A 128,082-nucleotide genomic window follows, 5' to 3' on the forward strand; every position below is an offset into this window, starting at 1 on the left:
ACAACAAGTCTCTGTGGCGCAATTGGTTAGCGCGTTAGACTGTTAATCTAAAGGTTGGTGGTTCAAGCCCACCCAGGGACGAGAGTTTTCAGTTTGTTGTGCTCCATAATGCGGATATGACATCCTGGACCTGTAATGAGATTCCCTGTTACTTTGTCCTGCTGAGGGTCAATGCCAACACAAGCCTCTCTAGTGCAATCAGTTAGTGTGTTTGACAATCTATCTAAAGATTGGTGCTTCGACACCACCCATGGATGACATTTTTCAGATTGTAGCGATGTGAAACTTCCTGACTTGTAGTGAGCTTCCATACATGAAGGGACGTCGCGTGCGCCATCCGTATGGTTAGTGAGAAAGTCCATGTTGCAAATGTACGCTCCCTTACTAGACGTCCGACCACGTCCGATAAATCCGTGGACGGCGTCGACCCGCTCACGGGGGCCGGATCTTCCAGGAAGTCATCGAACGGAGTCTCTCGGACCTTTAGTTTCCGTTTAATTAAATTTTCAAATTTTGGTCATTTCCTTGCAGTCCCGGATTATTCCACGAGAGGGCGTATGGAATCATATTGCAAATGTAACATATATCACCAAATGCGACACGGCTTTTTCTCCTAAACCAAAGATAATTCGAAGACGAAACTCGGTCTGCGTGGGTTTGGCATAATGGGCAGTTGGCCCCGAACAGGATGGAGTCGAGGCCTCGACGCTTTTCGAGTTAAGGCTATTTTTCTGGGATTGAAAGTCAAACAGGAAAATAGAGTGCTGATTTGACCGCTTCACATCAAACTACATGAGCCTACGGTGTCAGGAGAAAAGGAACCATGCATTTACCAATGTTCATTTCAGAGAAATTGTACAATGACACATTGGTGATATTCAACAACAAGAGGTTTTTTTTTCAAAAAAGTTACATATCCAGTTGCAGCGTGTTCAGATGAGTCCGTTAAGGCAGGTTTCGGATTTTCTGTGATTTTCTGAAACAACACACACTTGTTCAACCCTCTGTAAATAAGTCAGATCTTAAGAGAAACACTTAAAACTCAATATTCTATATGAGCCTAACATTCAGATTCCTGTGTCAACCAGAAATGCCTTATAATGGTGTCATAGGGGCTGTTTTGAAGGGTTAAAAAGGTCAGATCTTTCCACAACTTCATATGTGTGACTAGGCAACCCTCATGAACTGTAAATCAGTCATTTATCCCATCAGATGTCAAAGAAAAGCTCTCTCAAACACACACACAGCAAGGACGGAGTGACACAGTGCGGTGCTTAAAGACACAAAGAGCCTGCAATGGCATTACCATTATCTCTAGGCTGAGACGAGTTCAATGAGACGCCCCGCTTGACCGTAGCTTGCTCGGTATGAGCGCAGCAACCGTGAGAAAACTAGGCCCAAAATGAGGCCTGCACCAATATGTCAAGTGCTTATGGGTGACAGTGAGAGAACCATTAGGGTTAGAAGCACAATTCAACCTCAGGAGCGTCCCTGAGGTCCTCCCGATCTGTGCAAGCCTAACCTTGACCCTGTGGCATTAACCCTTCACAGTGAAAAGAAGGTGTTTAGATCAAACTGTGTGCAATGACTTCTCTCCACATAGGAATACATTGACAATTCTCCTAAATTCAACCTGAAGTCTATGTGGGTTATGAATGCCTTATGAACCTGTCTTCTATAACAATCCATCAGGCTACTGTGAGGTCTACCTGTGTCGATTCTAAGGTTCCTGGAGCAACCAGAAAATGTTAAAATCACCCTAGAGCTATTGTCATATAAGCAACCTGCAGATAGTGAAAATCACGCAACTCAACCATCTGTCATTCAGTCAATTCTTAAGGTAGAGACTTCATATTCAGGATTCTGTTTATGTCTACCCCAAAGACAACGTGTGTGAAGTAAGAGCTTCCTGTGACAACCGGAAGTGGTTAAAAACAGCCAAGAGCTATTGTCATATAACCTGCACATAGTGAAAATCAAGCAACTCAACCCTATGTCATCCAGCCAATTCTTTAGGTAGAGACTTCATATTGAGGATTCTGTATATGCCTACCCCAAAGACAACGTGTGTCTATTCTTTTTGCAAAAAAAAACTAAAACACGCACACACAATTAGGCCATAGGGACGTAGTGTGGGGCTTAGAGGCTTATACCGCCTTCAATAGTTACTTTCGTTCAAACGATTCACGAACCGTCAGACCTAGAGCTCCGAAATTTTAGAAACCTGTTCTAGAGCTCAAGTCGATAGTGCACGGTGATTTATGGGGCTCTAGAAGGTTCTCTGACCGAGAAACTGCCTCGTACATTTGCAATATTTTCAATTCATTTTGAATATCACGGACATGGCGACATGTAGAAATGTCCCAGAGTCGCAAGACTAGGTGCATTGAAACCGTCTCGGCCCATAGAGACGGACCCCAATGTCTCTGTCCGATAGCTCATTCAGGGTCCCCGTAGTAACGCCCTGAAAATTGTGGATTTTCAGCACCAATTAAGGCCATTGCTCGGGCACCGAATGACCTATCAAGCCGAAACTTGGGATTCGGGGTCGCCTCACATAGGCCTACACATAATGTTAGAGCTGGACCCGCAGCTATAACGTAACTATGTGTTTTATGTTTTTTTATGGTTAAAATTGAAAGCACTGTGAATTATGGGCCTTCTCTGACATATGTGATAGTTGGCTTCTATACGAGTTGGAAAAAGTGGATTTTGTGTTAGATGCTATCAGTTTGGTGTCAGAATGACATCTAATTGACTGATGGACGCTGACTGCTGGGTGACGAGCAATGGAGAGGAACCACAGTCACTGCCCGGCCATCCCGAGTTCATCGGGCCAGTCAATTATGCATTTCTGCTGTATTTTTGAGCATGCCTAAATTTGTGATGCTAAGTGCCCATTAAATCATATTGCAAACGTAACGCGCTATATTGCAAACGTAACGTGCGTTTGCAATATGATTCAACAGCAGAAAATATCACCAAAGTTGACATGATGAAATCAACACAATGAGCGACAGAGAGGAACCACAGTCACTGCCCGGCCATCCCGAGTTCATCAGGCCAGTCAATTATGCATTTCTGCAGTATTTTTGAGCATGCCTAAATTTGTGATGCTAAATGCCCATTAAATCATATTGCAAACGTAACGCGCTATATTGCAAACGTAACGTGCGTTTGCAATATGACTCAACAGCAAAAAAGATCACCAAAGTTGACATGATGAAATCAACACAATGAGCGATAGAGAGGAACCACAGTCACTGCCCGGCCATCCCCAGTTCATCGGGACAGTCTATTTTGCATATCTTTAGTGTTTTTGAGCATGCCAAATTCGTGATGTTGAGGCCCATTGAATCATATTGCAAATGCGCATCCGTGGACATGGTGACCCGAAATGGGTTACCAGGAGTAATTTTTTAGAATGGTTTTAAATGCCTTTAGGGTGGTGCAAGGGGTGCACGGTTGGGTAGGGAGCACCTTCCATCAGTGCCCATCCAGTATGGGGCGCCCCTAGTCATTTTGGACATTTTTCAAAAAATCGCCATAAAACGACAATCCCACTTCTCTCATGTCACCATCAAGCCATGGAGAGGAACCACAGTCACTGCCCAGCCATCCCCAGTTCATCGGGACAGTCAATTTTGCATATCTTTAGTGTTTTTGAGCATGCCAAATTCGTGATGTTGAGGCCCATTGAATCATATTGCAAATGCGCATCCGTGGACATGGTGACCCGAAATGGGTTACCAGGAGTAATTTTTTAGAAGGGTTTTAAATGCCTTTAGGGTGGTGCAAGGGGTCCACGGTTGGGTAGGGAGCACCTTCCATCAGTGCCCATCTAGTATGGGGCGCACCTAGTCATTTTGGACATTTTTCAAAAAATCACAAAAAAAACTCACCATCAAGCCATGGAGAGGAACCACAGTCACTGCACAGCCATCCCCAGTTCATCGGGACAGTCAATTATGCATTTCTGCAGTGGTTTTGAGCATGCCAAAGTTGTGATGCTAAATGCCCATTGAATCATATTGCAAATGCGCATCCGTGTATTTGTAATATGATTCAATAGCAAAAAATATCACCAAAGTTGACATGATGAAATCAACACAACGAGCGATGGAGAGGAACCACAGTCACTGCACGGCCATCCCCAGTTCATCGGGACAGTCAATTATGCATTTCTGCAGTGGTTTTGAGCATGCCACATTTGTGATGCTAAATGCCCATTGAATCATATTGCAAACGTAACATGGAATATTGCAAATGTAACGCGCATTTGCAACATGATTCAACAGCAAAAAATATCACCAAAGTTGACATGATGAATTCAACACAACGAGCGATGGAGAGGAACCACAGTCACTGCACGGCCATCCCCAGATCATCGGGACAGTCAATTATGCATTTCTGCAGTGGTTTTGAGCATGCCAAAGTTGTGATGCTAAATGCCAATTGAATCATATTGCAAATGCGCATCCGTGTATTTGCAATATGATTCAACAGCAAAAAATGTCACCAAAGGTGACATGATGAAATCAACACAACGAGCGATGGAGAGGAACCAGGAGCGTTCCTGAGGTCCTCCCGATCTGTGCAAGCCAACCTTGACCCTGTGGCATTAACCCTTCACAGTGAAAAGAAGGTGTTTAGATCAAACTGTGTGCAATGACTTCTCTCCCCATAGGAACACATAGACTATTCTCCAAAATTCAACCTGAAGCCTATGTGGGTTATGAATGCCTTATGAACCTGTCTTCTACAACAATCCATCAGGCTACTGTGAGGTCTACCTGTGTCGATTCTAAGGTTCCTGTGACAACTGGAAGTGGTTAAAAACACCCAAGAGCTATCGTCATATAACCTGCAGATAGTGAAAATCACGCAACTCAACCATCTGTCATTCAGTCAATTCTTAAGGTAGAGACTTCTTATTCAGGATTCTGTTTATGTCTACCCCAAAGACAACGTGTGTGAAGCAAGAGCTTCCTGTGACAACCGGAAGTGGTTAAAATCACCCAAGAGCTATTGTCATATTACGTGCGCATAGTGAAAATCATGCAACTCAACCATCTGTTTCTCAGTCAATTCTTAAGGTAGAGACTTCTTATTCAGGATTCTGTTTATGTCTACCCCAAAGACAACGTGTGTTGAGTAAGAACTTCCTGTGACAACGGGAAGTGGTTAAAACAGCCTAGAGCTATTGTCATATGGTCAACCTGCATATAGTGAAAATCACGCAACTCAACCATCTGTTATTCAGTCAATTCTTAAGGTAGAGACTTCTTATTCAGGATTCTGTTTATGTCTACCCGAAAGACAACGTGTGTTGAGTAAGAACTTCCTGTGACAACGGGAAGTGGTTAAAACAGCCTAGAGCTATTGTCATATGGACAACCTGCATACAGTGAAAATCACGCAACACAACCATCTGTCATTCAGTCAATTCTTAAGGTAGAAACTTCTTATTCAGGATTCTGTTTATGTCTACCCCAAAGACAACGTGTGTGAAGCAAGAGCTTCCTGTGACAACCGGAAGTGGTTAAAAACACCCAAGAGCTATTGTTTTTTGGCCACCTGCAGATAGTGAAAATCAAGCAACTCAACCATCTGTTACTCAGTCAATTCTTAAGGTAGAGACTTCTTATTCAGGATTCTGTTTATGTCTACCCCAAAGACAACGTGTGTGAAGCAAGAGCTTCCTGTGACAACCGGAAGTGGTTAAAAACACCCAAGAGCTATTGTCATATTACGTGCATATAGTGAAAATCACGCAACTCAACCATCTGTTACTCAGTCAATTCTTAAGGTAGAGACTTCTTATTCAGGATTCTGTTTATGTCTACCCCAAAGACAACGTGTGTTGAGTAAGAACTTCCTGTGACAACGGGAAGTGGTTAAAACAGCCTAGAGCTATTGTCATATGGACTACCTGCATATAGTGAAAATCACGCAACTCAACCATCTGTTTCTCAGTCAATTCTTAAGGTAGAGACTTCTTATTCAGGATTCTGTTTATGTCTACCCCAAAGACAACGTGTGTTGAGTAAGAACTTCCTGTAACAACGGGAAGTGGTTAAAACAGCCTAGAGCTATTGTCATATGGTCAACCTGCATATAGTGAAAATCACGCAACTCAACCATCTGTTACTCAGTCAATTCTTAAGGTAGAGACTTCTTATTCAGGATTCTGTTTATGTCTACCCCAAAGACAACGTGTGTGAAGCAAGAGCTTCCTGTGACAACCGGAAGTGGTTAAAAATAGCCTAGAGCTATTGTCATATTGCCACCTGCAGATAGTGAAAATCACGCAACTCAACCATCTGTTATTCAGTCAATTCTTAAGGTAGAGACTTCTTATTCAGGATTCTGTTTATGTCTTCCCCAAAGACAACGTGTGTGAAGCAAGAGCTTCCTGTGACAACCGGAAGTGGTTAAAATCACCCAAGAGCTATTGTCATATTAAGTGCGCATAGTGAAAATCATGCAACTCAACCATCTGTTTCTCAGTCAATTCTTAAGGTAGAGATTTCTTATTCAGGATTCTGTTTATGTCTACCCCAAAGAGAACGTGTGTTGAGTAAGAACTTCCTGTGACAACGGGAATTGGTTAAAACAGCCTAGAGCTATATTTTCATATGGTCAACCTGCATATAGTGAAAATCACGCAACTCAACCATCTGTTATTCAGTCAATTCTTAAGGTAGAGACTTCTTATTCAGGATTCTGTTTATGTCTACCCCAAAGACAACGTGTGTGAAGCAAGAGCTTCCTGTGACAACCGGAAGTGGTTAAAAACACCCAAGAGCTATTGTCATTTGGCCACCTGCAGATAGTGAAAATCACGCAACTCAACCATCTGTTACTCAGTCAATTCTTAAGGTAGAGACTTCTTATTCAGGATTCTGTTTATGTCTACCCGAAAGACAACGTGTGTTGAGTAAGAACTTCCTGTGACAACGGGAAGTGGTTAAAACAGCCTAGAGCTATTGTCATATGGACAACCTGCATACAGTGAAAATCACGCAACTCAACCATCTGTCATTCAGTCAATTCTTAAGGTAGAAACTTCTTATTCAGGATTCTGTTTATGTCTACCCCAAAGACAACGTGTGTGAAGCAAGAGCTTCCTGTGACAACCGGAAGTGGTTAAAAACACCCAAGAGCTATTGTTTTTTGGCCACCTGCAGATAGTGAAAATCAAGCAACTCAACCATCTGTTACTCAGTCAATTCTTAAGGTAGAGACTTCTTATTCAGGATTCCGTTTATGTCTTCCCCAAAGACAACGTGTGTGAAGCAAGAGCTTCCTGTGACAACCGGAAGTGGTTAAAATCACCCAAGAGCTATTGTCATATTAAGTGCGCATAGTGAAAATCATGCAACTCAACCATCTGTTTCTCAGTCAATTCTTAAGGTAGAGACTTCTTATTCAGGATTCTGTTTATGTCTACCCCAAAGAGAACGTGTGTTGAGTAAGAACTTCCTGTGACAACGGGAAGTGGTTAAAACAGCCTAGAGCTATTGTCATATGGTCAACCTGCATATAGTGAAAATCACGCAACTCAACCATCTGTTATTCAGTCAATTCTTAAGGTAGAGACTTCTTATTCAGGATTCAGTTTATGTCTACCCCAAAGACAACGTGTGTGAAGCAAGAGCTTCCTGTGACAACCGGAAGTGGTTAAAAACACCCAAGAGCTATTGTCATTTGGCCACCTGCAGATAGTGAAAATCACGCAACTCAACCATCTGTTACTCAGTCAATTCTTAAGGTAGAGACTTCTTATTCAGGATTCTGTTTATGTCTACCCCAAAGACAACGTGTGTGAAGCAAGAGCTTCCTGTGACAACCGGAAGTGGTTAAAAACACCCAAGAGCTATTGTCATATTGCCACCTGCAGATAGTGAAAATCACGCAACTCAACCATCTGTTACTCAGTCAATTCTTAAGGTAGAGACTTCTTATTCAGGATTCTGTTTATGTCTACCCCAAAGACAACGTGTGTGAAGCAAGAGCTTCCTGTGACAACCGGAAGTGGTTAACCTCTACGGGCCACGGGGGCAGTATTGAGAATTTTGAAAAAAATATGTGCCCATTTTTAACTGCCTCCTACACCAACTCAGAAGCTAGGATATGCATATTATTAACACATTCGGATAGAAAACACTCTGAATTTTCTAAAACAGTTTGAATGGTGTCTGTAAGTATAACAAAACTCATATTGCAGGCAAAAACCTGTGAAAAATAGATTTAAAAAAATGAGAATTTTGTGACTGTACTATTTAGTGTCATTGTTTTAAAGATACCACAGTGAGAAAGGATTCAGTTCGCAACTCCTACTGCTTCCACTAGATGTCAACGATCTTTAGAAAGTTGTTTGAAGCATCTGTGATTAATACAGACCGAATTAGAATGCTTACAAGTTGACACGTCATCACTTCATTTTTTGCGCCTGCGCATGAATCTGAGAAGAGTGTCTTTGTCATAATCGTTTATTCTAGACACTTGATAGGTTGTGTGAAAATATTACTGATGTTTACTGATGTTTCACGTTAAAAATGGACCAAAAGATTAATGCTAAACAACGTTTGACATGTTTGAACAAACATAAATAGATTATTTACTAGGTTTTTTTTAGCTTTTCGGCGTGACTTTACACTGCACACCTCATTTTGTGGGAGCCTACTGAACGCTAACTATTTGGACATAAATTATGAACTTTATCAAAAGAAACCACATTTGTTCTGGACCTGGGATCGCTGGCAGCGCCTTCTGATGGAGATAATCAAAGGTAAGGGGATATTTAGAATGTTATTATCGATATTAGATGATGCTAATGCTAACGGTATAGCTTAGCTTAGCTTATAGCTTAGCTTATGTTGTTAGCATAGTACCCAGTTTATAGCAAAATGTGATTTCCCAGTAAAGTTATTTTGAGATCTGGCCATTCGGTAGCAATTACGAGATGATAATATATTATTCTTTGAATGACAATATTATAATTTACCAATGTTTTCGAATAGTAATTCCGTGATTTGTAATGCTGGATTCACTGGGAGCATTCGAGCCGAAAAAAATTCTGAATTTCACCGTGACTGTAAATGCTGTTTTTGGATATAAATATGAACTTGATGGAACTAAAAATGCATGTATTGTCTAACATAATGTCCTATGAGTGTCATCTGATGCAGATTGTCAAAGGTAAGTGCATAATTCTAGCTAGTTTTCTGTCTGTTGATGCCCTTCTTTGAATTGGCTAAACATTACACGCAGCTATTGTCAATGTACTCTCCTCACATAACCTAACTTTATGCATTCTCCGTAAAGCCTCTGAAAATCGGACAGCGTGGTTAGATTTAGGAGATATATCTTTCAAATGGAGGAAAATAGTTGATTATTTGATTATTTGAAATGATTACTCTTGCAGTTTTGAATTCCCCGCCATGGTCACATGACAATGAATCCCAATACCGGGATAAGATCCTGCCCCCTGGCCTCAACAGGTTAACCCCTTCCCGTTGTCACAGGAAGTTCTTACTCAACACACGTTGTCTTTGGGGTAGACATAAACAGAATCCTGAATAAGAAGTCTCTACCTTAAGAATTGACTGAGTAACAGATGGTTGAGTTGCGTGATTTTCACTATACGCAGGTTGACCATATGACAATAGCTCTTGGCTGTTTTTAACAACTTCCGGTTGTCACAGGAAGCTCTTACTTCACACACGTTGTCTTTGGGGTAGACATAAACAGAATCCTGAATATGAAGTCTCTACCTTAAGAATTGACTGAGTAACAGATGGTTGAGTTGCGTGATTTTCACTATGTGCAGGTTATATGACGATAGCTCTTGGGTGTTTTTAACCACTTCCAGTTGTCACAGGAACCTTAGAATCGACACAGGTAGACCTCACAGTAGCCTGATGGATTGTTGTAGAAGACAGGTTCATAAGGCATTCATAACCCACATAGGCTTCAGGTTGAATTTTGGAGAATAGTCTATGTGTTCCTATGGGGAGAGAAGTCATTGCACACAGTTTGATCTAAACACTTTCTTTTCACTGTGAAGGGTTAATGCCACAGGGTCAAGGTTGGCTTGCACAGATCGGGAGGACCTCAGGAACGCTCCTGGTTCCTCTCCATCGCTCGTTGTGTTGATTTCATCATGTCACCTTTGGTGACATTTTTTGCTGTTGAATCATATTGCAAATACACGGATGCGCATTTGCAATATGATTCAATTGGCATTTAGCATCACAACTTTGGCATGCTCAAAACCACTGCAGAAATGCATAATTGACTGTCCCGATTAACTGGGGATGGCCGTGCAGTGACTGTGGTTCCTCTCCATTGCTCGTTGTGTTGATTTCATCATGTCAACTTTGGTGATGTTTTTTGCTGTTGAATCATGTTGCAAATGCGCGTTACATTTGCAATATTCCATGTTACGTTTGCAATATGATTCAATGGGCATTTAGCATCACAAATGTGGCATGCTCAAAACCACTGCAGAAATGCATAATTGACTGTCCCGATGAACTGGGGATGGCCGTGCAGTGACTGTGGTTCCTCTCGATCGCTCGTTGTGTTGATTTCATCATGTCAACTTTGGTGATATTTTTTGCTGTTGAATCATATTACAAATACACGGATGCGCATTTGCAATATGATTCAATGGGCATTTAGCATCACAACTTTGGCATGCTCAAAACCACTGCAGAAATGCATAATTGACTGTCCCGATGAACTGGGGATGGCCGTGCAGTGACTGTGGTTCCTCTCCATCGCTCGTTGTGTTGATTTCATCATGTCAACTTTGGTGATATTTTTTGCTGTTGAATCATATTACAAATACACGGATGCGCATTTGCAAGATGATTCAATGGGCATTTAGCATCACAACTTTGGCATGCTCAAAACCACTGGAGAAATGCATAATTGACTGTCCCGATGAACTGGGGATGGCCGTGCAGTGACTGTGGTTCCTCTCCATGGCTTGATGGTGAGTTTTTTAGTGATTTTTTGAAAAATGTCCAAAATGTCTAGGGGCGCCCCATACTGGATGGGCACTGATGGAAGGTGCTCCCTACCCAACCGTGGACCCCTTGCACCACCCTAAAGGCATTTAAAACCCTTCTAAAAAATTACTCCTGGTAACCCATTTCGGGTCACCATGTGCACTGATGAGCATTTGCAATATGTTTCAATGGATCTCAACATCACGAATTTGGCATGCTCAAAAACACTGCAGAAATGCATAATCTACTGTCCCGATGAACTGGGGATGGCCGCGCAGTGACTGTGGTTCCTCTCCATGGCTTGATGGTGACATGAGAGAAGTGGGATTGTCGTTTTTTAGCGACTTTTTGAAAAATGTCCAAAATGACTAGGGGCGACTGATACTGGATGGGCACTGATGGAAGGTGCTCCCTACCCAACCGTGCACCCCTTGCACCACCCTAAAGGCATTTAAAACCCTTCTAAAAATTACTCCTGGTAACCCATTTCGGGTCACCATGTGCACTGATGCGCATTTGCAATATGTTTCAATGGATCTCAACATCACGAATTTGGCATGCTCAAAAACACTGCAGAAATGCATAATCTACTGTCCCGATGGACTGGGGATGGCCGGGCAGTGACTGTGGTTCCTCTCCATAGCTTGATGGTGACATGAGAGAAGTGGGATTGTCGTTTTTTAGCGATTTTTTTTAAAAATGTCCAAAATGACTAGGGGCGCCCCATACTGGATGGGCACTGATGGAAGGTGCTCCCTACCCAACCGTGCACCCCTTGCAGCCCCTAAAGGCATTTAAAACCCTTCTAAAAAATTACTCCTGGTAACCCATTTCGGGTCACCATGCGCACGGATGCGCATTTGCAATATGTTTCAATGGATCTCAACATCACGAATTTGGCATGTTCAAAAACACTGCAGAAATGCATAATCTACTGTCCCGATGAACTGGGGATGGCCGCGCAGTGACTGTGGTTCCTCACTGTCGCTCATTGTGTTGATTTCATCATGTCAACTTTGGTGATATTTTTTACTGTTGAATCATATTGCAAACGCACGTTACGTTTGCAATATAGCGCGTTACGTTTGCAATATGATTTAATGGGCATTTAGCATCACAAATTTAGGCATGCTCAAAAATACTGCAGAAATACATAATTGACTGGCCCGATGAACTCGGGATGGCCGGGCAGTGACTGTGGTTCCTCTCCATTGCTCGTCACCCAGCAGTCAGCGTCCATCAGTCAATTAGATGTCATTCTGACACCAAACTGATACCATCTGACATCAAATCCACTTTTTCCAACTCGTATAGAAGCCAACTATCACATATGTCAGAGAAGGCCAATAATTCACAGTGCTTTCAATTTTAACCATAAAAAACATAAAACACATAGTTACGTTATAGCTGCGGGTCCAGCTCTGACATATGTATAGGCCTATGTGAGGCGACCCCGAATCCCAAGTTTCGGCTCGATAGGTCATTCGGTGCCCGAGCAATGGCCTTAATTGGTGCTGAAAATCCACTTTTTCAGGGCGTTACTACGGGGTCCCTGAATGAGCTATCGGACAGAGACATTGGGGTCCGTCTCTATGGGCCGAGGCGGTTTCAATGCACCTAGTCTTGCGACTCTGGGACATTTCTACATGTCGCCATGTCCGTTATATTCAAAATGAATTGAACATATTGCTAATGCACGAGGCGGTTTCTCGGTCTGAAAACCTTCTAGAGCCCCATAAATCACCGTGCACTATCGACTTGAGCTCTAGAACAGGTTTCTAAAATTTCGGAGCTCTAGGTCTGACGGTTCTTGAATCGTTTGAACGAAAGTAACTATTGAAGGCGGTATAAGACTCTAAGCCCCACACTATGTGCCTATGGCCAAATTGTGTGTGTGTGTTTTTGTTTTTTTTGCAAAAAGAATAGACACACGTTGTCTTTGGGGTAGGCATATACAGAATCCTGAATATGAAGTCTCTACCTTAAGAATTTACTGAATAACAGATGGTTGAGTTGCGTGATTTTCACTATATGCAGGTTGACCATATGACAATAGCTCTTGGCTGTTTTTAACAACTTCCGGTTGTCACAGGAAGCTCTTGCTTCACACACGTTGTCTTTGGGTTAGACATAAACAGAATCCTGAATATGAAGTCTCTACCTTAAGAATTGACTGAATAACAGATGGTTGAGTTGCGTGATTTTCACAATCTGCATGTTGCTTATATGACAATAGCTCTAGGGTGATTTTAACATTTTCCGGTTGCTCCAGGAACCTTAGAATCGACACAGGTAGACCTCACAGTAGCCTGATGGATTGTTATAGAAGACAGGTTCATAAGGCATTCATAACCCACATAGACTTCAGGTTGAATTTAGGAGAATTGTCAATGTATTCCTATGGGGAGAGAAGTCATTGCACACAGTTTGATCTAAACACCTTCTTTTCACTGTGAAGGGTTAATGCCACAGGGTCAAGGTTAGGCTTGCACAGATCGGGAGGACCTCAGGAACGCTCCTGAGGTTGAATTGTGCTTCTAACCCTAATGGTTCTCTCACTGTCACCCATAAGCACTTGACATATTGGTGCAGGCCTCATTTTGGGCCTAGTTTTCTCACGGTCGCTGCGCTCATACCGAGCAAGCTACGGTCAAGCGGGGCGTCTCATTGAACTCGTCTCAGCCTAGAGATAATGGTAATGCCATTGCAGGCTCTTTGTGTCTTTAAGCACCGCACTGTGTCACTCCGTCCTTGCTGTGTGTGTGTTTGAGAGAGCTTTTCTTTGACATCTGATGGGATAAATGACTGATTTACAGTTCATGAGGGTTGCCTAGTCACACATATGAAGTTGTGGAAAGATCTGACCTTTTTAACCCTTCAAAACAGCCCCTATGACACCATTATAAGGCATTTCTGGTTGACACAGGAATCTGAACGTTAGGCTCTTATAGAATATTGAGTTTTAAGTGTTTCTGTTAAGAACTGACTTATTTACAGAGGGTTGAACAAGTGTGTGTTGTTTCAGAAAATCACAGAAAATCACAGAAATCTCGCAGAGCTCCGAAACCTGCCTTAACGGACTCATCTGAACACGCTGCAACTGGATATGTAACTTTTTTGAAAAAAAAACCTCTTGTTGTTGAATATCACCAATGTGTCATTGTACAATTTCTCTGAAATGAACATTGGTAAATGCATGGTTCCTTTTCTCCTGACACCGTAGGCTCATGTAGTTTGATGTGAAGCGGTCAAATCAGCACTCTATTTTCCTGTTTGACTTTCAATCCCAGAAAAATAGCCTTAACTCGAAAAGCGTCGAGGCCTCGACTCCATCCTGTTCGGGGCCAACTGCCCATTATGCCAAACCCACGCAGACCGAGTTTCGTCTTCGAATTATCTTCGGTTTAGGAGAAAAAGCCGTGTCGCGATTGGTGATATATGTTACATTTGCAATATGATTCCATACGCCCTCTCGTGGAATAATCCGGGACTGCAAGGAAATGACCAAAATTTGAAAATTTAATTAAACGGAAACCGAAGGTCCGAGAGACTCCGTTCGATGACTTCCTGGAAGATCCGGCCCCCGCGATCGGCCCGACGCCGTCCGCGGATTTATCGGACGTGGTCGGACGTCTAGTAAGGGAGGGTACATTTGCAACATGGACTTTCTCACTAACCATACGGATGGCGCACGCGATGTCCCTTCATGTATGGAAGCTCACTACAAGTCAGGAAGTTTCACATCGCTACAATCTGAAAAATGTCATCCATGGGTGGTGTCGAAGCACCAATCTTTAGATAGATTGTCAAACACACTAACTGATTGCACTAGAGAGGCTTGTGTTGGCATTGACCCTCAGCAGGACAAAGTAACAGGGAATCTCATTACAGGTCGAGGATGTCACATCCGCATCATGGAGCACAACAAACTGAAAACTCTCGTCCCTGGGTGGGCTCGAACCACCAACCTTTAGATTAACAGTCTAACGCGCTAACCAATTGCGCCACAGAGACCTGTTGTATGTCTGACCCTGACACTTGATCGCTGGCCATCCGTGATCTCATCCAACTGTACATGGAGTTTACGAAAGAACAACAACACTTTGTTCCAATGGTTGTGTCAACGTGCATCGAAAGTGCCGCAACATTTTCAAGGAAGTAGCCCTGTAGTTCTCTAACGTTTGTTAGGTTTTTGAATGGCCTTAAAAGGGCAAAAATGTAGCACAATGTTCGTCAGCGCAACATTATATAAATGGCATCTGGCAGGAGTAAATTCAGCCACAATCACAAATATAATTTGATAAATATATATCTTAAACAACTGCGTTTTCACGAATGTAATATATGATCGCCAAGCCCATTCAAAATAATTAGGGGACTGACCCCGGAAGAATGATGTAATGGCGAGTCACTTTCATGGCGTATAGGCACACATATTCACACAAACACACACATACTGGACCAACATTGTCCTTCAAGCGAGATACATTTAAATGCTAAGGGTTTTCATGCCAGATTGACATAATTTACATTGTCATACTTGCCGGATTAATATGAATAAATGATATGTTCCATGGAGACCACAGAATGATCAAGCTATTGAGTAACAGAAGATCAGAGACCATTGACAGACATTTAGGTATAGTATAGCAGCAGGTATAGGAACTTGTCATCTTTCATGTTCAACAACACACCAATCACATGTGACAATAGGAAACAAAGCAGGTCAAAAGCGAGCTTACTGTAAATCCAGGAAGGCCTTTCCACATCACTATAAATGGAAAGATAGCATCTCTGGGTGGGCTCAAATCACCAACCTTTAAACTAACGGCCTAAGGCGCTAACCAACTGCGCCACAGAGACTTGTGATTATATTGACCCTCAGCAGGCCAAAGTCTCATGGAAGCTCACTACAAGTCAGGAAGTTTCACATCGCTACAATCTGAAAAATGCCATCCATGGGTGGTGTCGAAGCACCAATCTTTAGATAGATTGTCAAACACACTAACTGATTGCACTAGAGAGGCTTGTGTTGGCATTGACCCTCAGCAGGACAAAGTAACAGGGAATCTCATTACAGGTCGAGGATGTCATATCCGCATCATGGAGCACAACAAACTGAAAACTCTCGTCCCTGGGTGGGCTCGAACCACCAACCTTTAGATTAACAGTCTAACGCGCTAACCAATTGCGCCACAGAGACTTGTTGTATGTCTGACCCTGACACTTGATCGCTGGCCATCCGTGATCTCATCCAACTGTACATGGAGTTTACGAAACAACAACACTTTGTTCCAATGGTTGTGTCAACGTGCATCGAAAGTGCCGCAACATTTTCAAGGAAGTAGCCCTGTAGTTCTCTAACGTTTGTTAGGTTTTTGAATGGCCTTAAAAGGGCAAAAATGTAGCACAATGTTCGTCAGCGCAACATTATATAAATGGCATCTGGCAGGAGTAAATTCAGCCACAATCACAAATATAATTTGATAAATATATATCTTAAACAACTGCGTTTTCACGAATGTAATATATGATCGCCAAGCCCATTCAAAATAATTAGGGGACTGACCCCGGAAGAATGATGTAATGGCGAGTCACTTTCATGGCGTATAGGCACACATATTCACACAAACACACACATACTGGACCAACATTGTCCTTCAAGCGAGATACATTTAAATGCTAAGGGTTTTCATGCCAGATTGACATAATTTACATTGTCATACTTGCCGGATTAATATGAATAAATGATATGTTCCATGGAGACCAAAGAATGATCAAGCTATTGAGTAACAGAAGATCAGAGACCATTGACAGACATTTAGGTATAGTATAGCAGCAGGTATAGGAACTTGTCATCTTTCATGTTCAACAACACACCAATCACATGTGACAATAGGAAACAAAGCAGGTCAAAAGCGAGCTTACTGTAAATCCAGGAAGGTCTTTCCACATCACTATAAATGGAAAGATAGCATCTCTGGGTGGGCTCAAATCACCAACCTTTAAACTAACGGCCTAAGGCGCTAACCAATTGCGCCACAGAGACTAGTGATTATATTGACCCTCAGCAGGCCAAAGTCTCATGGAAGCTCACTACAAGTCAGGAAGTTTCACATCGCTACAATCTGAAAAATGCCATCCATGGGTGGTGTCGAAGCACCAATCTTTAGATAGATTGTCAAACACACTAACTGATTGCACTAGAGAGGCTTGTGTTGGCATTGACCCTCAGCAGGACAAAGTAACAGGGAATCTCATTACAGGTCGAGGATGTCACATCCGCATCATGGAGCACAACAAACTGAAAACTCTCGTCCCTGGGTGGGCTCGAACCACCAACCTTTAGATTAACAGTCTAACGCGCTAACCAATTGCGCCACAGAGACTTGTTGTATGTCTGACCCTGACACTTGATCGCTGGCCATCCGTGATCTCATCCAACTGTACATGGAGTTTACGAAAACAACAACACTTTGTTCCAATGGTTGTGTCAACGTGCATCGAAAGTGCCGCAACATTTTCAAGGAAGTAGCCCTGTAGTTCTCTAACGTTTGTTAGGTTTTTGAATGGCCTTAAAAGGGCAAAAATGTAGCACAATGTTCGTCAGCGCAACATTATATAAATGGCATCTGGCAGGAGTAAATTCAGCCACAATCACAAATATAATTTGATAAATATATATCTTAAACAACTGCGTTTTCACGAATGTAATATATGATCGCCAAGCCCATTCAAAATAATTAGGGGACTGACCCCGGAAGAATGATGTAATGGCGAGTCACTTTCATGGCGTATAGGCACACATATTCACACAAACACACACATACTGGACCAACATTGTCCTTCAAGCGAGATACATTTAAATGCTAAGGGTTTTCATGCCAGATTGACATAATTTACATTGTCATACTTGCCGGATTAATATGAATAAATGATATGTTCCATGGAGACCACAGAATGATCAAGCTATTGAGTAACAGAAGATCAGAGACCATTGACAGACATTTAGGTATAGTATAGCAGCAGGTATAGGAACTTGTCATCTTTCATGTTCAACAACACACCAATCACATGTGACAATAGGAAACAAAGCAGGTCAAAAGCGAGCTTACTGTAAATCCAGGAAGGTCTTTCCACATCACTATAAATGGAAAGATAGCATCTCTGGGTGGGCTCAAATCACCAACCTTTAAACTAACGGCCTAAGGCGCTAACCAACTGCACCACAGAGACTAGTGATTATATTGACCCTCAGCAGGCCAAAGTCTCATGGAAGCTCACTACAAGTCAGGAAGTTTCACATCGCTACAATCTGAAAAATGCCATCCATGGGTGGTGTCGAAGCACCAATCTTTAGATAGATTGTCAAACACACTAACTGATTGCACTAGAGAGGCTTGTGTTGGCATTGACCCTCAGCAGGACAAAGTAACAGGGAATCTCATTACAGGTCGAGGATGTCATATCCGCATCATGGAGCACAACAAACTGAAAACTCTCGTCCCTGGGTGGGCTCGAACCACCAACCTTTAGATTAACAGTCTAACGCGCTAACCAATTGCGCCACAGAGACCTGTTGTATGTCTGACCCTGACACTTGATCGCTGGCCATCCGTGATCTCATCCAACTGTACATGGAGTTTACGAAACAACAACACTTTGTTCCAATGGTTGTGTCAACGTGCATCGAAAGTGCCGCAACATTTTCAAGGAAGTAGCCCTGTAGTTCTCTAACGTTTGTTAGGTTTTTGAATGGCCTTAAAAGGGCAAAAATGTAGCACAATGTTCGTCAGCGCAACATTATATAAATGGCATCTGGCAGGAGTAAATTCAGCCACAATCACAAATATAATTTGATAAATATATATCTTAAACAACTGCGTTTTCACGAATGTAATATATGATCGCCAAGCACATTCAAAATAATTAGGGGACTGACCCCGGAAGAATGATGTAATGGCGAGTCACTTTCATGGCGTATAGGCACACATATTCACACAAACACACACATACTGGACCAACATTGTCCTTCAAGCGAGATACATTTAAATGCTAAGGGTTTTCATGCCAGATTGACATAATTTACATTGTCATACTTGCCGGATTAATATGAATAAATGATATGTTCCATGGAGACCACAGAATGATCAAGCTATTGAGTAACAGAAGATCAGAGACCATTGACAGACATTTAGGTATAGTATAGCAGCAGGTATAGGAACTTGTCATCTTTCATGTTCAACAACACACCAATCACATGTGACAATAGGAAACAAAGCAGGTCAAAAGCGAGCTTACTGTAAATCCAGGAAGGTCTTTTCCACATCACTATAAATGGAAAGATAGCATCTCTGGGTGGGCTCAAATCACCAACCTTTAAACTAACGGCCTAAGGCGCTAACCAACTGCACCACAGAGACTAGTGATTATATTGACCCTCAGCAGGCCAAAGTCTCATGGAAGCTCACTACAAGTCAGGAAGTTTCACATCGCTACAATCTGAAAAATGCCATCCATGGGTGGTGTCGAAGCACCAATCTTTAGATAGATTGTCAAACACACTAACTGATTGCACTAGAGAGGCTTGTGTTGGCATTGACCCTCAGCAGGACAAAGTAACAGGGAATCTCATTACAGGTCGAGGATGTCACATCCGCATCATGGAGCACAACAAACTGAAAACTCTCGTCCCTGGGTGGGCTCGAACCACCAACCTTTAGATTAACAGTCTAACGCGCTAACCAATTGCGCCACAGAGACTTGTTGTATGTCTGACCCTGACACTTGATCGCTGGCCATCCGTGATCTCATCCAACTGTACATGGAGTTTACGAAACAACAACACTTTGTTCCAATGGTTGTGTCAACGTGCATCGAAAGTGCCGCAACATTTTCAAGGAAGTAGCCCTGTAGTTCTCTAACGTTTGTTAGGTTTTTGAATGGCCTTAAAAGGGCAAAAATGTAGCACAATGTTCGTCAGCGCAACATTATATAAATGGCATCTGGCAGGAGTAAATTCAGCCACAATCACAAATATAATTTGATAAATATATATCTTAAACAACTGCGTTTTCACGAATGTAATATATGATCGCCAAGCCCATTCAAAATAATTAGGGGACTGACCCCGGAAGAATGATGTAATGGCGAGTCACTTTCATGGCGTATAGGCACACATATTTACACAAACACACACATACTGGACCAACATTGTCCTTCAAGCGAGATACATTTAAATGCTAAGGGTTTTCATGCCAGATTGACATAATTTACATTGTCATACTTGCCGGATTAATATGAATAAATGATATGTTCCATGGAGACCAAAGAATGATCAAGCTATTGAGTAACAGAAGATCAGAGACCATTGACAGACATTTAGGTATAGTATAGCAGCAGGTATAGGAACTTGTCATCTTTCATGTTCAACAACACACCAATCACATGTGACAATAGGAAACAAAGCAGGTCAAAAGCGAGCTTACTGTAAATCCAGGAAGGCCTTTCCACATCACTATAAATGGAAAGATAGCATCTCTGGGTGGGCTCAAATCACCAACCTTTAAACTAACGGCCTAAGGCGCTAACCAACTGCGCCACAGAGACTAGTGATTATATTGACCCTCAGCAGGCCAAAGTCTCATGGAAGCTCACTACAAGTCAGGAAGTTTCACATCGCTACAATCTGAAAAATGCCATCCATGGGTGGTGTCGAAGCACCAATCTTTAGATAGATTGTCAAACACACTAACTGATTGCACTAGAGAGGCTTGTGTTGGCATTGACCCTCAGCAGGACAAAGTAACAGGGAATCTCATTACAGGTCGAGGATGTCACATCCGCATCATGGAGCACAACAAACTGAAAACTCTCGTCCCTGGGTGGGCTCGAACCACCAACCTTTAGATTAACAGTCTAACGCGCTAACCAATTGCGCCACAGAGACTTGTTGTATGTCTGACCCTGACACTTGATCGCTGGCCATCCGTGATCTCATCCAACTGTACATGGAGTTTACGAAAGAACAACAACACTTTGTTCCAATGGTTGTGTCAACGTGCATCGAAAGTGCCGCAACATTTTCAAGGAAGTAGCCCTGTAGTTCTCTAACGTTTGTTAGGTTTTTGAATGGCCTTAAAAGGGCAAAAATGTAGCACAATGTTCGTCAGCGCAACATTATATAAATGGCATCTGGCAGGAGTAAATTCAGCCACAATCACAAATATAATTTGATAAATATATATCTTAAACAACTGCGTTTTCACGAATGTAATATATGATCGCCAAGCCCATTCAAAATAATTAGGGGACTGACCCCGGAAGAATGATGTAATGGCGAGTCACTTTCATGGCGTATAGGCACACATATTCACACAAACACACACATACTGGACCAACATTGTCCTTCAAGCGAGATACATTTAAATGCTAAGGGTTTTCATGCCAGATTGACATAATTTACATTGTCATACTTGCCGGATTAATATGAATAAATGATATGTTCCATGGAGACCACAGAATGATCAAGCTATTGAGTAACAGAAGATCAGAGACCATTGACAGACATTTAGGTATAGTATAGCAGCAGGTATAGGAACTTGTCATCTTTCATGTTCAACAACACACCAATCACATGTGACAATAGGAAACAAAGCAGGTCAAAAGCGAGCTTACTGTAAATCCAGGAAGGCCTTTCCACATCACTATAAATGGAAAGATAGCATCTCTGGGTGGGCTCAAATCACCAACCTTTAAACTAACGGCCTAAGGCGCTAACCAACTGCGCCACAGAGACTTGTGATTATATTGACCCTCAGCAGGCCAAAGTCTCATGGAAGCTCACTACAATTCAGGAAGTTTCACATCGCTACAATCTGAAAAATGCCATCCATGGGTGGTGTCGAAGCACCAATCTTTAGATAGATTGTCAAACACACTAACTGATTGCACTAGAGAGGCTTGTGTTGGCATTGACCCTCAGCAGGACAAAGTAACAGGGAATCTCATTACAGGTCGAGGATGTCACATCCGCATCATGGAGCACAACAAACTGAAAACTCTCGTCCCTGGGTGGGCTCGAACCACCAACCTTTAGATTAACAGTCTAACGCGCTAACCAATTGCGCCACAGAGACTTGTTGTATGTCTGACCCTGACACTTGATCGCTGGCCATCCGTGATCTCATCCAACTGTACATGGAGTTTACGAAGAACAACAACACTTTGTTCCAATGGTTGTGTCAACGTGCATCGAAAGTGCCGCAACATTTTCAAGGAAGTAGCCCTGTAGTTCTCTAACGTTTGTTAGGTTTTTGAATGGCCTTAAAAGGGCAAAAATGTAGCACAATGTTCGTCAGCGCAACATTATATAAATGGCATCTGGCAGGAGTAAATTCAGCCACAATCACAAATATAATTTGATAAATATATATCTTAAACAACTGCGTTTTCACGAATGTAATATATGATCGCCAAGCCCATTCAAAATAATTAGAGGACTGACCCCGGAAGAATGATGTAATGGCGAGTCACTTTCATGGCGTATAGGCACACATATTCACACAAACACACACATACTGGACCAACATTGTCCTTCAAGCGAGATACATTTAAATGCTAAGGGTTTTCATGCCAGATTGACATAATTTACATTGTCATACTTGCCGGATTAATATGAATAAATGATATGTTCCATGGAGACCACAGAATGATCAAGCTATTGAGTAACAGAAGATCAGAGACCATTGACAGACATTTAGGTATAGTATAGCAGCAGGTATAGGAACTTATCATCTTTCATGTTCAACAACACACCAATCACATGTGACAATAGGAAACAAAGCAGGTCAAAAGCGAGCTTACTGTAAATCCAGGAAGGTCTTTCCACATCACTATAAATGGAAAGATAGCATCTCTGGGTGGGCTCAAATCACCAACCTTTAAACTAACGGCCTAAGGCGCTAACCAACTGCGCCACAGAGACTAGTGATTATATTGACCCTCAGCAGGCCAAAGTCTCATGGAAGCTCACTACAAGTCAGGAAGTTTCACATCGCTACAATCTGAAAAATGTCATCCATGGGTGGTGTCGAAGCACCAATCTTTAGATAGATTGTCAAACACACTAACTGATTGCACTAGAGAGGCTTGTGTTGGCATTGACCCTCAGCAGGACAAAGTAACAGGGAATCTCATTACAGGTCGAGGATGTCACATCCGCATCATGGAGCACAACAAACTGAAAACTCTCGTCCCTGGGTGGGCTCGAACCACCAACCTTTAGATTAACAGTCTAACGCGCTAACCAATTGCGCCACAGAGACTTGTTGTATGTCTGACCCTGACACTTGATCGCTGGCCATCCGTGATCTCATCCAACTGTACATGGAGTTTACGAAAGAACAACAACACTTTGTTCCAATGGTTGTGTCAACGTGCATCGAAAGTGCCGCAACATTTTCAAGGAAGTAGCCCTGTAGTTCTCTAACGTTTGTTAGGTTTTTGAATGGCCTTAAAAGGGCAAAAATGTAGCACAATGTTCGTCAGCGCAACATTATATAAATGGCATCTGGCAGGAGTAAATTCAGCCACAATCACAAATATAATTTGATAAATATATATCTTAAACAACTGCGTTTTCACGAATGTAATATATGATCGCCAAGCCCATTCAAAATAATTAGGGGACTGACCCCGGAAGAATGATGTAATGGCGAGTCACTTTCATGGCGTATAGGCACACATATTCACACAAACACACACATACTGGACCAACATTGTCCTTCAAGCGAGATACATTTAAATGCTAAGGGTTTTCATGCCAGATTGACATAATTTACATTGTCATACTTGCCGGATTAATATGAATAAATGATATGTTCCATGGAGACCAAAGAATGATCAAGCTATTGAGTAACAGAAGTTCAGAGACCATTGACAGACATTTAGGTATAGTATAGCAGCAGGTATAGGAACTTGTCATCTTTCATGTTCAACAACACACCAATCACATGTGACAATAGGAAACAAAGCAGGTCAAAAGCGAGCTTACTGTAAATCCAGGAAGGTCTTTCCACATCACTATAAATGGAAAGATAGCATCTCTGGGTGGGCTCAAATCACCAACCTTTAAACTAACGGCCTAAGGCGCTAACCAACTGCGCCACAGAGACTAGTGATTATATTGACCCTCAGCAGGCCAAAGTCTCATGGAAGCTCACTACAAGTCAGGAAGTTTCACATCGCTACAATCTGAAAAATGTCATCCATGGGTGGTGTCGAAGCACCAATCTTTAGATAGATTGTCAAACACACTAACTGATTGCACTAGAGAGGCTTGTGTTGGCATTGACCCTCAGCAGGACAAAGTAACAGGGAATCTCATTACAGGTCGAGGATGTCATATCCGCATCATGGAGCACAACAAACTGAAAACTCTCGTCCCTGGGTGGGCTCGAACCACCAACCTTTAGATTAACAGTCTAACGCGCTAACCAATTGCGCCACAGAGACTTGTTGTATGTCTGACCCTGACACTTGATCGCTGGCCATCCGTGATCTCATCCAACTGTACATGGAGTTTACGAAAACAACAACACTTTGTTCCAATGGTTGTGTCAACGTGCATCGAAAGTGCCGCAACATTTTCAAGGAAGTAGCCCTGTAGTTCTCTAACGTTTGTTAGGTTTTTGAATGGCCTTAAAAGGGCAAAAATGTAGCACAATGTTCGTCAGCGCAACATTATATAAATGGCATCTGGCAGGAGTAAATTCAGCCACAATCACAAATATAATTTGATAAATATATATCTTAAACAACTGCGTTTTCACGAATGTAATATATGATCGCCAAGCCCATTCAAAATAATTAGGGGACTGACCCCGGAAGAATGATGTAATGGCGAGTCACTTTCATGGCGTATAGGCACACATATTCACACAAACACACACATACTGGACCAACATTGTCCTTCAAGCGAGATACATTTAAATGCTAAGGGTTTTCATGCCAGATTGACATAATTTACATTGTCATACTTGCCGGATTAATATGAATAAATGATATGTTCCATGGAGACCAAAGAATGATCAAGCTATTGAGTAACAGAAGTTCAGAGACCATTGACAGACATTTAGGTATAGTATAGCAGCAGGTATAGGAACTTGTCATCTTTCATGTTCAACAACACACCAATCACATGTGACAATAGGAAACAAAGCAGGTCAAAAGCGAGCTTACTGTAAATCCAGGAAGGTCTTTCCACATCACTATAAATGGAAAGATAGCATCTCTGGGTGGGCTCAAATCACCAACCTTTAAACTAACGGCCTAAGGCGCTAACCAACTGCACCACAGAGACTAGTGATTATATTGACCCTCAGCAGGCCAAAGTCTCATGGAAGCTCACTACAAGTCAGGAAGTTTCACATCGCTACAATCTGAAAAATGCCATCCATGGGTGGTGTCGAAGCACCAATCTTTAGATAGATTGTCAAACACACTAACTGATTGCACTAGAGAGGCTTGTGTTGGCATTGACCCTCAGCAGGACAAAGTAACAGGGAATCTCATTACAGGTCGAGGATGTCATATCCGCATCATGGAGCACAACAAACTGAAAACTCTCGTCCCTGGGTGGGCTCGAACCACCAACCTTTAGATTAACAGTCTAACGCGCTAACCAATTGCGCCACAGAGACTTGTTGTATGTCTGACCCTGACACTTGATCGCTGGCCATCCGTGATCTCATCCAACTGTACATGGAGTTTACGAAAGAACAACAACACTTTGTTCCAATGGTTGTGTCAACGTGCATCGAAAGTGCCGCAACATTTTCAAGGAAGTAGCCCTGTAGTTCTCTAACGTTTGTTAGGTTTTTGAATGGCCTTAAAAGGGCAAAAATGTAGCACAATGTTCGTCAGCGCAACATTATATAAATGGCATCTGGCAGGAGTAAATTCAGCCACAATCACAAATATAATTTGATAAATATATATCTTAAACAACTGCGTTTTCACGAATGTAATATATGATCGCCAAGCCCATTCAAAATAATTAGGGGACTGACCCCGGAAGAATGATGTAATGGCGAGTCACTTTCATGGCGTATAGGCACACATATTCACACAAACACACACATACTGGACCAACATTGTCCTTCAAGCGAGATACATTTAAATGCTAAGGGTTTTCATGCCAGATTGACATAATTTACATTGTCATACTTGCCGGATTAATATGAATAAATGATATGTTCCATGGAGACCACAGAATGATCAAGCTATTGAGTAACAGAAGATCAGAGACCATTGACAGACATTTAGGTATAGTATAGCAGCAGGTATAGGAACTTGTCATCTTTCATGTTCAACAACACACCAATCACATGTGACAATAGGAAACAAAGCAGGTCAAAAGCGAGCTTACTGTAAATCCAGGAAGGTCTTTCCACATCACTATAAATGGAAAGATAGCATCTCTGGGTGGGCTCAAATCACCAACCTTTAAACTAACGGCCTAAGGCGCTAACCAACTGCACCACAGAGACTAGTGATTATATTGACCCTCAGCAGGCCAAAGTCTCATGGAAGCTCACTACAAGTCAGGAAGTTTCACATCGCTACAATCTGAAAAATGTCATCCATGGGTGGTGTCGAAGCACCAATCTTTAGATAGATTGTCAAACACACTAACTGATTGCACTAGAGAGGCTTGTGTTGGCATTGACCCTCAGCAGGACAAAGTAACAGGGAATCTCATTACAGGTCGAGGATGTCACATCCGCATCATGGAGCACAACAAACTGAAAACTCTCGTCCCTGGGTGGGCTCGAACCACCAACCTTTAGATTAACAGTCTAACGCGCTAACCAATTGCGCCACAGAGACTTGTTGTATGTCTGACCCTGACACTTGATCGCTGGCCATCCGTGATCTCATCCAACTGTACATGGAGTTTACGAAAGAACAACAACACTTTGTTCCAATGGTTGTGTCAACGTGCATCGAAAGTGCCGCAACATTTTCAAGGAAGTAGCCCTGTAGTTCTCTAACGTTTGTTAGGTTTTTGAATGGCCTTAAAAGGGCAAAAATGTAGCACAATGTTCGTCAGCGCAACATTATATAATTGGCATCTGGCAGGAGTAAATTCAGCCACAATCACAAATATAATTTGATAAATATATATCTTAAACAACTGCGTTTTCACGAATGTAATATATGATCGCCAAGCCCATTCAAAATAATTAGGGGACTGACCCCGGAAGAATGATGTAATGGCGAGTCACTTTCATGGCGTATAGGCACACATATTCACACAAACACACACATACTGGACCAACATTGTCCTTCAAGCGAGATACATTTAAATGCTAAGGGTTTTCATGCCAGATTGACATAATTTACATTGTCATACTTGCCGGATTAATATGAATAAATGATATGTTCCATGGAGACCACAGAATGATCAAGCTATTGAGTAACAGAAGATCAGAGACCATTGACAGACATTTAGGTATAGTATAGCAGCAGGTATAGGAACTTGTCATCTTTCATGTTCAACAACACACCAATCACATGTGACAATAGGAAACAAAGCAGGTCAAAAGCGAGCTTACTGTAAATCCAGGAAGGCCTTTCCACATCACTATAAATGGAAAGATAGCATCTCTGGGTGGGCTCAAATCACCAACCTTTAAACTAACGGCCTAAGGCGCTAACCAACTGCGCCACAGAGACTAGTGATTATATTGACCCTCAGCAGGCCAAAGTCTCATGGAAGCTCACTACAAGTCAGGAAGTTTCACATCGCTACAATCTGAAAAATGTCATCCATGGGTGGTGTCGAAGCACCAATCTTTAGATAGATTGTCAAACACACTAACTGATTGCACTAGAGAGGCTTGTGTTGGCATTGACCCTCAGCAGGACAAAGTAACAGGGAATCTCATTACAGGTCGAGGATGTCATATCCGCATCATGGAGCACAACAAACTGAAAACTCTCGTCCCTGGGTGGGCTCGAACCACCAACCTTTAGATTAACAGTCTAACGCGCTAACCAATTGCGCCACAGAGACTTGTTGTATGTCTGACCCTGACACTTGATCGCTGGCCATCCGTGATCTCATCCAACTGTACATGGAGTTTACGAAAACAACAACACTTTGTTCCAATGGTTGTGTCAACGTGCATCGAAAGTGCCGCAACATTTTCAAGGAAGTAGCCCTGTAGTTCTCTAACGTTTGTTAGGTTTTTGAATGGCCTTAAAAGGGCAAAAATGTAGCACAATGTTCGTCAGCGCAACATTATATAATTGGCATCTGGCAGGAGTAAATTCAGCCACAATCACAAATATAATTTGATAAATATATATCTTAAACAACTGCGTTTTCACGAATGTAATATATGATCGCCAAGCCCATTCAAAATAATTAGGGGACTGACCCCGGAAGAATGATGTAATGGCGAGTCACTTTCATGGCGTATAGGCACACATATTCACACAAACACACACATACTGGACCAACATTGTCCTTCAAGCGAGATACATTTAAATGCTAAGGGTTTTCATGCCAGATTGACATAATTTACATTGTCATACTTGCCGGATTAATATGAATAAATGATATGTTCCATGGAGACCAAAGAATGATCAAGCTATTGAGTAACAGAAGTTCAGAGACCATTGACAGACATTTAGGTATAGTATAGCAGCAGGTATAGGAACTTGTCATCTTTCATGTTCAACAACACACCAATCACATGTGACAATAGGAAACAAAGCAGGTCAAAAGCGAGCTTACTGTAAATCCAGGAAGGTCTTTCCACATCACTATAAATGGAAAGATAGCATCTCTGGGTGGGCTCAAATCACCAACCTTTAAACTAACGGCCTAAGGCGCTAACCAACTGCACCACAGAGACTAGTGATTATATTGACCCTCAGCAGGCCAAAGTCTCATGGAAGCTCACTACAAGTCAGGAAGTTTCACATCGCTACAATCTGAAAAATGCCATCCATGGGTGGTGTCGAAGCACCAATCTTTAGATAGATTGTCAAACACACTAACTGATTGCACTAGAGAGGCTTGTGTTGGCATTGACCCTCAGCAGGACAAAGTAACAGGGAATCTCATTACAGGTCGAGGATGTCATACCCGCATCATGGAGCACAACAAACTGAAAACTCTCGTCCCTGGGTGGGCTCGAACCACCAACCTTTAGATTAACAGTCTAACGCGCTAACCAATTGCGCCACAGAGACTTGTTGTATGTCTGACCCTGACACTTGATCGCTGGCCATCCGTGATCTCATCCAACTGTACATGGAGTTTACGAAAGAACAACAACACTTTGTTCCAATGGTTGTGTCAACGTGCATCGAAAGTGCCGCAACATTTTCAAGGAAGTAGCCCTGTAGTTCTCTAACGTTTGTTAGGTTTTTGAATGGCCTTAAAAGGGCAAAAATGTAGCACAATGTTCGTCAGCGCAACATTATATAAATGGCATCTGGCAGGAGTAAATTCAGCCACAATCACAAATATAATTTGATAAATATATATCTTAAACAACTGCGTTTTCACGAATGTAATATATGATCGCCAAGCCCATTCAAAATAATTAGGGGACTGACCCCGGAAGAATGATGTAATGGCGAGTCACTTTCATGGCGTATAGGCACACATATTCACACAAACACACACATACTGGACCAACATTGTCCTTCAAGCGAGATACATTTAAATGCTAAGGGTTTTCATGCCAGATTGACATAATTTACATTGTCATACTTGCCGGATTAATATGAATAAATGATATGTTCCATGGAGACCAAAGAATGATCAAGCTATTGAGTAACAGAAGTTCAGAGACCATTGACAGACATTTAGGTATAGTATAGCAGCAGGTATAGGAACTTGTCATCTTTCATGTTCAACAACACACCAATCACATGTGACAATAGGAAACAAAGCAGGTCAAAAGCGAGCTTACTGTAAATCCAGGAAGGTCTTTCCACATCACTATAAATGGAAAGATAGCATCTCTGGGTGGGCTCAAATCACCAACCTTTAAACTAACGGCCTAAGGCGCTAACCAACTGCACCACAGAGACTAGTGATTATATTGACCCTCAGCAGGCCAAAGTCTCATGGAAGCTCACTACAAGTCAGGAAGTTTCACATCGCTACAATCTGAAAAATGCCATCCATGGGTGGTGTCGAAGCACCAATCTTTAGATAGATTGTCAAACACACTAACTGATTGCACTAGAGAGGCTTGTGTTGGCATTGACCCTCAGCAGGACAAAGTAACAGGGAATCTCATTACAGGTCGAGGATGTCATATCCGCATCATGGAGCACAACAAACTGAAAACTCTCGTCCCTGGGTGGGCTCGAACCACCAACCTTTAGATTAACAGTCTAATGCGCTAACCAATTGCGCCACAGAGACTTGTTGTATGTCTGACCCTGACACTTGATCGCTGGCCATCCGTGATCTCATCCAACTGTACATGGAGTTTACGAAAACAACAACACTTTGTTCCAATGGTTGTGTCAACGTGCATCGAAAGTGCCGCAACATTTTCAAGGAAGTAGCCCTGTAGTTCTCTAACGTTTGTTAGGTTTTTGAATGGCCTTAAAAGGGCAAAAATGTAGCACAATGTTCGTCAGCGCAACATTATATAAATGGCATCTGGCAGGAGTAAATTCAGCCACAATCACAAATATAATTTGATAAATATATATCTTAAACAACTGCGTTTTCACGAATGTAATATATGATCGCCAAGCCCATTCAAAATAATTAGAGGACTGACCCCGGAAGAATGATGTAATGGCGAGTCACTTTCATGGCGTATAGGCACACATATTACACAAACACACACATACTGGACCAACATTGTCCTTCAAGCGAGATACATTTAAATGCTAAGGGTTTTCATGCCAGATTGACATAATTTACATTGTCATACTTGCCGGATTAATATGAATAAATGATATGTTCCATGGAGACCACAGAATGATCAAGCTATTGAGTAACAGAAGATCAGAGACCATTGACAGCCATTTAGGTATAGTATAGCAGCAGGTATAGGAACTTGTCATCTTTCATGTTCAACAACACACCAATCACATGTGACAATAGGAAACAAAGCAGGTCAAAAGCGAGCTTACTGTAAATCCAGGAAGGTCTTTCCACATCACTATAAATGGAAAGATAGCATCTCTGGGTGGGCTCAAATCACCAACCTTTAAACTAACGGCCTAAGGCGCTAACCAACTGCGCCACAGAGACTAGTGATTATATTGACCCTCAGCAGGCCAAAGTCTCATGGAAGCTCACTACAAGTCAGGAAGTTTCACATCGCTACAATCTGAAAAATGTCATCCATGGGTGGTGTCGAAGCACCAATCTTTAGATAGATTGTCAAACACACTAACTGATTGCACTAGAGAGGCTTGTGTTGGCATTGACCCTCAGCAGGACAAAGTAACAGGGAATCTCATTACAGGTCGAGGATGTCACATCCGCATCATGGAGCACAACAAACTGAAAACTCTCGTCCCTGGGTGGGCTCGAACCACCAACCTTTAGATTAACAGTCTAATGCGCTAACCAATTGCGCCACAGAGACTTGTTGTATGTCTGACCCTGACACTTGATCGCTGGCCATCCGTGATCTCATCCAACTGTACATGGAGTTTACGAAAGAACAACAACACTTTGTTCCAATGGTTGTGTCAACGTGCATCGAAAGTGCCGCAACATTTTCAAGGAAGTAGCCCTGTAGTTCTCTAACGTTTGTTAGGTTTTTGAATGGCCTTAAAAGGGCAAAAATGTAGCACAATGTTCGTCAGCGCAACATTATATAAATGGCATCTGGCAGGAGTAAATTCAGCCACAATCACAAATATAATTTGATAAATATATATCTTAAACAACTGCGTTTTCACGAATGTAATATATGATCGCCAAGCCCATTCAAAATAATTAGGGGACTGACCCCGGAAGAATGATGTAATGGCGAGTCACTTTCATGGCGTATAGGCACACATATTTACACAAACACACACATACTGGACCAACATTGTCCTTCAAGCGAGATACATTTAAATGCTAAGGGTTTTCATGCCAGATTGACATCATTTACATTGTCATACTTGCCGGATTAATATGAATAAATGATATGTTCCATGGAGACCACAGAATGATCAAGCTATTGAGTAACAGAAGATCAGAGACCATTGACAGACATTTAGGTATAGTATAGCAGCAGGTATAGGAACTTGTCATCTTTCATGTTCAACAACACACCAATCACATGTGACAATAGGAAACAAAGCAGGTCAAAAGCGAGCTTACTGTAAATCCAGGAAGGTCTTTCCACATCACTATAAATGGAAAGATAGCATCTCTGGGTGGGCTCAAATCACCAACCTTTAAACTAACGGCCTAAGGCGCTAACCAATTGCGCCACAGAGACTAGTGATTATATTGACCCTCAGCAGGCCAAAGTCTCATGGAAGCTCACTACAAGTCAGGAAGTTTCACATCGCTACAATCTGAAAAATGTCATCCATGGGTGGTGTCGAAGCACCAATCTTTAGATAGATTGTCAAACACACTAACTGATTGCACTAGAGAGGCTTGTGTTGGCATTGACCCTCAGCAGGACAAAGTAACAGGGAATCTCATTACAGGTCGAGGATGTCACATCCGCATCATGGAGCACAACAAACTGAAAACTCTCGTCCCTGGGTGGGCTCATATCACCAACCTTTAAACTAACGGCTTAAGGCACTAACCAATTGCGCCACAGAGACTTGTGATTATATTGACCCTCAGCAGGCCAAAGTCTCATGGAAGATCACTACAAGTGAGGAAGTTTCACATCGCTACATTCTGAAAAATGACATCCATGGTTGGTGTCGAAGGACCAATCTTTAGATAGATTGTCAAACACGCAAACTGATGGCACTCGAGAAGCTTGTGTTGGCATTGACCCTCAGCAGGACAAAGTAACAGGGAATCTCATTACAGGTCCAGGATGTCACATCTGCATCATGGAGCACAACAACCTGAAAACTCTCGTCCCTGGGTGGGCTCGAACCACCAACATTTAGATTAACAGTCTAACGCGCTAACCAATTGCACCACAGAGACTTGTTATGTGTCTGACCCTGACACTTGATCGCTGGCCATCCGTGATCTCATCCAACTGTACATGGAGTTTACGAAACAACAACACTTTGTGCATCAAAAGTGCCGCAACATTTTCAAGGAAGTAGCCCTGTAGTTTTCTAACGTTTGTTAGCTTTTTGAATGGCCTTAAAAGGGCAAAAATGTAGCACAATGTTCGTCAGCGCAAAATTATATAAAAAGGCATCTGGCAGGAGTAAATTCAGCCACAATCACAAATATAATTTGATAAATATATATCTTAAACAACTGTGTGTTAGAGGACTGACCCCGGTTTGGAGCGAGCATTCGCACTTTGCTTCGCTCCACAGGTAATATTACACTTCATTACATTACAACGGTTTGATTTGTTTGATCTGAGCAATTTTTCTTAGCTAGCTACATAGCCGTCTTTGTATCAAAGATAATTGTGTAGTTTAGAGTAATTAGAGTATTATCGAGGTTAGCTATTTTCGTCCTAACGTAGTCAACACTGCTAGCTAGCTAGTCAACACTGCTAGCTAGCCAAATAGCTAACTTCTACCGACTAGCAGCACTGTAGAATCTATTACATTACAACGGAACGACTTCATTAGTTTAGTGTTAGTTAGCTAGCTACATAGCTGTCTTTGCTGTCTTTGTATCTAAGATAATTGTGTAGTTTAGAGTAATTATCGAGGTTAGCTAGCCAGCCGCGACGCCGTTGTCCGTTGTCCAGACTCCAGACTTAGTCATCATCAAACCCACTGCTAGCTAGCCAACCGCTACCGACTAGCAGCGCTGTAGATACTAATACATTACAACGGAACGATTTGACTAGTGCAGTGTTAGCTAGCTAGCTACATAGCTGTCTTTGCTGTCTTTGTATCTAAGATAATTGTGTAGTTTAGAGTAATTATCGAGGTTAGCTAGCCAGCCGCAACGCCGCTGTCTGTTGTCCAGACTCCAGACTTAGTCATCATCAAACCCACTGCTAGCTAGCCAACCGCTACCGACTAGCAGCGCTGTAGATACTAATACATTACAACGGAACGATTTGACTAGTGCAGTGTTAGCTAGCTAGCTACATAGTTGTCTTTGTCATAGCTTGATAATTGTGTAGTTTAGTAATTATCGAGGTTAGCTAGCCAGCTATTTCCGTCCCCCGCGACGCCATTTTTCCAAAAGTAGCCAACTATTACCGACGAGCAGCACTGTAGAGACTAAATACATTACAAAGGAACGTCTTGATTAGTGTTATGTTAGCTAGCTACAAAGTTGCTTTTGTATCATGACAAGGTGTAGTACGGAAACTATCGAGGTTACCTAGCCAGCTACACGTTCAAAGTCAACAACGCAGCCACTCCACCAGCCAGCAGTACTGTATCATTTTCGTCATTTTAGTCAATAAGATTTTTGCAACGTAAGCTTAACTTTCTGAACATTCGAGACGTGTAGTCCACTTGTCATTCCAATCTCCTTTGCATTGGCGTAGCCTCTTCTGTAGCTTGTCAACTATGTGTCTGTCTATCCCTGTTCTCTCCCCTCTGCACAGGCCATACAAACGCTTCACACCGCGTGGCCGCTGCCACTCTAACCTGGTGGTCCCAGCGTGCACGACCCACGTGGAGTTCCAGGTCTCCGGCAGCCTCTGGAACTGCCGGTCTGCGGCCAACAAGGCTGAGTTCATCTCAGCCTATGCTACCCTCCAGTCCCTAGACTTCCTGGCGCTGACGGAAACATGGATTACCACAGATAACACTGCTACTCCTACTGCTCTCTCCTTGTCTGCCTACGTGTTCTCGCATACCCCTAGAGCATCGAGCCAGCGGGGTGGTGGCACTGGAATCCTCATCTCTCCCAAGTGGACATTCTCTCTTTCTCCCCTGACCCATCTGTCTATCTCCTCATTTGAATTCCATGCTGTCACAGTTACCAGCCCTTTCAAGCTTAACATCCTTATCATTTATCGCCCTCCAGGTTCCCTTGGAGAGTTCATCAATGAGCTTGACGCCTTGATAAGTTCCTTTCCTGAGGATGGCTCACCTCTCACAGTTCTGGGTGACTTTAACCTCCCCACGTCTACCTTTGACTCATTCCTCTCTGCCTCCTTCTTTCCACTCCTCTCCTCTTTTGACCTCACCCTCTCACCTTCCCCCCCTACTCACAAGGCAGGCAATACGCTTGACCTCATCTTTACTAGATGCTGTTCTTCCACTAATCTCATTGCAACTCCCCTCCAAGTCTCCGACCACTACCTTGTATCCTTTTCCCTCTCGCTCTCATCCAACACTTCTCACTCTGCCCCTACTCGGATGGTATTGCGCCGTCCCAACCTTCGCTCTCTCTCTCCCGCTACTCTCTCATCTTCCATCCTATCATCTCTTCCCTCTGCTCAAACCTTCTCCAACCTATCTCCTGATTCTGCCTCCTCAACCCTCCTCTCCTCCCTTTCTGCATCCTTTGACTTTCTCTGTCCCCTATCCTCCAGGCCGGCTCGGTCCTCCCCTCCTGCTCCGTGGCTCGACGACTCACTGCGAGCTCACAGAACAGGGCTCCGGGCAGCCGTGCGGAAATGGAGGAAAACTCGCCTCCCTGCGGACCTGGCATCCTTTCACTCCCTCCTCTCTACATTCTCCTCTTCTGTCTCTGCTGCTAAAGCCACTTTCTACCACTCTAAATTCCAAGCATCTGCCTCTAACCCTAGGAAGCTCTTTGCTACCTTCTCCTCCCTCCTGAATCCTCCTCCCCCTCCCCCCCTCCTCCCCCCTCCTCCCTCTCTGCGGATGACTTCATCACCCATTTTGAAAAGAAGGTTGACGATATCCGATCCTCGTTTGCTAAGTCAAACGACACCGCTGGTCCTGCTCACACTGCCCTACCCTGTGCTTTGACCTCTTTCTCCCCTCTCTCTCCAGATGAAATCTCGCATCTTGTGACGGCCGGCCGCCCAACAACCTGCCCACTTGACCCGATCCCCTCCTCTCTTCTCCAGACCATTTCCGGAGACCTTCTCCCCTACCTCACCTCGCTCATCAACTCATCCTTGACCGCTGGCTACGTCCCTTCCGTCTTCAAGAGAGCGAGAGTTGCACCCCTTCCTTTAAAACTTACACTCGATCGCTCCGATGTCAACAACTACAGACCAGTATCCCTTCTTTCTTTTCTCTCCAAAACTCTTGATTGTGCCGTCCTTGGCCAGCTCTCCTGCTATCTCTCTCAGAATGACCTTCTTGATCCTAATCAGTCAGGTTTCAAGACTGGGCATTCAACTGAGACTGCTCTTCTCTGTGTCACAGAGGCTCTCCGCACTGCTAAAGCTAACTCTCTCTCCTCTGCTCTCATCCTTCTAGACCTATCTGCTGCCTTTGATACTGTGAACCATCAGATCCTCCTCTCCACCCTCTCCGAGTTGGGCATCTCCGGCGCGGCCCACGCTTGGATTGCATCCTACCTGACAGGTCGCTCCTACCAGGTGGCGTGGCGAGAATCTGTCTCCGCACCACGCGCTCTCACCACTGGTGTCCCCCAGGGCTCTGTTCTAGGCCCTCTCCTATTCTCGCTATACACCAAGTCACTTGGCTCTGTCATATCCTCACATGGTCTCTCCTATCATTGCTATGCAGACGAATCACAATTAATCTTCTCCTTTCCCCCTTCTGATAACCAGGCGGCGAATCGCATCTCTGCATGTCTGGCAGACATATCAGTGTGGATGACGGATCACCACCTCAAGCTGAACCTCGGCAAGACGGAGCTGCTCTTCCTCCCGGGGAAGGACTGCCCGTTCCATGATCTCGCCATCACGGTTGACAACTCCCTTGTGTCCTCCTCCCAGAGTGCTAAGAACCTTGGCGTGATCCTGGACAACACCCTGTCGTTCTCCACTAACATCAAGGCGGTGACCCGATCCTGTAGGTTCATGCTCTACAACATTCGCAGAGTACGACCCTGCCTCACACAGGAAGCGGCGCAGGTCCTAATCCAGGCACTTGTCATCTCCCGTCTGGACTACTACAACTCGCTGTTGGCTGGGCTCCCTGCCTGTGCCATTAAACCCCTACAACTCATCCAGAACGCCGCAGCCCGTCTGGTGTTCAACCTTCCCAAGTTCTCTCACGTCACCCCGCTCCTCCGCTCTCTCCACTGGCTTCCAGTTGAAGCTCGCATCCGCTACAAGACCATGGTGCTTGCCTACGGAGCTGTGAGGGGAACGGCACCTCCGTACCTTCAGGCTCTGATCAGGCCCTACACCCAAACAAGGGCACTGCGTTCATCCACCTCTGGCCTGCTCGCCTCCCTACCTCTGAGGAAGCACAGTTCCCGCTCAGCCCAGTCAAAACTGTTCGCTGCTCTGGCACCCCAATGGTGGAACAAGCTCCATCACGACGCCAGGACAGCGGAGTCAATCACCACCTTCCGGAGACACCTGAAACCCCACCTCTTTAAGTAATACCTAGGATAGGATAGAGTAATCCTTCTAACCCCCCCCTTAAAAGATTTAGATGCACTATTGTAAAGTGGTTGTCCACTGGATATCATAAGGTGAATGCACCAATTTGTAAGTCGCTCTGGATAAGAGCGTCTGCTAAATGACTTAAATGTAAATGTAAATGTAATGATGTAATGGCGAGTCACTTTCATGGCGTATAGACACACATATTCACACAAACACACACATACTGGACCAACATTGTCCTTCAAGCGAGATACATTTAAATGCTAAGGGTTTTCATGCCAGATTGACATAATTTACATTGTCATACTAGCCGGATTAATATGAATAAATGATATGTTCCATGGAGACCACAGAATGATCAAGCTATTTAGTAACAGAAGATCAGAGACCATTGACAGCCATTTAGGTATAGTATAGCAGCAGGTATAGGAACTTGTCATCTTTCATGTTCAACAACACACCAATCACATGTGACAACAGGAAACACAGCAGGTCAAAAGCATGCTTACTGTAAGTCCAGGAAGGTCTTTCCACATCACTATAAATGGAAAGATAGCATCTCTGGGTGGGCTCAAATCACCAACCTTTAAACTAACGGCTTAAGGCGCTAACCAATTGCGCCACAGAGACTTGTGATTATATTGTCCCTCAGCAGGCCAAAGTCTCATGGAAGCTCACTACAAGTCAGGAAGTTTTAAATCGCTACAATCTGAAAAATGTCATCCATGGGTGATGTCGAAGCACCAATCTTTAGATAGATTGTCAAACACGCAAACTGATTGCACTTGAGAGGCTTGTGTTAGCATTGACCCTCAGCAGTACAAAGTAACAGGGAATCTCATTACAGGTCCAGGATGTCACATCCGCATCATGGAGCACAAGAAACTGAAAACTCTCGTCCCTAGGTGGGCTCGAACCACCAACCTTTAGATTAACAGTCTAACACGCTAACCAATTGCGCCACAGAGACTTGTTATTTGTCTTTCCCTGAAACTTGAACGCTGGCCATCCGTGATCTCATCCAACTGAACATGGAGTTTACGAAACAACAACTCTTTGTGCATCGAAAGTGCCGCAACATTTTCAAGGAAGTAGCCCTGTACTTTTCTAACGTTTGTTAGCTTTTTGAATGGCCTTAAAAGGGCAAAAATGTAGCACAATGTTCGTCAGCGCAACATTATATAATTGGCATCTGGCAGGAGTAAATTCAGCCACAATCACAAATGTAATTTGATAAATATATATCTTAAACAACTGCGTTTTCACAAATGTAATATATGATCGCCAAGCCCTTTCAAAAATAATTAGGACACTGACCCCGGAAGAATGATGTAATGGCGAGTCACTTTCATGGCGTATAGGCACACATATTCACACAAACACACACATACTGGACCAACACTGTCCTTCAAGCGAGATACATTTAAATGCTAAGGGTTTTCATGCCAGATTGACATAATTTACATTGTCATACTAGCCGGATTAATATGAATAAATGATATGTTCCATGGAGACCACAGAATGATCAAGCTATTGAGTAACAGAAGATCAGAGACCATTGACAGCCATTTAGGTATAGTATAGCAACTTTTCATCTTTCATGTTCAACAACACACCAATCACATGTGACAACAGGAAACACAGCAGGTCAAAAGCATGCTTACTGTAAGTCCAGGAAGGTCTTTCCACATCACTATAAATGGAAAGATAGCATCTCTTGGTGGGCTCAAATCACCAACCTTTAAACTACCGGCGAAAGGCGCTAACCAATTGCGCCACAGAGACTTGTGATTATATTGACCCTCAGCAGGCCAAAGTCTCATGGAAGATCACTACAAGTCAGGAAGTTTCACATCGCTACAATCTGAAAAATGTCATCCATGGGTGGTGTCGAAGCACCAATCTTTAGATAGATTGTCAAACACGCAAACTGATTGCACTCGAGAGGCTTGTGTTGGTATTGACCCTCAGCAGGACAAAGTAACAGGGAATCTCATTACAGGTCCAGGATGTCACATCCGCATCATGGAGCACAACAAACTGAAAACTCTCATCACTGGGTGGGCTAGAACCACCAACCTTTAGATTAACAGTCTAACGTGCTAACCAATTGCGCCACAGAGACTTATTATGTGTCTGACCCTGAGACGTGATCGCTGACCATCCGTGATCTCATCCAACTGAACATGGAGTTTACGAAACAACAACACTTTGTTCCAATGGTTGTGTCAACGTGCATCGAAAGTGCCGCAACATTTTCAAGGAAGTAGCCCTGTAGTTTTCTAACGTTTATTAGCTTTTTTAATGGCCTTAAAAGGGCAAAAATGTAGCACAATGTTCGTCAGCGCAACATTATATAAAAAGGCATCTGGCAGGAGTAAATTCAGCCACAATCACAAATATAATTTGATAAATATACATCTTAAACAACTGCGTTTTCACGAATGTAATATATGATCGCTAAGCCCATTCAAAATAATTAGGGGACTGACCCCGGAAGAATGGTGTAATGGCGAGTCACTTTCATGGCGTATAGGCACACATATTTACAAAAACACACACATACTGGACCAACATTGTCCTTCAAGCGAGATACATTTAAATGCTAAGGGTTTTCATGCCAGATTGACATAATTTACATTGTCATACTAGCCGGATTAATATGAATAAATGCTATGTTCCATGGAGACCACAGAATGATCAAGCTATTGAGTAACAGAAGATCAGAGACCATTGACAGCCATTTAGGTATAGTATAGCAGCAGGTATAGGAACTTGTCATCTTTCATGTTCAACAACACACCAATCACATGTGACAACAGTCAACACAGCAGGTCAAAAGCAAGCTTTCTGTTAGGCCAGATGCCGAGTCGTTGCCATACAGGCGGTGATGCAACCAGTCAGGATGCTCTCGGTGATGCAGCTGTAGAACCTTTTAAGGATTTGGGGACCCATGCCAAATCTTTTCAGTCTCCTGAGGAGGAAATGGTTTTGTCATGACCTCTTCACGACTGTCTTAGTGTGTTTGGACCATGATAGTTCGTTGGTGATGTGGACACCAAGGAACTTGAAACTCTCAACCCGCTCCACTACAGCCCTGTCGATGTGAATGGGGTCCTGTTCATCCCACCTTTTTCTGTAGTCCATGATCAGCTCCTTTGTTTTGCTCACATCGAGAGAGAGGTTGTTGTTCTGGCACCACACTGCCAGTTCTGAACTCCTACCTATAGGTTGTCTCATCATTGATGGTGATCAGCTCTACCACAGTTGTGTTGTCAGCAAACTTAATGATGGTGTGGGAGTCGTGTTTGGCCACGCAGTTGTGGCCAAACAAGAAGTGCTTAAGTTGATTAACAAAAACTACACAAATCAACTAAACTACATGACCAATTGCTAGAAAAACAGCAAGCAATAAATAATAATAACAACAGCGATTACTTACAGTACTAAAAAGATACCCACCCTACATGATGACAAGACTACTGAGACTCTCACATACAGTGAGCTCCAAAAGTATTGGGACAGTGGCCCATTTTTATTAATTTTTGGCTCTGCACTCCAGCACTTTGGATTTGAAATGATGCAATGCTACCATGATCACGGATAGCCCTGAATGAATCGTGAATAACAATGAGTGAGCGTTAGATGCACAAATATCATTAACCCAAGACATGCTAACCTTACAATAACAGGGGGAGGTTAGCTTTTTTGTGGGGTATGATATTGATGCCTCTAACTTTCTCACTCATCATACAGTGAGGGAAAAAAGTATTTGATCCCCTGCTGATTTTGTACATTTGCCCACTGACAAAGAAATGATCAGTCTGTAATTTTAATGGTAGGTTTATTTGAACAGTGAGAGACAGAATAACAACAAAAAAATCCAGAAAAACGCATGTCAGAAATGTTATAAATTGATTTGCATTTTAATGAGGGAAATAAGTATTTGACCCCTCTGCAAAACATGATTTAGTACTTGGTGGCAAAACCCTTGTTGGCAATCACAGAGGTCAAACATTTCTTGTAGTTGGCCACCAGGTTTGCACACATCTCAGGAGGGATTTTGTCCCACTCCTCTTTGCAGATCTTCTCCAAGTCATTAAGGTTTCGTGGCTGACGTTTGGCAACTCGAACCTTCAGCTCCCTCCACAGATTTTCTATGGGATTAAGGTCTGGAGACTGGCTAGGCCACTCCAGGACCTTAATGTACTTCTTCTTGAGCCACTCCTTTGTTGCCTTGGCCGTGTGTTTTGGGTCATTGTCATGCTGGAATACCCATCAACGAGCCATTTTCAATGCCCTGGCTGAGGGAAGGAGGTTCTCACCCAAGATTTGACGGTACATGGCCCTGTCCATCGTCCCTTTGATGCGGTGAAGTTGTCCTGTCCCCTTAGCAGAAAAACACCCCCAAAGCATAATGTTTCCACCTCCATGTTTGACGGTGGAGATGGTGTTCTTAGGGTCATAGGCAGCATTCCTCTTCCTCCAAACACAGCGAGTTGAGTTGATGCCAAAGAGCTCCATTTTGGTCTCATCTGACCACAACACTTTCACCCAGTTGTCCTCTGAATCATTCAGATGTTCATTGGCAAACTTCAGACGGGCATGTATATGTGCTTTCTTGAGCAGGGGGACCTTGCGAGCGCTGCAGGATTTCAGTCCTTCACGGCGTAGTGTGTTACCAATTGTTTTCTTGGTGACTATAGTCCCAGCTGCCTTGAGATCATTGACAAGATCCTCCCGTGTAGTTCTGGGCTGATTACTCACTGTTCTCATGATCATTGCAACTCTGTGAGGTGAGATCTTGCATGGAGCCCCAGGCCGAGGGAGATTGACAGTTATTTTGTGTTTCTTCCATTTGCGAATAATCGCACCAACTGTTGTCACCTTCTCACCAAGCTGCTTGGCGATGGTCTTGTAGCCCATTCCAGCCTTGTGGTCTACAATCTTGTCCCTGACATCCTTGGAGAGCTCTTTGGTCTTGGCCATGCTGGAGAGTTTGAAATCTGATTGATTGATTGCTTCTGTGGACAGGTGTCTTTTATACAGGTAACAAACTGAGATTAGGAGCACTCCCTTTAAGAGTGTGCTCATAATCTCAGCTCGTTACCTGTATAAAAGACACCTGGGAGCCAGAAATCTTTCTGATTGAGAGGGGGTCAAATACTTATTTCCCTCATTAAAATGCAAATCAATTTATAACATTTTTGACATGCGTTTTTCTGGATTTTTTGTTGTTATTCTGTCTCTCACTGTTTAAATAAACATACCATTAAAATTATAGACTTTGTCAGTGGGCAAACGAACAAAATCAGCAGGGGATCAAATACTTTTTTCCCCTCACTGTAATTCACAATTCATTCAGGATTATCCGTAATGATGGTAGCATCCACATTAATATATTAACGAAACACGGCTTGTAACAAAAATATAAAAAATTAGCAGTAAGCTTTAGTTGTCTTTTTGCACTGAGTCAATTCCTCACGCTGCTGTTTCCAACGTCTTATCATCGACTCATTATGACCAAGCTCCCGTGCAGCAGCTCTATTTCCTTATCCAACAGCCAGATCAATTGCCTTCAACTTGAAAGCTGCATCATATGCATTTCTCCGTGTCTTTGCCATGATGAGGGTGACAAAATGACTACCGTAATCAGAATGATGGGAAGTTTAAGAGCGCTCGATTTAATCTAAACAGTAAACAAAAAAATTGTTTGACCATAACCCGTTTGGCAATTTCATTGGTCTAATGAAAGCTTCATGCCGCCAAAAAACTGAGTACGTCACAGAATATGTTTTTTTGGAGAAAAAATAAATAAATAAAATAAAAATCCATATATTAGCCGCGTCATTGTTTAAGCCGCGAGGCTCAAAGCTGGGAAAAAAGTTGCGGCTTATAGTCCGGAATTTACGGTACTTTAAATACATAACTGAATTTGTCCCAGTACTTTTGGTCCCCTAAAATGGGTGGAAAATGTACAAAAAGTACTGTAGTTTCTAAACAGTTCACCCGATATCATTTCAAATCAAAGATGCTGGAGTACATAGCCAAAACAACAACACAAATGGTCAGTGTCCCAATACTTTTGTTGCTCACTGTAATTTGTCATTTAGCATAAACACTCAAGGAATAAAATATGATATAAAACAGAGTTTATTTATAGAAGAAATACAGTTACAGTGCACATTAGCATAGCATTTCAACCAGACACTCTGGCTTTCCAACAGGCTGATCAGATTACAGATACGTTGGTTCAAAAAAAATTCTAAATGCCTGTGCTGTTGCAACGTTACATTGCTACGGTGACAAACTCTTCTGCAGGGTGATGCCAAGCATCAAGTTCGTTTGCAACCAATCATCTAACAATAACCCATGTAATGAAATACATCGGTGACATTTGTGAAATATGCCCCTGGTGGTGCAGTTCTAGCCACATTGCAGCATTTTTTTGTTTGACCTGTTTTGTATCAGCCCAACTGTAGCCCATATGATACAATAAAGACAAAGAATGGTCTTTTCATTTGCTTTTTTATTTCACCTTTATTTAACCAGGTAAGCTAGTTGAGAACAAGTTCTCATTTACAACTGCGACCTGGCCAAGATAAAGCGACACAAACACAGAGTTACACATGGGATAAACAAGCGTACAGTCAATAACACAATATAAAAAAAGTACGTCTTTATACAGTGTGTGCAAATGGCGTGAGGAGTTAAGGCAATAAATAGGCCATAGTAGCGGAGTAATTTCAATTTAGCAAATTAACACTGGAGTGATAGATGAGCAGATGATGATGGGCAAGTAGAAATACTGGTGTGCAAAAAAGCAGAAAAGTAAATAAAAACAATTTGAGGATGAGGTAGGTAGTTGGTTGGGCTATTTACAGATGGGCTATGTACAGCTGCAGCGATCGGTTATCTGCTCAGATAGCTGATGTTTAAAGTTAGTGAAGGAAATATAAGTCTCCAGCTTCAGCGATTTTTGCAATCGTTCCAGTCATTGGCAGCAGAGAACTGGAAGGAAAGGCGGCCAAAGTATGTGTTGGCTTTGGGGGTGACCAGTGAGCTGAGATAAGGCGGAGCTTTACGTAGCAGAGACTTATAGATGACATGGAGCCAGTGAGTCTGGCGACGAATATGTAGCGAGGGCCAGCCGACTACAGCATACAGGTCGCTGTGGTGGGTGGTATAAGGGGCTTTGGTGACAAAACGGATGGCACTGTGATAGACTGCATCCACTTTGCTGAGTAGAGTGTTGGAAGCTATTTTGTAAAATGACATCGCCGAAGTGGAGGATCGGTAGGATAGTCAGTTTTACGAGGGTATGTTTGGTGGCGTGAGTGAACGGGGCTTTGTTGCGAATCGGAAGCCGATTCTAGATTTAATTTTGGAGATGTTTAATATGAGTCTGGAAGGAGCGTTTACAGTCTCGCCAGACTGTAGTTTGTAGTTGTCCACATATTCTAAGTCAGAACCGTCCAGAGTAGTGATGCTAGTCGGGCGGGCGGGTGCGGCAGCAAACGGTTGAAAAGCATGCATTTGGTTTTACTAGCGTTTAAGAGCAGTTGGAGGCCACGGAAGGAGTGTTGTATGGCATTGAAGCTCGTTTGGAGGTTAGTTAACACAGTGTCCACCAGATGTATACAGAATGGTGTCGTCTGCGTAGAGGTGGATCAGGGAATCACCCGTAGCAAGAGTGACACCGTTGATATATATAGAGAAAAGAGTCGACCTGAGAATTGAACCCTGTGGCACCCCCATAGAGACTGCCAGAGGTCCGGACAACCGGCCCTCCGATTTGACACACTGAACTCGGTCTGAGAAGTAGTTGGTGAACCAGTCGAGGCAGTCATTTGAGAAACCAAGACTGTTGAGTCTGCCAATAAGAATGTGGTGGTTGACAGAGTCGAAAGCCTTGGCCAGGTCGATGAAGATGGCTGCACAGTACTGTCTTTTATCGATGGCGGTTATGATATTGTTTAGTACCTTGAGCGTGGCTGAGGTGCACCCGTGACCAGATCGGAAACCGGATTGCACAGCGGAGAAGGTATGGTGGCATTCGAAATGGTCAGTGATCTATTTCTTAACTTGGCTTTCGAAGACTTTAGAAAGGCAGGGCAGGATGGATATAGGTCTATAACAGTTTGGGTCTAGAGTGTCACCCCCTTTGAAGAGGTGCTTGTTGAAGATAAAGGCAATGCAGAAATACTTTCACAACTGAACGAATTGTGCACAGTAGTTTTTGTCCCACCTCCCTCTCCCTCCCCTCCCTCACACACTGACAAACACCAGGCGTGCAGAGTACGCCAGGTCGGTCAGGTAGAGCAGGAAGTTGAGAGCGGTGAGAACCGCAACCATCAACAGTGTTGGCTGCTGCCGGGTTTCGTTGTGGCTGTAACTCTTGTCGAACTGGAACACGGGCCAGATGATGGTGGCAGTCAGGTACATGGCAACAGCCAGCAGGCCATAGGCTGACAGGAATCGTGTGAAGTGGAACGGGAGAAAGTCGGTACACTCCCCGACACACAGCACCACCACGGCCGCCGACAGGATGAAACAGACACAGTAGACCGCCATGCACCACTTGAGCGCTGCGTGATGATCGTACGACACCGGGTCGCTGACCAGCATGAAGATGATGCAGGCCACGAAGGTCTGGCACACCTTGAGCAGGCCTGGAGCCGTGGCCATGTAGCCCGCCACCTCGCCCGGCCTCGCCCGCGTCAGGGTCACCTCCCACAGGTAGGCCACAGTGGCCAGGCAGGAGAAGACGGTGGAGGCGATGCGTCTGTCCCGGGCCTCCCCGTGGTTCTGCTGGCCCTTGAGGAAGTAGACAGGGAAGATGACAGAGGCGGAGAAGCAGAGCAGAGTGGCGTAGCAGGCCATGGTGATGGGGAAGTTTTTCCAGGAGACAGGGGCTCGGGTCTGGAGGCCAAAGTGCTCCACCAGCAGTACCAGCAGGGTCGCGGAGAAGCTGAAGGCCCAGCAGAACACACACCAGTCTGCTAACCCGTGGGAGAGAGAGGCCTCATGAGCCACCACACTGAAGGCCACGCAGGAGAACAACTGGGCAGCCACACGCACCCACAGCAGCTGGGAGGTGGGCAGCACAATCAATGGCATGGTGGGAGGTGTTATACTGTCAAGTTATACAGGGGAGTGGGGAATATGTACTGTAATATAGCTGGAACACCGTAATAGTTATTGTTCTGAGCCCTTCCTCAGATACAATTAAAAGACTCTGAACTTGTCCTGTTCTCATCCAGGGTTCTGCAAGGAGATAAAGAAACAAAGCAAGATTTAGGGGCCAGGCAAATCACAGAACATCCCAATTTAGAAATAAATAAAATGAAACCATTGTGAAATTGTGAAACTGAAACCATTAACATGACTGTTCTACATATATGAGAGCAGTTCTTGAAAATGGTTCCCAGTCACTTTTCCTCTGCATGTCCCTCCCTCCCCAGAGAGATGCCTGATTACATGCTCTCCCAGTTTAAGTACACACATTACATCAACATGGCTTGACTCGCAGTTCTAAGTTTAAATGCATGAGAGAATTGTATTCACTATGACAATACGTGCTGTCAAATTGAGAGAAATGCGTTTTTTGTACGTATAGGAAATTTCAGGGACCTTTTATTTCAGATCATGAAACATGGAAACAACACTTTACATGTAGTGATTAGATTTTTATTCAGTATCATTTAAAGATCAATATTAAGTATTGGATCTTTAAAAGACAACTTTTTCATGACCCTGCAGTTTACCTATACAATGTCTGATGGTGAAGTAAACAAAATATATAAATGAGCTCTCCACAATGAATTTCAATAGAGAACTAATAAAAATAGACAAGCTCCTGCAACCATGGAAAAGTAAATACCTGTCTATTTATGGAAAAAATTACACTGATTAACTCCTTAGTCCTATCTTAGTTTACTTCACTTACTTATGGCCTTGCCTACCCCAGATGATTTGCTTTTCTAATCATATGAGCAAAAAATATTTTGCTTTATCTGGGATGCTAAACCAGACAAGATAAAGCGTGCCCATCTATATAATGAATATGAACTGGGTGGGCTGAGATTAAATATAAAAGCACTAATCCTCTAAAAGCTTCACTTATACAAAAGTTTTACTTGACCCCAAAATGGTCAAGTAAAAGGTAGATTACTAAGAAAAACTCATCCCTTGTTTAAAAATTGCCTTTGTGCAGATAGCCACGTCTCATTTTCGATTAATTGAAAATTAAACCTTGTTCAAAGTATCTCTTGTTCAAACAAGAATTGCAGAGCCTGGCAGGTTGGGAGCTTGGGCCGATAGGTTTCTGGTTCGGGTTCCCGATTTAACTTGGTGGGAGATCTGTCGACATGCCCTTTGGCGAGGTGCTTGACCCTGGTTGCTCCTGTGGGTCGCTCTGGATGGGAGTGTCTGCTTGATGACTGAATGTAACGTAAATGTTGAGCGGCTTCACCGCAGGTAGATTGTATGGTTTTAATATATATATATTTTTTAAATACAAAAAAAGAAAGAGTTTCTATTAAGTCCCTCCCTGTTTTGTTTGCGTCCGTTTAAGAAACGTATCACATCAGAATCGGAGGAATGAATACACCCCTAACCAGTGCAAAACCTTTCGGTATGGTGTAAAATGTTTTTGCTACGGTTTGCACAAATTAATTTTGTTCAACCCAGCTCTTTATGGTTGTTAGGCCTACTAATTGATTACCATATCCCCCCCCCCCTCCTGGTTACATGTTATACTCCTCCAGTAGGTTACACTTATCAGTAACACTTAATTTGGATAGTCCATCTGTAGATGCTTTACAGACTATATATAGTCTATCAGAAAGATTTCAACTTACTATCTGCTAACCCTAACCCTTATCAACAGATATTGTTGATAGTACAGTATGACCATCTGTAAAGCATCTACAGATGGATTATCCGGACTATCCAAATAAAATGTGACCCACTTCTCCTCACGCTAAGAAAGATATAGCAGTCAGAGAGAAAAAGCTATTCTAGCTGTGACTTGTACTTGGCTAGGGAGTAGGCACACAGTAATGAGGAAATAAAAAGCCAGTGAATTCAGACTGAATTGAGAAGGCACTTCCTCCTTGACATCGTCGCTCTCTATTGGCATTGGTGTTCACTGTCAGTCACACAGCATCATCGTCATCCCTTTCCATTGGGCCAAAGCTAAGATCCTAAGACTTCGAGACGTGATCTGCATCCCAAATGGCACCCTATTCCCTACACAGTGCACTACTTTTGACCAGAGCCCTATGGACGCGGCCTTTGACTCATATTTAATATGCTCATGAACTGAATGCAAGGTACACTGATACTTCAGTCATCCTCATCATATGCTTGTCAGTAACACATTGACTTCCTCTTCAGTGTGTCAAGCTCTAAACCTGGCTTCTTTAAGGCTTTGTTACTTTAAGTAGTTCTTTACTGAGTCTATTAGCCAGAGGAGAGCTTTAAAGAGCCTCCCTTTCTCTCTGGCCGAGGAAGAAAAACAGGAAGCTGAACTAATGTCTCCATCTCACATCTACAGGGGCCCAGATACTACTAACCTACTGTACCGTAGACCTAGACCACATGGAAATGACAAGTTTGTGATATAAAACTGAGTTAAACAAACCTTGGGCTTGTTTACTGGACCCAGATTAGACCAAGGCTGCTCCTAGACGAGTCCAGGACTAGGATGAATCTGTGTCTGGGAAACTGGCCCACATTGGCAATACCATATTCCATTTCTCTTTTAGATGGGGGCCTAGTTACTCATATCTAGAGGCTGGGGAACAAATCTAAACTGAGGTGAAACGGGGGTTAGGAGGATGTGATGGGTGCAGTTATGGTACGTGCCCAAGTCTCCCTCTCTCTCTCTGTTGAAAAGGAAGTATTGCAATATTCTTAGCAGGAGAGTGCTGGTTTTATTGTTTATTTTAATGCCAGTGAGAAATTCCCTATGAATGTTTTATTTAGGATGTTCAAACTGAAACACATGGGGAGAAAAGTTCATCAAAGCATGACCAGACTTGTTGATGGTATTTCCAACACACACGGATCATCAATGATGAGTGAGTGAGTGCACAAGCGTAAGGGCTGTTGCCGACGCGACGCACTGCACCTAAGTAGATTAATGCTATGGTATCTGAGGCATTCTCATTGGACTAAAAATAGAAAGTAACGGTATTTTCTGTACCTTCTTTCTCGTCTAGACTTCACTGGAATAGAAATAGCATTTTAAAGAAGAACGGTTATTCTTACCTCTGATCTCGCATGGTCTTCTTCCTTCCTGTTACCGTTTTGGAGCCGAGGCGCGCACTTTTACACTCGCGACCAATTCGTCTACATTTAACTGCCAAAATAATGGAAACACTTGAGTAAATTAGGGATACAACCAGTGGTGGAAAATGTACCCAATTGTCATACTTGAGTAAAAGTAAACATACCTTAATAGAAAATGACTCAAGTAAAGTCACTCAGTAAAATCCAACTGGAGTAAAACTAAAAAAAGTATTTGGTTTTAAATATACTTAAGTACCAAAAGTAAATGTAATTGCTAAAATATACTTAAGTATCAAAAGTAAAAGTATAAATCATTTCAAATTCCTTATATTAAGCAAACCAGATGGCACGATTTTCTTGTTTTTAAAATTTACGGATAGGCAGGGGCACACCAACATAATTTACAAACAACGCATGTGTTTAATGAGTCCGCCAGATCAGATGCAGTAGGGATGATGTGTGAATTATACAATTTTCCTGTCCTGCCAAGCATTCAAAATGTAATGAGTACTTTTGGGTGTCAGGGAAAATGTATGGAGTAAAAAGTACATTATTTTCTTCAGGAATGTAGTGAGGTAAAAGTAAAAGTCATCAAAAAAATAAATAGTAAAGTCGGGTACAGACACCACAAAAAACTACTTAAGTAGAACTTTAAAGTATTTTTACTGAAGTACTTTACACCACTGGATACAATGCAGTGCTTTCTACACAAGTGTGTGGTTCCTCATTTAAATAAGAATTGTATATCCCATTATGCTTAGGGTCATGTATAGAATGCTGGGCAGGTCATTATTTTGACTACCATGGCTATGCCCCCATGGGAAGATAATGCCTCCATCCACAGGACACGAGTTGTCACTGAATGGTTTGATATGCATGAAAATTATGTAAACCATATGCCATGGCTGTGTCCGGCACCAGATCTCAACCCAATTGAACACTTATGGGAGATTCTGGAGTGGTGATTGAGACAGCATTTTCCACCACCATCAACAAAACACCAAATTATAGAATTTCACATGGGAGAATGGTGTCGCATCCTTGCAATAGAGTTCCAGACACTTGTAGAATATATGCTAAGGTGCATTGAAGCTGTTCTGGCTCGTGGTGGCCCAATGCCTCATTGTGACACTTTATGTGGATGTTTCCTTTATGTTGGCAGTTACCTTTAGCTCAGCGAAGAACTGGGCGTGTTCGATTATGCTGAACCGTGGGGCAACGGTCTATGGCCAGCGCCCTTCTCAAATCGAACAGTCAGCATGATGCATCGTCCAGGAAGATACATCTCTTTCCCATAATATATATATATATACACACACACACACACACACACACACGTATATATTTGAATTTTCAAACTAGTTTTTATTGGGAAGGCAAATAATGCGTTTTTATCAAACACAATCACTCTTGCATGTGAAAACACAGAAAATCATACTCATTCTCCACGTGCTTAATTATGTCACTTCTGTTTTGAGCCGACTTCATCATGGGCTTTAAACGGGGCACCTGGCTCACGCCCGGGTGGCAGCCCGGTTCCTAAACGAAGGCAATCAACATTCACTGTGTGCAAAACACGCCCATCCAGGCGCCCGGGACAGATTAATCGAATCCCCTCACTTTCTCACAAACTCCACACCAATTTGGTCATATGTCTCATTTATAGTAGGTCATGTCTGGAACTGGAATTGGGGGCTTAACCAGGGGCGCGTTCAGCAGGACAACGTTTTGGAACTGTTTGAAATAATGTTAGGCTACCTATAACAAACATGCTTCTTGGTAATGGAGGACAAGGAATCATGTTGGCTCTACTGATGGCATTTCCTATCTGCAACGTTCGACAACGTTTGGCTAATGAACTTGGCCCAGATGTGTGTGGATAAGTGGTGGGAGCTATTTGAGGGTATGGGGAGGCATCGTCTGCTGAAACAGTTTCCATCAGGTCCAGAGTTTCAGCAATAGTTTTAACAATAGTATCCAGCTACATCCTGTTGCTAAAATTAGTCTGTCACTAAAGCCAATACTATCGCCATCTACTGGCTGTGGTTAATCCCTACCACCGACATGTGAACTTCTTTTCTTTCCTAGATTTCTCATTTCCTAGCTGCCTTTCCTTCCCGCTCTACTGGCCGTGGTTAATCCCTACCACATTCATGTGAACTCCTCCTTTTCTTTCCTATATTCCTTTCCTTGCTCCCTTTCCTTTCCTCCTTGCCTAGCTCCATTTATTTTCCTACTTTCCTCGCCCCCGCCCCCCTTTCTTCATTATTATTGTTTATTAAGATAGCCTATATTAAATACAACACCAGCATGATTTTGTTTAATTTGAAGGATTTAGGGAAATGTTGTTGTTTTGAAGCTAATTTCATGCCATTCTATGTAGTTTACAAGTCTCATGACATCTTAGGTAGGTTATTTAATGATGATGATAATAATAAGGAAAATAAAGTCTTGACCCAATATCCCTCCCAAAAAATGTTGATGCATGCCAGCAAAGCCACAACACTAAACAATACATTAATTGCACTATAACGGTGACAAACGGTGCCCACAAACTGTTGGGACAGCTTTATGTAGGCCCTAACAGCAGAGCTTTCTTTTCAGCACCATGGAGTGAATCCTTACCACCGCTACACCTGGCTATCAGCGGAGCCTTGTCTGGCAGTGAAACAGATCATTCAGCCTCATTTACTCCCTTTTTAAAAAGCATAGCTGAAATGGCTGACTTCGTTAAACAAATGTGGTTTCTACTGACAATTGAGATGGACAAACTGTGGCAGAAGGGAACGATGAGCGAATAAGAGGCAATCTGTAATTTCAATTAAGACAATGAGCGAGCAAAGACGGACATAGTCACTATAACTATTTACTCAGCACTTTTGAAATGTACAGTGACAAAATTCAGAACATGGGCCATTCTTACAGTATTCTACCTGTACACCAAGTCAGAACCGTAGGATAAATAAAGGGATCAGATAAGCAGACAATGAAATGTCTCTAAAACAGGCTATAGGCTTCATGTGCACCACCAAGTCAGAACAATAGGCTAAGTTATGAGGGGGAAAGGGACCAAATTATTAGGGTGAGGCACATGGGCTACTAACAGCTTTCTACACAACATACACTTAGTATTACTTTCTTAGCTACAGTATACATATCTCCCTGGTATATTAAATAATTTATGCAGCAGCATACAATACATTTTTGGACTCACCTTGTTGTGCTGAGCTCACTTGAACAGGAAGGTGGCGCAGCGGTCCTTCTTGTGGGCACATTTTGTCAAACTTTGTCATGTTTTACTGGATTTATGGTGCTGTCAAAACAAGTGGAAACTCTGAAAAAAAACAAGGTCGAATCATGACGTCAGTGATCTTCAGGTCGGTGCTCTAGAAAGAGGCCCGAGTTCCCAACTTGGAATTCCGAGTTGGATGACCGTTCAAAACGTATTTTCCCAGTCGGTGCTAATATTTTTTCAGAGTTTCCAGTTGTCTTGAACTGACTGAAGTCTGAGATTTCCCAGTTCCGAGTTTCCAGTTGTTTTGAATGCGGCAGAAGTCATGCTGGATTGACAGCATGGCCAATGTATTCAACCTTTTCTGGCCCATGGTGTTGTATGTGAATGTTTATCCTTTTAAGCCTGGAAAAGAGACCCTTAAACCCAGACTTGGATCACACACCCTCTCCACTGAATAGCAGGCTAGTGATTGCTTTGCAATGCTTGCAGTTAGCCACTGATTCCTTCCAAATCCTTCATTGTTGAATTGGCGTTTTACAATTTGTTGCCTAATGTTAATGTCCAATGGCAGATGAGCGCTGATATGTTTTATCTATACTTTCTCTTCATATGACAAGGTTTGAAATGGATTTGTCAGTAGATTGTTGACTTGATTCATGATGATGACTGCTTGTCTAGCTTGCTACCTAAGATTTTGAAAGGATGATGACATGATCAGTCCACTCAAAGTTACGGTAGATACAGTGCCTTCGGAAAGTATTCAGACCCCTTGACTTTTTCAAAATTTTCTTAGGTTACAGCCTTATTCTAAATAGTTTTTTCCCCCATCATTTGAATGCTTAGCAGAACAGAAAATGGTCCAATTCACACACTTATCAAGAGAACATCCCTGGTCATCCCTGCTTCCTCCGATCTGGCGGACTCACTAAACACAAATACTTCATTTGTAAAACATGTCTGAGTGTTGGAGTGTGCCCCTGGCTATCTGTAAAAAAAATTAAGAACGTTGTGCTGTCTGGTTTGCTTAATATAAGGAATTCGAAATGATTCATACTTTTACTTTTGATACTTAAAAGGATCCGCCCCTTATTTTCAATTTTCGCTTAAAATGACATGCCCAAATCTAACTGTCTGTACGTCAGGCCCTGAAGCAAGGATGTACATATTCTTGGTACAATTTGAAAGGAAACACTTTGAAGTTTGTGGAAATGTGAAAGAAATGTAGTAGAATATAGTAGAATATAACACAATAGATCTGGTAAAAGATAATACAAAGAAAAAAACAACCATTATTTTGTATTTTTTTTGTACCATTATTTTGAAATGCAAGAGAAAGGCCATAATGTATTATTCCAGCCCAGTTGCAATTTAGATGTTAACCACTAGATGGTAGCAGTGTATGTGCAAAGTTTTAGACTGATCTAATGAACCATTGCATTTCTGTTCCAAATTTTGTATCAAGGCAGCCCAAATGTGCCTAATTTGTTTAGTAATAATTTTTCATGTTCATAAGGGTGCACTCTCCTCAAACAATTGCATGGTATTCTTTCACTGTAATAGCTACTGAAAATTGGACAGTGCAGTTAGATTAAGAAGAATTTAAGCTTTCTGCCAATATCAGATATGACTATGTCCTGGGAAATTTTCTGGTTACTTACAACCTCATGCTAATCGCATTAGCCTATGTTAGCTCAACCGTCCCGTGGAAGGGACACTGATCCCGAAGTATATTTTAGCAATATCATTTACTTTTGACACTTAAGTAAATTTAAAACCAAATACTTTTAGACTTTTACTCAAGTAGTATTTTACTGGGTGACTTTTACTTGAGTCATTTTCTATTAAGATATCTTTACTTTTACTGAAGTATGACAATTGGGTACTTTTTCCACCACTGCCAAAATCGAGCGCAGCACTTGATTTTTTTGAGCTCTCCCTGTAGATTTTGCGGTGATGTAGTGTCCCAATGATTGACAGAACACTGAGCCAATCACAGTGCAACAAGATAACATTACCAACCCCTACGCTCTGTTTTTTTCTGCTGGCTGTCCCAGCACCCCAGAAAGCACTGAGCTAGGCTGAAACACCTGCATTTTGGACCTGCCTTACTCAAGAAAGCAAAAAAGTGACCATATTTGTATCTGGCTTTATTTACTCATCTTCTTTTAAAAAGTAATATGTGACACGTATTAATGCCAAAGTAACATGCACAAAAAAATTAAGGTTCGCCACTGATCTAATTATACATATTCTATTCATGCAGATGTTGGAATACCCACATGCAGGTGTAACAGTGTAGGTTCCGTCCCTCTCTTCGCCCCAACCTGGGCTCGAACCAGGGACCCTTGCACACATCAACAACTGACACCCCACGAAGCATCGTTACCCATCGCGCCACAAAAGCGCAGCCCTTGCAAAGGGGAAACCCTACTTCAAGTCTCAGAGCGAGTGACGTCACTGATTGAAACGCTATTAGCGCGCACCACCGCTAACTAACTAGCCATTTCACATCTGTTACACAGGAACGCCCCTAATTGCTGGCCACAATCACACACAATTGGTAATTCTGGGGATTTTTTTGTGGACTGCTGCAATATTGGAATCCGACCAGTTGGTGGCGTCTCTTTTGTTTGTCTTGCTCTTTGGAATGGTGTGATTTCCATACACAACCACCACTTTATGGGAGAGGAGAACTTGCTACTGGATTTAGGTGGGTGGATAACAACATAATATGGATCATCGGCTTGAAGGCTGCAGCTAAATACATGAACTTATTCATACAATCAGATATGTGGATTAATCGAGGAATGCGAGGGAGTGTGGGACAATGGAATCTCACCCTATGGAATTCAGCAGTTTGATCACATGAAGCGAGTTGTTTGGAAAGGAGAGACGTCGCCTGCATCTACCTATAAAGCTAAGCCGAATCGAATGGACTGTCTTTTGAGAGAAAGAAATCCAAGTTGATTGTACAAGTAATAGGATACAGGATATATCTTTACACTCCAGAGGGGTAACTGGCCTCTGTCTGCATTTCAGATGCTAGCTAGCTAATGCATTTGAGTGGCAGACTAGTTTAGCTTTAGCTAGTTCTCCATTGCTCCCTGTCGCGTCGGCGTCATAGCCGACGAGAACGCTCTTGTGTCCAATCACAGTTTTCACGTGATGTCGCGGATGGCTTTTGGCCTCTATCGGAATTAGCTTGTTAGTAGCCTGCCAGCAATTATTTGCTTATCACAACAAAATATTCTCTACAACAGTGAGTGTTGCAGAAAGAGACCCCATTTGTTAGCAAAAGCAAGTGTTTAATTTGCATCAAAACAATATTTAGTTAGCTATATATAAACATATATAGCAATAATAGCCATCGTTATGGCTAACGTTAACTAGTTAGCAAGCTAGCCAACTTGATGTAAAGGGCAACCTAGCTACCCAGCTAACGTTGCTCGGTGCTTAACGTTATGTAATGCTGGATATCAATAACGTCAGCTAACTAGTCGCTTGTCGTGGATATAATTGTTCTTTCAATTTTGGGAAAGTTTATCGGGAGCATTTACTTGCAACGTTCACTGACCAGTCAACGTTAGCTAGCTTGTTAGGGAGCTAGCCCTTACATCGTAGTTCGCTTTGCATTACTAGATATTGTAGCATTAAACAGGCTCCAGTGTATAGCTACGAGTTAGTGGTGTAGTGTTGCAGTGGAAAGTCCAGTCAGGTCAGAATGCATCCTGTTTACAGCGGATAGCCTCCTCTCAGTCGATTGAGGGATACTTAGGTAATCATGCTGCACCAATGCATGCCATTCGAAGATACTTTATGTGCATTTTAAATGTTGCACTAACTCGATTCTTAGAACAGTTCACAGCACCACATCGAACATTGGCCAAGTTTTAACACAGATAACGGGAAGACTAGTCGAATATCATCACGTGCACGGAGATCAACTACTGTTGCTCTTCCAAGAGCCACTCCAGGAAACTAGCCTCAAGGATTCTGTAACTAAATTTAGCTCGCAAGGGATGGAAACCAATTTACTGAGGATAATGCGAGTACAGTTGTCTAGCTGACTTCACTTGGATTGGAAGTATCAACATAATAAGCTGGAGGAAATCTTTATAAAGACCCATATTACTTAGATTTTAATGAGTTTAAGCTAATGTTGGGATATTAGTGGAAATGCATATGCATTGTAATTAATTAGAATGTTTACTAGCTATTATCTCAAAAAACAAATACAATAGGACAGGATCTGTTGACAAACATGTATTACTCTGTCACTAAGACATTTGATGACAACGTTATTGTGCAAGCTATCACTTCCTGGTAGGACTGTAAACACAACAACAAGCCTTAAAAAAAGAATCTTTACTTTTGTATTGATATGCTTGTTGTTGGCATTGCTATGTAGTTACACTTTGTCTTAAGACTGAAGGAAAATAACACAGTAGATTTTGCACAGTCAGTGGTGCCTGAATTTCATGTATTTTGCTTTGAGATAGCACACAATTTAAAGTCCCCCACCAGCTATTTTTTTTTTACTTTTCCTGTCACGTTAGATAGTTCTAACACTGTTTCAATTTGCCGGGGGCGCAGTTTCAACTGTCTACTGTAAGATACTTGAAGATTGCCTATGAAAAGATGAGGAATATGCTCGGAGCTCTCTCTGAAAGGAATACGCTCCCCACTAGCTGACGTGAGGAGTTGTAACTTTTGGACATAACTGGCAGACAGCAGAAGCACTGTGGAACTCTGTACAAAGAAACTTGAAGAGAAAAGGAGATGGTCACCCTGCTGTGACATCATTGGACTGGAGGAGAGGACACGGACACGCTCGAGCCGTCTGTAGCCATGAGTCTCCGCCCCCCCACCTCAACACTGGACAGGTAGGACTGATTGCTGATGATGGTGCTACTGCCAGATGGGTCAATCTGTTTTATTTCCTTGTTTTCCCTGGTCCTCTCTCCTTGACTCTTTCTCAAAATGCAATTGGATGAGAAGATTAGAGGGGAGGGAGCTCCAATGAGCTTTGAGAAGGAGACGAGTGGGGAGGATGTAAGTAATCAAGGAAGTACAGTGTCAAGAAAAGTATGCGAACCCTTTGGAATTACCTGAATTGTTGCATAAATTGGTCATCAAATTTTATCAGATCTTCATAGAAGTCACAACAATAGACAAACATAGTGTGCTTAAACTAATAACACACAAATTATTGTATTTTTCTTGTCTATATTGAATGCATCATTTAAACATCCACAGTGTAGGTTGGAAAAAGTATGTGAACCCCTAGGCTAATGACCAAAAGTTAGGAGTCAGCTAACCTGGAGTCCAATCAATGAGACGAGATTGGAGATGTTGGTTAGAGCTGCCTTGCCCTGTAAACACTCACAAAATGTGAGTTTGCTATTCACAAGAAGCATTGCCTGATGTGAACCATGCCTCGAATAAAAGAGCTCAGAAGACCGAAGATTAAGAATTGTTGACTTGCATGAAGCTGGAAAGGGTTACAAAAGTATCTCTAAAAGCCTTGATGTTCATCAGTCCACGGTAAGACAAATTGTCTATGAATGGAGAAAGTTCAGCAGTGTTGCTACTCTCCCTAGGAGTGGCCGTCCTGCAAAGATGACTGCAAGAGCACAGCGCAGCATGCTCGATGAGGTTCAGAAGAATCCTGGAGTGTCAGCTGAAGAATTAGAGAAATCTCTGGAACATGCTAACATCTCTCACGCTATGTATGGAGAAAAAAAGGCACAGCACACCAACATCAAAACCTCATCCCAACTGTAAAGTATGGTGAAGGGAGCGTCATGGTTTGGGGCTGCTTTGCTACCTCAGGGCCTGGACAGCTTACTATCATCGGCGGAAAAATGAATTCCCAAGTTTATCAAGACATTTTGCAGGAGAATGTTAGGCTGTCTGCCAATTGAAGCTCAACAGAAGCTGGGTGATGCAACAGGACAACGACCCAAAACAGAAGTAAATCCACAACAGAATGGCTTCAACCCGATTTGAGATGCTGTGGCATGACCTCAAGACAGCAGTTCACACCAGACATCCCAAGAATATTGCTTAACTGAAACAGTTTTGTAAAGAGGAATGGTCCAAAAATCCTCCTGACCGTTGTGCGGGTCTGCTCCGCAACTACAGAAAACGTTTGGTTGAGGTTATTGCTGCCAAAGGAGCATCAACCAGTTATTAAATCCAAGGGTGCACATACTTTTTCCACCTTCCACTGTGAATGTTTACACGGTGTGTTCAATAAAGACATGAACATTTATAATTGTATATATTATTAGTCTAAGCAGACGGTGTTTGTCTATTGTCGTGACCTAGATGAAGATCAGATCGAATTTTATGACCAATTGGTTCACATACTTATTCTTGCCACTGTACAATTGATTCTCCTGATGTCTTCTTGCTAGACATGCAGTCGGTGATTATTATGTTCAAAGATCTACTAGCTTTAGCCTATTGCTTCTACCAGCCCACATTAATACATGTTGGATGTTGTACTAAGTTGTGATCCCCTGAGCTTACCTTTCCGTAAAGGGCTATTCTCAACTATGAGGGAGCTGTATCACATTTGATTCACTGGTTACATTTGATGTGGTATCCTTTATGACTCACTATCTATTGTATTTGTACACTGTATGTGTTTGCATGCATGTCTTTCTGTCTGTTCATGTGTACCTCTCTTTTTCCCTTTTCCTCCTTTCACTTTTGCTGTCTGTGTCCACTTCCTGTGACAGTGGGGCAGCCATTAAGAAACACTCTCACCTGCCCAGGTAGGCTGGCTGTCCAATAAGAGCCCCTGTTGGTGGTTAATGTAGATCTGCAGTTGGAACGCTGCTAATCTCGTCCACCTGCCGGCTCGCTCTCTGTCTAACCGTCTGGTTTCACAGCGCCTCAGATTGGAACTCGAATGAAAGCCTATGGCTGATCTCTCAGTTCAACATCTAGCATAACCCTTAGATCAGGGTTCCCCCAACAAGCGATCCATGTGCCGAATTTGGCCCGCGGGTGATTTTATTTTTTTATTTATTATTATTTTTTTTTATTTTTTTTTGGCCCCCAAGTTTTCTGAGCAAAAAAAAAAAAAACGATTTCACAATTTTTGGACTGTGTTAAAAAAAAAAAAGAGGGAAAAAAACAGCAAATCAGCTCCAAGTGATTTCAATTTTGGAAATCTGTTCCAAAGTATTCCCACGCATAATAGAAATATATGTGATCGTATACAAATATAAGCAAGGTTAGAATATTTGACTAAAACAATAATTTCAATCTGTTTGGGCTTGTTGCGGTCAATTTGCAGCCTATAAATTATTTGTAATTATGTTCTGCCCCCTTGACCACCCGCTCAAGTACAAAATTGGCCCTTCGCTGAATCTAGTTGATGATCCCTGCCTTAGCTGAACCTTCCCCCTACATTGTGGACTTCAGAGCACGAGCAGCGCAAGTGATTTAAACAAAGAATTGAGTTTGTATAAGTCCCGTCTAACACAACTTTAGCAAGCTTGCTTCTGATTTTTTTTTTTTTTAACCACACCACTTTCAAGTTCCACTTTGAAGCAGTTTTACCAGCCTGGGGAGTAGGTTCAGAAAGCTGCTACAGCAGGCTTCCTTTCTTGGTGTCATCAAACTTTACGTACTCTTTAACTCTCTTTGTTTTTCTGTCAGTGCTCGTCTACTTTTACTCTCCTACTTTTATTCTAAACCACCTTTCCTTTTCTCTCTTGGTCCCTTTTTGCCTTCTCTCTCTTATTCCCTTCTTGTTCTCTGGCGCCTCGCTTTCAGCCCTTTTGCTGCTTGGTGAGTTTTCTGCTCAGTTTATACTTGAGCTGTAAGAAATGCTGAAAGGCAAACTAAGCACAGATTCCAGCTCGCCCACTCCCCCGCACCCCCCCCCCCCCCACACAGGATCTCTCCTCCTACCTCTGGCACTCTCTCCATCTATCTACCCCTGGTCTCCTCTACCGATATCTCTGGCTCTTTTACAGTACATTTTTCCTCAATACCTCACATCCTCTCTCTTCGCCTCCTTTTCAAAATGCGTTGGAGAAGGTCTGAGCGACACAGGATTTTGGACCTTCTCCAAAACGCTTGAGAAGGAGTCAAGGAGATGGGATCCAGGGAAAGGCGACTTGAGATGCAGCCTCTGTGTTCCATACCGCTCCTCTTTACTCTCTCCTTGTTCCTCCCTCACCACCTGCCAGAATTCCTCCCTCCCTCCCTCTCCTTCTTCCCAGCCATCCCAGTGTGATCCTGATTGATTAATCCTTCCATCGTGTAGCACCCTATTTGTGTCTCACGTTTCTCTTGTCCTGCCTTTCTCTCCAGGCTCAGCAGCCTGACGATAGGAGACTCGGAGCGCAAGACCTCCAGCGGCCAACAGAGGGAGCCTCTGGCTGACTTCCCCACTGAGAGCACAGGTACATGGGTTTTATAGCACAGACATATCTTCCCCTCCCTCCTTCACTCCATCTCACCCCCCCTCCCTCCTCCTCTCTCTCCCTCTCTCAGGTCAAGGTCTGGTTCAGAGATGTGTGGTTGTACAGAAGGACCAGCTAGGGTTCGGCTTCACTGTGTGTGGCGAGAGGATCAAGCTGGTGCAGAATGTTCGACCAGGTCAGAACCGTCTAGAACCTAGACGTACATTTCTACACGTCTTCTCTCATGCTTCCTGGACAGTCTGTCATATGTCACTCATATATCTCTCCATGCAGGTGGCGCAGCGGTCAAGGCAGGGGTCCACGAGGGAGACAGAATCATAAAGGTTACACCTCGTTTCAAACTTTTACCGCAAACCCAATATCTATGTCTTTGTGATCAGAGACTACACTCAGCGGAGTTAGTGCTTCTCTCTCTTTCTTATCCTCTCTCCATCCCTCCATCTCTCTCTCAGGTCAATGGCTCGCTGGTGTCGTCCATGTCTCATCAGGAAGTGGTGAAGCTCATCAAGTGTGAGTGTCACTGGTTTCTCTAACGTTGGTGCTTAGGATGCCTACATTTGTGAAATGTGTTGAGGTGTAGTAATATGTCTTGTCACTCCCTGTCCTCTCTCTGCTCTTTCACTCTCTATCTCTCTCGCGTTCTCTCCTTCCTTCCAGCTGGGACATATGTTGCTCTGACTCTTCAAGGACCGCCCCCTTCAGCAGCTGCCCTCCCCCTACATCCCCTCCCCACTGACCTCTTACCCAATCAGCGGACGTCACTGGGAGGAGAAGCCCCACCTCCACCACCTCCACCCCTCTCCCCCGGACTGACCAGCACCCCCTCCCAAAGGATCACCAAACCACTGCAGGTGAGTTCCCTCAATCGCTGAGTACCATACCTTAACCGTCACCTTAATACTTAGACACTGGCTGGTAGGCTAAACCTGACCATTTCTGTGACCATATGATCAAGCAATGTTGCGTAACATGGGTCAAACGACAATGAGTTTAATAACACAGCATTTTCTCTCTTCCTCCTCTGTCATTTTTTTGTGTGTGTGTTAGAACCTAGACGTACAGAAACACGCCACTCAGATCCTCAGGAACATGCTGGAACAGGGAGAGGCTGAGCTTCAGGTAACAGTTACGTACAGGGTTGCAAAATTCCGGTAACTTTCCCCAAATTTCCGGGTTTTCCAGAAATCTTGGTTGGAAGATTCCCGGAATCAGTAGGTAATAAGCAGGATCCGGAATCCTTTGGGGAAATGTTGCTACTCCAAACAGTCAAACACACTAAGAATGGATACACTGCTTATGAAAGTAGCTCTTTATTCAGACCACTAATCATTGGGGGGGGTTCTCTTCACTGACCAATCAGCGCCTCTGATAATGTCACTTTGACCAATCCCACAGGACTTGATGGAGGAACTGTTACTGAACCCCTCCCCATCCCTGGAGGAGCGAATCGAAAGTGCCAAGCGGCGGGCCCAACAAGTCAGGGTTAAAATCCAGCAAGATCTGGTGAGATACCTGTGTGCATGACAACAGACTCTTAACACCAGTCATCTAAACCTGTCAGTACCTAATAGTTACTATCAATTACGTTGTCATTACCGCAGTTTAACATCTTTGTTGTTTCTCTGTCTCTCAAGGATGGAACTCGATTGGAAGCTGTGACCAGCTATGTAGTAGCAGGAGAAGGTTTCTATGGGATTTTGTTTGTCAATGATTCTTGTGGGGGTTTTTTTGTGTGTGAGGAAAATGTATGTACTGTCTTGATGTTTCTGCAGGTCGGTTGTCGGGGGATTCAAGTGAAGGAGACTTTGAGGTAAGTAATGTTAGCACTCGTCCTTTATTTATGACTCATTAGCGAGAGAGAGAGAGAGAGAGAGAGAATCCCAGAGAGAGGGAAAGTGAATGAGGGAGAGAGATATAGTCCTTTTCACTCCTCCTCCCTCAGGCCTGTGAGAGCCCCCACTCCTCCCCCTCCACCTCCTCCTTCAGGTCCCCCCTCTACCGGAGACAGGGCTCCGACACACACACCTTCTCCGACTCGGTGAGACCAAGCAACGCGCGCACGCACACCGATTCTGTGAGAATAGACACACTTGCAGACACCTGTGGTCTACCCTTTAGTGAGGTGAACAATGTCTCCTACACACAAAAACGCATGCCAGTTCTATTTGACTCGTATCATCATGATGTGCCTCTTGTCAGGCTGGGAAGGCTCAGATTATTGGCCCGGAGGAAGAGGAGGAAGAGGACGACAGCTATCCGCTCAATGAGGTGAGATGGTCCTCATCAGCAAACATCACTTACCTCATCTAACTACCCTGCGTCTCACGTAGGTATGTTTAACTGTGTTAATGCCCCCCCCCCCCCCCCCCCAGATGGACGGCCCATTTCAGGACATAGAACTTCTCAAGTCGCGACCGGCCCACATGACTGTGTTCATGAGATACCTCTTCAGCCAGCTACTGGATCCCAACCCGCTGGTCAGTGCTTTGACCTTGAATACTGTTATTTACTGTAATTTGATGTCTTTTACATGGGAATGAATCGTGTGTGTGTGTGTCTTTACAACAGCTGTTCTACCTGTCGGTGGAGGCCTACCTGGGCTCCAGCCCTAAAGACGCCCGTGCCCTCGCCCCACAGATCTGCTCCCACTTCCTGGACCCTGATGCTGTATGTCTCTCATTGGTTCAATTAATGGATCTCATTCAGTTAGACCAGGGCCTGTAGGTATTAAGCATCTCAAAGTGGGAGTGCTAATTTAGGATCAGTTTGGACTTCTGGATCATAATGAATAAAATGCCATGGATCGGGGGGGAGGGCTGATCCTTGTTCCGCCCTGCTACTCAGCCCATCGATTCATCTTGAGAGATTGTAAAGAAAGCTTGAACTCGGCTATGTAATGGATCCTTAAAAATAAATGTTTCTCCCTTTTGCAGCCATTGAAAATCAGAGTACGGGAAGAATACCTGTCCGATATAGGTAAGTTACTCTCAACATAGGTCAACAGTTGTTACACTGTTTGGGCAATTTGTGTTATGAATGCACTGTGTTGTGTTATTTGGTTAGTCTTACTGTCTGGTGGTGTTGTCCTGTCCCAGAGAGTCGTCTCCATGCCCAGGAGGACATCAGGGGACCTCTTTCTGAGCTCCAACAGCAGGTGCTGCCTGACATTCAGGACCAAATACAGGATTACAGGTACTGCCTAGTTGAGTAGTGTGTGTGTGTATGAAACCGTAGGTGTGCCTTGAGGCTTGTGGTAAATGCAGAAAATGGCTGTGTGAGCGTGTGTTAATTGTGTTTGTATTGCGTGTGTGTGTGTGTGTGTGTGTGTGTGTGTGTGTGTGTGTGTGTGTGCAGGAGTAAGCAGATGATGGGTCTGGGTTCTCTGTTTGGAGAGGGAGACCTGCAGCAGCTGGATGGAGACCCAGCCAAGGAAAGACTAGTGGTGGACAGACAGGTCACTGCTCTCTGGGAAATACTGTGAGTTGGAACGTCTACCGATATATGATACGTAAAGTATATCTTATAAGGGCCAGGTACTGTGAGTTGGAGTTTGAAGTACAGTATATTCAGTATATACATACTTTGCGGTTTGAAGTTATTGCTTCCCTTGATAAAGATGAGCAAAAATGACTGTGTAAAAGAAGTTGGCTATATTTTTCTGCTCGCGCATTCTCATTTCGACACCAAACCCACCGCTGGTGTGAGTGGCCAAACAGCTCTATTTTCATGTCATCTGACACCTGTAAATGCACTTGGATTGGAACCAGTGCTTTGGTCAGATAACATGGAAATTAAGCGCTTTGGCCACGCACACCAGCGGTGGGTTTGGCGTCGAAATGAGAACGCGCGAGCAGAAAAGAACCTCACGTCGTCTACTGTAAAAAATAAAAAAATGGTGGTGGATCTTGGTTTGACCTGTGGTTTGATTGAAGAGGGCAGTCCATAAGCGCAGACGAAGGATCTCAAAGATCTGGAAGGATCCTGTATGAAGGAACGGTGTAAGATCCCTCCTATTGTGGTCTCCAGCTCATAAAACATTTTCTAAAAAGTCTGTGTCCTCGCACGGTGAGGTATGAAAGGTATTGAAAACAGGGATGTCAATCATTTTAGACCCCACTGTATATTAAGTATATGTCAGGGCCACAAGCTTTTCAGGGCCACTTTTTAAATAGCAATACTATGATAACTTCAAACAATACGAAGGTTGATACTGTGTTGCGCTTACCTTTTTTTCTTGATTATTCAATGTCAGCAAAGCACAACAGGAGCTGCAGTGGGACACACTGTTTGTAACCATCAGAGCACTGAACCCGGCGGTTGCCTAGCAACGGGTCAGCCGTTGTAGCCGCCCGGTGGCCAATAAAACGGTATTGGAGCGCGTGACCGTGAGTCCGCCAGCTCAACCTCTCACTGCACCGTACCAAAGGGCAGTGTGTGATCACTGGGAGCTTCAGCAGGCTAGCCATGGCCGCCTAGGCACATGATGCTTTAAAACACACCCACCCACTCCCATCACATGACTCACTGCTAGCAGGTGTGACTTAATGGGTCGCCTTGATTTTTTTCTCAGTGAGGATTTAAAACATTTTTTTACCTTGTTTTACTGGGCCGAGACTCTTCGGAAATAACCCCCAGACCTAATAAAAATCAAGTTTTTATTTTAAATTGTTATTTTGTGTGGAAGGCCAAAAGGGGCAAGCGATTTAGAATAAGCTAATGGTTGTTTTTCTGTGAGTTGCAGCTCGAAGCACGAAGAGGAGAGCAGGTAATAAAAGCCGGCGCATGTCTCATGCCTGTTTGCTGGAGCATGACTGACTCACAATACTACTCTGTTCGGCATGGAGATGCCCCTCAATTCTGTCGTTCTCGCTTTTTCGCTCTCCCTTCTTCTCTTCCCATCCCTCTCTATCTCACTCTCTTTTGCTCCTTCTCTACTCCCCTTTCTTTGTATCTTCTCCCCCCTTTCACTTTCCCCCTTCTACCTTTTTTCCCTCTTTTTTCTTCCCTCTCCCGCCCCTCTTCAGTTCTCGTCTAGCCTCTGCGGTGCTGCTGTACCTCCGTCACTCAGGCATAAAGCTGAGGGACTCCAGGGTGTTCCCAGGCCTCAGCACTGAGAAGGAGAAGTGGCTCGCCTTCTTTCCCAAGACCAAGAAGGTAAGGAGGGGAGGAGGCAGGACTCTTGTCTTCCACCGACGCATGGATTTGTAATTCTCTTATCAGTCATATTTATTGGAACATCAAAGCTATTCAGGCTATTTTGAATTGGCAGAGCATGTAGTCCATAGGCTACAAACCTTCAGGTAATGATCAACCGAGCGGTCTCACATGTTCGGTCTAATTCCTCTGTCTTACCGTTCATCGTTATAGGGTATGAAACGTTGCGTTGTGGGAGTTTTGCTTCGACACCAGTTTATCCTATTTTCCAGTGGTGTTCTTTGTTTATGTTTACTACAGCTGAGCAGTTCAAAGAAAGATAAGGATGGAGAGGACAGGAAGAGAAACCCCATCCTGAAGTATATCGGCAAGCCCAGGAGCACCTCTCAGTCCAGTAAATATATATACACACACACACACTTTTTGTTCTCATCTAACAGTATAATTGAATTCCATTGACCTCATCCTTTGTTTTCAGTCTTATTGATTTGTTTTAGAGGATTTAAAATGATTGATCTAAGACTTTTCCATCGTTCTGATTTCATTGTTTCTTTTGGTTCACTTTGATTTTCCAGCGTTCCATGTCCCCTTGTCTCCCACTGAAGGTATAATATAATTTATGTATTTTTTAAAATCATTTTAGATCTTTCCTTTTTGATTTTTTTTTTTCTTCCGTGTTTTCTTAGCTCATTTTTAAAGCATTAATATAAAGTGCCTCCAGAAAGTATTCACCCTCCTTGACTTTTTCCAAATTTTTGTGCTTACAAAATGGGATTGAAATGGTTCAATTGCCGATTTTTTTATTTTTTTTTGTTGTCAACATTCTACAAAAAATACTCTGTCAAAGTGGAAGAAAATTTCTAACATTAGTAAACAAAATAAAAAATAACACTATCTTGAGTACGTAAGTTTTCAACCCCCTGAGTCAATACGTGTTAGAATCACCTTTGGCAGCGATTACAGCTGTGAGTCTTTCTGGGTAAGTCTCTGTCAGAGCTTTCCATTCCTGGATTGTTGCAACATTTGCCCTTTTTTTTAAATTAATTTCAAAGTTCTTTAAGCTCTGTCAGATTGGTTGTTGATCATTGCTAGACAACCATTTTCAGGTCTTGACAGATTTTCAAGCAGATTCAATAATATACTTGATATTTTCTGAAGGCACTGCATAATAATAAATGCCATTTAGCAGATGCTTTTATCCAAAGCGACTTAGTCATGCGTTCATACATATTTTACTGTTATCGCTTGCTCTCTGTAGTCTAAGCTGGGTATCTGTAAAGCACTTTTTGACAACTGCTGAGTTACACTGAGTGTACAAAACATTAACACCTGCTCTTTCCATAACATAGACTGTCCAGGTAAAAGCAATGATCCCTTATTGATGTCGCTTGTTAAATCCACTTCGATCAGTGTAGATGAAGGGGAGGAGACGGGTTGAAGGAGGATTTTTAAGCCTTGAGACAATTGAGACATGGATTGTGTATGTGTACCATTCACAGGGTGACTGGGCTAAACAAAATATTTAAGTGCCCCTTTGAACGGGTTATGGTAGTTGGTGCCAGGCGCACCTGTTTGTGTGAATAACTATATAATGTTGCTGGGTTTCCCGTGTGTATCACACAACTGTGGGAAGCAATGGAGTCACCATGGGCCAGCATCCCTGTGGAACGCTTTCGACACTTTGTAGAGTTCATGCACTGACCAATTAAGGCTGTTCTGAAGTATAACATTTTATTTTTTTAATCAATATTAGGAAGGCGTTCTTAATGTTTTGTACACTCGGTGTATGTCGTTTTTATAAATTTACGTTTGATTGATGTTCTATGTACCTGTTCTCTGTGCGTCTCCTCTCCTCAGTGCGTCCGGGCAGTGTGAGGAACATCATCCAACAGTTTGAGAACCACACAGAGATCCCCGGGGAGGAGGGGGCCGAGGGAGACCCTCCGAGACTGTCCTCCAGCAGCCTGGGAGAGGACAGCATGGACAGGTAAGAGAGGGAGGGGGAGAGTGTGTGTGTCTCGACCCTTGTGCAAAATTCTTAGTGTGTTCAAACCTGTGCATGTGTTTGATTCGTGTCTCTCCCTCTCTCAGCCCCACGGTGTCGATGCGTCTGGCTCGTAGTGAGTCTCTGAAGGCGCAGGGGGAGGGGCGTCGGCGGGGCGGGTCCTCGGGGGCGGAGACAGTACCTCGGTCCCGTAGCGACGTGGACATGGAGGACTGTGGAGAGGAGAGTGAAGGGCCGGGCCTGAGACCCTTACACCACAGCACGTCCTCTGCCTCCAGCAGCTCAGCACGGTGAGACTACAACACACACCCAATCCAAGATCTGGAGCATGCACACTGCTCAAACACACACACCCTTAGAACTATGAATCCCACACTCCTAGAGACTGGTTGAGCAGCAGCATTGAATATAAAGCAAATCTGTGTGTTGTTCTCCTCAGATCCTGCGAGAACCCCACCCCTCCGTACACCCCTCGGTCTTCCAGAAGAAAGTAAGTCAACCTTACTACTATAATGTGTTAAGCTTTGTTGAGGGACTTGTAAGTGTATTGAAAATCTGTGTGCGTATTTGTGTGTAGGAGTGTGGAGTTCCCGGTGGCCTTGCTCCCTGACGCCCCAGCCCTAGAGGAGGACGTGGTGGACAGCCACAACTGGCAGGAGACGGTGGCCCCGCAGGTCCTGGCTACTCTCTGTCCCCGAGAGGTGGACAGACAGGCTGTCATCTACGGTAAAAAAAAAAAAAAACTTTAAAAAAACACTGATTGGCCAGGCTTTGGCTAGAAACAGAGGAATGTGCAAGGCTGAGAGTAACACGTGACATTGCTATACATCTATAATTGGGCCCGTATCCTCTAAAGACTACTGTCTATCAGATTAGTTAACACATGAAATCACCCCGTGTGTATATACAACACGTAAGCCTTGTCCTCTCTAAAGATGGCTGCGAAAAGCCCAAGGGATTCTATCAGACACCCGCCTCTATGGGACTGTTATTTCAGAAGGAAATTAGAGGAGAGGGTTATATTTACACCCCTTTTTAGTCTCGTCTCTTCCGCCCCCCCTTCCTTTATCAGAGTTGCTGACGACGGAGGCGTCTCACCTGCGTACACTCAGGGTGTTGGATCAGGTGTTCTTCCAGAAGATGAGGTGTGTTCTGAGCTCTGACGAGCTGGCCTGCATCTTCCCCAACCTGCCTCAGGTCTACGAGCTCCACGGTCAGTCACTGTGTGTCTCTGCGTGTTTCTCAGTCCTGCCAATATGTATCCAAGCAATGTGGATTTGAAGTCCTGATAAGGTGGCGTCGCGTAAAAGGGGTTCTCCGTTTGAGTGGCTTTGCTTTGTAAAATGTCATATGTTTAAATGGTTTTAGTTGGTGCATGGTAGAGAAGCAATGTTTCAGCATTGCCTTTGAGTGGCAGTCCGTGTCATTGATGCTTATGCTCAATGTTGATATAGTTTTTTTGGTCAATGTTGCTCCAATGTTGTTGTTGTTGTTGTTGTTGTTGTGTTACAGCGAGTCTGTGCGAAGCCATGAAGAAGAGAAGAGAATCTCCCATCGTTCAGGGCATCGGCGACATCATGCTGGCCAGGGTGAGTTTAACTAACCATGTCATCCCTTCGTCTCTCTCTCTCCATCTTTGTTTTACTACCCCCCCCCCCCCCCCAATCTTCGTCAGTGAGATGGATTGTGTTGCATTGTTAACCGTGTCAATTTGAAGTAGGGATGGGCAGGGTTAATCGAATATCCTGATATCCGAACGGACATCAGTATTCTAACACTTGTGAACATTTTTTTTGTTTGTTTTTGTTGCCTATTTTTAACAATGGAAAAAGCGTTTCTAAATTAAATTGTCCATGTTACATTGTTACACACAAGGATATACCGTGCCATTTCAAATGCTTAATTTAATATAACAGCAGACTTTAGAATGTAGCGTTTATGTACGGCGCGTTGAGCTACCGCAGCTTCAGATGTCACGTTGCTTTGACAGTACGTTGTTTACAGTTGCACACTAAATATAGACTACAGTTCTTACACAAAGTGATTTTTCTCATAGGTTATGGGTAGGATTGCTGGATACATTCAAATTTGACCAGTCAACTACTAACAGCATTTTGGTAACTTCGTTTTTTAAAATGTAATTTATCACAAGACCTCTAGTGGCCCTTTTGGGGACCTCATAGTATCACTGGAGCCTGACTCTGGCCCTCTGTGTGGCCTTATCACATGTAAAATCAAATGAATGACAAAGCTGTAGATCATTATCATAAATATACACCAACTTAGTGAATACCGTTGGTTTTTAATATGAGGGTTTCAGCATGAAATATCCTTTTTTATTTTACTATGTCAATATGTATTCGTCGTCAATCGGGTTTTTTTGCGTCAAACTGGTGGCAGTTGTGGAGGAAGTCAGTCGTTGGAAGAGTTGCAGAGTTGATTGAAAATAATGCCATTGTTGATGAGATGCTTTTTTCATTAGTCTTTTTTTTCCCCCTCTTGAACCATATGGTCCATCTACTAGAAACTCATGGACAATATGGACACAGATATGAAAAACGAATACAATATATGAATGTGTTTTAATTCATTCAATTATAAATTACCATAGATTGATGTAACATTTCTATTCATTAGCAAAATCACAGAAGATCCCGGTAACTTTGGTAAATCACCGGTAGCTTTGCAACACTAATTATGGGCTCGGGTTTTAAATGGAAAGGCATTTTTACTATCATAGTGCATTTAGCCCTGACAATGGTATGCTATTTTCCCCCACTTCAAACAGCGATTAGCCTACAGGCGCTCACCAACGGAGGGTCCACAAAACCTGGCATAGATCAATGCAAAACTCTCACCGGAATTTTTTTAAAATATTTTTTTAACCGAATCAGTTCTATGATGGCGAACATCAGACTTCTCTTTCACTGTTGCTTTTAGCCTAGGCTACTGTTAGCCAAATACTACCAGAACAGCACCCTGAAAACAATGGTGCACTACCTGCGGTTGTGGCACCTAACATCATTCTGATTGGTCAATAAAGTAGAGCTTTTTGTTTTTCTAAATGTTTTTACTGTACGGATATCTGAGGGAAAAAAATGGCTGATATTATTTGTTTAGTGAAACAACTTGAAATGCCCATTCCTAGTTTGAAGACTTTGCTATTGCTAATACCTGCCAAATAGATTTAAATCAGAGAAAGAAAAAAAAAATGCCTAGGGATAATTGTGGTGTATTTTGAATGGGGCGTCGGTGTGTACCTTTCTGGTAGTTTGAGGGCGTGGCGGGGGAGGAGTTTCAGGAGCAGGCGTCCCACCTGTGCAGTCAGCAGTCACAGGCCCTGGAGCTCATCAAGAACAAACAACGCAAAGATCCCCGCTTCGCACACATCATCCAGGTAACACGCGCACACAGTTGCAATGGCTTCTCTGCTCATGGATTGATTTGATTGATGTATTGGTTGATTTGATGTGTTAACAGGAGTGTGAGGCCAGTCCTCACTGTAGGAGGTTGCAGTTGAAGGATCTGCTGGTGTCTGAGACGCAGAGACTCACCAAGTACCCTCTGCTACTGGACAACATCCTCAAACACACAGAGGGTAAGTAGGATAGGTTTCTACCACACAGACAGATGTACCAGTGGAGAATGTATAACATACTATAGCATAGCATTATGTTACTGTTTGGTGATTTGGTAACCTTGTTTGTTTTGATGAAAGGCTTTCAGTAACTGCTCACTCACGTAATAGCTAACTAGAAGCAGACCTGTAGCTACTAGCTATTGACTCAAGCTTTGGCTATGGTTTTTAAGCTTATTTGATGTCACTTGGAATAACGTCCTTCTCTTCCCCTAGCCGGTTCCACAGACCTCCCTCCTCTCCAACAGGCTCAAGCCTGTTGCCGGGGGATACTGCAGGCCGTCAACGAGGTCGTCAGGGAGACGGAACACCGGCAGCGGCTCAACCAATACCAGCGCAGGTTGGACCCCACGCCACAGTTCAAGGTACTGCCCAATTTGACCTTGTTCATTTTTCCTTATCCTACCTTCCTCTCAAAGTTTAGATTTTTCCTTCAACACATACCCAATGATAAGGTGTACCCAAACGTGCTTCAGTCTAGCTTAAACAAAAAAGGGAATCGGGTGCTCGACTGAGGGACTTGAAAATCCCCAAAACATCCCTTACCCCAGGACAATTCAACGGGCGACCCTCCAGGAGAATAAAGATAAATAGAATCAAGATTTCCGCATAGAGAGAGAATAAAGACTTCCGCGTAGATCTGAAATATTTAGTTGAGTAATTTAACCTGGGTTAAGGAATGTTTTTTTCGTTTTTTTTTGGACATACCCAACGATATTGTTATGGTGATGCTGATGTCTACCATTTTGTCTTCTCTCTCCTCTCAGAGTCTGGACCTGACCAGTAAGAGAATGATCCATGAGGGTCCTCTCACCTGGAAAGTCAGTAAAGACAAAACCTTGGGTAAGAAAAGCCCACCACACCCCACTAATGAGTCGAACCCCATACAGTCTCTAGTCAAACCCCCTTGTCATTGTAATCAACACTTAAAATATTTTTTATTTTTTTTATCAACACTCTAAGCCCCCACTGGTCTCTTTTGGGTTGCAAATGTTCTACAAACCTTGCAACCATTTCCCACTAGGTTTTTGTTAGCATTGTTCCGGAAGGTTCTAACCATGTGGTTCTGTTTCTCCCTGCCGCTCCCAGAGATCCAGGCGCTGCTGTTGTCAGACCTTCTGGTGTTGCTCCAGAGAGGTCCAGACGACCGGCTGCTGCTGCGCTGCCCGTCCCGCTTGCTGGGGGGAGGAGGTGGGGGTAGCGGGGATACCAAGGCCTCTTTCAGCCCCGTGGTCCAGCTAGACTCACTGCTGGTGCGCTCTGTGGCCACAGGTAAGAGGTCAGGGGTTATGAGAGGCAGTGTGGAGTAGTCAGTGGTTGGGCTTAGATGTAACCACCAGTTTTCTGTTAATGGTGTAACAACATTGTAATAGACATCTGTAATAGCAGAACGTACGATCTCAATACTTTGTTTAATGATCATTACGTGGTATTCATGGTTGAGTGATGCCTCTTCGATAATGCAGACCTTTATGAGATACCAACAAAAACCTGTGATTTGCTTTTTGAATGATTGACAGCTGTCACTCATCATGTGTGATTCCTTCCTCAGACCACAAGGCCCTGTACGTCATTAGCACAACAGAGCAACAGATATACGAGCTGGTAGCAGGGACGTCCTCAGAGAAAAACATGTGAGCACATCTAGACCAGCTATATCTATACTAGGACTATTATAGTCCACCAGTTTACAGATAATATACAAAAGAGTTATCATCATTAGCATTTTAACTAATGCATTTTTCTTATCACATGGAAAAGCTTTGGTTCTTAAGTCTTATTTATTTATTTACAGCTGGAAGGACCAACTTGAAAAGACCATCTCATTGGCTGCTGGCTCCTCACCTTCGACCAATAACAGATCCACACCTATTTCGTGAGTATCCCAAAGCTGACCTGTTTCTATCAATTACCATTGAAAAGATGGCATTGTAGTCTATTCACTATGTTTTTCCTAAACAAAACTGCCCAGACTAAATTCTCACTCTCTCACTCACTCAGCTCCCCGAGTCTTGGTAATGCGTCCCCTGTCTCAACTGGCAGTCATGTCTACCAATCAGGTAAGAGATATTGTGTCAGACAGGGAACATACATATGTTTTGGAGTGGATGGTATTTATAGACAGTACATTTCTATACAGTAATATTCTGTATCATTCTCTGTTGTTCACCATGTTGATTATCTTTAATCTCCCTAGACGACTCGATGACGGAGCAGGCAGTTTCAATGGGGACAAACTCTCCTAATGATGAGGACAACGAGCTCACGCCCACCACACCAACGGCGCAATCAGGGGCTTTCCTCCACAGTGAGGGGCGGGACTACGGCAAGAGGCAAATTGGAGTGGCTGAGGCAGCTCTTGAAGACGGTGAGACTGAAAGAGACAGACCTTTTGACTTAAACATACACTTTTGCGTCACTAGAATATGTTTGTTTGATAATCAACTGTCGACTTATTAAATTCCTCTTTCTGTCTCAGTGGAGATGCTAAAGCAGCTGATTTTCCACAACTTTGAGGAAGTTGGGTGGAGTCACGACTCGGACGGAACGCCCACAAACGAGACAGCCAATGAGAGGAGCCCGCTCAATGACAGACAGAGACCGGCGTCCTCTGAGGCTCCCCTCAGTGCCAGTCCCAGCCAATTGGAGGCTGAGCATTCAGAAGCCCAGCCCTCGGAGGTGGGGTCCCCCAGTGTACATGTTGTGAGGAAAGGTAATGGGGACAGAAGGTGTAGACGACAACCTAATAACTTTGGCTGTTTTAGTTAAATGACTGCTTGTTTCTTGGTGTCTACTGTGGTCAAATAAAGTCTGACTCCACTACGGCTGTCCCCGACCCCCCAAAAATCTTGGTCAACCTAGTTGTTTGTTCTTTCAACCAATCAATTGGTTGAAATTTGAAAACTGTATTTTTCCATATATAGACACAACCTGTGTTTTTTAATCAAATCAACTATATGTACTGAGCTTGTCGGATGCTTTAAGGACCCTTTGATTAAATAATTAAGACACACAAATGACTGGAGGGAGCTAGAGATCAATTTAGTCTAACGAGAAGAAGACAAAAAACAGTCTGCTGCTGGCCTTCACAGATTCTGCCGTTCACCCTCCTGATAGACTACACTGGGGGTCGGCCAGCTTTTCCATTTGGAGTGGCAATTTATCTTACCATTTCTACTGATGTGCATGGCAGTTCTGATTTTTTTGCACCTTTTCGTGGAACGGTTTCATTTCCTTTATAATAAAGTCTTTGTATCTCTAAATCATCATGTGCTTAGTAAAAATTATAAAAGTAACTTCTATTGACATTGCCAACTATGTAAAAAAAAAAAAATGCCTGCATAAAGCCAACAAATAAAAACATTTCAGCCTGCAGGTAGAAAATATCCTGATTTTAAAAAATAATAATAATAATAAATCCTATAAATCACATTGGCTACACATTGCCTGTCAGCAAGGAGCTTGAAACTATTAACTTGGGTCCTGCTTGTGCTAGCAAACTTGCAACATTCTATGAAATATTCTGGGCCCTCAGTGTTTCCCGCTCCAGGGAACTTCGGAAAGACATAGTTGTAGGCTATTTGCGCAAGGGATGAAAAGTAATCAGGTAGGCCTATTTTTATGACGTTTCCACCGAATAAGAGCATTACATTTTTCCCCCCTTTCATGCTGAGTGGTTATTGAAAGGGAGAGAGCTGGAAAGATTTTTTAAATAGGCTACATCGAGGAGCTATTGCCATTCTCAATGGTTGTAAAAACAGACTTTGTTTACTTGCTGTTTGAGGTAAAGAAAAAAATACTTTGAGAAGTTCTACAGTGGTGGTCAGTTAAGACAATCAGAAATACTATCAGATCCCCAATAGGGCACATTTATAGGCCTACATTTGTGCGCAGGCCAGGTAGCCTATGCCTACTTCTGTGTATAATCAGGTGCATGTCCAAAATGGAACGAAATAAACCAAAACTCCTCACAAGTATAGCCTAGGTAGTGTGGTCCGCAAACAACGTGTCCAACAACATGTCCACTCCGACAATGAGAACGGTAAAAGACTGTAATAATATATTGAATTTATGAACAGAAATTACCATAAACATTGATGGTAATTAACGGTAAATGTACTGCTGGTGATACTGGTGTGCCATCCCCGCGGCCTCCAATGGATTAGTCCACTGAGACAGGCGTGAATCAGACGGGTGTCCCATGCCAGAAAAACTAAATATTTTAGACTGCTCGAATCTGTCGACCAACAGCCTTTCGAACCAAATAATCGATCTAAATGGGGTCAGCCCTAGACTCCACTGAATGACCTCTAATTGAATGATAATACACACTTTTCTCTTGACATGTTCACGAAGCTCTGTGATTCAATTGGTCGGGTGCTCTTCTTCTGATCTTTCTGCCTCTTTCCACAACTCTGTTTTGCTTTTTGCCTCCTTTTTCTTCTCACGCCCTCGTACAATATCACATCTCCCTCACTTGCACTCAAACTCTCACCCCCATGACACTACCATGCTCCCCTACACATAAATGTATACTGTCTGACACGCGCACACACACACACACACACTCTCTTTCACGCTATCTGTCCTCTTTTATGCACAGCTGTGGTTGCGGGCTCTCCTTCTATCCCTGATGACATCACTGATGTCAACCTTCACTCCGATCAATCACCTGAGCCGAGAGGCGGGGCCAGTGTACGGGGTAATGCTCCAGTAGACAGTCCAGTTGTCCTCTTCAAACCTATGAATATCTTCCATTTAGGTCCCTGGCTCTCTGAGAATGTTTGTGATTACTACACCAGGGTCGTGTCCAGAGCACATTTTAGAAACGCAGATAGTTTGGGTCTGCCTTAAATTTGTCCACTCGTTTTTAATTTTTCCATTTTGAAACGTTTTCCAATTCATACCTACTGACCGCAAGCACACTAGCCACATAGTATAAGATTTCACAGCTGTACTGTCAATTCACCATGAAGATTGACTGTCGCCTTTAATTCCACTGTGCTGTAGGAAACGTGTTCTACCTGGTGATGCCTACAGAGCAGGGAGACGGACTGCTGGATGAGAGTAACACAGATGAGGTCATTGGTCCCCCCACCCTGACCTCCACTGAACTTCCTGATCTGGACCAGGAAGTGATGTTATCAAACATACAGCATCATGAGGAAGAAGGGCAGGTCTCTTCCACCCTGTCTGCAGGCGACCAATCGGAGCCAGGGAATCCGAGGCTGGAGGTAGGGCTTGGCCAATCACAAAAGGTCCTCCAGAGCCATGTGATCAAACACGTGGATGAGATTTTCCACACAATCGAGGAGCTGATGAGCAAGCTGCAAAAGCTGAGGGTAAGGCGTTTAAACACACACACACAGATGTGACATGCTATATTACATGGGAAACAGGAGAATCCACTCACCCACTCAGTTGAAAACACATTTTGACATTATTTCCATGCTAACTATTACTTGTTATTTTCTCCCCCCATAACCCCAACAGGACATCGAGACAGCTCATCACCAGCTGCTGAAAACACTAAGAGAGCTGCCTGTCAATCAGGAGTCAGATGACCTCCCTCGCAACCAGGAAACTGTCATCAGGACGCCGTCTCTGGACCGGGACCCAGGGGATGGTGAGTTCAGCGGTCAAGAGTCATTCCCACCATGTGTTGAAAGATATGGTCTGGACACAACCTTTTCACAAAGGCATTTCTCAAACCTTGAAATTTAATGGGGGCAGTTCTTGTTGTTTTTGTTTGGGTTTAAATCAATTCTCTGAGTTCTGTTATTGATAAGCCTCTCACTCTCTCTGTTTATATTTGTCTGTCCAGCAGAGCCAGCTAAGCCTGAGATCTTCTCCACTGGATTCTAAAGATGTTATCTCAATGAGGAATTCTTAAGACTCACCCCTGCTCTGCCGTAGACATACGCGCACACACACACTGATGGACTGGGACCCCAGCCTTTACCCCTACCCCCCGTCTCACACCCCTAACCCTCAGCCCAATCCTAGCATACACTGCAGGATCCAGGAAGTACTGTGATGTCGTTGGTGTTGTCCTGGGAGACCAGGAAGTGATGCAGGACTGATGGCCCCGGCCCCCTGACACCCAAGGATCTGCCCCCGACACGGGTTCAGGGTGAACTCTGACCTCTGTGGAGCCAGAGGGAGTCCAGGGACGAGAGGATGGACAGATGAAGGACAAAAAAAGGAAGAGACTGAGAAGTAGAGAACAAGTGATGGAAATGCGTGAAGAAGCAAATGGATCATAATGAAAGTGGAGAGTGGGCAGAATCTAAATTGGCAAGGAATAATGCCATGGATGAGATGTTGGATGGAAGTAAGGTTGGTTACATTTGAAGGAGAAGTTAGTATACTTTGAAAGAAGTAGTGATGGTTCAAGGGAGAGAGTTGAGAAGTGACAGATGAACAGGACAACGTAAGGACCCTAGCACTTTACCCACAATACATCATCTGTCATGTATCCATACTCCACAACGGATTGGATTAGTGAGGGACTGGAAACTGGACAGATCACCGGCTCCATTGTGAGTCAAAGCTGCACCTTGTTTGAGCCAAGATGGTAGTTCATTACTACTGGTTGCTTTACAGTATGCCTGCCATGGAGGCCAATCGAAGAACGGTGTGTGTGTGTATGCGTGCACACACACACACACACACACACACACTGAACCAAAATATAAACGCAACATGCAACAATCTCAAAGATTTTAGTGAGTTACAGTTCATATAAGAATATCAGTCAATTGAAATAAATTCATTAGGCCCTAATCTATGGATTTCACATGACTGGGAATACAGATATGCATCTGTTGGTCACAGATACCTTAAAAAAAAAAAGGCAGGGGTGTGGATCAGAAAATCAATCAGTATCTGGTGTGACCACCATTTGCCTCATGTAGCGCGACACAGTTCCTTTTACATAGAGTTGATCAGGCTGTTGATTGTGGCCTCTGGAATGTTGTCCTACTCCTCTTCAATGGCTGTGTGAAGTTGCTGGATATTGGCGGAAACTGGAACAAGCTGTCATACATGCTGATTCAGACCATCCCCAACATGCTCATTGGGTGACATGTCTGGTGAGTATGCAGGCCATGGAAGAACGGACATTTTCAGCTTCCAGGAATTGTGTACAGATCCTTGCGACATGGGGCCGTGCTTTATTATGCTGAAACATGAGATGATGGCAGACGAATGGCACGACAATGGTCCTCAGGATCTCGTCACGGTATCTGTGCATTCAAATTGCCATCGATAAAATGTTCGTTGTCCGTAGCATATGCTTGCCCATACCAAAACCCCCACCGCCACCATGGGGCACTCTGTTCACAACGTTGACATCAGCAAACCGCTCGCCTACATGTCTGCCATCTGCCCGGTACAGTTGAAACTGGGATTAATCCGGGGAGAGCATACTTCTCCAGCTTGCCAGTAGCCATCGAAGGTGAGCATTTACCCACTGAAGTCGGTTACGACACGGAACTGCAGTCAGGTCAAGACCCTGGTGAGGACCACGAGCATGCAGATGAGCTTCCCTGAGACGGTGATTACACATGATGGTCTGCGGTTGTGAGGCCGGTTGGCTGTACTGCCAAATTCTCTAAAATGACATTTGAGGCGGCTTATGGTAGAGAAATTAACATTATCTGGCAGCATTTCTGGTGGACATTCCTGCAGTGAGCATGCCAATTGTGCGCTCCTTCAACTTGAGATATTTGTGGCATTGTGTTGTGTGTCAAAACTGCACATTTTAGCGTGGCCTTTTATTGTCCCCAGCACAAGGTGCACCTGTGTAATTATCATGCTGTTTAATCAGCTTCTTGATATGTGACACCTGTCAGGTGGTTGGATTATCTTGGCAAAGGAGAGCAAAGGAGAAATGCTCACTAACATGGATGTAAACATATTTTGTGCCCCAAATTTGAGAGAAATAAGCTTTTGTGCATTTGGAACATTTCTGGGATCTTTTATTTCAGCTCATGAAACATGGGACCAACACTTCACATGTTGCGTTTTATATTTTTGTTTAGTGTGTATATATATATTCAGGTTTATTGCCCTGGGCCCAGAGGAAGGAATGGGTCATAAAGAGTAAAGATATCAACATACACAAGCATCATTCATTCATAATATTCTTCATGTTATGCGAAACATACGTTTCGTAATCACACATGAAGAAAGAGGTGTTTGTTGTTTTGTTTTGGGAAAACCAAGATGGTGGCCGGTTGGTCGGGTCAGTCAGTCCTGTATCTCTGTACAGCTGCTAAGCTACAGGATGGGTTGTCTGTAGCGGCGACATATTAATGGCTACAACACTAGTACGGCACTGTTCTCTACTGAATGGCTGTCGTCTTCTGCACCACTACTCCTAGACATACAGGGATCACTACTACGAAAAAGGAAACCTGTTCAATGAATACCCAGATGTCTATCATGTCGTCATTTTTTTCCCTAAAGAATGCTCTACTGTATTGGGTGTGTACAATACTGTGAATTCCCCTCTTCCCTACTATACCGTGAGTAGTATTTACCGTATTGTCACACCAAAACATGAAGGGATGGTTGTTTATACCAAGTAGCATACGTTTGAACTGAGAGACTCTGCACAGACATGTATTTATTGGGAGAGGAAGTCTGTTAACCCTATGTAATCCCTTGTTCAAGTGTGTAATCAGCAGCATACAATGTGTGTGAGTGACACCATAGTGTGTAATGGGATTTCTGAGGGGATGCAGTGTTTTCAGTTTAACTTGGCATGGTGGACAATTCCAGATGTTTTCTCATACATTTTCTTACTTCCTTTCTGACTTTTCTATTCGTCCATCTCTCCATTCACTTACCCTCTTGAGCAGCATTTTTTTTCAGTCTCCATCTTTGTACTTTCTACCTTCTTCTTTTTTTAGCATCTTTAAGGTTTTTCATACTGGGGTTTTTCTGTCGGAAGTCTGAGTTTGTGTACGCACCTCGCTCATACAGAGGTTAGAACTGATGTTTCTTCCCTTTGTCAAATGTTGCACAGCAAACTGCTGCACAGTGCAAACTACTGTATGCATACAGAGGTCTTTAACGATCCTTTCTCTTGTTTAAATCTTGTTCACTCATGTAATATAGAAATCACAACCTTGTTTTATGTGACTCTTTTTTTTTTCTGTAAAGCCTTAGTCCTTTCTTTTTGATTTTATTTTTGTAGATTCGATCAAAAAAAAATGTAAGTTATTTTCTCTCCCCTGTTTTAGAAAAAGGTGAGATTGTTAGCTGCACAGAAGGAAAATGAACTCATGTTTCAGATTCATGTGTTTTGTGACATTAAAAAGAACTGTTTGAAAGTCCTGGAGCGGAACATGAGTCCTAACTCACCCACCCTGGCTGATGTGAAAAAGAAACTTACTCTTACTTGAACATGTATAGATCCTGACCAAATGCAGCTACCCCAAAGCATATTTATTCATACATTTTATATCCAATATTGAGTCTACAGAAATATCGGGCCTATTTCGCTCGAGCTCAATACCCGTATCGAAGTCGACCTCTTGGAGGAGAGACGTCCAGGTAGAGAGTGAGCGGCAGCCTTAGTAACTGGTGTGACCTGGAAAAACCTGCCCCCGAACCGAGTGAGACGGAGGACATTCATCTAGCGGCCTATACTCCTTTTATAGGAATCAAGTAAGCCAAGTATTAAACTTTGGGGCTTGGAAATATTCTATTCAATAGGAGAAATCCTAAGTGATCGGTCTCCAAGGGCCATGACATGATTGGTGCATCTCAATTGTATTTCCTTGACTCTGTGTCCTTTCTCCTTGCTTCCTTCTCAAAACGCATTGGAGGAGATGGCCCAAGGGGAGGAACCTCTGACTTTCTCCTCCAATGTGTTTTGAGAAGGAGAGAGGACACAAGGAAACAATTGAGATTCACCTGTAAATTGGTATAGGATATATGCAACCCTTTTATGGGGATTTGTGCACTGTTGGTAGGTTTCTGTTAAGCCTAATGCACTATCCAGTTGAGCAGTCAATGTATATCAGAGTAAAGTGTGTTTTATGTTGTGTTTGGTAATGTGTCAAGTCTTGTGTTATAACTGAGGTACGAGAAATTGCATTCCACACACTGCTACGCATGCTCAGGGCCACGTTCACTGGGGCAGTTAACAAGCCCTATCACTGGCCAAATATCCCAAATCCATTACATTTAAGAGGCTGGAAGTTGAATTAATTCAGAATTGTAGCCAGTATTTGGGTCGTAGACCTGATTCTGGAGCACAGCCTACATGGAATAGGCCTGCATCTTTTAGGTTTCATCTGTTAAATTTGTTAAATTCAGGGAGCATCCACGGGTCAGAGTTAGCTTTGTATGAAACAGACGGTTTAGGGAGGATAACGCATTTGTAGTAGATCTGTTCTGGGACAAACTGCTGTTCTGTGATCGTCCTTCGTAAAGACGTGAACGGGGCAGGATTACACCATGGCCCTGCCTTCGTCTACGAGAGAAAGTAGCGGTGAGAGTCTGGGAACAGAATGAACAGGGGGGAGTAGAGAGAGGGGAGCGGGTGGAGTAGAGAGTGGGAGGTGGAGGCGGAGCACCGTTGGACTTTGGAGAGGGGAGGGAGGCCATTGATTTTTAGGGTTGGAAAGCAAAGAGCAAGATCATTTTGAATGGAGGAAAGACGAATCCGGATCTTAGTTATCCAGAAAGACTGACTGGGTAACCGTTTCCATACGAGGAAACAGAAACCAATCGAGAAACTGTGGCTGAATATTCCAAAACGCGAGGGACCGTGTAACGCAGTTTAGCCCTTTGGAAAGGGGGGCGAGCAATTGTCCCAAACCCGGCGACGTGTTCTGTCGTTACAAGGGACCACAGAACAAGAAGAGCGCAAGAAATTTGAGCTCCTAAGAACTGCAAATTTGAATTTATATCAGTTGCCCGATAACGCCTATTCTTGGATTCTCTTTATGGATTGTATTCTGTGATTATTAACGGGATATAAAAGCATTGCGTCTCGGTGGAGCGTTGTTTCGCGCACCCCTCTCGGTGATGAATGACTGTATTCACACGCGCAGCGGGGCTTCCAGCAAAGAACAGATGCAGAAACCGAGAATGGATGCGGCTCATGGCTTTTGTATAGCCTGGATGATTTTCAGTTGAATAAATGATATTGTATTTGAAGAGGAATCAAGTTACAAACCTTTCCTTCCTGAATAGTGTATATGAAAAAGAAACTGAATTAGGATACGTCTCCGTCGCCTGATTTGAATCACTGTTTAGGGTTTTCTTTGTGTCGAGGTTTTTAGGCTACGATTCACGTTCACCAATTTGGGTATCACATTTTGAAAAGAAAGGTAAGCTTTCTGAACTGCTTGGAGTCTTATTTTAATTGTATTCTTTAATAGTAGTCCTTTCTCCGTGTCAGGTTTGTCATTCACAGCCTCTATTCAAAGCACTCTGGGACCGTTCATTTCCCTAGTCAGGTCCTTCGATTGCTGGCCGATTGTTTATCATTGATGAATAGGTGGCATTGATGGTTAGGATATTTGGTCAAGTTATTAGAAAATGTAATTAGAACATCATCCGTTGACAGTATCTGTAAACTATTCCGGCTTGATGATAGCCACTTACAGTTTAGTCCGATAAATTCAACTCCGATTTGAATCCATTGAGTTTGAGTTGCATGTCTCTAGGCAACAACATGAAGTATGTCACTTGTCACCCAAATTGCACTTTTACGCATGTGTGCCAAATATAGCACAGGAATAAAACTGGTTAATAGCAGTTTATGTTGATGAATGTGAGCATGCTGACGGTTTTTCATCCAGACTATAACCAAATCCCCTAAAAATCTGTTTTGGCAACCCACATATCCGTGCTGCTGCATGGGCGTGAGACGTTTAACGTTGTTTCAAGTCGGCTCGCAAAAACACACCTTCACCGACAAACGTTGATAATATTTTGCGAAAAAAAAAGGCTATTCTGACCCTTTTTTTAAACATACCTGCGCGTTTAAGTTGCATGCGTCTCATTGTTGGAATGAGACCGGTTCGTAATGAATAGGCCCCGTGAAGCCTGTGGCTCGATTAGTTGAGTTACACTGGGCTGAGGCGCCGCCACGCTCTAGCGCCTTGCTGCGCCTCCGAGGCTTTCATCGAGGCCTGTGGAAGGGAGGAGAGCCCCCGGCATTTAGACAGCACTGCCACCAGGGACTATAACTTTTCCAGCCTATTATGAAGTAGCAGGTGCCTTTTGAGGTTCCAGATGGAATACCCAGAACATTTGTGTGTTGCCTAAATTAGAGTCCTACTGTTAAATGGTTGCAGTGGACTGCAATGGAATTAAAGGAACACACATTTATTCTACCACACACACTAGTCCCACAAACTAGGGGTTTACAGTGCCATCCGAAGTATTCACGCCCCTTCACTTACTCTACATTTTGTTGTGATGCAGCCTGAATTCAACAATTGATTAAAAAAAAATTCTCTCACCCATCTAAACATAATGACTAAGTGAATTTTTGTTTGTTGAATTTATTGCAACTTAAATATCTAATTTACATAAGCATTCAAATCCCTGAGTCAATACATGTTAGAATCACATTTGGCAGCTTTTACAGCGTTGAGAATTTTTGGGTAAGTCTCTAAGAGCTTTCCGCACCTGGATTTTGCAACATTTGTACATTCTGAAAAAATTATTCAAGCTCTGTGTAATTGGTTGTTGATCATTGCCAAACAGCCATTTTCAAGACAATTTATGTCAAAACTATAAACAGGCCACTCGGGAACATTCAATGTCGTCTAGGTAAGCAACTCCAATGGATATTTGGCCATGTGTTTTAGGTTATTGTCCTGCTGAAAGGGGAATTTGTCTCCGAGAGTCTGTTGGAAAGCAGACTGAACCAGGTTTTCCGCTAGGATTTTGCTTGTGCTTAGGTCTGTTCCGTTTCTTTTTATCCTGAAAAAAACCTCCCTAGTTCTTGCAGATGACAAACCATACCCATAACATGATGCAGCCATCACCATGCTTGAAAATATGAAGAGTGGTACTCATTGATGTGTTGTTGGATTTGCCCAAACATAACACTTTGTAGTGAGGACAAAAAGTTAATTTCTTTGCCACATTTTTGGCAGTATTACTTTATTATTTTAAGTGCCTTGTTGCAAACAGGCTGCATGTTTTGGAATATGTTTTATTCTCTACAGCAGGGGTCTCCAACCCTGTTCCTGGAGAGCTACCCTTCTGTAGGTTTTCGCTCCAACCCCAGTTGTAACTAATCTGGTTCCAGTGGTGGAAAAAGTACCCAATGGTCATACTTGAGTAAAAGTAAAGATTCCTTAATAGAAAATGACTTAAATGTGGAAGTCACCCAGTAAAATAGTACTTGAGTAAAAGTATTTGGTTTTAAATATACTTAAGTATCAAAAGTAAATCTAATTGCTAAAATGTACTTAAGTATCAAAAGTACAAGTATAAATAATTTCAAATGTCTTATATTAAGCAAAGCAGAGGGCCACATTTTCAAGTTATTTATATATATATATATATATATGGGGGGGTTGTCTAGGGTTAACTGGTACAGAAGAAATGGAGAATAATAGGTAATGTAATATCCCCACTAAGCTACAACACACACTCATGACCACACCTCCACATATCAATCACAATAGTGCCCTGCTGCTTGGGAAACAATGCCAGCTACTGTAATTACTGTGTGAGAGAGGGAAGACAGATTTCAAAAAGGCTTATTTGCCTTTTGCAAATCTGAGTTGGATGAGTCATTGAATAAACCAAGCTGAAGGGAGTCAAACTACTTTTAGCAGTGATTCACATAGAAAATAAAGTCAAGAAAGAAGACGGTTTGGCTTTTGGGAGAGAGGATGGTGGGGGAGCGGTGCAGAGGCAAAAGACAGTAGTCCGAGCTGACAAAGTGGAAGACATCTTAACATGACTTCTTACCACATCTACGGTACAGAGGGTGAACTCCGATTGAACCCACACTGTAAACCCCAATGTGATGTCATTACTCAAGTTTTGAGGAAACCCGTTGCACTTCATATATCTGAGTACAGTTACTTAACATTTTTTTTAGTAATCATTACTTAAACTGATTTGTTAGTGATAGAGACATGGTTGTTGAATGTATTTTCAGTTCTGTGCCCGTCACAAAGTGAGTTCCTAGGGGAATGTTATCTTTATAATTAAACTCTTTATGACAATACATTACATATCTCGTACGGCCTTATTTTGAAGCCTAGCTTTACCCTAATACAGTGGCCTGAAACTCATGGTTTACAGGCCACATCAGCCCTGCAAGTAGGGTTGCATAATTCCTGTAATTTAACCAAAATTCCCAGATTTCCGGAAAACCTTTGAAAATGTACCCAAATTTTGCAACCTTATCTGCAAGTTGCAATATGTGGACTTGCGAAGTGATGTGTAATTCCTATTGGAATCCAGCCAGAGTTAGGATTTCCAACAATTTACATTTTTGTTCACCTGCAACCTGCATTCATAATGTCTGCCAGCGTTAGGAACAGTGTGAGGAGAATACCTAAGCCATTTAAACTGGAACGACCATTTTCAGTAAGTGGTGCTAAAACTCTAAATAAATGATTGGATTAGTTTAGAAACATTTACTTATCTTTGTGTAGCATACAATTAATCAATGAATCACCCAATGTACATGCAAAAACACGTATTATAAACAGTTCCAAAAAATCTACCTGCAGTAGAGCATGCTGGGGGTAAAAATGATTTGTTATAGTAACTTAAAAAAATAGAGTTGATGTGACTTCTCATTGAGTTTTGAGTCAGTACCACAAACATTTTAAGTAAGAATGACTTTTCATTGACTTTGAGTTCAACTTATTAGAAGTATTTGAGTTAAAAATGCCTTGGGTTTTCATCAGCGACGATGATCCTTGCCAATAGTTTTAACTTGGTCAGTGCTATACAGAATACTCGGGACGTCCCTAACCATAATCCTTACCTTAACCAATTTAAATGTCAACTTCAATGGCGTAGGGACGTCCCAAGGATTGCGGCTAGCACAGACTGTTTTAACTTGAGTTTAAAGGAGGATAGCTGACATTGCTATTAGCTTACTCTCTCTAACACGGTTAATAACCAAAAAGTAGTTAACTGCTTGACATCATTACCTCTCCTGTTTTTCTATATAGCTGTCCTGATGAATTTGGTGAGACCTTTACTTCCCGTGAGCTACTCAGGTTCTCTCAAAAGAGGCCTTATTCCCCAGTAAATGTTAAATGGCCATATATATTTTTTTTTACGTGGGATTCTGTCGATTTCTAGACTGTTCATTCTTAATCCGCTATTTCATTCATTGTTAAGGCACCTGGGCAAACGGTTGATATTTCAGAGTAGGTGTTTCTGCAAACGTCCTCATTTTGTTGTCATCGTTCTTTAAATGGTTTAGCCTTCTCTGCCTCTAAAAACCATGTGTAGAATTCTAGCTAATGTCATTGGCATTTGTATGAATAGAGTGTGTGTGTGTCTTAACCAGGAAGCTCCTGTCTTATTCTCACATGAAACCCATTGTGAGGGCCCAAAACGGGTTGAGGAGTGAATTGGAGCGAGTGAAGAGGGAGTGCGACAGAAATAGTTATTCATTCACTACACATTATCACATTAAGAATCAATGCCTCTCTCATAGGACATAGCAGTGCTAGTCCAGCTGAAATTGCATTAGGATCTTTGCAACATATTACCCGATGTAAACACATATTGGCAAAATCAGGATGGAGTAGTTCAGAACCAGAATATCTTTTTAGACCAAGTGGGAGAGAAGGTGGGGCGTTGGTCAGGCCACCATGGTAACACCCCCCCAATCCCCTCTCACCCATCGCCTCTTATTCATCCCCATAGTAATAGCCAAGCTCTGTTGCCCTGGAGACCACAGGGGATGGCAGGGAATGCAATGTGCGAGTGTATGTGTGTGCGTGCGTGCGTAGTGCGTGCGTGCGTGCACAATCGGGATTATGAAAAGGCAGTAAGTAGCAAGCTCCTGTCAACTTGGTGAAACACATTTTGTTGCTGTTAAATGGTGTGTATTTTCCATCTGAACTTACGTATGAGGAGTGAAATTAGGTTTGTACTCCAGGAGAGTATAATCGAGGTTAATAACCTCTGAAGTTATACCACAACTTCATTGTGAGGCTACTTCAGCTGCTATTACCCATCTCCCAATTATGGAAAATCCTTCCTTTTTAATGTGTTTGTGTCTTGTGAGAGCAACCTAAAATGGACTGTGAAATAATCCTCATTTATCAAATGACAGCAAACTGAGTTCCTTCATATCCCAGACAGAGTGACTAGGCAATGCAAGCAAATAAAAATTGAGTTTTTTCCAACATTGCTGTTTTGAGTCCTATTTAGAGAGTCATATATATAAAAGCTATCCTTTTGAGCGCTTGTTTTTTCCACAACCTGCCCTTTAGTCCTGTTGTGACCGCTTGTCTGTCTAATAGGACTAATTACATGGTAATAGTTTGACGGACATGTTAATAACACATTAAGATTAACATCTCCTCATTCGCCCACCACCTCTCTCCCTCCCCCTCTCCCCCCTCCGTCAGGTCTGTCCCCCCCCCCTCTCCTCCAGCCTCCAAGATAGATTCCTTCAGGAGTAAGGTTGAGCTCCTCCGCCTGCCACTGGCCCTCTCATCCAAGTCCATCAGCCACCGCAAGAGTCAGCTGGGCGGAGCCGGGCAGCACGGCACGGGGGGAGGAGGGGCCCACAGGGGCAAACCCCGCCCACCGGCCTCTGACATGGACAACGAGTCGCAGTACTCGGGCTACTCCTACAAGTCCTCGCACTCCCGCAACTCTAGGAAGCACAGGTGGGTAACACGTGTACGACATAGATACTTATACTGTACATTTACTCACACTCACTCTTGTTACTACACTCTCGCTTGTGTAAACATGCATATCCTACGTCAGAGAAGCTGTGTATAACTTTGTTGATCTGGTTTGGTTAACCTCGCCCAAAAATAGAAACCATGACAATTACGGTTAACCCTTTTGTTTATGTCTCTGTGTGTGATGTTCAGGGATAGGCGGGACAGGCACCGCTCCAAGAGCAGAGACGGCAGTAGTCGTGGAGACAAGTCAGTCACCATCCATGCCCCTGGAGAGCCTCTGCTGGACACCGAGTCCACCCGCGGAGACGATCGGGTCAGAGTTCACTTCTTTCCTACAGTACATCTCCCCTCACTTCCACACCTTGATCTTTGACTGGGGGGGTCAATACTTGGCTTTAGTTTCTCTCTGTCTAATCTGTCTCTTATCACTCATCCTTTTTGTCCTCTCCCATTTGTTCAGGTAATATTGCCTCTTCCCTGTCACACCTCCCACCATATGCTCAAAGAAATCTCTCCCTCCCTCTCCCTACTCCAGGATGATAACTGGGGTGAGACGACCACCGTGCAGACTGGCACGTCAGAACACAGCGTCTCTAACGAGGACCTGACGCGCGTCTCCAAAGAGCTCGAGGAGTCCTCCCCACTGGAATGCCGGCGTTTCTTGGGCCCAGGATTGGGCGCCATCCTTGGCCTCTTCGCCCTGGTCACCCCCCTGGCTTTCCTGGCTCTGCCGCAGCTGCTGTGGCGCGAGGCCCTGGAGCCCTGCGGCACGCCCTGCGAGGGTCTCTACGTCTCCCTGGCCTTTAAGCTCCTGGTCCTCCTCATCTCCACCTGGGCTCTGTTCCTGCGCCCGCCGCGCGCTACCCTGCCCCGCTTCTACGTCTTCCGCTGCCTGCTGCTGGCGCTCGTCTTCCTGTTCGTGGCGTCCTACTGGCTGTTCTATGGCGTGCGCGTGCTGGAGCCCCGGGAGAGGGACTACAGGGGTATCGTGGGGTATGCGGCGTCGCTGGTGGACGCGCTGCTTTTCATCCAGTACCTGGCCTTAGTGCTGCTGGAGGTCAGACATCTGCAGCCTGCCTTCTGCCTCAAGGTGGTGCGCACCACTGACGGGGAAAGTCGCTTCTACAACGTAGGACATCTCAGGTGGGTCTTGGAGACGTGTGGTTGTGTTTTCGAGGTGTTTTATGTTTGTAGTTTACATGCTGTTTTTAATAGAGATTGGGGAGTGGGTTTCTATTGTGTGGGGTTCTGTGTAAAAGTTGTTATGGTGTTTGTTTGCATTTTTAGTAACCTAGTACTCTGGTTTCAGAGACTGTTATTATAACATTGTGGTTGGCCTGCGAATCTGTCAGTCGGAGATTAACCGAAACCTGCATTACCTCGTCAGTCAGTTTGTTTGGGCTATTTGCATACAAATCTCTTAATTTCTTTGTTTGAATCCCCATTAGCTTTTGCAGAGGCAGCAGCTACTCTTCCTGGGATCCACACAAGACACAAAACATGACAAGTAACACAACACTGATAGACAAGGACACTAACCCAAATGTAAAATACAAAGATATACAGCAAAACATATAATAATAATAATAATAATAATAATAATAATAATAATACACACACACACACACACACTGTTTTTATTTTTTGTATGTGCCCCCTGAAAATGTTTTGGATGCACCAGGCTATTTGGCAAGCAGTCATGTGTATGATCAAATGGGTGCGGTTGTGTCTGCTCCACTAGTCATCTGGTTCCCACCTTAGTGTGTTTGAAGCAGTGAGGCCTGGGGTGCAACTATACCCCACCCAGCTGATCATCTAAAATAGCTGCAGGACTACCTCGGTCCTGTAGGGTGTGCTAGAGGTGCAATTTTGAAGGTAAAGCACTTGTCTGATGTTTGGCAAAAAAAAATGTTTAAATACTGTATGTTGTATTGTCACATACATCGGATAGGTGCAGTCAAATGTTTTGTTTTTGACTGCACCTATATTAGTACAGTGCCCCTGGAGCAAATTAGGGTTAAGTGCCTTGCTCAAGGGCACATCGGCAGATTTAAGATGTTGCCAAAGGGATAATGATGACGCTGCTACTGATGATGATTTAGGACATATTCCATAGTAATGACATAGATTTAATAAGGGTTCGTCCCTTCCTTGTTGTTCTCCAGTATTCAGAGGGCAGCAGTGTGGGTGCTGGACCAGTACTACAGTGATTTCCCAGTCTACAACCCTGCCCTCCTCAACCTGCCCAAGTCCATCCTCTCTAAGAAGAGTTCTGGCTTCAAAGTCTACACTCTGGGTGAAGGTAAGTCTCGAACGCTATCCCCTCCGTCTCTCATCATCTCGCCCCTCTTTTCCCTCAGTTATTTTTCTCAACTCTTCCACCTCTGTCTTCTATGTGTTCTCTCAACCCATAGCGATACTTTTTTTTTTTTTTTGCAAAGAAATTGTGACATTACATGTTTGTTGATCATTTTTCTTTATTGTGATTTTTCTTCCAGAGAACAACACTAATAACTCTACGGGTCAGTCCAGAGCGATGATCGCTGCAGCCGCCCGCAGGAGAGACAACTCCCACAACGAGTATTACTACGAGGAGGCAGAGATGGACCGCAGGGTCCGCAAGCGCAAGGCCAGGTGAGGAGTGGAGACACACTGGGCTGGGTAGATTGTCAAAGAAAGAACATTTCAGTCCATTTGTTGTAGAAAAACTGCTTTTATGAAAAGTGATATTTTTTTTCATTTGGTGAATTAAACAGTTCAAAACTAATCAAGGGAACATCACAGATTTTTCAAACCCCAGGTATAGAAAGACTGCCATTATAAAAACAAAGTAGATTGTTATTTATTTATTTAATTCTTTTTTTATTTTTCCTTTTCTTTCTTTTTTTTTACATTACAAAAACAAACATATACGAACACCAACTTACAGACACATCCAAACAATGACTACATCTCATCCGCCCAGAACTGCCTGCTCATATCCCCATCCCTATTTCCTGCATTATTGTTTGCCACTTGGCCTTAAATGGTACCAATTTGTTTTTCTCCGTTGCCCATGCTATTTCAATAACGCTGACATTTAGATCCTCTCGGTTTAGCGCTTGCAATACAAATGCTAGCCTGAAACAACACCTGCGTACTCATTAACGCGTGCCCTTTCCTCCTCCCAGGCTGGTGGTGGCGGTAGAGGAAGCCTTCACCCACATCAAGCGTCTCCAGGACGACGAGCCAGCCGCGTCGTCCCCCAAACACCCCCGTGAGGTGATGGACCCCCGGGAGGCGGCTCAGGCCATCTTTGCCCCCATGGCCCGGGCCATGCAGAAGTACCTGAGGACCACGCGCCAGCAGCCCTATCACAGCATGGAGAGCATTATCAACCACCTGCAGTTCTGTATCACGCACAACATGACACCCAAGGTGAGCCACTATGCCCTCACAACATGATCACTATGCCCTCACAACGTGACCCCTACACCCTCACAACATGACCCCTACACCCTCACAACATGACCCCTACGCCCTCACAACATGACCCCTATGCCCTCACAACATGACCCCATACACACTCACAACATGACCCCTACACCCTCACATGACCCCTAAGATGCCCATCAGACAGTAAGATGTGATTCATACACTCTTGATGTGACACCTATACCCTTTCCATATGACCACTACGCCCTTAAATAGGACCCGTATACCCCAAATAACAGCCCATATAGGACACTATTCTTGACCGTAAAGGGATTGAAATAAGCATGATTCCCCTGATTAATAATATCTAGACTACTTTACATTCCACTGAGAGAAAGTGCTCACCACAAACACTAACTCCTAGCTGTTGCCCCACTAACGTCCCACCCTGGCTGGCTGTCTATCTGCTTCTCTGTGTGTTTCTCTCAGGCCTTCCTGGAGCGCTACCTTTCACCAGGCCCCACGCTGCAGTACCAGCGGGAGAACGGTATGGGTCGCCAGTGGACCCTAGTGAGCGAGGAGCCGGTGACATCAGCCCTGAGTCAGGGTCTGGTCTTCTCCCTGCGACGTCTCGACTTCTCCCTGGTTGTCACGGTGACGCCCCTCCCCTTCCTCCACCTGGGGGAGGAGTTTATCGACCCCAAGAGCCACAAGTTTGTCATGAGGCTGCAGTCGGAGACCTCTGTGTAGAGGGAGAGGAAGTAGGTGATAAAGAGGGGGGAAGAGGAGATGCAAGAGAGAAAGAGAGAACCTATGCTTCAGCTTTCCTCAAAGCCCATCTCTCTCAGTGTTGACCTCTGTGTGAAAAAGGGAGAGAAGACGGCTATTTGTCTTTTTTTTCACACAAAGCAGTGGAAATGTGGCGTCTGCTACCAAGGGCTGGAGGAGAGACCTCTGTGGCTGTTCTGTTTTATTAACTGTGTGTGAATGTATTTGTGTGTGTTACTGTGTTAGTCATTGGGACCTGTATGTTTCTCATTCCTTGACAATAACTGGACCGCATTATTTGAAGTTGACATTACTACATTACTAACCAATGAACTGATTAAAGATAAATGTGAATAGGAAGACTTGATCAAAAAAAAGAACTAGAAAAGTTATGTGCTTGCAAAAGTTGCAAATTAGCTACGACGTCAACCAATCAGGTGATTGGAATCACTGAATCAACAAATAAATTGACTGCTTCCTGACAGTGGAACCATTTTCATTGGACAAAATCTGATTCCTGGTCCAAAGGAAGTGGGTTGTTGTAGGGACAGCTGATGAATGTTTAGTTGAAACACTGACCAGCTGATTTTCATAAGAAATAAAATGTTTGGGAGATTTTTTGTGATGTTAATTAATGGATGTTATGTTGGGGACTTTTAATGTGTATTCCAGTGTTGGTTTTATAATGAAGAAGAAGGAACAGATACAAAAAACAGACTGAACCTATTGTCATGATATGTGAGGTTATTTTTGTTTTTCATGCCAAATAAAAGTCCATATCAGATATAGGGCTGAATCCCAATAATATCTAATTTCTCCTGAAGTGTGCACTCATTTACTACTTCCCAACAAAACCATTGCCTTGGTGGAGGCCAGGGCTAGTGGGAGTTTCCCCCATATTTCTTATACCAGTCATCAAGTCAGTGAACACATTTTTTGGAAGAAAGAGAGACAATTGGAACACAGCCATAGTCATGTGTACAACATGACCGCTGTACTGTTCTGAACATTAGACCATGCCTAAACACACAAATCAACACATTTGTTTTTATTAACCTGTGCTTGAGTGTGCGGTTTAAGATGTGATTTGTTAGATTCAAGGCTCTGAGGTGAACATCAGTAACAGTCCTTATGGGTCCAGCACAAACAACGGTTATTGTGCTCTTTGGCAGCTTAGAGCTGCTGTAGTCTGTCTCCTATGTTGTATATAAATGGTTTTATCTTTTTATATGTGTACCATATGTTTGAGACAATGGCAGCTGTTTATTATTTTCTTTTCTACATAAGAACTGCATTTTATTTTATTTTTTAGCATCACTTCATGTTGTAAATACATTTGTAGATTGCAGTTAATGATGTGAATGTTTTTCATATTTCATAATTCTAGGACTAAATTGTTACGGCCTTTTAAATAAATGATCTCTCGTGATATGATGCTCTCTCGTGATATGATGCTATGTGTCCCACCCCACCCCTGTCTCTCTGTCTCTGTCTCATATTTTCATTTATAGTAACATTGGAATGACAATTTATACTGTAGATTAATAGGTTTGTCAGAGAATTCATGCTGAATGTACAATTCTGTCAAAGGAATAGTGTGCAATAACCTTTTATACTTGTGACTTTGACAAACTGTTTTTTGACACGTACGTTAAAGCGGAAGTCTAACCACAAACAACAGAGGGTTTGGCCTATGCTTCAAACTTGTCACTAGAAAGGGGAACAGTATCCATTTTGAAGTTCCCATTTCAATATGGCATGTGTAGTTCTCGCTCTTCTTACAATCATACCAGGTAAGCTGCTTACCTTTACATTTTGCTTGATTGCGGTGAGGGTCTCTCTAAAAGTCTGTCATTGTTAATACTTTGAAGTAATGAGTGACGAGAGAGGCAGGGTTGAGGTCAATTCTATTTCAATCAAGTAAGTCAATTGAAATTACATTACAAGAATTTAAAGGAAGTCCTCTTTAAACATGTACAGCTGAAGTCGGAAGTTTATATACACTTGGAGTCATTAAAACTCGTTTTTCAACTTCTCCACAAATTTCTTGTTATCAAACTATAGTGTTGGCAAGTCGGTTAGGACATCTACTTTGTGCATGACACATTTTTCCAACAATTGTTTACAGACAGATTATTTCACTTATAATTCACTGTATCACAATTTCAGTGGGTCAGAAGTTTACTTACACTAAGTTGACTGTGCCTTTAAACAGCTTGGAAAATTCCAGAAAATGATGTCATGGCTTTAGAAGCTTCTGATAGACTAATTGACATCATTTGAGTCAGTGCCTCTTTGCTTGACATCATGGGAAAATCTAAAGAAATCAGCCAAGACCTCAGAAAACAATGGTAGACCACAATTGTAGACCTCATCCTTGGCAGCAATTTCCAAAGGCCTTAAGGTACCACGTTCATCTATACAAACAATAGTACTCAAGTATAAACGCCATGTGACCACGCTTCCGTCATAACGCTCAGGAAGGAGACGTGTTCTGTCTCCTAGAGATGAATGCACTTTGGTGCAAAAAGTGCAAATCAATCCCAGAACAACAGCAAAGGACCTTGTGAAGATGCTGGAGGAAACGGGTACAAAAGTATCTATATCCACAGTAAAACGAGTCCTATATCGACATAACCTGAAAGGCCCGCTCAGCAAGGAAGAAGCCACTGCTCCAAAACCGCCATAAAAAAGCCAGATGACGGTTTGCAACTGCACATTGGGACAAAGATCATACTTTTTTGACAAAATGTCCTCTGGTCTGATGAAACAAAAGTAGAACTGTTTGACCATAATGACCATCATTATGTTTGGAGGGAAAAGGGGGAGGCTTGCATGCCGAAGAACACCATCCCAACCGTGAAGCACGGGGGTGGCAGCATCATGTTGTGGGGGTGCTTTGCTGCAGGAGGGACTGGTGCATTTCACAAAATAGATGGCATCATGAGGAAGTAAAATTATGTGGATATATTGAAGCAACATCTCAAGACATCAGTCAGGAAGTTAAAGCTTGGTCGCAAATGGGTCTTCCAAATGGACAATGACCCCAAGCATACTTCCAAAGTTGTGGCAAAATGGCCTAAGGACAACAAAGTCAAAGTATTGGAGTGGCCATCACAAAGCCCTGACCTCAATCCTATTGAACATTTGTGGGCAGAACTGAAAAAGCGTGTGCGAGGAAGGAGGCCTACAAACCTGACTCAGTTACACCAGCTCTGTCAGGAGGAATGGGCCAAAATTCACCCAACTTATTGTGGGAATCTTGTGGAAGGCTACCTGAAACGTTTGACCCAAGTTAAACAATATAAAGGCAATGCTACCAAATACTAATTGAGTGTATGTAAACTTCTGATCCACTGGGAATGTGATGAAAGAAATAAAAGCTGAAATAAATCATTCTCTCTACTATTATTCTGACATTTCACATTCTTAAAATAAAGTGGTGATCCTAACTGACCTAAGACAGGGAATTCTTACTAGGATTAAATGTCAGAAATTGTGAAAAACTGAGTTTAAATGTATTTGGCTAAGGTGTATGTAAACTTCTAACTTCAGCTGTATGTACATTTTCCATTCTTGAATTAAATCATCTGAATTAAAATGGGACTGACCCTAAACCCTGATAAAGGCACTTGCTATGATGTCACCTTTATCGATTTGCTTTTTGAACTCTAATGGTGTACCGAAGATCAAGGTATACGTAACCTTTCATCAGTCCATATCACATCTAGTATGAAGTAGTTTAGGCTAATTTGACCACTTTTGATACAATTGGTTTAAGGTTAAGATGTCAAACCTCCATTGATACGTATTTCCTACGTCTTGACCCATGACCGAAACAGAAAACAGAAACAGAAAGCAAATTCTAAATTGTCCTAAATTATATACTATCTCATTAAAATGGCAGTTATCACAAAACCAGTTATTTATTTCAACTGAATAATAATTTATGTTTATACTCTCAGAAAATTGAAGCAATTGATGATGATAATGATGATGATGATCTCTGTTATTACCATAAGGATACATATTTGAATTATGTTCTATCTAATTCTGTGTATATTACTATACATGATACCACCACCATCAGGACAATCATTCCATTATGTTTCAGTGGTGATGGGAGATACCGCTGGTTACCTGGGAGATTCTGTCACCTTGTCTTCTGGGGCTAACTTATCCTGGATCTTGAGCAAGATAGAGTGGTCTATATTCAGCAACAACACCTGGATTGCAACGTACAGGAAAGAACCATACACTCTCAAAACAGACCGTTTCTGGCAGTTTCAGGGTCGTCTAAGACTCAACATCTCGTCCGGGGACTTAGAGATAAGAGATGTGAGGATAGGGGATGCACTGGTTTACTCTGTTCTCCTTAAAGACATTAAGGGAGAGCAGCAGAGCCAAAAACTCAGGCTCACTGTGACAGGTAAGGCTCTCAAATCACAACAATGTACACGTATTAAAGGTGCACTCTGTAGGATTTCGATAAGATTTGCCTGTAGTGCAAGTGAGCCCAGAACCCAAGGGTCCCAAAATGGCAATTGAATGCAAGCTTCACCCCCCAAAAATGTATTGATAAACATTTCTAGCCTGTCTATCTATGGGTAACAGGGTGTACGTGTTATGCTCGGCCCACTCAGTTTTCCACCACAAAACACCAGAAAAAGGCCAAAAAGAGTAGAACCAGCTCGCCTGCTTTTACATTATGATTTCAATATTAGATGTTCAATGTTTTTTTTGAAAAAATATGAATAGTTTCACAATATTAAAACGAGAGTTCAGTTCACGTAACAGGGTTGACCTTAACATGAGGGACAGACGCTTCATGTGATAAGATGAATCACTAATCATATGAAATAAATAATAATCTTCCGAAATTAATTTGTTAAAGCCACAAAATAACTAGGGCTTTACAATGACGGTGAACACTTTTGGGGTTGAGGTTAATTATGTTGAAATCTATCTAGAAGTCACAGAGGGTGCACAGAGGGACATGTCAAAATGCTGAATTTTGGCACTTTCTCACAGATTTATTGCATTTTCTATGAGGTCCTATTCCTAACAGGCTTTTAAAACGGAATATTTGTGCACAATTTCTAATTAAAATATCAAAGGGATGCAAAAGGTACTAATTTGGTGGAACAACTCTACTGTATTCATATTGTATTCCCAGTTTTGTTTCTGGAAAATGTGTTTTCTATTCACGAGAGCTTCCTTTATTTCTGTTCAAATGTCCAGAGCATCTCAGCAAGCCCAGCGTCCGTAAGGTCTTCAGCATGTTGAAGGACAGCCATTGTGTGATGGCTCTTCAGTGCTCCTCTTCAGTGAAGGACACCCACCTCTCCTGGGAACCAGAGGCTGCGTTTGAGGATGCCTTCTGGAGGGGGAATTCCAACACCAACGTCTCTGTCGTCTGGACGTCTTACAGCCCCAACAGAAATGCCACCTTCAATTGTACTTCCAGCAATGGGCTCTCTAAAGCCTTCCGGGTTGTGACGGAGAGATGCCAAGGTAGGGTATGGTATGGGCAGGGAGTTCTTACACTGGTCAAGCTTGCTGTTGTGAACAGTGTTTGGCTTACAGTGAGGTCCCAAAGTATTTGGACAATGGCACATTTTTGGTTGTTTTGGCTCTGTACTCTAGCACTTTAGATTTTTTTATTTATTTTTAATTTCACCTTTATTTAACCAGGTAGGCAAGTTGAGAACAAGTTCTCATTTACAACTGCGACCTGGCCAAGATAAAGCATAGCAGTTCGACACATAACAACACAGAGTTACACATGGAGTAAAACAAACATACAGTCAATAATACAGTAGAAAAACAAGTCTATATACAATGTGAGCAAATGAGGTGAGATAAGGGAGGTAAAGGCAATGAATAGGCCATGGTGGCAAAGTAAATACAATATAGCAATTAAAACAATGGAATGGTAGATTTGACAGTAGATGAGTGTGCAAAGTAGAAATACTGGGGTGCAAATGAGCAAAATAAATAAATAAATACAGTAGGGGAAGGGGTAGTTGTTTGGGCTATTTATAGATGGGCTATGTACAGGTGCAGTGATCTGTGAGCTGCTCTGACAGCTGGTGCTTAAAGATTTGAGTTTAAAGTGCAGACTATCAGCTTTAATTTGAGGTGTACTGTTTAGGAATTGCAACACTTTTTGTACATAGTCCCCCCATTTCAGGGAACTCAAGGTATTTGAACAAATTTACATATGTGTATTAAAGTAGTCGAAAGTTTAGTATTTGGTCTCTTATTCCTAGCACGCAATGACTTCATCAAGCTTGTGACTCTACAAACTTGTAGTTTGTTTCAGATTATTTTGTGCCCAATAGAAATGAATGGTAAATAATGTATTGTATCATTTTGGAGACTTTTATTGTAAAAAAAAGTAGTGGGTGTGTCATAGGGTAAAGACCAAGACGCAGCGGGAAAATATATACTCATCTTCTTTTTATTTGGTGAAGAAGGAAAACACAATAAACATATATAAAACACAAACGAACTGGACAGTCTTGTCAGGCAAACAGCTAAACAAGAACAATCTCTCACAAACTAACAGGTGAAAACAGGCGACCTAAGTGTGACTCTCAATCAGCAACAACGATGTACAGCTGTTCCTGATTGAGAGCCACACCAGGCCAACACAGAAATACAACACTAGACCAGCCCCAAAGAAATACAATACAAGAACATACCCAACAACCCGGAACACCTAAATCAAACACCCCATCTTACATAAATACATATCTAATAAACCCCGAACCACTTAAATCAAATACCCTTTCTACATAGATACACCACTAAACCCAGAAACAGTCTACACAAAATAACCTTCTATATAAACACATAACCAAAAACATGTACAACAAATACCCTCTGCCACGTCCTGACCAAACTACAATAACAAATAGGCCCTTTACTGGTCAGGACGTGACAGGGTATGGTCAATGGCACAGTTTTAGAGGCTCTCCTCATGGCCGCATATACAAAAGCTTTCCATTTTATAGCTAATTTCCTGTAATTATACACATTTTGCCATGGCTTACGCCTTGTTCTAATGCTATCTGAGTGACTTAAACATTATAACAAAATCAATGGGTGCCCCATGCCATGACATTTTTGGAATTTCAGATTTCAGAATTTTTTTATTTTGGTGATTGTTAGTTCTCAAAGATTATTATTGAAAAATATTTTGCCCCATTATCTTTTCTACATACTTTATATCCGATTTGAGTCGTTTAAGTTTACTCTGAAAAAGCTTGATGTAGTCATTGCATGCTAGGAATATGGGACCAAACATTAATCTTTTGACAACTTTACAACAACAAAATTGTCACTTTCCAAATATTTTTGGACCTGACTGTATTTCTGTTCTCTTCCTGTCTCCTCAGAGCCCGATGTGGTGGGAGAGACCCGCTTCCCTGGAATTGTTTTTGTAATGTTGTTCTTAGGAATTGTGTTCGGATGTGTTTTAACATATACTTGTTTTAGAATTGAGTTAAAAATGTTCCCCATATCAACTTTGTAAACTTTGTTTTCATGTGCATGATGCCTTGCTTAAAATTGATGTTAAAAAAAATCCGCTGCAGCTGATTTGTTTGATCCTTTCTTGCTGCAGCTTTCTGCTCCCCTGATTGCGGAGTAATTGACACAGGTTTGTTAACTGCCAATTATCTTGGGTGCTATCCCCAGGGTTTGGAAGGCAGTCCATGTTCTCCCTCTCCACAAAGGTGGTGACCCCTCCGACCTAAACAATGATCACCCTAACTCGAAATGGTCTTGCCTAGCAAAAATGATAGAATCATTAATCAACTGTCAGCTAAGATCCTTCCAAGCTACTAGATGCATTCCAAGCTACGAGATGCAAGTGTTCACCAGTCTGGCCGGGTCATAGCACCATCTCAGCTGCAAACTTGGTATTGAAGGAATACTTCGGGATTTTGGCAATGAGGCACTTTATCTACTCCCCCAGAGTCGATTTTAGGCCATGTACTTTTTACTGTCTGTATAAACAATGTTGGTTTATTAGCTTTTTTTAACATACACCTGTATGCAGATGACACTGTTGTGTAGTATGCTATTGCCCCAACGGTTGACCAGGCTCTTTTGGAGCTTAATTTTGTCCTTCATTGCTTTGCAGAAAGCCTTTGCAAACATCATTTCTGAATTTAAAAGTAATCCAATAAGTAATCTTTTTTTTTTTTAAGTATCTGTAATCTGATTACAGTATTTTTGGTGGAAACGAAATGGTTTCAGTTACCATTTTTTTTGTAATCAGATTACAGGTTACTCCCCAACCCTGGTTTGTAATCAGATTACAGGTTACTCCCCAACCCTGGTATCATAATCACGCGTAATTACGGGCGATAGATTCAATATGCGTCACTGCATTCTGTATCAGAAAGTAGGCTGGCCCTCTTTGATGTTTTGTAGATCGATGCATTGCACTCTGTCACGTCCTGGCCAGTATAAGGGTTAATTGTTATTGTAGTTTGGTCAGGACGTGGCAGAGGGTATTTGTTTTATGTGGTTCAGGGTGGTGGTTTTGTAGTAAGGGCATTTGATTTAGTATTCCGGGGTTTTTTGGGCACTGTTTGAGATTCATGTATTCTATGTTTAGTCTAGGTAGTCTGTTTCTATGTTGAGTTAATTGGGGTGGACTTCCAATTGAAGGCAGCTGTGTGGTGTTCAATTGAAGGCAGCTGTGTGGTCTCGAGGATGGCTAACTTTGGAGATCCCTTCGATCTCCAATGAGTTAGGTAAATCTGATTTTAGTTATCTTGAATTTTACTTGTGGAAAGATCTTCAAGGCTCTCTAAAGTTGGATGAATTGGGGCCTCTAGGGCAATTCAAAAGGCTGATTGAGGACCTTTTTACTGAAGAATGTATTTGTTTTCTATGACTGTGTTTATTTTTGTATTTTGATGTGTGCACTATGTATATTGATGTGCTTATGAACTGTATATTAATGTGTATACAGGGTTCATCTTTAAAATAGACCTTGGTCTTAGCATGACTCCCTGTTCAAATAAAGCTTAATTATTATTTATATTTTTTGGTAATCAACAATTAAAGTATTAGGATTGCTGCCATTCCAATATAGTCTTGCTTACACCAGCCTCTCTACTAAATATATTTATAACTAACCCAAGATAGTTAATCTGTGCATTTTACAGTGGGAGCAAATTAAGCATAGTGGGCAGAAAAAGCAAGAAAGTGAGCAAAGCACGAGCTTGCAAGATCTTACTGGCTCGTTGTCGCATGTACAGTGCATTCAGGAAATATTCAGACCCCTTAGCATTTTCCACATTTTGTTACATTACAGCCTTATTCTATAATCCTCATCAATCTAAAGACAGTACCCCATAATGACAAAGAAAAAATAGGTTTGTGGAAATTTTGACGAATGTATTCAAAATATCACATGAAGGATTCAGACTTTGTTGAAGCACATTTGGCCACAATTACAGCCTTGAATCTTCTTGCGTATTTTATTTTTACCTTCATTTAACAAGGCCAGTCAGTTAAGAGCAAATTCTTATTTTCGATGACAATCTAGAAACAGTGGATTAACTGCCTTGTTCAGGGGCAGAATGACAGATTTGTACCTTGTTAGCTTGGGAATTTGATCTTACAACCTTTCGGTTATTACTCCAAGGATCTAACCACTAGTCTACGCTGCCGCCCCGCATGATGGTACAAGCTTGGCACACCTGTATTTGGGGAGTTTGGCACACCTGTATTTGGGGAGTTTCTTCCATTCTTCTCTATAGATCCTCTCAAGCTCTGTCAGGTTGGATGGGGAGCATCACTGTACAGCTATTTTCATGTCTTTCCAGAGATGTTTGATCGGGTTCAAGTCCGGGCTCTGGCTGGGCCACTCAAGGACATTCAGAGACTTGTCCCAAAGCCACTCCTGCGTTGTCTTGTCTGTGTGCTTAGGGTCGTTGTCCTGTTGGAAGGTGAACCTTTGCCCCAGTCTGAGGTCCTGAGCGCACTGGAGCAGGTATTCATACAGGATCTCTCTGTACTTTGGTCCGTTCATCTTGATTCTGACTAGTCTCCCAGTCCCTGCCACTGAAAAACATCCCCACAGCATGATGCTGCCACCACCATGCTTCACCATAGGGATGGTGCCAGGTTTCCTCCAGATTTGTCATTCAGGCCAAAGAGTTCCATCTTGGTTTCATCAGACCAGAGAATATTGCCATAATTGGTAAAAATATAAAGATATTGAAGGACCTTTTATTACTATGCTAGTTGTTCTTGAATAAGAAAATGTTATGTGTAGGGTTCCCATAGTTTAATCCAGTAAAAGTACTTTCTGTTGTACCTCTTTCATACCTTATCCTCTCTAGGGGAGGTGGGACGAAATCGTCCCACACTATTCAACAGCCAGTGAAAAATCAGAGCGCCAAATTTAAAACCACAAAATGTCATAATTCAAAGTTCTCAAACATAGGAATATTTTACACCATTTTATAGATACACTTCTCCTGAATCGAACCACGTTGTCCGATTTCCAAAAGGCTTTACAGCGAAAGCAAAACATTAGATTATGTTAGGAGAGTACATAGACACAAATAACCACACAGCCATTTCCAAGCAACTAGCATGCATCACAAATACCCAAAACACAGCTAAAAGTAGCACTAACCTTTGACGATCTTCATCAGATGACACTCCTAGGACATCATGTTACACAATACATGCATTTTTTGTTCAAGCATTTTACATCGGCGCGTGACGTTCAGAAAATATTTAGCCTCCAATACTGCCGGTGAATCAGCGCTACAATTTACAAAATACTCGTCATAAACGTTGATAAAATATTAAACTGTCATTCAAAGAATTATAGATGAACATCTCCTTTATGCTAATGCTGTGAAAGATTTCAAAATAACTTTACTGGGAAAGCACACTTTGCAATAGTCTGAGTACTGCGCTCAGAAAAATACACTAGGCAATACAGATAGCCGCCATTTTGGAGTCATCTAAAATCAGAAATTGTATTAGAAATATTCCCTTACCTTTGATGATCCTTATCAGAAGGCACTTCCAGGAATCCCAGGTCCACAATAAATGTTATTTTGTTCGATAAACTTGTTCGATAAATAATTTATGTCCAAATAGCTCCTTGTTGTTCGCACGTTCAGTTCAGCTACTCCAAATGTAGGAAGCGCGCCGAAAAGAAAAGTAAAAAAAATCTATTTACGTTCGTTCAAACATGTCAAACGTTGTAAAGCATCAATCTTTTGGGCCTTTTGAACGTGAAACTTCAGTAATATTCCAACCGGACGGTTCCTGTGTCTTGAAAAACATTTTGGAACACAGGTCACTTCTCACATGAATGCGCGCCAATGAACTGATGGGTCTACAACTTCCCAGCCTTCTTGTTCGGTCTCTGTTCATCATTAGACGCCTCAAACAACTTTCTAAAGACTGTTGACATCTAGTGGAAGCCTTAGGAACTGCAAAATGAACCCTAACTCACTGTGTGTTCCATTGGCAATGACTTGAAAGGACTACAAGCACCAGAATTCTCACTTCCTAGTTTGATTCTTCTCAGATTTTTGCCTGCCATATGAGTTCTGTTATACTTACAAACATCATTCAAACAGTTTTAGAAACTTCAGAGTGTTTTCTATGCAAATCTACTAATAATATGCATATTCCGGCCGTGAAAATACTGCCCCCTACCCTAGAGTGGTAAGCTGCCTGTCACCCAGTCATTTATGATGCAGAATTTATCTAAGATACTAAATGTCTTATATGCCTATCATGTACACATTTCATGCAAACAATAATGCTGAGCGATTAACCGAAATGTTTGCTGTTTTTTGTTTTTTAACAACTAATTGACCAACGTCTGTTACATTTTTGAATTCCATTTTGTACAGGGTTTTTTCAGTTTCTGTAGAGATAAATCAGATCAAGCCCGAACTGTGAGATGTAGTAAAGAGTTTTAATTTCCAACAGGCCAATATTCTACATATTTTACCACAGAAAATTGTGTAATTAAATACAATTACCATAATCCATTGCGCGCCTTGCTTGTCCAGTCTGTGTGAAGCAGACACGGAGTCCTCGTTGACGAGACAGAGAACGCGTGAGAGAGATAAAAAGCACTTGCTTTGCAAGGTAGCTCTACCTGAAAATACATGATCTAGTTGACTGATAGCTGGAATTCAGCATTCATAAAAGTATGCATTATTTACTTAGAAGAATTAATAATATAGTGATTTTGTCAGAAGCATAGGCAGCAGCACTATACAGATGATGACTTCAAATCAAACTTTAGTTCGTCACATGCGCCGAATACAAGTGTAGACCTTACCGTGAAATACTTACTTACAAGCCCTTAACCAACAGTGCAGTTCAAGAAGAGTTAAGAAAATATTGACCAAATAAACTAAAGTAAAAAATTATGAAAAGTAACACAATAAAATAACAATAACGAGGCTATATACAGGGGGTACCAACATATACAGGGGCTACCTACATGTAGGTAGGGGTGAAGTGACTATGCATAGATAATAAACAGCGAGTAGCAGCAGTGTACAAAACAAATGTGGGGGGGAGTCAATGTAAATAGTCTGGTGGCCATTTAATTAATTGTTCAGCAGTCTTATGGCTTGGGGGTAGAAGCTGTTAAGGAGCCTTTTGGTCCTAGACTTGGCGCTCCGGTACCGCTTGCCGTGCGGTAGCAGAGACACCGCCTATTATATAGGTCCTGGATGGCAGGAAGCTTGGCCCCAGTGATGTATTGGGCCATACGCACTACCCTCTGTAGCACCTTACGGTCAGATGCCGAGCAGTTGCCATACCAGGCGGTGATGCAACCGGTCAGGATGCTCTCGATGGTGCAGCTGAACCTTTTGAGGATCTGGGGACCCATGCTAAATCTTTTCAGTCTCCTGAGGGGGAAAAAGTTTTGTGGTGCCCTCTTCATGACAGTCTTGGTGTGTTTGGACCATGATAGTTCGTTGGTGATGTGGACACCAAGGAACTTGAAACTCTCAACCCACTCCACTACAGCCCCAACGATGTTAATGGGGGCCTGTTCGTCCCGCCTTTTCCTGAAGTCCACGATCAGCTCCTTTGTCTTGCTTACATTGAGGGGGAGGTTGTTGTCCTGGCACCACATGGTAATTTCTCTGACCTCCCTATAGGCTGTCTCATCGTTGTTGGTGATCAGGCCTACCACTGTTGTGTCGTCAGAAAACTTGATCAGTGTGGCAGACATGTTGTTGCCTACCCTTACCACCTGGGTTTGGCCCGTCAGGGAGTCCAGGATCCAGTTGCAGAGGGAGGTGTTTAGTCCCAGGGTCCTTAGCTTAGTGATGAGCTTCATGGGCACTATGATGTTGAATGCTGAGCTTGTCCAGATGGGAAAGGACAGTGTGGAGTGCGATTAAGATTGCGGCATTTATGGATCTGTTGGGGCAGTATGGGGTCTAGGGTGTCCGGGAGGATGCTGTTGATGTGAGCCATGACCAGCCTTTCAAAGCACTTCATGGCTACCGCCGTGAGTGCTACGGGGCGGTAATCATTTAGGCAGGTTACCTTTGCTTCCTTGGGCACAGGGACTATGGTGGTCTGCTTGAAACATGTAGGCATTACAGACTTGGTCAGGGAGAGGTTGAATATGTCAGTGAAGACACTTGCCAGTTGGTCCGTGCATGCTTTGAGTACACGTCCTGGTAATCCGTCTGGCCCCACGGCTTTGTGAATGTTGACCTGTTTAAAGGTCTTGCTCACATCAGCTACCGAGAGCGTTATCACACAGTCATCCAGAACAGCTGGTGCTCTCGTGCATGATTCAGCGTTGCTTGCCTCGAAGTGAGCATGAAAGGCATTTACCGTTGAAGTCGGAAGATTACATACACTTAGGTCGTAATCATTAAAACTCATTTTTCAACCACTCTACAAATTTCTCGTTAATTAATTAACAAACTATAGTTTTGGCAAGTTGGTTAGGACATCTACTTTGTGCAAGTAATTTTTCCAACAATTGATTACAGACAGATTATTTCACTTATAATTCACTGTATCACAATTCCAGTGGGTCAAAAGTTTACATACACTAAATTGACTGTGCCTTTAACCAGCTTGCAAAATTCCAGAAAATGATGTCATGGATTTATAAGCTTCTGTTAGGCTAATAGACATCATTTGAGTCAATTGGAGGTGTACCTGTGGATGTATTTCAAGGCCTACCTTCAAACTCAGTGCCTCTTTGCTTGACATCATGGGAAAATCTAAAGAAATTAGCCAAGACCCCAGAAACAAAATTGTAGACCTCCATCAGTCTGGTTCATCCTTGGAATACATTTCCAAATGCCTGAAGGTACCACGTTCATCTGTACAAACAATAGTATGCAAGTATTAACATCATGGGACCACTCAGCCTTCATACCGCTCAGAAAGGAGAAGCTTTCTGTCTCCTAGAGATGAATGTACTTTGGTGCGAAAAGTGCAAACCAATCCCAGAACAACAGCAAAGGACCTTGGAAAGATGCTGGAGGAAACAGGTACAAAAGTATCTATACCCACAATAAAACGAGTCCTATATCGACATAACCTGAAAGGCCGCTCAGCAAGTTAACCTCCCTAGGGTAGGGGGCAGCATTCAGACTTTTGGATGAAAAGCGTGCCCAAAGTAAACTGCCTGCTACTCAGGTCCAGAAGCTAGGATATGCATATATTGGTAGATTATATATTATGTATATTGGTAGATTTGGATAGAAAACACTCAAAAATTTCCAAAACTGTTAAAATAATGTCTGTGAGTATAACAGAACTGATATGGCAGGCGAAAACCTGAGGAAAATCCATCCAGGAAGTGATATTATTTTGAAATGCCTGTTTTTCCATTGAAAGCCTATCCACCATACAAAGACTTATGACGCAGTTCACGATCCCTATGTCTTCCACTGCATGTGGCCAGTCTTTAGGCATTATTTCAGGCTTTTACTCTGAAAAATGAGGGAGAAACACCACTTTCAATGAGAGGACAGTGGAAATTTCCAGACATGAGTCCAGAACGTGACCGGGAGTGCGCCTTTCTTGATTCTCCTTTTCTATTGACGAAGCTATTGTCCGTTGAAATATGATCGATTATTTATGACAAAAACAACCTGAGGATTGATAATAAACATTGTTTGACATGTTTCTACTAACTTTTATGGTACTTTTTTGATTTTTCATCTGTCTGTTGTGACCGCACTTTGTTCCAATGGATTACTGAACAAAACGCACCAACAAAACAGAGGTTTTTGAATATAAAGTGGGACATTATCGAACAAAACAAACATTTATTGTGTAACATGGAGTCTTGGGAGTGCAATCATATGAAGATCATCAAAGGTAAGTGATACATTTTATAGCTATTTCTGACTTTTGTTACTCCTCTTCTTGACTGCTCTGCTTGACTGTTTGTAATGATTTGTCTGCTGGGCGCTGTTCTCAGATAATCGCATGGTTTGCTTTCGCCATAAAGCCTTTTTGAAATCTGACACAGCGGTTGGATTAACAAGAATTTTATCTTTAAGCTGGTGTATAACATTTATCTTTTATGTATGTTTATTATGAGAATTTCTGTTTTGTTGAGTTTCTCGCTCTGCAATTTCACCGGATGTTGTTTGAGACAGTGGAATACTGAACAAAACGCACCAACAAAACGGAGGTTTTTGGATATAAAGAGGGACTTGATCGAACAAAACGAATATTTATTGGGTAACTGGGAGTTTTGTGAGTGTAACCATATGAAGATCATCAAAGATAAGTGATTCATTCTATCGCTATTTCTGACTTTTGTTACTCGTCTACTTGGCTGGTTACTGTTTGTAATGATTTGTTTGCTGGGCACTGTTCTCAGATAATCGCATGGTTTGCTTTCGCCGTAAAGTCTTTTTGAAATCTGACACCGTGGTTGGATTAAAAAGAAGTTCATCTTTAAACCGATGTATAACACTTGTATGTTTCATGAGTTTTTATAATGAGTACTGTAAATTCCGGACTATAAGCCGCAACTTTTTTCCCAGGCTTTGAACCTTGCGGCTTAAACAATGACGCGGCTAATATGTGGATTTTTCCCGCTTTCAATTTTTTTTTTCTCAAAAAAACACATTCTGTGACGTGCTCAGTTTTTTGGCGGCATGAAGCTTTCATTAGACCAATGAAATTGCCGAACGTTTAGATTAAATCGAGCGCTCTCAAACTTCCCATCATTCTGATTATGGTAGTCATTTTGTCACCCTCATCATGGCAAAGACACGGAGAAATGCATATGATGCAGCTTTCAAGTTGAAGGCGATTGATCTGGCTGTTGGAAAAGGAAATAGAGCTGCTGCACGGGAGCTTGGTCTTAATGAGTCGATGATAAGACGTCGGAAACAGCAGCGTGAGGAATTGACTCAGTGCAAAAAGACAACTAAAGCTTACTGATAATTTTTTATATTTTTGTTACAAGCCGTGTTTCGTTAAAGCCTATTTATTTTTGTTACAAGCCGTGTTTCGTTAAAGCCTATTTATTTTTGTTACAAGCCGTGTTTCGTTAAAGCCTGTGTAAAGTTAATTTGTTTCAATGTACCGGTAGGCACCTGCGGCTTATTTACGTTCAAAATAAAAAAAAATTCAGTGGGTGCGGCTTAATAGTCCGGAAATTACGGTATTTCTGTTTTTGAATTTGGCGCTCTGCAATTTTACTGGATGATGGCCAGGTGGGACGGTAGCGTCCCACACCCCCTAGAGATGTTAAGAAGCCACTGCTCCAAAGCTGCCATAAAAAAAGCCAGACTATGGTTTGCAACTGCACATGGGGACAAAGATCGTACTTTTTGGACAAAATGTCCTCTGGTCTGATGAAACAAAAATAGAACTGTTTGGCCATAATGACTATCGTTATGTTTGGAGGGAAAATGGGGAGGCTTGCAAGCTGAAGAACACCATCCCAACCTTGAAGCACGGGGGTTTCAGCATCATGTGGGGGTGCTTTGCTGCAGGAGGGACTGGTGCACTTCACAAAATAGATGGCATCACGAGGAAGGAAAATTATGTGGATATATTGAAGCAACATCTCAAGACATCAGTCAGGAAGTTAAAGCTTGGTTGCAAATGGTCTTCCAAACGGACAATGACCCCAAGCATACTTCCAAAGTTGTGGCAAAATGGCCTAAGGACAACAAAGTCAAAGTATTGGAGTGGCCATCACAAAGCCCTGACCTCAATCGTATAGAAAAGTTGTGGGCAGAACTGAAAAAGCGTGCGCGAGGAAGGAGGCCTACAAACCTGACTCAGTTACACCAGCTCTGTCAGGAGGAATGGGCCAAAATTCACCCAACTTATTGTGGGAAGCTTGTGGAAGGCTACCTGAAAAGTTTGACCAAAGTTAAACAATTTAAAGGCAATGCTACCAAATACTAATTGAGTGTATGTAAACTTCTGACCCACTGGGAATGTGATGAAAGAAATAAAAGCTGAAATAAATCAGTCTCTCTACTATTATTCTGACATTTCACATTCTTAAAATAAAGTGGTGATCCTAACTGACCTAAGACAGGGAATTTTTACTAGGATTAATTGTCAAGAATTGTGAAAACTGAGTTTAAATGTATTTGGCTAAGGTGTATGTAAACTTCCGACTTCAACTGTAGCTTGTCTGGTAGGCTCGCATCACTAGGCAACTCGCGTCAGGGTTTACCTTTGTATTCTGTAATAGTTTTCAAGCCCTGCCACATCCGACGAGCGTCAGAGCCGGTGTAGTGGGATTCAGTCTTAATCCTGTATTGACACTTTGCTTGTTTGATGGTTCATCTGAGGGCATAGCTGGATTTCTTATAAGCGTCCGGATTTGTGTCCCCCTCGTTGAAAGCGGCAACTCTAGCCTTTAGCTCGATGCGGATGTTGCCTGTAATCCATGGCTTCTGGTTGGGATATGTACGTACGGTCACTGTGGGGATGTCGTTGTCAATTAAATTATTGATGAAGCCGATGACTGAAGTGGTATACTCCTCAATGTCATTGGATGAATGAACATATTCCAGTCTGTGCTAGCAAAACAGTCCTGTAGCGTAGCATCCGCATCATCTGACCACTTCCGTATTGAATGAGTCACTGGTACTTCCTGCTTTCATTTTCGCTTATAAGCAGGAATCAGGAGGATAGAATTATGGTCAGATTTGCCAAATGGAGGGCAGGGGAGAGATTTGTATGCATCTCTGTGTGTGGAGTAAAGATGGTCTAGAATATTTTTTCCTCTGGTTGCTCATGTGACATGCTGGTAAAAATGTGGTAAAACTGATTTAAGTTTGCCTGCATTAAAGTCCCCGGACACTAGAAGCACCGCTTCTGGATGAGCATTTTCTTGTTGCTTATGGTCTTATAGAGCGGTTTGAGTGAGGTTTTAGTGCCAGCATCGGTCTGTGGTGGTAAATAGACGGCTACGAATAGTATAGATGAGAACTCACTGGTAGATGGTAGATGGTGTGGCCTACAGCTTATCATGAGGTACTCTACCTCAGGTGAGCAATACCTTGAAACATGAGACTTCTTTAATATTAGACATCACACACCAGCTGTTATAGACACACACCACCGACCCCTCGTCTTACCGGACGTAGCTTGGAATAAAACAATAGCCATCAAATTAAAGAAATGTAATTTACACAACATCTGAAATATTTTATTAAAATAATGTGAATAAATGATGAATAAATTAGTGCTAAGCATTAATGGGCAGTCACTACAATCATGGGACTTTTATTAATTGTTTTATTCTGTGTTGTTACAGCATTCAACCCACATAATGCATAGTCATAGTGCATTTAATGACTAAAAAAGAATCAAAACCGAAATAGAAAACCGTGATAATTTTTTTTTATAATCGAACCAAAACCGAACGAACCTCATAAAGCACTAATCGCTCAGCACTAGCAAACAAACACTTCTTACTTCTTCTTGTAGAAATACAAAACTTCCAATCAATAATTCACTGGTGTGTCATCACTATGATTTCTGTTCCGACATTACATTTATCTATTACAGTGCCATTCTATACTGTCAAAGTACAGTTCTAGGTCATTGTACATAACATACTGTATGTAGGTCACAGTGTCTTTTGGTGACGCTTAAGATTAGGAAGGCCAATTTTTTTTTATGAGCATGGCCTTATTTCTATTACAGCTTATTGGAGGACTGTTATTCATATTCACCCAGCTCAATGTAACAGCGATAGCTTTGAACAACTACATGGTGCTCAAATTTTTCCCTATACCCATCATGAGGTTGCTACAACCTAGCCTAAGAATGAAAGCTTACAACTTAGGTGCACAAGTCGAGACAAAAATTTGAGTAATCAAGGTGACAGACAGTGACACATTCAATACCACCTTGCAAATTCTTGCCTGCATCTAGCTGATCTAAGGTGTAATCATTAGTCCAAACAGTTGAAAACGAGAGTTTCTATTGGACAAATTCAGGTATGTTTATACCAGTTTTGTTCTGTTTGCTTCCATTTAAGAAACCTTTTTCAACAGAATCGGCGGAATGAATACACGCCTGATCACCCGCAAACACAGTTCACAGCTAATTACAGCTAATTACAAACAGCATCATCACTTTAATTCCTGCTCACATCTACTCGCTATCCTCCTCTTACCTTTTCCTTTCACTTGTGGATTTCAGTGCACAACACAACAGATGTCTGTGACCAGGCGAAAAAACCTTTACAAGCCTTCATAGCAACCACTACACAAAGCCTACATCATTGTCACCATATTATCTTCCGTCATAGTCAACATAGCTAGAACTAATGCATTTAGTAAACCCGCTACAATCATGCAGGACAGTGTACAACAAGCAGTTTAGCAGTTACACTGGTGGGCCCATGTGGCAATAAATTAATAAAGCCAAAAGTTTAACTTGACTTTGAAGAGTTCCAGTATTGGATAGCCATAGTCAGCTAGCTAACATAGCATCCCTTTCTGATTGAGCCGGGTATTTGAGTAAGCTAAATAGCTAGCTGCATTACACTTGACCAAATTCACATAGAAATGTTTGTTATAGATCTGTCATTATCATTGAAATCAAGTCTAAGAAGTGGTAGATCTGTTCTATGTGCTCTATTTCTAAGTTTTGTTTTTGCCTCTTTTACTTTCGGTTTTGTACACCAGCTTCAAACAGCTGAAAATACTATATTTTTGGTTATGGAAAATATATTTCACAGCAGTTTAGATGGTACAATGATTATTTACAATATACTTGCTTCTTCTGTCAAATACACTGAAATTAAGCTAACTATTAGAGTTTTAGCAACCAGAAAGGGGACGAGCAATTTCTGCATAGTGTATCTTTAAGTGAAAGTAAAAAAATACAATGAAATATAGCAAATATAAAAATCACTCTCTCACTCTTCCTTCTACTTCATTTTTCAACTATTGTCTTTCTCACTCTTTGAGTCAACTACTCACCACGTTTTATGCACTGAAGGGCTAGCTAGCTGTAGCTTATGCTTTCAGTGCTAGATTAATTCTCTGATCATTTTATTGGGTGGACAAAATGTAAATTCATGCTGCAAGAGTTCTGATAGGTTAGAGGACGTCTTCCGGAAGTTGTCATAATTACTCCTGTAAGTCTATGGAATTGGGTGAGAACCATGAGCCTCCTAGGTATTGTATTGAAGTCAACGTACCAAGAGGAGAACGGAAACTAGCTGTCTTCCAGCTGGCTACACCCTGGTGTTACCCCAGAGAGTGCTGTTGAGGCTACTGTAGACCTTCATTGCAAAACAGTGTTTTTTAATAAATGATTTGGTGACGTCAATATATTTACTATAGTTTTATCTAAAAAGGATACATTTTTTAATGTTTCACTATTTTTATTTTTATGAAATTCACTGAGGAGCATAGTCCTCTTCTGAGGAGACTCCACTGGTAGGTCATATGAACTTCATCCACAACTTCCGAAGGCAAGGTTGCAAGCATTCTCCCATATAGCATTCCTGTCTTCCTCTACAACCACCGCTCTGAGACCTACGGCTGTTGCCTCGCGGATTGTTCCTCCGTCCACAACAGCCTTTAGCAGGCACACGCATGTCAGAATTGGAGGCTTCTTGAAGACTAAAACAAGCTAGCTAGCTGGTAAATTAGACTTTTCCCAAAAGCCTGTTGGCAAGACCGTTAATACACCCCCCCCCCCACACACGCACAAAGGCTTGAAATGCTTCAAGTTGCTCCTATTTCAATTAAATCCTTAAGTTGGTCATTACTATGTGGCAGTGTCATCTCTCTATTTCTTTTTCAGAAAGCTATAACACTGAGTTGTTTTCCCTACAGTTTTAGCCAAACTTAAGTATGGCTTGTTTACCTGTCTACTGCGGTGTAGCAAATTGACAAGGAAACATGGGGGGCGTTGTGCATGCAAATAGTGTGCATTTGAGAACCAATCAAAAAGTTTCCAAAAATTTGTGCATCTTTTTCAAGCCGGAGTTTCCAGGCCAGTAAGTCACAGGTTGCTATGTAGTCACATGGGTCACACGTCAGCCAGGCCATACCCAATCTGTCCTCTAAACACATTTAAATGTTGGGGCACTACTGCCACATATCAGTTTAATTGCTACAGCACTCTCAACAAATGTAGCCTCTTACAAGGCACGCCTCAAAATATATTAATGAGCCAAAAACAAGAATACCATGCTCCCACTAGTGGCCAAAATGTTTTTTTGGTCGTTCCAAAAATACAGTAGGCTACTGTATTCTTTTTACTCCTTTTTCATGATATCCAATTGGTAGTTATAGTCTTGTCCCATCGTTGCAACTCCTGTACGGACTTGGGTGAGGCAAAGGTCAAGAGCCATGTGTCCTCCAATACACAACCCCACCAAGGTACACTGCTTGCTTAACCCAGAAGCCAGCCACAACAGTGTGTTGGAGGAAACACCGTACAGCTGGCGACCATAGTCAGCATGCACGCACCTGGCCCACCACAAAGGAGTCACTAGAGCACGATGGGACAAGGACATCCCGGCCGGCCAAACCCTACCCTAACCCGGACGAGGCTGGCCCAATTGTGCACCCCATCATGGGTCTCCCGGCACAGCCTGGGATCAAACCAAGGTCTGTAGTGACACCTCTAACACTGCGATGCAGTGCCTTAGACTGCTGCACCACTCGGGAGGCCCAGGGTACTGTATTTTGTGGGGTGGAATTACAGTACCATTTGAAATACAGTACTTCTTTAAAGTAATATACTGTTAAACCAACGTTTCATTGGCATTTATGGTATCATTTACCAGTTACACCTAAAATCACCCAAAGAGCAGTGCGATTTATGGAAATTTACTGTAAATAATTAATACGGTATATTGCTGTTATTTTATTGTATAATACTGAAAAAAAACACACATGTTTAACAGTGCCGCTATAGAAAGAAAGAAACGTTGCACGAGTATTATGGGTCAAATATTTTTGAAACAAGCCGTTTTCTCTGCATAACGGTCACAAGTCTGCACTCAGTTTATTCACTATGGCACCCAGAGGCTACAGTACAGCAAAGCCTGGTCTTGTGTAGCTCAGTTGGTAGAGCATGGCGCTTGCAACGCCAGGATGTGGGTTTGATTCCCTCGGTGTACTAGTATGAAATGAAAATGTATGCATTCACTACTGTAAGTCGCTCTCCATAAGAGAGTCTGCTAAAATGTAATATGTACAACAATTATTATCTGGGTGATTTTTCTTTTTTTTTATGGGAATAGTCTCACCTGACAGAATGAAACTAAAAATGATTATTTTTTTCACCCCAATTTCATGGTATCCAATTGGTAATAGTTACAGTCTTGTCTCATCGCTGCAACTCCCATACAGACTCGGGAGAGGCGAAGGTCAAGAGCCATGCGTCCTCTGAAACACAACCCAACCTGCTTCTTTGCACAATGCCCATCCAACCCAGAAGCCAGCCACACCAATGTGTCGGAGGAAACACTGTACACATGGCGACCGTGTCAACGTGTACTGCGCCCGGCCCGCCACAGGAGTTTTGCTAGTGCACGATGAGACAAGGATATCTCTGCCGGCCAAACCCTCCCTAACCTGTACTACACTGGGCCAATTGTGTGCTGCCCCATGGGCCTACCGGTCACAGCTGGCTGCGACAGAGTCTGGACTTGAACCCATAATCTCTAGTGGCACTGCAATGCAGTGCCTTAGACCACTGCACCACTAAACATTTTATTCTACCGTAGGCATAAGCTATTACTGTAAAGAAATACATTATGTTAGAGTAATATTCACAGGAATCTTCCAATTGCAGTTAATAACAGTATTTTTCAGTATTTTACCCTTAATGCTGTGCAATCGACAGCATGAATTCTTTATGAAAACATTTAAGGTACACTACCAGTCAGAAGTTTGGACACACCTACTCATTCCAGGGTTTTTCTTTATTTTTACTATTTTCTACATTGTAGAATAATAGTGAAGACATCAAAACTATGAAATAACACATATGGAATCATGTAGTAACCCAAACATTTTTCAAAATATATTTTCTATTTGAGATTCTTCAAAGTAGCCATCCTTTGTCTTGATGACAGCTTTGCACACTCTTGGCATTCTCTCAACCAACTTCATGAGGTAGTCACCTGGAATGCATTGCAATTAACAGATGTGCCTTGTTAAAAATTAATTTGTGGAATTTCTTTCCTTCTTAATGTGTTTGAGCCAATCAGTTGTGTTGTGACAAGGTAGGGGTGGTATACAGAAAATAGCCCTATTTGGTAGAAGACCAAGTCCATATTATGTCAAGAACAGCTCAAATAAGCAAAGATAAACGACAGTCCATAATTTCTTTAAGACATGAAGGTCAATCAATCCGGAAAATGCCAAGAACTTTTAAAGTATCTTCAAGTGCAGTCGCAAAAACCCTGAAACACTATGATGAAACTGGCTCTCATGAGGACTGCCACAGGAAAGGAAGACCCAGAGTTACCTCTTCTGCAGAGGATAAGTTCATAGAGTTAACTGCACTTCAGATTGCACCCCAAATAAATGCTTCACAGAGTTCAAGTAACAGACACATCTCAACACTATAAAAGGACACCAATATGAAGAAGAGACTTGCTTGGGCCAAGAAACACGAGCATTGGACATTAGACCGGTGGAAATCTGGTCTGATGAGTCCAAAGTTTGATTTGTTTAACTCTTTTTTGATTACTAGATGATTCTATGTATGTTATTTCATAGTTTTGATGTCTTCACTATTATTCTACAATGTATAAAATAGTAAACATTAAGAAAAACCTTTGAATGAGTAGGTGTGTCTAAACTTTTGACTAGTACTGTATATCATGTCGAATTTTGTGAATGTGTCTGAAGATGAGGTATTTATAATGTTTTATTAAAAGGAAAATGTACAACTATTTACTCAATACAATACAACTTAATCAAACAAGTTATGTAAGCCTGAATCTCTTCAAAATAAAAGGTTATATCTATCTACCTTCTCTACGATCAACAAAGGGAAAATATTGAATAATGAAAAAGTAGGCAAAAAAATTCTGCAATGTGCAGGTCATGATGAAATTAAACAGTAACATCTTAATAATCATTAGGTGGGTGCTTACATTTGTCCTATTTCAATCATTAAAAAGTGTGTATTATACAAATGTGAAATTATTTTTTTTTGCATATCCCACTCCCCCTGAGAGTGGGGTCACAGCCAAGGATCAGCCATTATTGACAGTGACCCTGAAGCAATTAGGGTTAAGTGCTTTGCTGAAGGGCACATCGACAAATCTTTCACTTAGTCATTTGGGGATTCACACCAGCAACCATTAGGTTACTGGCCCAACACTTTTAATCGCTAGTCTACTCTTCTACGCCTATATGCAAAATGTACATGTATATATGATGCAGAGCACATGTCAAACTCATTCCACGGAGGGCCGAGTGTCTGTGGGTTTTCACTCCAGTCTTGTACTTGATTGATGAATTAATGTCAGTAATTAAGGAACTCCCCTCACTTGGTTGTCTAGGTCTTAATTGAAAGTGAAAACCAAAAACCTGCAGACACTCTGCCCTCCGTGGAATGAGTTTGACACCCCGGATGCAGACGGTTCTACAGTATATCTATAGAAGCCCAGCCTATGACCACATCCTGTTCAGCCTAGAGAACTTCCTGTTCAACTTATAGTACTTCCTGGTAGGGAGAAGAGGGGTGTCCAAATGTGATCTTGTCATACACAGTCTGCGGCAAAATGTGACAGACAACCAAAAATAAACCATTTCAGCATCATGAAAGATGGCCCATTTCCAAACTAGACTACAGTAGTGGTATTTCAGAAATTGTATTTTCTAGTTATAGTCTTGCAAAGTCAGTTTCCTAATTTTTAAACTGAAGCATTAATTGGCATTCATCTCTAGTCTCCCATCAAACTAGGATACAGGTGAATATACAACTTCCGAGTTGAAATATCCTTTCCTCTATACTTTCACTGCTTTATGGTGACATTTTGCCCCTCTAAGCCTGCAGGGATCTCCATGGAGTCCCCTACTGTCTTGTGGAACGACAGGTATGAAGAAACAACCACAACGGAAACACAAAAATGTACATTGGCATTCTGACATCAATCAATGTTGACACTTTATATTACAGTGCACTTACTACTGTGTAATTATTCATGTAAGTATGGTGTAGCAGTAGCAAGTATTGTAATTACTCATTGTTACACTGTAATACTTGTTACAGTGTGCCTACATAAATAATTTCACAATAATACACTGCAATGCAAAGTCCTACCTAATCAATAATAGATAATAATTGATTGGATTTATATAGCACTTTTCCGGCTTTAATTTATACTGTACGTGGCACTTTACATATTTGCACTTTTTACGTATCTAAGCATGTGGGTCCTATTTTACTTCATTAAAGTCCACTCCTCCCCCACATTCAGCAGAACAGGATGAGATGACAGGAAAAGAGAAGTGGGGGTGGATCTGATAACCCCTCCTCAGCTCACAAGTACAAGTACCAATGTGTTTAATGTGTAATTATTCACCAGAAATGCATCATATACTGCATGGGCAACATTATAATTACATATCAGTCTGAAGTAATGTTTTGTAAACCCTTACACCAAAAAATTTCAGTCATGAATTAAGAAAAAAATACAGTTACTGTCACGTCCTGGCCAGTATAAGGTTAATTGTTTTTGTAGTTTGGTCAGGGCGAGGCAGAGGGTATTCGTTCTATGTGGTTCGGGGTGGTGTGTTTTGGTGAAGGGTCATTTGGTTTAAGTATTCCGGGGTTTTTGGGCACTGTTTGGTTTTCAGTTATTCTATGTCTAGTCTAGTATGTCTGTTTCTATGTCTGGTGAATTGGGGTTGGGACTCTCAGTTGAAGGCAGGTGTTGTCTATCTGCCTTTGATTGAGAGTCTCATATATGAGGGTGTGGTTGTGTTTGTGATTTGTGGGTGATTGTTCTGTGTTGAGCTTAGGCTTTGCCAGACTGTTTGTTGTCGTTCGTTCGTTCGTTCGTTCGTTCGTTCGTTCGTTCGTTCCTCGTGTTTGTTATTTTTGTATTCATTTTTTGAAGTTAATAAATCATCAAAATGAGCATACACGTACCTGCTGCGTTTTGGTCCTCCTTCACCGACGACAACCGTGACAGAATCACCCACCTCTCAAGGACCAAGCAGCAGAGGAAGGAGCAGACGGTTTTCGAAGAGGACAAATGAGAGAGATGGACTTGGGAGGAGATCTTGGAGGGAGAAGGCTCCTACACTTGGGAGGAGATCCAAGCAGGGAAAGATCGCCTTCCTTGGAAACAGGTGGTACGCGAGAGAGAGGAAAGGAGTAAGGCGGGTATGGACCGGGAACGTTTCCGAGGGACAAGACTGGCGTTGAAGCACGAGAGGCACCCCCAAGAATTTTTTTGGGGGGGGCACACGGGTAGTTTGGCTAGGCCTAGGAAGAGCCGGAGGCCAGCTACCCGTGGTTATATGGAGGAGCGTATGAGGTGGGGAGCGCCATGTTTCGCTGAGAAGCGCACTATCTCACCCATACGCACGCACAGTCCGGTGCGAGTTATTCCAGCCCCTCGCAGGTGTCGTGCTAGAGCGGGCATCCAGCCTGGTAGGAGGATGCCTGCGCAGCGCATCTGGTCGCCGGTACGCCTCCGAGGACCAGGCTACCCAACTCCCGCTCTACGCACGGCTACCATCAGGCCCCTGCACAGCCCAGTCTGCCCTGTACGAGCACTCCGCTCGTACAGGGCTACTAGCTCCATCCAGCCAAGGCGGGTTGTGCAGGAGGTAAGATCTAGACCGGCTGTGCGCCTCCATAGCCCTGGGTTTCCAGCTCCTGTCTCTCGTGCGGACCCGGAAGTGCGTCCACCCAGTCCGACTCGTCCTGTTCCCGCTCCCCGCACTAACCTGCAAGTGCGTAAACCCAGCCTCGCCAGTCAACAGTCGTCGGAGCTGCCGCCAGTCAACAGTCGTCGGAGCTGCCCGCCAGTCAACAGTCGTCGGAGCTGCCCGCCAGTCAACAGTCGTCGGAGCTGCCCGTTAGTCAACAGTCGTCGGAGCTGCCCGTCAGTCAACAGTCGTCGGAGCTGCCCGTCAGTCAACAGTCGTCGGAGCTGCCCGTCAGTCAACAGTCGTCGGAGCTGCCCGTCAGTCAACAGTCGTCGGAGCTGCGCGGCAGTCAACAGTCGCCGGAGTGGTCAGACTGCACTGAACTGCCGGAGTGGCCAGACTGCGCTGAACTGCCGGAGTGGCCAGACTGCACTGAACTGCCGGAGTGGCCAGACTGCGCTGAACTGCCGGAGTGGCCAGACTGCGCTGAACTGCCGGAGTGGCCAGACTGCGCTGAACTGCCGGAGTGGCCAGACTGCGCTGAACGGCCGGAGTGGCCAGACTGCCCTGAACTGCCGGAGTGGCCAGACTGCCCTGAACTGCCGGAGTGGCCAGACTGCCCTGAACTGCCGGAGTGGCCAGACTGCCCTGAACTGCCGGAGTGGCCAGACTGCCCAGACTGCCCCGAGTTGCCAGACTGCCCCGAGTTGCCAGACTGCCCCGAGTTGCCAGACTGCCCCGAGTTGCCAGACTGCCTCGAGTTGCCAGACTGCCCCGAGTTGCCAGACTGCCCAGACTGTCCCGAGCTGCCAGACTGCCCAGACAGCCTGGAACGGCCTGAGCCGAAGCCACCTCCAGAAATAGGTGGGTTGGGGAGGGGGGGTGTAGCACAGTGCCGTCGTTGACGGCAGCCACCCTCCCTTCCCTCCCTTTAGTAAGGGGGAATTTTTCTTTTGGGTGTTGTTTTGGGTTATTTTTTGTTAAGGTGCTTCCGGGGTAGCACCTTTAAGGGGGGGGGGGTACTGTCACGTCCTGGCCAGTATAAGGTTAATTGTTTTTGTAGTTTGGTCAGGGCGTGGCAGAGGGTATTCGTTCTATGTGGTTCGGGGTGGTGTGTTTTGGTGAAGGGTCATTTGGTTTAAGTATTCCGGGGTTTTTGGGCACTGTTTGGTTTTCAGTTATTCTATGTCTAGTCTAGTATGTCTGTTTCTATGTCTGGTGAATTGGGGTTGGGACTCTCAGTTGAAGGCAGGTGTTGTCTATCTGCCTTTGATTGAGAGTCTCATATATGAGGGTGTGGTTGTGTTTGTGATTTGTGGGTGATTGTTCTGTGTTGAGCTTAGGCTTTGCCAGACTGTTTGTTGTCGTTCATTCGTTCGTTCGTTCGTTCGTTCGTTCCTCGTGTTTGTTATTTTTGTATTCAATTTTTGAAGTTAATAAATCATCAAAATGAGCATACACGTACCTGCTGCGTTTTGGTCCTCCTTCACCAACGACAACCGTGACAGTTACAGTTCATTTAAGACATAACTGCAGTCATCCTAGTCTGGCTATGTATCATATTATGTAATAGAAACAATAATTTGATACAGTCCCATATCGCCATAAATTTAATGAATGACAGCCATTAGGCACAGGGTCTTTATTTAAAAATTTTTGGTAAATACTTTCATAACTCTTATTTTTCTTAAAACTGCATTGTTGGTCAAGGGCTTGTAAAGTAAGCATTTCACATTCTACACCTGTTGTATTCAGCGCATGTGAAAAATACAAATTGAATTGCAAAATGCATCATATACTGCATGGGCGACATTATAAATACATGTCAGTCAGAAGTAATGTATTATAAACCCTTAAAACAAAACAACAAAATACAGTTACAGTTCAATGAAGTGTGGTATTTAAAGTGTGGTATTTAAAGTGTGGTATTTAGGGCAGAACTGCAGTTATCCTACAGTGTACTGTATCTTATTATGTAATAGAAACATTCGTTTTATACAGCCCCATATCACCTTAAATTTAATGAATGACATGCATCTAAACTCAGCAAAAAAAGTATCGTCCCTTTTTCAGGAGCCTGTCTTCCAAAGATAATTCGTAAAAATCCAAATAACTTCACAGATCTTCATTGTAAAGTGTTTAAACACTGTTTCCCATGCTTGTTCAATAAACCATAAACAGTTCATGAACATGCACCTGTGGAACGGTCGTTAAGACACTAAACAGCTTACAAACGATAGGCAATTAAGGTCACAGTTTTGAAAACTTTGGACACTAAAGATGCCTTTCTACTGACTCTGAAAAAAAACAAAAGAAAGATGCCCAGGGTCCCTGTTCATCTGCGGGAACGTGCCTTAGGCATGCTGCAAGGAGGCATGAGGACTGCAGATGTGGCCAGGGCAATAAATTGCAATGTCCGTACTGTGAGACGCCTAAGACAGTGCTATAGGGAGACAGGACGGACAGTGGCAGACCATGTGTAACAACACCTGAACAGGATCTGTACATCCGAACATCACACCTGCGGGACAGGTACAGGATGGCAGCAACAACTGCCCGAGTTACACCAGGAATGCACAATCCCTCCATCAGTGCTCAGACTGTCCGCAATAGGCTGAGAGAGGCTGGACTGAGGGCTTGTAGGCCTGTTGTAAGGCAGGTCCTCACCAGACATCACCGGCAACAACGTCGCCTATGGGCACAAACCCACCGTCGCTGGACCAGACAGGACTGGCAAAAAGTGCTCTTCACTGACGAGTCGCGGTTTTGTCTCACCAGGGGTGATGGTCGGATTCGCGTTTATCGTGAACGTTACACCGAGGCCTGTACTCTGGAGTGGGAATCGATTTGGAGGTGGAGGGTCCGTCATGGTCTGGGGCGGTGTGTCCCAGCATCATCGGACTGAGCTTGTTGTCATTGCAGACAATCTCAACGCTGTGCGTTACAGGGAAGACATCCTCCTCCCTCATGTGGTACCCTTCCTGTAGGCTCATCCTGACATGACCCTCCAGCATGACAATGCCACCAGCCATACTGCTCGTTCTGTGCGTGATTTCCTGCAAGACAGGAATGTCAGTGTTCTGCCATGGCCAGCGAAGAGCCCGGATCTCAATCCCATTGAGCACGTCTGGGACCTGTTGGATCAGAGGGTGAGGGCTAGGGCCATTCCCCCCAGAAATGTCCAGGAACTTGCAGGTGCCTTGGTGGAAGAGTGGGGTAACATCTCACAGCAAGAACTGGCAAATCTGGTGCAGTTCATGAAGAGCAGATGCACTGCAGTACTTAATGCAGGTGGTGGCCACACCAGATACTGACTGTAAGCACTGCAACAGCTGCTGACCCAACCACACCATTGCCAATCATTCAAAACTTCAGAATCAATACATCATGACCAGAAGTATGTGGACACCTGCTCATCAAACAACTCATTCCAAAATCCTAGGTATTAACATGGAGTTGGTCCCCCCTTTGCTGCTATAACAGCCTCCACTCTTCTGGGAAGGCTTTCCAATAGATGTTGGAACATTGCTGCGGTGACATGCTTCCATTCAGCCACAAGAGTGTTCGTGAGGTTGGGCACTGATATTGGGCGATTAGGCCTGGCTCGAAGTCTGCGTTCCAATTCTTCCCAAAGGTGTCCGATAGGGTTGAGGTCAGGGCTCTGTGTCGGCCAGTCAAGTTCTTCCATACTGATCTCGACAAACCATTTCTGTATGGACCTCACTTTATGCATGGGGACATTGTCAATCATCAAACAAGAAAAGGTCCTTCCCCAAACTGTTGCCACAAAGTTGAAAGCACAGAATCGTCTAGAATGTTTTTGTATGATGTGGTGTTAAGATTTCCCCACTGGAACTAAGGGGCCTAGCCCGAACCATGAAAAACAGCCCCAGACCATTATTCCTCCTCCTCCAAACTTTACAGTTGGCACTATGTATTCTGGCAGGTAGTGTTCTCCTGGCACCCACCAAACCCAGATTCGTCCGTTGGACTGCTAGATGGTGAAGCGTGATTCATCACTCCAGAGAACGCGTTTCCACTGCCCGAGTGTCCAATGGCGGCAAGCTTCACACCACTCCAGCCGACTCGTTGCATTGGGCGTGGTTGCTTCTAGGGGCAGTTTGGAACTAGTTAGTGAGTGTTGCAACCAAGAACAGATGATTTTTTTGCGCTACACGCTTCAGCACTCAACAGTCTCTTTCTGTGAGCTTCCGCTGTTGCGCCTAGACGTTTCCACTTCACAATAACAGCACTTACAGTTGACCGGGGCAGCTCTAGCAGGGCAGAAATTTTGGGAACTGACTTGTTGGAAAGGTGGAATCCTATGACAGTGACATGTTGAAAGTCCCTGAGCTCTTCAGTAAGGCCATTCTACTGCCAATGTTTGTCTATGGATTGAGTACACAGATTACATGGCTGTGTACTCAATTTTATACACCTGTCAGCAATGGGTGCAGCTGAAATAGACAAATCCACTAATTTGAAGGGGTGTCCACATACTTTTGTATATATAGTGTATGTTGGTGAATATAGGTATTGTGTAGGTGTTATCACAAAGTAATAAAGATTTTTTATCTCGAGATATCCAACCAAGCACTGATTAAGCATTCTACATCACATTCAACACACACCATGTAAAGACCAACAAGGACGTAAGAGAAAGCGAACTTTTTTCCTAACTTTATCATGCCAGCAAGCACATGCAATAGATACAAAGCATGAACAGGATAAAGTAAAATATAATTTCAAAACTTACCCTGGTGGGGTTAGAGAGTAGGAGAAGTAGTATTCCCTGTTTGGAGAAGCAGGAGAAGGTACCACCAGACATTTCTTTAAGGCGTTGCATGACTGTTCCCTCTGGCTGTATGTCCTTATCCAGGGGTGCCATGCACCCCAAAAATCTGAGGGGGAACAAAGTACACGAGGATGGCTGGATTGTCCGGAGGGGGGATATGCTCGAAACAACCACCCGAAACAGCTTTTTCCTGTAAATATTATACTTCATTTTTCTCCATATCTAAGCATACCGTTTGAACTGTCTGTATCAACCTCTCTGGTGATGTAAATAAAAACAACTAAATATGCTCTCTGCAGCTCTGATAAGATCTGGGTAAAAGATTGAAAGGAATGTGATGCTTATTCAGTACATGTAGTTATTGCTTGCTTTTCTAAAGTCTACCAAACTTGCCAGCAGGCATGCCAGCTACGATAGTTAGACAAGCTAACTTGACTGACAGCCTGGAATGGCTTCTTGGTAGCAAGTTATGAGGTTGGAAAATTGGAACCTATCTGGGCAAGCTAAAGCCAACTTCATAAAATTGCTAGGTGGCTAGTAGTATTTCAGAGAAACAACATAACATTTTTTGGTTTTAATTCAAGAAAGTTGTTTTGAATGTATTTTTCCAGGACAAATCTGAGGGGGCACATGCCCCTGTACCCCCTATGGGAATGACACATCTGTTCTTATCAATGTCACTGTGTCACGCCCTGACCTGAGAGAGCCTTTTTTATGTCTCTATTTAGGTTTGGTCAGGGTGTGATTGGGGTGGGCATTCTATGTCCGTTTTTCTATGCTTTGTATTTCTTTGTTTTGGCCTGGTATGGCTCTCAATCAGGGACAGCTGTACATCGTTGTCGCTCATTGGGAGTCATACTTAGGCAGCCTGTTTTCCTTTGGGGTTTGTTGGTAGTTAATTTCTGTTTAGTGTTTTACACCTGACAGAACTGTTAGGCTGTCAGTTTCTTATTTAAAGTGTTCGATCTTTAATAAATTCATGATGAGCACTAATCACGCTGCGCCTTGGTCTACTCTCTTCAACAACGGCCGTTACACACTGGTATCTGACAATTGACTAACCAAAACACACCGAGAAGAAAGAGAAGAGAAAGAGCAGACTTCCTTTTGATGATGGCTGCTGTTCTATACAATAATCACTGTATGTTAGTTGAAAAGGAAGTCAAATTCTATCTTTCCTATCTGAATATACCCCTTTCGCTTAGCTTGAGAGTTAGTTGAGGCGTGGCTGTGTTTGGGGTCTATCACTGTTGATCAGTCTAATGGTGGTGGTTTTAGAGCCTAGCTGGAGCCTAGTTTCCTAGCTGCTGCTGGTTGTGTGGTTAGAAGATGGTGCCGACGGAGATGGCAGCTTCATACAGTATGCCTGCAGGAGGGTTTGCATGACTTCTGGATAATCAGGTAATTCTCAAACTTTAATGACTTATGCCATGTTAATATGATATCTGAATGAGAATGACTAACAAAATCAATGAAGGCCCCCTAGAAAAAAAATATATTTGGGGATCTGAAACAGTCTTTGAATGTTTGCAATTTTAGTTCAAACCCTAACCAGAGCTCAATGGGAATGTTAACTAATGTTATGGGAATGTTCCCGGTTTACTGGGAATGCTCTCAATCAACAATTTTTGCAGTAACGTCTTACTTTCTATGACAGTGAGACTGTATGTTGTTTATCTCCCTTAGTTGAATACACTGTCACTCTGGAGAACCAAAATGTAAATGTGTGTATATGGGAAAATGAAGAACTGCAAAGCAGACTGGGTATTGCTATTGGCCTTGGTTTTTATGGCAGAGCTCATTAGAATAATACTCGGCATGCTTTGCAATTGTTCATTTTTACATAGACATTTATATTTAGTTAATTTAGCAGATGCTTATATCACACAATAGTGCTGACAGACTTTTGATACCAATTTAGGGTGAAAGGGGGCCACAAAATTGTGAACCGCTATGAAGTAATGGTATAGAAAAGTATTTTGAAAATACAAATTACAGCTTTTGTGTCACGTCCTGACCAGTAAAAGGGGTTATTTGTCATTGTAGTTTGGTCGGGGTGTTTGTTTAGGTTCTATGTTTTCTATTTCTATGTTGGGTTTTTGGCAATTACCTCCAATTAGAGGCAGCTGTCTCTAATTGGAGGCCATATTTAGTTGTGTTTGTTTCACTTGTGTTTTGTGGGTGGTTATTTTCTGTATAGCCTGTGTGCCTTATGGAACTGTTTTCGTCATTTGTTTATTTTGTTTAAGTGTTTTCTTTATTAAATAAATTAAGAAGATGAGCACTTTACCCGCTGCGCCTTGGTCCTATCCTTACGACGCCCATGACATTTTGAAAGTATCTTGTTACAAAATACAGTTTAGTTCCGCCCCACATCAACACAAAATACTCAGAAGTAATTCAAATATGTATTTAAAATACATACATACCACCC

At 42.8% G+C, this 128,082-nt stretch overlaps 4 protein-coding genes, 1 long non-coding RNA gene and 19 other non-coding genes across 33 annotated transcripts; 5 read left to right on the forward strand and 19 right to left on the reverse strand.

Moving 5' to 3' along the window:
* Positions 1-7: 7 nt before the first annotated feature.
* Positions 8-81, forward strand: trnan-guu (transfer RNA asparagine (anticodon GUU)). The gene has a single exon. It is a non-coding gene; the product is annotated as a tRNA-Asn (tRNA).
* A 14,880-nt stretch (positions 82-14,961) lies between these two features.
* trnan-guu (transfer RNA asparagine (anticodon GUU)) lies at positions 14,962-15,035 on the reverse strand. The gene has a single exon. It is a non-coding gene; the product is annotated as a tRNA-Asn (tRNA).
* A 1,115-nt stretch (positions 15,036-16,150) lies between these two features.
* Positions 16,151-16,224, reverse strand: trnan-guu (transfer RNA asparagine (anticodon GUU)). The gene has a single exon. It is a non-coding gene; the product is annotated as a tRNA-Asn (tRNA).
* Positions 16,225-17,336: 1,112 nt separating this feature from the next.
* On the reverse strand, positions 17,337-17,410 carry trnan-guu (transfer RNA asparagine (anticodon GUU)). The gene has a single exon. It is a non-coding gene; the product is annotated as a tRNA-Asn (tRNA).
* Positions 17,411-18,523: 1,113 nt separating this feature from the next.
* trnan-guu (transfer RNA asparagine (anticodon GUU)) lies at positions 18,524-18,597 on the reverse strand. Its single transcript has one exon. It is a non-coding gene; the product is annotated as a tRNA-Asn (tRNA).
* Positions 18,598-19,710: 1,113 nt separating this feature from the next.
* trnan-guu (transfer RNA asparagine (anticodon GUU)) lies at positions 19,711-19,784 on the reverse strand. Its single transcript has one exon. It is a non-coding gene; the product is annotated as a tRNA-Asn (tRNA).
* Positions 19,785-20,896: 1,112 nt separating this feature from the next.
* trnan-guu (transfer RNA asparagine (anticodon GUU)) lies at positions 20,897-20,970 on the reverse strand. The gene has a single exon. It is a non-coding gene; the product is annotated as a tRNA-Asn (tRNA).
* Positions 20,971-22,085: 1,115 nt separating this feature from the next.
* trnan-guu (transfer RNA asparagine (anticodon GUU)) lies at positions 22,086-22,159 on the reverse strand. The gene has a single exon. It is a non-coding gene; the product is annotated as a tRNA-Asn (tRNA).
* Positions 22,160-23,273: 1,114 nt separating this feature from the next.
* On the reverse strand, positions 23,274-23,347 carry trnan-guu (transfer RNA asparagine (anticodon GUU)). Its single transcript has one exon. It is a non-coding gene; the product is annotated as a tRNA-Asn (tRNA).
* A 1,115-nt stretch (positions 23,348-24,462) lies between these two features.
* Positions 24,463-24,536, reverse strand: trnan-guu (transfer RNA asparagine (anticodon GUU)). The gene has a single exon. It is a non-coding gene; the product is annotated as a tRNA-Asn (tRNA).
* A 1,113-nt stretch (positions 24,537-25,649) lies between these two features.
* trnan-guu (transfer RNA asparagine (anticodon GUU)) lies at positions 25,650-25,723 on the reverse strand. Its single transcript has one exon. It is a non-coding gene; the product is annotated as a tRNA-Asn (tRNA).
* A 1,115-nt stretch (positions 25,724-26,838) lies between these two features.
* trnan-guu (transfer RNA asparagine (anticodon GUU)) lies at positions 26,839-26,912 on the reverse strand. The gene has a single exon. It is a non-coding gene; the product is annotated as a tRNA-Asn (tRNA).
* A 1,115-nt stretch (positions 26,913-28,027) lies between these two features.
* Positions 28,028-28,101, reverse strand: trnan-guu (transfer RNA asparagine (anticodon GUU)). The gene has a single exon. It is a non-coding gene; the product is annotated as a tRNA-Asn (tRNA).
* A 1,113-nt stretch (positions 28,102-29,214) lies between these two features.
* Positions 29,215-29,288, reverse strand: trnan-guu (transfer RNA asparagine (anticodon GUU)). Its single transcript has one exon. It is a non-coding gene; the product is annotated as a tRNA-Asn (tRNA).
* Positions 29,289-30,403: 1,115 nt separating this feature from the next.
* On the reverse strand, positions 30,404-30,477 carry trnan-guu (transfer RNA asparagine (anticodon GUU)). The gene has a single exon. It is a non-coding gene; the product is annotated as a tRNA-Asn (tRNA).
* A 1,112-nt stretch (positions 30,478-31,589) lies between these two features.
* trnan-guu (transfer RNA asparagine (anticodon GUU)) lies at positions 31,590-31,663 on the reverse strand. The gene has a single exon. It is a non-coding gene; the product is annotated as a tRNA-Asn (tRNA).
* Positions 31,664-33,118: 1,455 nt separating this feature from the next.
* On the reverse strand, positions 33,119-33,192 carry trnan-guu (transfer RNA asparagine (anticodon GUU)). The gene has a single exon. It is a non-coding gene; the product is annotated as a tRNA-Asn (tRNA).
* A 5,349-nt stretch (positions 33,193-38,541) lies between these two features.
* trnan-guu (transfer RNA asparagine (anticodon GUU)) lies at positions 38,542-38,615 on the reverse strand. The gene has a single exon. It is a non-coding gene; the product is annotated as a tRNA-Asn (tRNA).
* Positions 38,616-39,077: 462 nt separating this feature from the next.
* Positions 39,078-40,467, forward strand: LOC115198456 (uncharacterized). The gene is made up of 2 exons (XR_003879232.1): positions 39,078-39,218; positions 40,394-40,467. It is a non-coding gene; the product is annotated as an uncharacterized LOC115198456 (long non-coding RNA).
* Positions 39,697-39,770, reverse strand: trnan-guu (transfer RNA asparagine (anticodon GUU)). The gene has a single exon. It is a non-coding gene; the product is annotated as a tRNA-Asn (tRNA).
* Positions 40,468-45,473: 5,006 nt separating the features above from the next.
* On the reverse strand, positions 45,474-49,972 carry LOC115198457 (myeloid-associated differentiation marker homolog). Its single transcript, XM_029760406.1, has 2 exons — positions 49,922-49,972; positions 45,474-46,912 (listed from the first exon to the last, which is right to left on the reverse strand). Exon 2 carries the CDS (start codon positions 46,763-46,765, stop codon positions 45,914-45,916), a length of 852 nt encoding a protein of 283 aa, XP_029616266.1. The 5' UTR covers positions 46,766-46,912; positions 49,922-49,972; the 3' UTR covers positions 45,474-45,913.
* A 5,821-nt stretch (positions 49,973-55,793) lies between these two features.
* On the forward strand, positions 55,794-78,775 carry LOC115198458 (rho guanine nucleotide exchange factor 11). Of its 10 annotated transcripts, none has more exons than XM_029760409.1 (43): positions 55,794-58,060; positions 59,924-59,959; positions 60,969-60,983; positions 61,512-61,603; positions 61,695-61,799; positions 61,898-61,947; positions 62,077-62,134; positions 62,282-62,475; positions 62,672-62,743; positions 63,020-63,127; positions 63,259-63,307; positions 63,397-63,434; positions 63,567-63,746; positions 63,824-63,892; positions 63,997-64,101; positions 64,193-64,291; positions 64,558-64,600; positions 64,720-64,816; positions 64,979-65,101; positions 66,366-66,389; positions 66,649-66,778; positions 67,079-67,172; positions 67,354-67,383; positions 68,636-68,765; positions 68,870-69,073; positions 69,223-69,273; positions 69,361-69,509; positions 69,856-69,996; positions 70,296-70,372; positions 72,055-72,180; positions 72,264-72,381; positions 72,637-72,785; positions 73,188-73,263; positions 73,510-73,692; positions 73,973-74,054; positions 74,216-74,296; positions 74,422-74,480; positions 74,618-74,788; positions 74,900-75,133; positions 77,024-77,122; positions 77,431-77,762; positions 77,914-78,046; positions 78,248-78,775. In XM_029760409.1, exons 1-43 carry the CDS (start codon positions 58,026-58,028, stop codon positions 78,283-78,285), a joined length of 4,479 nt encoding a protein of 1,492 aa, XP_029616269.1. In that variant the 5' UTR covers positions 55,794-58,025; the 3' UTR covers positions 78,286-78,775. The 10 variants fall into 10 exon arrangements, with proteins under 10 accessions (XP_029616269.1, XP_029616272.1, XP_029616268.1 ...); XM_029760408.1 differs by having other exon boundaries at positions 55,795-58,060; positions 78,245-78,775; XM_029760410.1 differs by having other exon boundaries at positions 55,795-58,060; positions 63,833-63,892; positions 78,245-78,775.
* Positions 78,776-82,993: 4,218 nt separating this feature from the next.
* LOC115198460 (vang-like protein 2) lies at positions 82,994-94,922 on the forward strand. Its single transcript, XM_029760418.1, has 8 exons — positions 82,994-83,771; positions 89,019-89,282; positions 89,496-89,619; positions 89,842-90,449; positions 91,472-91,608; positions 91,805-91,940; positions 92,477-92,723; positions 93,210-94,922. The coding sequence occupies exons 2-8, from the start codon at positions 89,212-89,214 to the stop codon at positions 93,468-93,470; spliced, it is 1,584 nt and encodes a 527-aa protein (XP_029616278.1). The 5' UTR covers positions 82,994-83,771; positions 89,019-89,211; the 3' UTR covers positions 93,471-94,922.
* Positions 94,923-95,201: 279 nt separating this feature from the next.
* On the forward strand, positions 95,202-101,088 carry LOC115198461 (uncharacterized). The gene is made up of 4 exons (XM_029760419.1): positions 95,202-95,281; positions 97,603-97,917; positions 98,730-99,002; positions 100,892-101,088. Exons 1-4 carry the CDS (start codon positions 95,242-95,244, stop codon positions 101,026-101,028), a joined length of 765 nt encoding a protein of 254 aa, XP_029616279.1. The 5' UTR covers positions 95,202-95,241; the 3' UTR covers positions 101,029-101,088.
* Positions 101,089-128,082: the final 26,994 nt, after the last annotated feature.

This window comes from Salmo trutta, chromosome 8 (assembly GCF_901001165.1).
Source record: "Salmo trutta chromosome 8, fSalTru1.1, whole genome shotgun sequence".
NCBI classification, from domain to species: Eukaryota; Metazoa; Chordata; class Actinopteri; order Salmoniformes; family Salmonidae; genus Salmo; species Salmo trutta.

Excerpts from the sequence above, each read along its gene's own strand:
- LOC115198458 (XM_029760408.1), top strand. The coding sequence starts at position 58,026 with ATGAGTCTCCGCCCCCCCACCTCAACACTGGACAG. Across the intron at positions 62,135-62,281 it reads AGTGGTGAAGCTCATCAAGT|CTGGGACATATGTTGCTCTG; the intron begins GTGAGTGTCACT and ends CCTTCCTTCCAG. Across the intron at positions 72,786-73,187 it reads ACCCCACGCCACAGTTCAAG|AGTCTGGACCTGACCAGTAA; the intron begins GTACTGCCCAAT and ends CTCTCCTCTCAG.
- LOC115198457 (XM_029760406.1), bottom strand. The coding sequence starts at position 46,765 with ATGCCATTGATTGTGCTGCCCACCTCCCAGCTGCTGTGGGTGCGTGTG.
- LOC115198460 (XM_029760418.1), top strand. The coding sequence starts at position 89,212 with ATGGACAACGAGTCGCAGTACTCGGGCTACTCCTACAAGTCCTCGCAC. Across the intron at positions 89,283-89,495 it reads CGCAACTCTAGGAAGCACAG|GGATAGGCGGGACAGGCACC; the intron begins GTGGGTAACACG and ends TGTGATGTTCAG. Across the intron at positions 92,724-93,209 it reads CGCACAACATGACACCCAAG|GCCTTCCTGGAGCGCTACCT; the intron begins GTGAGCCACTAT and ends TGTTTCTCTCAG.
- LOC115198461 (XM_029760419.1), top strand. The coding sequence starts at position 95,242 with ATGGCATGTGTAGTTCTCGCTCTTCTTACAATCATACCAG. Across the intron at positions 97,918-98,729 it reads ACTCAGGCTCACTGTGACAG|AGCATCTCAGCAAGCCCAGC; the intron begins GTAAGGCTCTCA and ends TCAAATGTCCAG. Across the intron at positions 99,003-100,891 it reads TGTGACGGAGAGATGCCAAG|AGCCCGATGTGGTGGGAGAG; the intron begins GTAGGGTATGGT and ends CTGTCTCCTCAG.